This window comes from Colletotrichum aenigma, assembly GCF_013390185.1.
Source record: "Colletotrichum aenigma strain Cg56 chromosome Unknown KSG_Cg56_contig04, whole genome shotgun sequence".
NCBI classification, from domain to species: Eukaryota; Fungi; Ascomycota; class Sordariomycetes; order Glomerellales; family Glomerellaceae; genus Colletotrichum; species Colletotrichum aenigma.
Window position 1 is genome coordinate 3647268 of NW_023500910.1, and position 139605 is coordinate 3786872.

Here is a 139605-nt window from a genome sequence, read left to right on the forward strand (position 1 = left end):
GTAGGATGCAACGACGATCTATAAATGGCTGGTTGATTTCCCCTTCTGAAGACTTCACCAAGGAAATGCGTCAACTAGGTGATTCCTCAGCTGCAAATAGGCAAGATCGGGGTCCATCATTTTTACCATCTAAGCTCCCGGTCATACAAGAGACTAAAGGGACGCTGTTGCGGTTTCTTCATATCTCTGTCGTCCGTTCTCGCGGACGGTTTATCCGGGGTCGGGTTTGACGCCTTGTACCGGATGTTTGTTACAATGGCGTATTGGCTGATCCCGCCAGCGGACAGTTAGGGTTGCTTTGCTTTCGACTTATTAGCCATCCGCGTGGTACCTCTTGATTATTCTTTCTGGTTTGTTTACGATGCCTCAAGGCTTCTTTATAGACAGAGCGAGGCTTCTTGGCTACTGTGTTGGACCCTTGAGCAAGGCCTGCTGTATATGTCAGTTCTTCGGTCATAGTTCATTGCTGCCCTATTTGAGGCTGTTACAAATTTGCCCCGTTTACTCCAATATCTCCTGCTGGTCATTGGTGGGCCACAGGTATCAGTCTTCACAGCCAGTGCAAGTTATAACGCCACGAAACCAGGTCTATACCAAAGCAACATTTAGTTCAAAACGCTGATTGAGCCTTTGGTGCTGTCTTTCTCCTCACTGCTACGTCTCGCTTATTCCAATGCAATGCCGAAGATGTATATGTTTTGTTGTCACCGAGGTCTTGAGGACAGACAGGTGACAGGCGTTGTCCGGGATAGGTGCTTTCCTTGGAGACCCCAAAAGCACTCTAGGAAATGGCCCATTTTGTTGACACTACATTCTTGTTCCCACTACATTCTTGTTCCCACTACATTCTTGTTACCACAGGAGCTGAGTGTTCTTGGAAACCCGTCTATTAAATACACTTTGTCGCGGTGATCGTGGGTCTTGTCAATTAGGTCTCGCATCATAACCTGCGCTATCTGAAGCTTCTTCGGAGTGCATAAGTACTTCAAGATCCTAATGTCTGCTTCAGTGATATTAAATTCGCTTTGCTCAAAATCTCGTAGCGTTTCGGTGCCGTGAAATCGTAACAGGAAGTAGGGGTACGAGTCGAAGGGGTTTGTCCAAACAGGTCTCTGGAGAATGAATCGGTTCTCTTGAAAAAGTCTCTGTCGCTCATGACTGCTCGCTGTTTATTCTATCCGTAAGTAGGGGGTCGTTGTTTTCACCTTGATTGGGATTTCGGTGCCTTCATGTCAGGCAGCGACGTTCCAAAACAACGAGTCTTATATGGTAAGCGGCCTTCCTCAGCCGGCTACGTTCCATGTCTCAAATGAGATCCTCGAAAGCCCCGAATGCCATCAAGTCGACACTGATGCACATGAATGGAGACAAAAGCATAGTCTGCGTCTGTCGTTGCTCCACCGCGGTTTAACTGTCTTTGAAGATATACCCGCGTCTGGATGCAAGGATGATATCTGCCCAGGTCTGGGAGCAACCTGCAATCAGACGTTCCGCTCATGGAGTCGACATAGCAATATAATCACTTTCAACCGCTGTGCCGCATTTCCTGCCGTGCATTCGCCCCTTTTGTGATGGTTTATCATTTTTGCGTCTGGCCTTTTAGGCGGTGAGAGCTGACTGTTAAGCATGCCACATACCGCAAATACGCTGTCATGATAAGCGTCCTGTGTGGAAGTTTGATGTTAAGATACTTTAGGACGGATCGCCCGAAGTGAGTTACGTTCGGAGACTTTCCTTGCCACGTTAGCAAAGCTGCCTATTGAATCGCCTCTGTTAACATGATAGACTCCGGTTTGCAAGATATAAAATTGGTATATCAGACCATTCAGCTCGTCTTTTACGGCAATAACTTGGGACACTGTCTGTTTGGCCGTTGCCTGGCGCCAAAAGTATGCACCCGACCAGAAATGTGCAAGCGTCTTCACTAGAAGGGATTTGGTACTATCTCGAGGGCTTGATCGTCTTCGTCTATTTCTTCCGTTGCATCAGTCGACGTATTCAGGTGGTCTATGCAATATCTGTGTGTAGATTTCCAGATCGACTTAGGTCATCGCTATGGAGTTTTGACAATCCCTGTTCTGAAGCTGATGGAGATGTGTATTACTGGATATTTCCATACATCAGCTACGAAGCCTTCAAAACCTACTACCCAGTCTTCTATTAAGTAAATTCAGCTTTCTAGAGTTCTTGACTACACTCACGATGCCATTTCTCGCCCAGACGATCTTCAGCGGCATGGTTGTCCACGCAGTCTGGACGCTCATTACAGTATGTTATATTAATTTGCCGTTGAGCCTCATAGTTTCTGGTTCCGGGAAGAAACGGCTTTTGCGTCCGGAAGTTTCTGTTGATCACTGAGATGTGAAATCTCTTCGAATCCAGCGAGACTAGAGTATGAAGGCTATGCAGCGCTCTCTATTGGGTAAGAATATTCGTATTTCTAGAACCCTGTTCTTCTTGGAGTATTTCTCAATCTCGCCGTGTCAAGACAGGTCGAGAAAAGACGTACATACACGTCTGTCAAGCCGTGCCATATCTAATTTCAAGGGTGAACTCATTACTCATCACTCCCAATTCAACCACAGCGGATTCTGGGGGGCTGTTTCCTCGAGTTCCGACGTCATGTGCAAGCCAGTTAAACATTTTAAACAGACACCAGGTTACGACCACTTCAACGCATGCATACTTTGAATCAATTGGTTCGGTCCTTGCACGATGCGCTGAACCTAGGTATTTTCTCGGATCAGCAGTATTAACCATGATCTCGGTGTCGTTATTCCCAAGGGCTGGTCAGTTTTCACATACGGTAAAACATAAGTTTGACGTCGATGTGTACAAGAAATAGTCATCTTTTCTTTGTCTTGCGATTTCATCGGCAATAAACGCAGGGTACAAGTGACGGAGAGCATCGTTGAATTCAAGCTCGGTCTTTGCCTCCTGCGGACAGAATATCACTTGCATAGACGGACCCGGAGTGTTTTGGTTGTTCTCGTTGAACAACGCCAGTCATTTCGGTGAATTCGTGTTTTGAAAGGATGTATGATTTGGTCAAGACTTTTTGGCTTTTATAATGGAATGTGCTAAACGATAGCCCGTGATAGGGGCTGCTCCTGATCTGGTGTGTTGGTTTTTGGATCAGTTCCAACAAATGTCCTTCACTTCCACGGCTATAGGAAAGCAGTGTGCAAGCTTCTCCGTTGACCCTCTCGTAATTCAACAGGCGAATCGTAGAATGTGGCGACGTAACGTCCATGCATCACCTCATTAAGTCGCCCTTTCCCATTAGGTCTGCAACCCTCAAGACCACCATGGAGGACCGGGGTCTCTGCCATCAGTCATACGAGTATCCGAAAAGGCACTACATCGCAACCGCGGACCACTGGACATGCACGCCGTCCATACGGCGATACAACCGACTGCAAAGGCCCTTTCGGGTGTCCCGAACATGTCGGGTCATCGGGTTCGGATCCAGATGCTGCGACTCGGCCGGCGAGAATCATGCAGTTTGTACTCACTTGAGTGGGAACTCGATTTGTCACAGCCTCCCTTTTGCCTGCATAGGGGGTGAATACTCATGCATAATCAGCAAACAACGTCCCGGGCTATTTTTGAACTGACGTGGCGAAGAATGACGACCCATCACCTGTTGTTTGGATCACAACCTCGCCTTTATCATTTGTTTGTTTCTGGTGTAAATTCCCCTGCCGGATCTGGTAGCGGCAATGAACATGGCCTCGTAAGCTGGGTGAACGCCGGGAAGGGGCACAGCCTTGTGTGATGACATGCATCATTGGCAGCAAGGTCTGAATTGCCAGCCCGGCACGAAGGGCTGATTGATTTGTTTGACTCCTCTAATCTTCGACTGGGACATTCTTATTTTCTCTCAGCTTTGAGTTGGGTTTATTTCTCTTTTTCTCACAAAATCGAATACTCGATTATCCAATCCATGTTATTCACACAACCCAATACCGCAACCAAAGACCTGAGGCGAGCAACTTCGGTAAACCAAGGTCGGATTGAACAACTCTTCAGAAACAGAATTTAGAAGACGCAGCAGCAATCTTTGATTTGGATCAGAAACGGACTCCAACCCACGTCACCACCATTTCCCACCATCTCCCACACAAAACCAGGGGCTCAACCCGCCAAAGTACCTCTACATCATCCCCCTCCCCCCTCCCATGAGAAACAAGATATTAAACCATGTCATATGTCCATTCTCACCTGTCAAACAGAAGAGATCAACCTGACAGCAAAGAACGTGTGAGTGGGGGGGAGTGTGCGTGCTTCAAGTGGGAAAACAAGAGAACCGACGCATCGAAAACCGAACCCAGCCAACGACAATCTGCAGCGATCCTCGGGCCGTGCCAGTAGCGCCCCCCTCCCTTCAAACCACACGACAACAACACCCAAATTCCTCGAGGAAAAAGAAAAGAAAGCACGAGGGTGGTGGTGGTCATCCATCAAACAAGCAGGAAAAAATAGAGAACATAAAACCCACAAGGATCGTGTTCGTGGAGGGGCGTGTGCTTCTTTCGCAGGGCAGTCCGTTTCCCGTCAAACAAAGAACGACTACCCCCCAAAAAGGTGTGGTACGCCTCGACCGGTGACTGGCCGGAGGGCGGATCCACTTCTTCACCGGTCTGCGGGGCACCGGTGACCGGGGTGCCACTTTTTTATCACCTTCGCCGTGCGGCCGGAGACGAAAAAACGACACGGAACCACACAACGGAAAGACCAACGCCGCACCCTACCCTCCTTCTCGGTGGGGTCCAACTGACATCCGACACGTCAAAATTACTCCCCGAGCAGTAAGGGAAAAAAAGGGTCACTTCTAGTTTTTTTACGGGACCCAGGCTACCGGGATACGACTAAACATGCCAACATTCTGTTCGCAGTAGCGCCCGCGTCCTCCCCGTCGTCCTCTCCTCCCCCCGGCGCCCATCATCATCCCACCACCCCCCTCCGCACGCAGTCCTTTCCCTCTCGCACATCCCACACTCTCGCTTCCCGTCCGTTACCTGTCAGATTGTCATCTGTATGCACGGCCGGGTGTGTGCCCCCCTCCCCTTGCCGAAGGACCCTGAATACAGTGGGAATTGGGACTGTCCTCCCAGTGGGAGAGACAAAGCAGGCGTGGCAGGTTTCTTGGAAGATTGCCGATTGGACGGAAATATAGTCATATATTTTTGGCCACCTCGGAGGTTTTTTGTTCTCTCCCATCTGCACATTGGGCCACGCTAAGTGAAGATCGTGTCGTTGATCTTGGGAACCGCAAGCGGCTGAGGCTGAGTGTGAGCCTCATTGACGTTGGAATTCGATGAGGCTGACGGACTGAGACATGCGTGGCAAAGAGAGGGAAATGAAAACGTTGCATACTCCGTACTTAATTCTGACCTCTCACAAAAACATGTTTCGAGCAGACTGCCCTCATTATCTCCTATCTGTAGCGGCCCTTCATTACAAGCAAATTGTCATGACTGAACCGCAAAGGGTCCTAGAAAACTCCCAATTTCCACGGCCGCTTGAAAGCGCAGTTTGGGTTGGCCAACGGTCAAGCCGCCCTGACATGTCAGGCTCCTTCCTTCCTTCCTCCCTACTTTGCAGACCAATTTTCGTTTTTCTTCGCTCCCTTTCCGTTTCCCGCCAACCACGTAACGGTCGGTTCCAAGCAACAATTCCAATATACTCCATCTCCAGCAATGGCAAGCCTCTCCTTCTCATCTGCGCCTTCTTTCCGTGCCGAACCCCCCTGTATCTTGAATTCTCCAGCTTCCCTATCGTGTAGGGCCATAAAAGCAAAAAACAAACGGCCTGGGCCAGCGGTATCGCCAAAAGGAGAAAATGAAAAGTGGCAATTCCATCGTTGCCCGTCCAACTGTGCTGCGTCCTGAGCCGGTAATCCGTGTTTGCTGATGCTCGAGGATGTTGAAAAGAATAGCCAAAGATGGAAAAAAAGCGTGGTGTCATGATAGCGTAAGGTCCGACGCCCAAGCACAGAAGAGCCGCCAGTAATTTGTATGAGAAATCTTGCCTCAACTTTCCGTAAATGGACTCCAGCGTGGTAAAAGGTTGAAAAATCAGGGGCCTTTTCTGAACACCCCTGGGAAGGCATTCATTCCCATTGAAAACAAACGTGAAAACAAACGTGAAAACAAACTTTCCCCCCTGCTGCGATGTTTGCCTGTGCTGATACTGCTGCCGCCTGCTGTAGTGCTCGGAATGCTGATGTAACTTTTCGAGAGCCGCGGATGAGATTAAAAACAAAAAATGCCCCTCGTTATGGAAAATTCAAGTCGTAAAAAGCAAGAACAGACACTAGCCACGCCATATCTTTGTCGTTCTGATTGTTCCATTGCGAAGTCTTGTACGAAAAGCTCGAGAGTCTGCAGACAGATTCATGTTGCGTCTGTCGGATTCGCGATACGGCTGTTGGAGGGATGACCAGTTGTTGTCTTTTTGAACTTTTTGGTGGTCCTTCGGTGATGTCCCCCCTGGATCTCAAAGCGAGTCACGACAGCAGACTTCTCTCGCCTCTTGAATCCTTCTGTCGAGTGTTGAGCCGTTCTGTGGGTTCCAGCCGTGATCGAGGGGCGAGCTGCAGATAGGGGTCTTCATGCTGGTGGCCGTCAATGCATCTGCCCGCGACCAATAGAGTCTGGCTTTCCGCCTGAGCCGGGTAGGCCTCGTGTGTCGGTCGGTAGACTATACCCAGAAAACCCTTGAGAATTCTGAACGGGTGTCTGACTTGTGCTTACGGACCGAAACATACTGCCCTGATCGAAGCCACCTCTCGGCATCCCATCGTAGGGCGAAGGCACGTACTGATTCTGTGCCAAAGGAACACTGTGATTGCCAAAGTGTCCCGGAGCAGGACCCGGCTGTTGCGCCGTGAAGGAATACACAGATGCGCCATTGGGGGCAGTTGATCCCCCCTGCCAAGGCTGAGTGTACATCCCGGTGGGGGCGGCGGTTGGATATTCGTTGGGAGACGTGTACATAGATGACCGACGATGGGGATCATGGGGAGGCGGCACCAAGTCCTGTGGCAGAAGACCGCCAGGCGGGTGAATGTTGCTGCCCTCCACGAAATGATGATCGGGGTGGATGTTTGAGGGGAGCATTTGGGTTGAGTACTGTTGTCCACGCAGCGGCATTTCGTTCATGTAGGCGCCGCTGGGAAGGGCCCCGGCTGGGCTGTGGTCGCTACTCGACGCGTGCAAAAGGTCGTGTGGTGCTCCTGTCTTTGACGGCGATGTGCTTGATGTTATGGAGGGGTGGTGCTCATCCTCCTCCTTCACGAAGCCGTTGTCTTCCGTGTCAGATGGATAGCTCTCTGGGAATTTGTCTTCTGACATAACATGGACATATGAGTCGCCATCTAATTCACGTTAGTATGTAAGCCACTTCAACACGAAACAACACTTACCGATCTCGTTTCTCTTGTATCTTTCTTCGTGCTTGGCAACTTTGAAGATCTCGTCGAGATAAGGCTTCTTCTTTGCATTGGCCTTGTTTTCTTTGTCCGAAAAGAATGCTGACATTGCCTCGGTCGTGGCATCCTCGAGCTTCTGCACGTTCAAGTTCATCTTCAAGATGGCGGGATGCTGGTTCTCAGGGGGCTCTACGATCATGCGGAGGATGTGGCACAGTAAATGGACACGCTCTGACCTATGTGTTAGCATTTGTCAAACAGAATTGTCCCATACATGGCAAATTACCTCTTTTGTAGAGATGATCGGGCTCCTTGTGGCGGACCTTCTCCTCCTTCGTAGGACCCCATGGCTTCGGCCACCAGTCGGGGGCCTTTTCGTCCTGGCCAGTATACGGGTGATTCGTTTGCTTCTTTGGCTCGACGACCTTCACCCAGGCTTTAGCGATGAGTTTGCAAGCCGTCTGCTGGCAGTTCTTGAAACGTTGCTCGTAGAAGTCCCACACATCCTTGTCGTTGCCGACTCTGAGATTCCTCGTTGGGTTTGCCTGTGACACTACCACATCGTCGTCGTCGTCGACCTGCCTTCGGTAGGATCCTCCCATGCCGCCTCGATGCCTCTTGCGGGTTTTGTAGCCGTTCTCGTCGTACATGTCACCAACTTGTCGGCGACGGTCTTGTGATCGATGCCCATAGCCGCCTCCGAACTGGTGGTAATCACTCTCGAGGCTGAATTCGGAATCGTCATGCATAGGGCTTGGAACTGTGCATCGTGTCAGCGAAAACTCGACCTTGCGTGGAGGAATGTGATAGGTACCAGCGTCGACGCCTTGGATATGCCGAACAAACGCCTTCATGCCGAAAAATTTGTTGGAAGGATTTGGCTGGTTCCGTCCTCCCAATGGAATGTTGCTGAAAGTCTGCGTGCTACCATCATCCAGGACAGCAGCAACGAAGTAATGCCTAGCCGGGATATTGCAATGATCCCTCAATGCCTTTCCAATGTCCTATAACCTCTGTTAGACGCTAGATACAGTCATTCATTCTCATGGCTCACTTACGATCGGCCTACGAGCGTCGGCCGCTTGGGTATGGCTAATGTCATGAAGCCCTGGCGGAGGGTCGGCAGGATGCCGCTCCTGATGCCATTGCCGAGGGAAAGTATCCCGGGGATAGTCGCGGACCATGGTGATGGCACAACCGGCGTCAGTATGACTGGCAGGAAAGTAGCATCCAAGATCTGAGCGTGCAAGCTTGATGTGTCGTTTGAAGAGTCTTAAGAGGCTGTCGAGGTCGACTTCGATTCAAGGTGTAACGTTGCCAACCAGATACAGAAGGTAGAAAGACGAATACGATGTGCAACTGTGCGAGCGTTAGACAAGGTTGACATGAAGGCAGCGGTAGCCGGGCATCTCACGTCGACGCCGCAAGAGGCGGAGCTTCTGAGAGATGACTGTTGTAGGACAGAAGCCTGTGCTTGAGAGAGCGTACGAAGCTCAGATATCAATGCAATTGACCAGTGCTCAAAGAACGCAGCACACGAGGGATGAATGTGGTTCGAAGAACGTTCAAACCTAATGCAGGATGCAGGTCGTTGAGACTTGAGAGTGGCGTGTCAGACCGTATGCGCGAGGGTAGATGCAGCAGAGACGCGACTTGTTCCGATGTTTGTACGGCGGGCGGGTCGCTGACTAGATATTGCAGAGTCGAGCGGCAAGATGCTAGGCTTGTTCTGGCCAGGGCGAGCCTGTTGTGATGTATTGAGCAGATCCGGGTGTCAGGAGACGCAACGGGATCCTGCCTGGGATCGTCGCGGTTGGCGGGCGGATAGCAACCAAACGCTGAGCTGGCAGCAGAGAAAACACCAGATAATGTGTCGCGGATGAGAAGACGAAATTGGCGGACCAGCGAACGGACCTAACGACAAAGAAGACGTGATGTGACCTGTCCAGGACGATACTGTGTTTGAGGAGGAAGTTGGCGAAGAAGGCGGGTTCGGGTGGTTCACACAGATCTATCAGCTCGCGAAACTGGACACCAGGATGGACCTCAAAGTCCTCTTTGTTTCCAAGATGACTTGAGACATCGGGGGGAAACCTCTCCACTGGTTCGCGGTCTGTCTTAGAGCAACTCTCCACGCAATGTCTCGGGGACAAAGTGGTAGACCAGGAGAGGAGTTGATAAGTGAGAGGGATTGGTGGACTGCCGACAGCACGCGTTTGCTTCCCCGAGCAAGGACGAAACAAAGAAAACGAATACGGCTGCCTTCGGGAAGGAAACAGAGAAAGGGAAAAAGAGCCAATGACCACCGGCTGGAGGGTGAGGGCCCTAGATGAGGTCAAGGCTCGCGGGCTGAGGTGGAGCTTTGAGGATGGGTCTGCGAGGCGGAGGCGGGTTGAGCTTGTCGACGGATCCAGTACTTTCGTAATGATCTGAGTTAGGGCTTCTTAGTATATCTCGATTGTTGCTGCGGTATGTGACAGCGGACTGGGGAGTGCGGGCGAGAAGCACTTCCCGCAAGCGAGGGGTGGATAACGAGGCCGCAAATGACTTGAGGTCGAGGGGCAGCGAGACCGGCATCCGCAGTTGTAGAAACAAGGACAAGCAAAGCGGCAGGAAGCTGGGACCCAGGAAAGACCCTAGTCTAGTCAACTTGAGCTTCCTACCCTCCTTCAGCTTCTGGTAGCTGGTGAGCAGGAGAAACTGGAAATGTGGTGAGCCGAAGCACTGGCGTCTGAGAGAAGGCCAGATGAAGGGTCAAGTAAATCGGTCGGTCTGAGAGAGAAAACGGACGGACACAGGCCTGAAGCAGGACGACAAGTCTTCCGGGGAGAGACTGACAGCTGTGGAGAAGAGGGAAAAGGCTTCTCAGGTGCCCCTTCGGGTGTGGTGGACTGTAGTTGAGGTACTTATGAAGCACTGCCAGGGGAAACGAATACATTTGGCCCCCCCCCCCCCCTAGTCTGCCATCTTGATAAGGTATGGCAGGTGCCCGTCGGGAGGGGAGGGAGGGAGAGCTCCATGTCCCTCCCAAACACCACCATCCAATGCCGCAGCTCGGCGTCCCAATATGTGGCCTGCAGGTGAGGTCGCCCACACCCCCAGGCTCTTGTGGTGTTTGCGCTACTGCGGACAAGGTCTACCATGTACAGTACTAAGCAGTACTGTACGCATGTCTGCGCATACATGGGCTGTACCTGGCCAAAAGGGGCCAGAAACTCTGGTCCAACGGAGTAGGGGGCCTTTCGTCGCTTTCCTCCACTGCGTAGAAAAGCCCGTCATGCGCTGTCACTGGGCACCAGTCTCGTAGCGGGCGATCCTCTTGGCCCTGGCCGTTCCCCCAAGGCTCCCCGCCATGAGCATACCGAGGAATGCCGCAATGAGCACCGCCAGTCAAAGGTCCTGATCGGGCATCGGACCTGACATCTGGCAACTCATAAAGACGCTTCTTCTCAATACTCGTGTCGCACTTTGCTTACTTCTTCTCGTGCTCTGTGCAGACAGCTTCGAATCGCCAACCTCCCTACAAAACCCCACGAACCGGACTCAAGCTGCAGCCTATGGCCCTGTATGTGTGGTTTGCTTCCGTATAGTGACCACTGTGTCCGGCAACGCGTTTGCTGAGGGTTCAGGCAGGCATTTGTGCGGGTTTGTTGAACCGTAAGCTGGTACAGAGTATTTCTGCAGTGGTGAGGGTGCCATCGAATAAAAGCGAGTAAAAAATCACAAATTGTGTGAGTGCATGAAGGTGTGGGAGAGGTCCCATGTCGACGAGCAGGGGTCAAAGTGAGACAACGGTGGGCCGGGCTGAACGGCGCATCGGTCGGCAAGAGCCTCGCCAGCCATACGGGGCCGTAATTACATGATATTGGCTGCACCAGGAGCACTGATTGCATCATTTTCAAGGCCGTACTGTCTCCCGGGGCTTTCTTTTTTCCCGCGGCGCTGCACGCTGAGAATGCCGTGAAGTACGCTGGGGGAGGCTTCCAGGATAACCGTATCGCAGGTATCATGAACAGCATGGCGCCTGCGAGGGGCCCTGGTGGGTTGCAACCGTTGGTCCAAGAACCATGTCCGGCCAGTCTCTCTGATTTGCATGTGGCCGGCAGTGATGGGATAGATTCGGTGCGCAGGAAAAATAGCGAGGGGCTCGGGTGCTGTGTGCCGTCAACACTGATGTGATATACTAGCTTTTGCATCCGTTTGCTCCTCGTTTGATCTAGATGGGTGGATAGAAGAGACAGCTCGTGGTTCGGCCCTGGCATTCGATTTGAGAACAGTCCCATCAATTGGTCGATCGACTTTCCAGCCGATCGTAGCAAATCAATGACTGCTTGCTACGGTCCATTTGAAGGACGTTTCACTAGGCGTGGGTTTGCGGGCGAGTCGGTGATAGAATAAATAGTGGGAATGGGTGACCGTCCCGCGGCGGGAAGATGTGTCCATGACTCAAAGCATACCCGTTCATCTATCGCGGAGGCCCTGGTAGCGAAAAAGCTGTGATACTCACCCGAGTGAAGCTTCTCGACTGTGAATTCCTACTTAGCTGGGGTTGGTGCTCTTCGGAGAAGTGCGGGCACTCACGACTGAGTTGACAAGTAGGTGGCGTGAATTTGCTGGCTTCGAAAAGCGAATACCGCAGGCACCGGGCGCGCCGTCCAACGAGTTGAGCGGACTTGTGTGTGAGGGCGGGACTTTCTTGTTGGAAACCTCGACGCCGTCTCCGTTATTAGCGGTTAGGTTACCCCTTGCTTGTCGACGGAGGCGGGCGGGGGCCAGGTTGGCAGGGCCGTCTCAGTCCGTGAGCGTCGGGCGCAAGTTTTTTCCTGACAGTCCAGGGCCAGCGGCGGGAAGCGGTACGGCACGGAAGTTAGTACGTTGACTGGCAAGCAAACAAATTTTGATGGGACCCAATGCCCCATGGCCAAATGCACAACATGGCACCAACTGAGCTTTCGCGCCGTTTGGTGGTGACGGGCATCCACACATCTAAGCCAGCAAGAGTCCAGATGCTTTCAGAGGTCGGCACTATGGAAAGGCTCTGAAAAGAGGTGGCTCAGACTAGAATGCCGATTTTTTTCTAGCCAGCAGCCGACGCCGATGTAATCTGAATTGCAGTGTTAAGTGGCAGATCGTTCATGATGGGCAGACCGGGTGGTGACGCTGGGGCCGCAAGATGGGATGAAGCTTGCAGAGTGAAGCGGATCAAAACCAAGCATGGCGTGGTCGGGGATGGGTTCCGAACGGGGATTGTCCTTTTGGCGGATTCCCCTGGCGTCCCCTCGCATCTTTGGAGGCGTCCAATCGACTGGACGGCCAGAATTTGGTTAGGCGTATGTACTTGTCGAGCCGTCAGCTTTTAGAACAAGAAATAAAAGGAAACATGGGCACAACTGAGCAGGAAACGGTAGACAACATGTTGCCGTATGCATAAGGACGCCAGATCAGACCAGCGGGTGGTGAGGTGCAGACCGCTGTAATAGTTGTGCATCAAAGAGTCGATTGAGTGGTGCGTCAGTAACCCAAGGACCCGTCTGGACCGTGTCGATAGAGTGGTGAACGAGACGAGAAGAAAGGTTGCTAGTCTCCGTCATCCTCACAAGTGACGATGTGGGGAGTTTTCGTGGACAGGTGAGTGGAATGAAAGTTCAACGGCTCGGTGCCCATGTCGGACCAGGGCGCAGGAATGCAAGAAACGTTTGGAAGCCAAGGAAGGCGTGTTTGCTTGCTAGGTATTCCAGGGTGGTTGGCGGCTGACCATGCCCGAACCCGACCTGCAAAGCGTGCGATGCAGTGGCTGCGGCGGCGGCGGTGGTGGTGGTGGGAGCAGTGCATGAGGATCAGGAAGGGGATGCAGAGCACCCGACGGCATCTTGTGTTGCTGCCGCTGGTGCTTTTGCATCCGTTCTGCGTCGTTTTCGCACCGTGTCGCAGGTATCCATACTGCGAAGAGGGTATTTGTACCATATCTGATGCTGGAATTGGGTATGTGTGATGCTTGCTGAACTCCCATGCCATGCCGTCGCATTCCATGTCCACCACCCGTTGTACGTGGGTATCTGCACCTCCTCGTGGAGTGGGAGTCCCGTGGTGGACGGGATGAAAATGGAGTCGACATGGGTATCGGGGCGATGATGATTATGATGAGGATGACAGTGATACAGAGCACTGATAGAGAGATCAGTGATGAAGGGAACAGAAAGGCGTTGCCAGATGGCGCTCTGCATTGTCGCAGCAGCACCCAGGCACTGCTGCTGATGCTGATGCTATTGCCGCATCCGGCGATGCGCAAGGTGCCGAGGAAGGAACGGTTTGACGACGATCATGAACTCGGATAAAATGGTGGGGATTTGGAGGAAACCCAGTGAGATACGTACCCAGTCACCTAAGGTGTTTGCTTCGATGGCTTTTTGCTTTTTTTTCTTTCTTTTTTCCCCCCCTTCCCTCGACCTGGGGACACGTTCTGGGTGGAGAAGGAACGCGGCCGCCCAGCCTTCCCCACTCGCTGAAAATGGATGATGCAGCTAGCAGCGTCGGACAGACCTTGCTCAGCGACTGGGATAAGCTACTCACCTCCTCGCTCAGCCGAAGTCAGGTCAGGTTCAGGGACCGAGAGCCCGCAAAGCCTTCCCGGGATCAACGTTGAAATTGGCTCAGTACCAGAGAAACAAGACCGCCGTGAAGTATCATCGGGCGTGGGAGCTAACTGGGATGCTCGGAGACGAGCCTGCTTTACAGGGACTTATCCAGGACGCGAGGGTGGGGGTTACATGGCAGTGCGAGTCTTCCGTGTTCTCGTCCCGGTCGTCGTCAACCTGGAAGCTGGAAGCTGAAAGAGACATTCCCTTCCAACAGCCTGCAACACTCAAAGGACACTGCACCAACAAACATTGACATGCGGCACAGCAATGACGAAAGACAAAAGTGCCGTTGATAGGTTGGCAGACCCCCCGTGTGGTTCATGCCTCGGACTTTTGATGCCAACTCGTAGCATTCCAGATGATTATATCCGTACATACGGAACTGAGCCCGAAGGGTTGCATTCTGGCCTGTATGTCTCGCCTTCATGAGATAACGCGCGGCCACTGAAGGTGTTCAACGGTCCAACGTGCCTTGGCTGCATGCACGCAAAATCGAGAACAGGCGATCATTAACTCAAACTCGACATCTCTCAGTCTTTAGAGAATCGTGCGCGCGGTGCAAAAGAAGTTTTAATTAGTGTACGTCGTCTGAACAGGTCGCGAGGTGCCCCCAGCCTAGGAACGGCCCGGACATTGCACCGATGGGCCGGTCGCCGAGTGGCAGAGGAGCCCGCTCCCCGTTCCTTATTTTTGGTCCCTTGGGGTAGTCGGAATGCTCGGCTCAGAAACGACGAAAACTCTGACCATCAAAGCCTGGTTGATGGCCCATATATCTCAGGTCAGGACTGGTATTGGGGCAGCAAGCATCCTGTTGCCGAGCATTCGGCTACCCGCCTCCGAGTACATGACCTGACCTTTAGTTTGGATCTGCCATGCTGCGTACGGATACTGACATGCGGATTGTGGTGTTGTCGTTACTATTATGGCAATCCAATGATTGATGGTCCCGTTTCCAAGGCGCAGCGGGGCCGTTTTGTTCGCAGGTAGGTGGACTGTCACAAGCGTCCATGCGGGTACTGGCATATGTAAGTTCCTGAATTGAGTAATCTGTTCCGTTCGTTGCTCGACTGTATCTGTAGTGTAGTCTGCGATTGCCAAAGTCCAGTCGAGGGGCTGTTTCCTCGACGAGCCCTGAGTGCCTGCCTGCCTACCTCAGGTTACCTTAGGTATCTACCGACGGAACCTCCTTCCTTTTGTTCTTCAAGGTAAATCGCCAACATGTGATTGGTCCAAATGGGTCATCGCACCTGAACACTTTTCAAGCCCAGCCGAGAGCGACAGGAGCTGTCGCAGCTGCCACCTCACCGACAGCCGAAATAATCAACCCTGCATCTCGCTGGTTGAGCAGCATTGCTCTGCTCATGTTTTCCTCCTCGTTGCTGGCGGATGCAGTTGACCCGGGGGTTGCATCGGCGTCGAGATTTCATTCCCCGATGTAATAATTCTTTGGCTGGCTTCCGCTGGTTCAAATCCCGACACGATGATACTGCCGACTACACCACAGAGCTCACGGTCAACACCGAAAATATGTTGTATGTTCTGCATATGCTAAGTATTCTTCCTACATGCCCTCGCCCTGGTCAAAGTCCGATGTCTGTTAGCTCATAATGTAGCTGCACCCGCACCCCTTGGGGACTCCTCGATTGTCGACGCAATCCGGCTTAGTCTTCGACACGCCTGACTGCATTCGAGTCACACGGCAGGCTGCTTCCTACACGGCTGCACAGAATCGGATGCCTTTCCAAGTCGCCTTGCTGGAAAAAACCGCCTGTGGGAATGGGGTCCAGCAAGGGACCATTTAGCCACTGGTCTCGACAGGTCCAACGTGTCAGTGGCCCTCAACCACGCACACTTTCGGCCATGGGCGGTCCACACAGAAGCCCGCCGTCGACTCTGTCACATATTGCACCGGCTCGTCTCGAACAATAGTGCAAAAGCAAGATATCGTCACATCCTATCGATCCAAAACTGCCGGCCTGGAAAAACCTTGAACTCCACCGCGCTAAGCTTGGCTTTGCAGTGCATCTATGCATGTTCCAGAGTCACCCAGAGCATTCGAGCGGACGCCCGTCGGCCACATCGCTTTTGTCCTGGCCAATGCGTAAGATGCACCTCTTGGTCCAGAGGCATGTCTGAGGCAATCTGGTTAGTGGGAAAACTCGACGTCTCAGTGCAAAACCCCACCACTTGCGCCCATCAGAACCAAAAAAAAAAAAAAAAAAAAAAAAAAAAAAAAAAAAAAAAAAAAAAAGCAAAAATGTTTGACAGCCACCTGTTTTATGCTTTCTTTTTCCTCTCGACGGCACTTGTTCAGCCGAGAAAAGCGCGATAATTCCATTGCCTGACCCTCGCTTCGACCTGGATAATACGCTTGCAGCCAAGGAGCCCGCTTAGGGCAGGTCAATAATTGCTTTGGCGTGACACTATCTCTTCAGCGTCAGGCAAAAACCTGTTGCTGACGCACTTGCGCTTGGATTCAAAGCCATGTTGTTTTTCGTAATGAGCGTTGGCCAGAAGAAAAAAAGCATGATGCGCTGATTTGGATCGAAGGGCTCCTACTCGGAATAGCGCTGGCCTTAGCGGTAGAGCGCTCACCATCTCTCGTACATTCCGCAGTGGATGCACTATTCTACTATGAAGGGCGACAGATGTGCCCTTGCAATATCTACCCGCGGCATCACCGTACACTGGGCGGATAGTATGCAGACCACCGGTTCGCCATGTCAACCTACTGGGAACGCCTCGTGGAGAACATACTGCATGTCTCGACCTCTCTGATTGACTTCCGCCGTTCCGCCTGCAAGGAGCGACAGGCCTGAAGAAGACTTTCTACCATGCCTCTGGGACGATCAGCTTGTGGGTGTCAGCCAGGCAAGGAAAGCTGTCAGACCAGAAGAGGGGGGTTGCATCAGCTAATTGCACCCTCCACCTCCCACCATCTCTATTCTCTGGCTTTCTGTGAGCTCTCTGTCTCTCTCTATCTCTCTTACGACGGGGGGGAGGCACATAAGGTTGATAGTTCCTCTTCAGAATTGTTCCGCCGAGGCGATACACCACCGTACAAGGCATGCAGCGGGCAGAAGCCGGGGATCAGTGAAGGTTCTGACTCAGTTCCTCGCTTGTTGCTTGTTAGAGATCCTTGGCTGCAAGGGCGACGGCGACAGTGGCCGAGATTCCCTCAAGCCAGTGCTTCTTTTGAAATGCGCAGGGAGCGCTCAAGCGGATCCTCAAAGACTTCCGCCAACTGAATCTCTCACATCCAAATGTTCCTGGTTTCTCTGCTCTACCGTTTCCCCATCCCAACCCTTACCCTTGATGTTCAACTAACGCTGTGATTCGCAGCATTGTCGACGATTCCCTGACATGCAAGCCGAGGTGCATCGTCTCCACCAGGACGGCAGGGCGTCCTGTTCCGTCACCAACATCAAGTACGTACGAATATGGCAATACAGCCACTCAACATCAGCTGGCGACTGGGGTAAACCCACCAGAAGCCGTTGGCACTGCGCCTGTGACCCAGACCCCCCGGCGGCTCTCCCCACTTATAACCGTACCTACTACAGCCCGGTCTGACAGCTCACCTCACCTCACCGTTGGAGTTATCTCCACTACTATTTTCTCCTCTCTTTCGTCACTCCGGAGCACGCGGGCCATCAGATGGTTGACTTCGTGGATTTTGCTGCCTGCCGGTCACCCTGCTCACGTTTTGCGGCGCGGACTGGACCCTCTCATTTCGCAGCGCAGACAAAGGGCGTTCTTGGCTTGTGCTTGGGGCCAAAAAGCTAGTCCAATGTCCGTGTCTCCGGGTGCTCGCTTTGATACGGCGCGGCGCGGCATAGCGGCTTGATTGACCTCACTCTTCCAACTCGGATGAACGCGTCTGTGTTAGCTCACTTTTGACTTCCAACTCTAATTGAACATCAAAAGCACTTTCATCAGTCGGATGTCGCTCAGGAAGCAGGGTCTGAACACATATGACGGTCGCAGTATGCAATTCGGCAAATCTTCAGCGCTGCTCGGCTGCCTTTGGCCATGTGCTTGCGTTACGCGCGGGGCCGTTGGTGCCCTGCACCGCTCACTTACCGCCGCAATGGTAACGCGCCCTGGCAAAGTCGAGCCACCGACAAACACTGGAACACCAATTCCGAACAGGACCAACCAAGTGGCCAGTGACCCTCACAGACCACGAGGAAAGGGGCAACAGCAAAGCCGTCAGGCTCCGTCATGACCCTTCTCGTTTCGACTGTCTCCTCTCATTTCCTCCCTGTCAGCATGTCTCGGAAAAGGAAAGAGTTGGGCTGTGCTTATTAGTCGCACCCAGCAAACTTCGAGGACACCTCCTCATCTGTACGCGACCTCCCCAGTCTCAGGTCGTCTATCGAGCTTTTAGCGACTAGAAGGTGGCAAGCTTTCTGGACAAGATCTCCCCGAAACCATTGGTCGTCGTCCTCGGTGTTCTGATCCTCGCCCATCGTTCCTACGTTCGGGTGCAAAAAGACCTAGTTCGGAGACATATGAATATTCGGAAGGCTGGCCGAGACTATCGCGAAGATTCGGTTCGACAAGCGAATAGCTATTTTACCACCATCATTATCATGTCACGCGTGGCCAGGGTCCAAATAATATGTGGATAAAAGTGCCCGAGCGGTTCGAGGAGCCTCAACGGCACGACCGACGTGTGATCCTATCTTGACCTGACGGACACCGTTGCTTTGTTTGGGTATGCTTGCAAAAAGTAAGCCGCATGGTATTGTGGCCAAAGTCGAGCAGGCGCAGGCCAGGTCCTGACCCCCGAAGCCGGTCCGATGGTTACGGAGACTCTGCCGGGTTTTGGCGTACACAGAGTCAGTCTGCAAATTCGTTAATGAGCCTGAAGTCGCCAGTCTATTTGGACCGTTTATCGTCGGCTCGTCAGTTGACTGCTTTATGTCGATACAGAACTTGAGTACTCAAAGAGGACCAAGTAGCATGGTCTTCTCCGGCTATCTTCAAAACCACAATATTTCCATGTCTCGGCCTTTTGGAGAGATAACGAATATCGATACAAGAAGTGCGCTATCTCACACGAACGAATGTTTTGGTCCCTGTCCTTGGTCGTATCCGTGCCCTTCGTCTTACAGGATTACTCGGGGTGCAGATATTTCGTCTGGGTTACACAGCATAGGCGGTGACACAGCAGGATGGCCAACGGCACCACGCCAATCCTCATTTGACGGCCCAAGCAGCCAGTGATGATTATGACATCCTACAAGCTTTAGCACGCACCATGGTCGTCCATGAAGCGTTTCCCACTGGATACAAGGGTAAAGTTTGGTTCCGCCAAACGGAGACCACTTTGACAGTACGCAAGCCCTTCCAACGAGTTGCACCTTGCCCTTAGCACCTCGCCTAAGGCCGGGCTCAACAAAGATAGGGTTCTCCTGGCCGAAGCGTTTGCTAGCGCCTTTTGGGGTTCCTTTTGTTCGACGAGATACACTCTCGCGACGTTTAGCAACCACGCCACAAGACACGTTTGCTTTTTGTAGCGCTCCATGCTCCAAAAGTCTCCGGAGTATCACGAAAACCACAGGAGCTCGTGGTTTTGGCCGACCACAGAGCGAAGTCGGTGACCTGACACCCCCCCCCCCCTCCCCGCCTCCAGAACTCTGTCATTAATGACCACGCACCACGCCCCCACCACGCCGTAAAGGGGGAACCGCGACGAAAATTTTGCAACACTCGACATGATGTAACAGGCCAAGTGTGTTTATTGAAACGAGTTGATAGCGTCTTGGTCGATGTCTGTTTTTGGCACGGCGTGTCCTTTCTCAGCGTGTTGCCCCAGTGCTTCAGGGGAAACCAATCGCGTTCCATGGGAGACGTGCGCCCGATATGGGAGATCCGAACGCATTAACGGCGACGCTAGACTTTATAAACCCCATATTTGGACGTAGTTGTTACTCTATTATGTTGTGACATGTCAAGGCATCAAAAAGTCCCAACGTGAGGGGACACAGGCTACTAGTGGGCATGATGGAGCGCCGGGGATGCCCAGACTCGGGGCTTCACGAGCTGGAAACGAGAGGCGGAGAAGGGTACCGATGTATCATGGATACCTCTTTGCCTCAGGTCATGTGGCTGTTTCCTGTTGACTAGGCGTCATGGAGCAGGACACATTCCAAATCCTGCCGCAGAGAGTCTCTGACTCCCAGAAGATTGTCATCAGCTCGGTCACCTGAGATGTAATGAGGGCCAGACTCAGGGTTATCAATGGCCCCTGACACTGGCCGCAAGCCACAGATCGTCGTTTTAGCCACGGCGTGTCGTCTGTCGAGCTCTTTGGCTCTGGATGGACGGCAGCGAACCAGGACGGGTTCGACATTTGCCGGTCTAATCTGCACGTCGCACAAGCCAGCCGTCGGCTGTTGAAAAGCTCAGCACGACAAATGGCTCTCCTAGGCAATTGATTCAAAGAGCCCTGCGGCCGTGGTAAATTGGAGGCCGGGCGTAAGATTTGCGGGTGAAGCAAATGTGATTGATTTTGATGCGTAAATGCGAGCGTCGGAGCGGTCTCCGGGTCGTGGGGGGCCATAGCGAACGCAAAATCTTAGACCTCAACAATTCAGCTGTTGGAAACCATGTATCTGTTCGCTCATTCCTCATCTCTTCTCGCGGTTGCTTGTCGAATACCGCGGCCGAGAATCGTGAGTGATCGCTCTGATGTCACGATCCCTCCGGCTACCTGCGCTCCAGTACGCCTCACTCCTAGCTCTACGTTATCAGCACCCACGGTCTTCTCCTGCGATTCAGTACTGTCGAAGAATTCAACGCCTTCTTGATGTGAAGTTGAAGGCCAGGGCATCTTGTACGGGCCCTTCTCTGCTGACCGAGATCCAGATTCCACAGAGACGTCTTAGATATCATCGTAGAGCCCGCGTTCGATACCAACTGCCGTCGACTATCCAGCTGTCCCGTATGCCATCTCCAAAGACCATAGCAGCCTCAAAACGGTAAACCTCCTGTTTGACGTTAACTGAGTGGCCTGTCGACACGACCAATCCTCGAGTCCATCGATCCGACATATCCTCGACTTCGAACCGAACCCCCTTTTGCGACGCCATACACAAGGAGACGGGTTGGAGGTGGCGGGGAGAAGAATCGAATCGACACATACAGACAAACATGGTGGTATTGGATGGCTCGAGAGGCGTGATCGCCCCGAGATCGTGGCCCTGGCGGCGTGGGCGAGGTCCTCGGGCGTCCTGGCCGTGATACCGACGACAACAAACGCTCAGGGGCTAAATCTTTGCACTTCTCTTTCGGCTTGTGCCGGATCGATATGAGGTTCTTCTTGAAGCACTAGAATTGATCTGTGTGAAGACTTTAGTTTATGGAAGCTGGGCGGTCTCGAGATTGTTCACATCGTGTTCGGTAGGCCGGAAGCGCGCCGAAATCCAGCTCCTCGTCGGCGAGGCCGAGTTGTTCGTGGGGCAAGCCTTGTTATTGATGCAGAAACGTGTTTCCTCCTTGTAAGAAGTGGTCTGTGAAGCTTGCGTGATACGAATTGCTCCTCTTCATGTCCTATCGTGGTCTCCTCTACTTGAAGCTCGTGGAGCTTTCCTTGTCCACTGTGCTCTCCTCCCACGCGTAGCCACCACTGCATCCCAAATTAACGGACATCTTTTGACTCATCCCGCTGCTGAGAATTGATATCGCGAGAACCTGAACGTCCCACCATCTCCTCTAGCGCCTCCCGTATTTTCTTAGAAATCCCTAGGCGGACGAGGTGGATGCCTAATCCGAACACCGTTGTGTGACCGGCCGCGCGACAGCATCTGAAGTTACACAGCCGGCGGCTTCTTGCCTGTAGAAATCTTGCGTTATTATTTAAATTGACTTTGGGCTTTGTATTGTTCGGGCCAAAGCAATTCGAATTTCCGTCGCCAGTAACATAATGTTGGGCGAACAAACCCCGAGCCCGCGGCAAGGTCGTCTCTAGTCCGACGGACTCCTCACCGTACGTTTGCCTGCCGTCGATGACGGCCTTCTGCTATTACTTTCTTTCCTCCGGTTATATTTTTGAATACGCAGTGAACGCTGTCTACCCATCGTTATGTGACAAGCCTGTTACTGAAGGAATGATTCGTCGCCCGGGCTGGCTAGAAGAACTCAGCTGAGATGGACCGAACTGGAAGGACTTGAGATTCCCTTGTGTTGTTTGTAATCCAAACTGCCCGGAAGAGTTGGCTCTGATGGCCTGAATTTATATGTTTCGACTCTGACGCGGACATCCCCTTTTTGGCGGGTACGATCATGTGAATCGTGTCTCCTTTCTAGCATCCTTGCATTCAACTCTGCGCAGACTAGATGTTGCAACGCAGTTTCCATCTATTACGGTAGTCAACCGATCGCCTTGTTCAAATCTGCCTGGAATGATATTTCGCCTTGTCCGGTTTCATTCACCATGATTGCCCTCAATCGTACGTGCACCTGAGCGTTGGTATCTAAGGATTAAGGGAGGCCATGAAGACGAAACACTTAGGAAAATACTCGTCCTCATGGTCGCCAGAACATGATGGAAGGTACCAGTTCTGTCGAAATCAGGGCAGTTGCACCGACAACGGTAGGTTTGATCAAATAAACTCGACATTGCCGTATGCTTTCCCACCGAACTCTAGTATAGACTAGTCCGATAAATCGGTTGATGTTCAATCTAAAGATCTTCTCGGGATAAATCTCTTCCATTTAAGCATATGCCAAAGTCAACTATGTTCTCGTTGACGGCCATGCGCAGCACGCAGATCTGGGACTGCAGTTGCAGAGAAAGCCCATCCATCACATAAAGCCAGATCTGACTTTCAATAACACCGGCAGAAGCATTTAATCGGGTCGCGCCAATGCCTTTTCTAAGGTGTCGGTGTCTAAGTCAGTTACCGAACGCTCTCAGCTCCAACACCAAGACATTGAAGCTAACAGAGGAAGAAACGGGTCATCACCTAAGAGCTGTGAGGATTCAAACGGTATAACCAACGGGAGATATTCACGGACGGCGGGGAGTGCCCGGGTGGACACAAGCATTCAAGGACTGAGAATGGAATGTAGCAGCTTTTGATGCCTAACTTATACGCTTATTTGACACAGGCATCTAGAAAGAAAGTGTACGGCAACAAGCATTCTAGTTCTATCAAATGGATTGTTTGATGCAACGCTTTTATAAGGTAAGAGGACTTATGCCGTTAGCCAGCGTCACCCGCAGACGTCATCACCATCACTTAACTATGCCAATATACCGGTCTGTTCATGTACGGAATAACTGATTCTTACAAAACCCCAAGCCGATGCTCAACGGTTATTCTCCTCCGGGCAAAGATACAGGGGCCGACACAAGAAGATTACAATATCTCAGTGACAAGGCATGCCATCGTGACATATTGAGTCTGTGTGACCGAGGATACAAGACCAGCAGCACTCGCTCCACCGCTGGATAAGTTCGTCTAGAATACACGGTCGACAACGACGACAGGAGAAGTAGTGCCTTGCATCAGGATATCATAACGTGAAGCCACACTCACATCTGATACCGCGACGCTATGCAGGCAGGAGTGAACAGTATCTCGCGAAATGGGTTCGAACAAGAGCCACATTGCAAATCTCGCTGTTCGTACGAAAAGTTCTGGTATTATAATGTCCACCATGGAAGCTTCCAAACTCGTCCAGGCAAACGTGAACGTGTCAGGCTAAAAACCTCAAGTTAGGACCACGGCATAACGGAGCCTGCATCACATAGTCAAGTCATGAGAAGAAACACACATCCAAGTCGTGAAACTATCAACCCGGTCCCGTCCGGCCCTCAACAACCACACATCGCCGGCCTCCGACCTCCAACCTCCCCAACAAGTCCTCCCGTCACGGAGCCGCCCGATCAACAAACCCGGCCCTCAAATCCCGTATATTAAATCAAGAAAACCACCAAAGACCGAGGCCACCAAAAGCCGAAAACACACCCCTCCAGATAAAAACACCACATCCTACCTACGCCCGTCTTACAACCTCCACGCGACGTGCCCCAACATCATCGTCGTCCCACCCAACGGCCGTCCAACCCTCGGCAGCCACTAAGCCACGAATTGCCGCGTCTGCCCACGCTGACGTTACACAACACACCCATACACCACCACACGACACACACCCAAAAAATCCCAATTCAGCCAGTGACGGCTGTCCGGTCAAGTGTGCCAGAACGTGTGTTACACAAAAAGGGACGCAACTAAGCAATCCGGACAACACCCACATTTCTTCATGAACCACCGAGGCGAACAAGTGTGTTCGATGCCGTCCTTCTGTGGGCCAAAGTGACGAACGAGAAAAGGATGTGCCGCCGGATAACCGCCTCGCCGGATACGAACAGCATCTTTGGCCAGCCGCAAGGTGACCGACCGGACGTAGCGAAGACAGAAGGGAGGTGGGAGGGGGTGCGTACAATGACGACAGACACATCACACACACACAACCAAGCACTCACTACCCGGACAACCACCGTTTTCTCCGTCGGATACTGGCAGGCAGACACAGACACGCACCCAAAGGGTTCAAGGTACACCGGAAGTAGATGCGATGCTTGACGAGGTCTCGAAGAGTAAATCTACAAAGCGCTTTCATGATGAATGATGACACGTCCACACGCAGCTCCTCCCCTCCCCCCATTCTTCGCTCGAAGGCCACACGCAGCCATATCGATGCGGGTTACACAAACTCCACGCGCTTTTCCCTTTTCTCTTTTCACAGCACACACACAGTTGGTAAAAAAACTTTTTCTTGTTGGTTAGGCAGGACGTCTTCTCTAAAGTAAGATCGGCAGCTAGCCTGTCCTCATCTATTCGGTATCCAGACCGGCCTGCTTGACAAGCCCGTAAAACACGCCCTGCTTCTTGATAAGCTCCTGCGGAGTGTCGAACTCGACGACCTGGCCCTTGTCGAGGACCACGACGCGGTCGCTGTCGAGGATGGTATTGATACGGTGAGCAACGGTGATGATGGTACGGTTGGCGAAAAGAGGCGAGCGCAGCGTCGTCTGCAGCATGGCGTCCGTCTCGACGTCTACGGCGGCCGTGGCCTCGTCGAGCACGAGAATGTTGGACGGCGTCAGCATGGCGCGGGCGAGCGACACGAGCTGCCGCTGACCCTGTGAGAGGTTGGAGCCTAGACGCGATATTGAGTCAGCACTTGGCCCGTAGGACATGCGGCTTATTCAGTCTGTGGATCGAGACAAGGTGAAGAAGAATCGGGGCAGGATGAGATAAGCCAGCACGAGACATTGACTGCATGCGCGGGAGATCATGCAGGGGACTCTGAATGCGGCGATGGATGCATGTGAAAGGTGACTGTTGTCCCCGCCTCCCTAGCCCGATACAACATCGCGAAAAGCTCACGACGTGATTCGGGAACACAGGTCTGTGGACAGCCGCTGAGGGGACGTGGGATGGCCGAAGCCTCAAAGCCGACAAAAAGCGACACAGAAATTGATGCAAACTCACCTCCTTCGTTAATCTTCGCCTCGAGGCCGCCTTCCATGCTTGATACGTGGTCCTTCAACCGGGCGTGTTCTGTGATAGCACCGCGCATTAGCTCCAATTCGCGGTGAAGGAGGGGTAAAGACACCCTCTCATGGAGTGTGAGGGCGGGGTTTCTTGACGATTGGGTCGGTGAGGGACGGCCGTTTTTTCTGTATTACTTACCCAACACGCTCCAAAGCTCGGTGTCGTCATGCACGTTGCCGGGATCCAAGTTGTCCCGAATAGTGCCCTCGAAAAGGGCCGCGTCTTGCGGGATGATGGCAAGTCTTCTACGGAGGTCCAAAAGTCCAATGGAGGATGTGTTCAGGCTATCAATGCTGATGTTACCAGCGGTCGGCTCGATGATGCGGAATAATGCCAGTGTCAACGATGACTTGCCGGCTCCCGTGCGGCCAACGACACCAATCTTCTCGTGCGACTTGATGTCGAGATTGATGTTCTTCAGCACGTTATCCAGACCCTCACGGTAGCGAGTGCTGTAGTTCTTGAACTCAAGAGAGCCCTTGGAGGGCCAAGCAACCGGAGGCCTGTTGCTCTTGATGATTTCAGGGGCCTCGCTGGGCAGTCTGGCATACTCCAGAACACGCTCGACTGAGACAATATTCGTCTCGACCTCTACGGTCTGACGGACAATCCAGTTGAGAGATGTGGTGATCTGCAGGGCATAGGACATGGCCAGACCGACGAGACCAGGGCTGAGGTTGCTGTGGCTCGCGACGGAGACGACGGCAAAACCAGCGGCAGACATAATGACGATGGCACCAATGAACTCCAATCGGACAGCCAGCCATCTATTGGCGCTAATAGAGGGGAAGTAAGCCTTGAGGTTGGCATCGACACGCCATTCGTTCTCGAGCTCGAATCTCTGCTGCTGTCTGTAGGCTCGAATAGTCGAGATACCTCCAAGAGACTCCTGGAAGTGAGCGTAGATCGGACTCTTGGTAACGCTGTCAAGTCGCTTGAGCTCTCGGGAAGTGCGAAGGTAGTATCGCTGGATCCAGTAGTACATGAGGCCGATAGGAATAATCAAAGCAGTAAAAGCGGGAGTGGCAATAGCGATAACACCCAGAGTGAAGCCAGAGCGAGCGACGTTCACGAACAGCATGTTGAATGTCCTAGCAAGGACCTCATCAACCCTGTAGATATCACTGGATGCAAGTTAGTTTGTGTTTTGAGCATATTGATAGAGTGGGGCTACCAACCTGGAGAATCTGTTCAGAATGCGCCCCGTAGGCGTGACATCAAAGAAGGACATGGGGGACCTGAAGATGGCATTGGCCATGGCTTCATGCAACTTTCGTGACGCCTCGATAGAGCAGAAGATCCACAAGATGAGTGTTTGACAGACGGTCAAGAGAGAAGATCCGATACCAAATGCGAAGTAGATGCCAATGTACTTGCCGACTTCGGGATTGCCGCCGTACTTGGCATTGTGCTCAGCCCAGGTCTTGAGCCAAGCAGAACCACCAATGTTGGCTGACTGAGAGGCCACGAGAGTCACAAGGTAGATAATGACAGCAATAACGTTGCTGTTTCTGGCGTACTCCAGGTAGACATCCCACTTGACCTTGCCTTGCTCAGAATGTTCCTTGGCCTGCTTGGTCTTGCTGCCGGAGACTTCCTCGTCAGTGAGCTTGCCACGAGGGCCTCTGAAGCTGGCGGTGCTTGCACGGCGAAGGGTTGCCATGCTCGATGACCGCTTCTTATGCTGCATGGCAGCGCCAGTCTTAATAGGCTCCATCTCAGGCAGCTGCTCCTGGGCTTCCTCCATCTCGGCCTTCTCTTGACTGCTGCCCTCGGCTTCGATGACCGTGGAGGTCTCGCTGCTGGAACCGCTCGAGCTGGCCGAAGAAGATGATCCTGAGTCTTGTCCAGCGGTCTTCATGAGTTCGTTGATCATGCCCTTCATGGCCACAAGCTGCTTGTAGGTTCCTCGCTCGGCGATTTCACCGTCCCGGAGCAGGGTGATATAGCTGGCCTCGGGAAGGACTGCGATGGCGTTGGTTGCGAGGATACGAGTCTTGGTGTTCAGGAGACCTCTGGGGCCCAGGACATTCTCAATGATGTGGTGACCGACATGCGAATCCACGGCAGACAGGACGTCGTCGAAAAGATAGATGTCAGCTCGAGCATAAACCGCTCTAGCCAAAGCAACACGAGCCTTCTGACCACCACTCAAAGAGATACCTCTTTCACCGACGACAGTCTCGTCGCCGTCGGGAAGCTGATTGAAGTCATCGAGCAGAGCGCAGGCCTTCACGGTCTTTTCGTAGAATTCGGAATCATACCGGTAACCGAAAACAATGTTCTCCTTCACCGTGGCGTTCAAGATCCAAGCGCTCTGAGAAGCATACGCTACAGTTCCATGAACTTGGACGTCACCCTTCACCTTCCAAAGATCACCCAGAATGCTCTGAAGGAAGGAAGACTTGCCCGCGCCGACTCTGCCGACGATGCAGGACAACTCGCCCTTGTAGGCGGTGAAGTCAATGTCCCTGAGGACCTCCCTGTCCTCATGACGGTTCCAGGAGAAGTTTCCGTCTCGGATCATAACGGTCTCCTCTCCCATCTCCTCGGGGGCGGGCTTGATGGTAATGGCGTCAGGCTGGATCTCCTCAGCGGTAAGGAAGTCAGTCAGACGACCGACCGCAACGCTGGCCTCAACGATGGAGGTGATGACCATGGGAAGAACAGCCAGAGGGAAAGTGAGGAGGTTGAAGAGAGCTACACGAGGTCAGTGTTTGATCCTTAAAGAGGCGACGACAAGAACTTACTCAGTGCGGGGAAGACGATTTCAGTCGTCAAGGGCTTATCTTGCGTCAACACGAACACGGTAAAGGTAGAGCAAGACACGAAGAAGGGAGCAGTGCTCCAGGTAAAGTTGGCGAAAGCTTGAGTAGCGCCAATCTTGCGCAGGTTCTTCAACTCGAGGTCATTTCGCACGAAATTCAACTTGTTCATGAAAGCAGCACCCCAGGCATAGAGCTTGATGCTCTTCATGTTGGTGATGATCTCGTTGATGAGACGGCTTCGCTTGTCCTTGTTCTTCATCTGCTCCTTCTGCAAGTTTCTCATGATTCTCGCAATAAACCCATGGGCAGGCATCATAATGATCATGACACCAATACCAGCAAGCATGGACCAGCCAACCAATTGATACAGGGAAACCATGCAGATGATGATCTGGAAAGGTGCAGACCAGACCTGTTGGGCGAACTGGGTCAGATCCTGCAGACGCTGCGCATCAACAGCCATGTAGTTCACAATGTCACCAGTTGTCTTGGATGACCGGCCCTCGTTGGACAGTTTCATGGACTTCTTGTAGATGGCAGACGCAAGGCCGCCCTTGATACGCATGCCGGTGACGAAGGCGAGTTGGAAGTATTGGTGCTGCATCGTGTTAGTAAGCGGGTCTTCAAGAGTTCGGAAAGCAACTTACAATCATGGCAGTCTGGAGCACGGCGCATGCGAACATGGCCAACGCAAGTGCAGCACCCCAGATGACCGGCTCCTCTTCAGCGTCGCTGTCGGAGCAGTACGAATCGACGAAAGCGATGAGGTACTTGAGCAGTTGCGGCTGGAGATATTGGGTGACATCATTGACGATTTTGAAGAGCGCGGCAACCGCATAAGGGCCGCCGTAGGCTCTGAACATGGCAATCCATAGCGAAGGGTTCTTCTTCTTGAGCTCAATCTCCCAAGCATCTTGGAATGCGTCTCCAGTGTTCTTCGTCTGGTCCTTCTTGGCAAGCCCCCAAAGATCGTCCTCAGTCAGGTACTGTTTGTAGCCGTAGCGCATCAAAGGTGTCATCCACGAAAAGGTCAGGTGGGAAAACACAGTCGCGTATTCGATCGGGCACTCCTCCTCGTCAATCAGAGCCTCGTATGCGCTGACTTTCCTGGGCCAAAGCCACTCGAGCCCAAACTCCACGATGGACAGTGCGAAGCCAATTGTGTAAGTAATGAAGTAGGCCTCGTTCTTGGTGTACAGCTGCTGGGAGATGAGGGATCGGAGCTTGACAGCGTATGCGATCAGGAGAAACAGCCAGTAGAACAAAACGACGCCGTTCGCATTGCGCAGTCGGGCGTGCTCGAGCCATTGGATGGAGAAGATTACACCGAGGGAGAGGATAGTGCCGACGGTAGTCCAGAATCTGAAATCGCCGTACCAGACTCCGGGATAGCTAATTGTTTGAATTACGAGTTGTACAATGACATCGGCGATAATGAATCCAAGTAGTGTCTGCAGAGGCGACATGTCAGCCGGGGGGGGGCGGGGGGATTCGGCGCAAGTAAGACTTACCTGCTTTGCCCAGAAGTGCCAGTCTTTGGGGGCGTCGGAAGGTCTTTTGCGCTGGACAAGCCAGATGATTGCGAGGAGTCCAAAGACGACACCGAACGCAGCGACGGAGGCTATCCAAACATCAATGAAGCAGGGTGTGAAGTCGTATCGGATCGGGCTCAATGGCCCCCAGCCCTCCTCGTTGCCGCATAGCGGCTGTTTGATATGCTCGGTCGCGGAGAGATAGTGGCTGCCGAGTGATCCCATGCGATGGAATCCGGTGAACGATCCGGTGTGCAGCACGCGCTGCGATGAGTAGTCGGAATAGTCCATGTTGAATGCTCTGCGGTTCCCCGGGCCCGCCTGTCAACGCATGCTAAGGTATAGTGGACAGAGCGAAGCGCTGGGGATGTTTCGATCGCGTGGGGTTTCTCGTTGATCGCAGGCCGTTTCCAATTGTTTTCGCTCGTATATATACACGGGGCGAAGGGGAAAACGAAACAAGAAACGACACGGTCGACTCTGTCGTGGCGGTGGGAGCGAAAGGGAAAGGCAAAAAAAGTTTTTAGAGGGACGACCGAGTCGAGTCGAGACGGTATCGGGATGTGACGTGCCGCGAGTGTCGAGAGGGTCACGGTGCAGCAGAGCAGAGGCGACACTGGAAGAAAGGTGTGGTGGAGGTCCACCTCACTTGCGGTGCTGCAGAGGCCGGTCCAGGTTCAGTTCCAAAATGCGAGGGTCGCTGTGAGTGATGCTGCGTGGTTTGTCAGCTTTCCCACTGTTCGCTCGGGTTCGGAGGACCACAGCGACATCCAGCGGTGCCAGTCACAGGGCTCACCGCAGTTTAGCTCTCGGAAAAGTGGGGAGCTATGACGACCTGCATCGAAGCCTGTCCCGCATTCGGCTTTTCGCGATACATATCCGGTACCTCCGACGCATGCACAACCCCAGGAGCCTGTCCAGTCAGCAGCCAAGTCCGCCGCACTTACGCCGTACTTACACCGTACTGCCAGGTCGGTAGCTGAGTCGCGCGCATCCATCAGCAGAGGTCGCGTCGGCAACTCGGATCCCCAATTCCTTCCTTCAGACCTATCCGCGTTTACGAAGACGACGTATTGCGAGGACGCGAAAGATAGGACGCTCGGATGCTACTAGAACAAGCCACCATGCCTTCGTGGAGATGCGACGACATACTTGTACAACAATGGAACAGGCAGCAGAGGACGTTGCATTGCTTACCTACGCAGTAACTGCCACAGTCTGAGCTGAGAGTGCCATCACAACTTCAGAAGAAAGCTCAATTGAAGCTTAAGCCGGACAGGACCCCTATTCACTCTAAGACCTGACTGGCTGGTTGTTTGATCTGTTTCCGTCAATGCAACTCCAGCAACATTGCTTCTTCTGCCGATCCGATAGCTGACAGAGAGCCCTGACCTGGTCTTAAGGTTTGTGACACGTTTATCAACAGATAAACCCCGCCGCGTGCGACATGAACGCGATTACAAGCTTCATCTTTCATCCACTCACTTTTTGCATGCAAAGAAGCCCGCAAATTGGACGTTGAAACCGTGACTTTCACCTGCGGTACTTGTAATCGCCAGTTCTGGACTGGATGGCGAGCTAGGGATCAGCATTGCGATGCTACCGGCCATTCCCCACCTAGATTTGAATGTTATTCTTGCGATGAGTATTTCGCCGATAGCGAAGACAAGCAAGAGCACGAAGCGGAAGACCATTTACATTGCGGTCCTTGTGACAGAGACTTCACGTCTTGGAACGCCATCCAACAGGTCTTTAGATATTTCTCCCAATCCCTTGATGCAGCCATTGTCTGACACAAGTCAGCACTTAAATTCTAGAGTCCACCGCGCATCGGGCATTTCCTGCCCCTTTTGCGGAGTCGAGCGAGCTTCCGCAACCGGCCTAGTTCACCACCTTGAAAGAGGAAGCTGTCCCAACGCGCCGCTCGACCGCGATGCTCTCTATCTCGCCGTCAGACGCCGGGACCCAAACGGCATCATCTCTAAGAAGTTGCTCGAGTTCCACGGCTCTCCCACATACTCGGCAACCGAGAACTCGTACAACTACAGACATGATGCGTATCAGTGTTACATGTGCGGGAACTTGTACGGAAAGCTGAACTCGCTCAACCAACACCTCAACTCGCCGGTTCACCAACAATCGCTCTACCATTGTCCCAACAGGCACTGTGGAAGAGAGTTCACTACCTTGGCCGCTACCATGAATCATCTAGAAAGTGAAAGCTGCGGGTTCATGCGCTTTGAAGCTGTCCAGCAGAACGTGGGCCGGATCCTTGATATCGCGACGCATGATCCAGTTTTAATTGTGTTGAAAAGCAAGCAGGTCTTGCGGATCATCCTTCTTAAACCACAATGTAAGATCAAGTTGTTCATTAAATGATATCTAAGGTTGGTCAGCTATCTTGCGTCTTCATGTATGTCGTCTATGGCCTCAGGTCTTGAAGTTTTCAGCTTCTTTGTACCTTGCCACCATCGTCTCCAATCGATGCTGAAGGACGTCTTCTGCCCGCTCCATAACGTATCTTCCAGCTTTTTTCGGTATCCACGACGGTAAGGAGCACGCACTCCAGTCAGGACTGACCTCGGCGCCCAAAAGTCCTCGATCAGCGTCGTTCTTGCAGGATTCGAAGAGATAAGCGCAGGTAGGGCAGCACCGCTCAGTAGTAACCACCAACTTCAGGGGCCGTTTCATTTGGGGCAAGTGCTGGATGCCGAGCATCGTAGCTTCGTGGTGAACACGGCCGTCATGGTGCGTGGCGTCGAAGTCATACTCAGAGCCTTCGCGAACCGCCGTGCGTTGACTATTGATCCAGCTCATGATATGTTGTTGCGTTTTTGTTGATCTCGTCCGGCCCTCTGGTGTCTTCAAGGTGCCCAGTAGGTTGCTGATGGGGAGCATCTCGCGGTCTCCGCCGTCTATCGTACCCTCGAAGAAACGAAACTGTGTCTTCCACACTATCTCTGACACGATTTCCTGCCCGGGCCTCACCTTGAGATCCATGTGCCTAGGTACGAAATCCATCATGGCGCGGACATGCAGCGAGAGATTTTTAATGTATTGCTTGCCGGCATCTGCCCAATCCCACTCTGAAACCGTGTCAAGGTGACGTAATATTTCTCCCTCTGGGTTGGTATCCGAATAATACCGGTGCTTCCCTCGGTCGTCGGCGGTGTCGCTGACGGGAGCCTTCTTGTGGTACTCGTGGTATATCGGCGACTCTAACTCAACACACAAGGCGGAATTGAGCTTGTATATGCGAGCAAGTAAGTGGAGGTGTTGGTAAATCCTGTGCTCGAACATGTGGTGGAACAACGCAAGATGGTAAGCCCAGGCGACGAGCTGATCTGCGCTGTGGTCGAAATACGTGCGGTCGTTCTTCCATCTCTCACGATCAGATCTTCTCTCCACTAATCCACTGACAGCATTGCAGTAACCTTTTACGAGCCGACTGAGGACAGCATGAAACGCTTTCCTGCCGTCCAAGTCGTACCAAGGGTTCCTCTCGTACGGATAAACCTCAAGACCTGGGCCTTTCCCTTGGGATCGGAGAAAGGCGACCACCACCTGCATGATCATGAGTTGCTCTGCGGAAAAAGGCTGGGCTCCTCCTTCGTCCCCTTGGCAATATTCCTTACACTCCGCGATCGTGGCGGACGTGATAGCCGTGAAGAAATTGCGTTTGTTCTCCCCTCGTCGATAAGCCCCCGCTTCCATCTTCTCGCAGCATGAGATGGCCACGTACCGGCGGAATGCTGCCAGAGCCTGGGCATAGTTTTGATATGTTCCTGCCGTCTGCAACTTTCTCAAGATATCGATGATATTCCCAACATGCGTGCCGGTGGAGATGTTCGCCATGTTAGTAGCATAGTAATGTGCCACCGAAACATCATCAGGAATGCCTTCCACGTCCGGCTGCAACATTTGACGGACTGCCTGCTTGGGAAGCGCCTGTGGCGAAGGCTCGTCATTGCCTGCACTCCGCACGGCGATCGAGAGGACGGCATGGACCGATGCATTGTCGTCTCCACCAGGTCTCTTGGGCCCTTGCAGCATCACGGTGACAACCTCATCCTTTCGCACGAGGAGGGTTGCGAAGGAAGCTGCGCACTCCTTGTACGTGTAGCCTCCGTCTTTACCTACGCCTTCAATATGAAGTCGCATGTCCTCAAGTAAAAGGGGGCCTAAGAGGGGGGCTGAGTCGAGATGGTATCCATTCGTCAATGACAAGAGTTGCGTTATGGACCGAAGTCTCAGTATCTCATCGCGTGAGAGGACATCTCTGTTGTCGATAATCGTCATGACGCTGTCGCGATCTCGCTGTTGTCGTTCAAATTACCCGAATAGGATCGAAGCGCGGACGAAGAGTAGAAATGGGTTGAAGAAGCCGCCAGGAGTGTAAAGATGGGACCGGAAAGAGATACCCAACCGCTGGAGGGACCACAATACAGCAAGTTTATGGGCAAGACAAAATAAGGACGAATAGAGTTTATTTAATACAAAGATTTAGACGCCAGCAAGGTCGGTCATCAGGGTATGAAGACACTTTATTGAAGATAAATATGCCATCAAGTGGATCACTGGCTGTTTCTGCAAGCACTCAGAACGGCTTTTGAGATTCATGCCGATGAAAGCACTTGTTCCATCTGTGTCGCTTTCATAGAGTTGCTCTAGCCTCCTTTAACCCTGTACACATGCCCTCCTATGTTGCATTCGCCTTCTCAATGTCTATCTGAGACTCTGGAACACCAACCAACAATCCAAGCTACGTAGTGAATGATCCAGATGCTCCTACGCGGCACCGGTTTCCAAGTTGATTTCCATTCTCATTCCTGACTTTCACTGGTTTGACGCCGGCGGCTACAAAGGGTCGAGTGGTGGCTTTCTCCGCTGAACCGTTCGGACGTTTAAAAGACCTCATTCGTCACAAATTGGCATGAGCCTCTCTACTTTCTATTTACTTTCTCTACAGAAGTCTGATTTCCCCACAAGCATATGGAGCAATATTCCTGAATCAACAATTTACAACATGGAGTTGCTTTCGCGAGACAAACATTTGAGGTTCCGCTCCATGACCGAGCTTCTTTCGCTGACAAACTTCGTTTTCAAGCCCGAGTACCCCTCTGATGATTCCGAAGACCCCGTGGGACCACCTGAAATCTTTCTGCAACCAATGGATCAGCTACTGGCTGCGGCTATGCCTACTCTTCCAGCTTTGCGAATGTCGTCGCTCGAAAGGATGAATTCGCTGTTGCCACTCTGGTTGGTATAGACAGCAACTCGCCCAAGGGTGTCATAGTAGCAAACGTACAGCCTGTAGAGAGATACCAGGTAGGTTCATCGGCCAAAAATACCTCAGCGGACGTTACTGGACAGGTGAGGTGCACAGTCACCAGACTCGACCAAGACACGACTCCTCGAGGGTTGATCGGTCACTACCTTAACAGCATCGAGGAGCCCGAAGCAGAAGAAAACGAACAACTACATTTTCAGGTAAAGCATAGCTTTCTGGAACATGCTAGTACTGTCGCCGGGCTTCTTAAAAGAATGCGAGATGCTGACACGGCCGACACGTTACACGAAACCGCTACCCATTTTCGAACGTATTGTATCATCGCCGGATGTGATAAGATTCACGCGCGCTTCTTTCGGGGCTCAAGGAACCCGTCTGGCTCTGTGGCAACTGCTGTGAGTGCAACGACGAGAGAGAACGAGACCACTCAGGATCACGCCACACGAAACAAACCGACAGAGGCAGACGAGTTACGAAGGCTTAAAGAAGTCATGAATGGCGACAGACGCAACTTTTACGACATCTTAACGTACGACATCTCCAGCTGTACTTCTCTCCGCCAAGGCATCGGCCCTTCATTACGGCTTCAGCCCCTATCAGAACACTCCTTAGCATGACTGAGTCAAATATTGCAGTTCCTTCGAGATCATGGGTGCCAGAAGGGTTTAGAGGAATATCACCCGACAGAATCCGACTGGTATCATAATACGAAGGACAGGGAAGCCTTTCATCATATCGTTCGCTCACTCGTGAGAGTCTCCGCAGAGAAACTGGATCACCTCATCGCTGCCAAAAGAGCGTACTACACAACAACATCAGCGACGCAGGAGCTCGGATTCGAATTACAACAATGACGGACCCGCGAATTGTGCGAACTTGCACAAGAATATGATCGCTGGGCATCAATACTCGGTATCCTCGTATCAGAACTCCGAGAACAGTTACGCTGCCATATGGTCTGGCTCGAGTATGAGTTTTGCGACAAGTACAGCGACAGCTTCACAGCGTCACCTCTGTATCCAGACGTCAATGTTTGCAACCATTCTCCCTCTCTCGGAGAACATGTTCTATGGGAAGCCGGCATGGGACCCTACTATGATGACGTCCGTCTCGGGCATGAAGCGTTTGATCTGTCTGCTCTTGACGATTGGGCTCGTCTAGATTGGTCGACGGCTGCGATGATATACCTTGTCAACATCACTGCCCATTCTAATGGCATGTCTAAACTTGAACCAGACTTACTCAGAACCAATGGAACTGGCAGACCCCCACTAATAAACGCAAAGACAACAAGTTTTCAGCTCGTCGAAGTCTCCGCCAACGACGAGGATCATGAAAAGCTACCATTGAAAGACCTGTTCCTCACCCTTACAAACAAGTGTTTCCAGCCATTCACTGAGGAGGACCAGAGCCGAATCTGGGGGCTGATTAACATGGAGCGTAGAGAATCCGAGCCCCAAAGAGAAGATGTCGATGTGGAAACAAGGCACTTCAGCGGGGAAACCCATCCCGAGGCCTACGCGATTAGTTTCCATATGCTAGCCAGTGCGAGGCGCAGGCTAGGCGCCAAGTTTACAGACGGGCAAGAGAACGTCGTCTTTCCCCACAAAGAAGTGCTTGATCTGTTCCAGGAGAACATCACTCATTTAGCGGCAACGGGACGGTGTTGTACAGCTTGCGATAGACTCCTCTGGTGTTACGGCAGGAGGTCAGGCTCGTGGGTCACGCACACCGAAGATCACCGTATCTGGGTTCCATGTTCTCTGCCTCCCTGGATACCTCGAGACATAGGCGAGCACATGAGCGAGCTGGCATACGACGAGTTGCAGTATCGACTGCCAGAGATGATTGATCATTTCGAACTGACCAATGACCTTTTCGAGGAGAGAAAAGCAAGAAATAGTCAGAAGTAAAAAGAGGGCCATGTATTCGTAACTTGAAATTCGAGGCGGCTCAATCCAATTTCTAGACACATTTAAATACGAGTTCATACAAGTTCAACTTTGAATTAGGAAGTCCAAGTCTGACGGGGGCACAAGCTAATGACGAAAGTCGGTCACGACGGGCTGGATGGCAACGACGACTACGATAGTAAAGCCAATAACGGCACACATAGCAAAAGAGACCGATTTCGTTGTTGAGCCGCAAGGGATCCTGATGCGACCATATGTGTGATGCGGGGAGTCATGAGAAGACTTCAAGAATCGATATCGTGAGCCGACAGATAAGGGGCCTGGAAGCATCTTGGCGCAAAATTCAACCGCAATCGACGATTTGTGTCCCTTATCAACCGACGTTGCACTCCGTTGAGCCTCAAGATAAGTACATGAGGAATGTACCAGACCGTTGCTGGCGGGGAGGCGGACTTAACCTTATCTCGCAGGAATGATCCAGGGACGGCAAATGCCAAGCCCCGCAACAAGGAAGACCTTCAACGCCGCGCGATAAGATAAGCCAAAACCTACGACGTCAAGTCACTCCCAGGACGACCCCTCCACAGCAACTTTGTTCCTGTCAACCGCGAAACCTTGTGCCCCATCCTCATCGCAAATTTCGACGACACACGTCCAGACGCGCTTATGGGACGCTCGCGATGACAAGCCCGCCGACTTCGCCGCGCCGGCGGCACATCCTCTCTTCGATAAACCCGGACGAGGGTCACGAACCTGCACCGAAGCGCACGAAGCGAAGCACACCCGAGGAGCCAGAGGTGAAGGATGAGGGGGGAAACGATGACGATCATCTTCAACCGAGATCGTCGCGCATCCGCCTGAAGTCCAAGCACAAATCAAGGTCACACCGCCATCGCGACCGCGACGGCGACGATGATGACTCCCGCTCGCATCGCCGCCACCATCACTCTCGGAGGCACCGCAGACGATCACGATCGCCCACACCCCCGAACCCCTACGAACCGCAGGCGCTCGATCCAGATGCAGCATTCCGTGAATCACTATTTGATGCCATGGCGGACGACGAAGGTGCGGCGTACTGGCAGGGAGTCTACGGCCAGCCGATACATGTCTACCCCAACGAGCGGACCGGCCCACAAGGCGAGCTAGAGCGCATGACGGACGAGGAGTATGCCACGCACGTCAGGCAAAAGATGTGGGAGAAGACGCATCAAGGACTGCTGGAAGAGCGGGCGCGACGAGAAGAGGCGCGTAAGCGCAAGTCGGAGGATGAGAAGAGGAACAGAAAGTTACAAGAGGACATGGAGCGTAGTCTGCGTCGCGGGGAGGAGAGGCGACAGAAGAAGATGTGGGCGTCACTTTGGGAGGACTACGTGCAAGGCTGGGCGAAATGGACCGGCGACGCTGACACGATACCGTGGCCCGTGGAGAGCGGGCGCCAGAAGGACGTTAGCGAGAAGGAAGTCCACCGATACATCGTCAACGGGTTGGCCTTGGAGGAGATTGGCGAGAAGGAGTTCGCCAGTAAACTGCGAGAAGAACGTGTCCGGTGGCATCCGGACAAGATGCAGCAGAGACTCGGCGGGCAGGTCGACGACGCCGTCATGAAGGACATTACGGCGATTTTCCAGATTATCGACAAGTTATGGGCAGATACCCGGTCGAAGCCCGCGTAACAGAGGCTAACCGATCACCACACTACGTATTTTCTACTCGGCGCAATCAAAGGGAGAAGGGAATAGAACCGAGCATGGATTTCCTTGTCTCGACTACTTTTCAATCATCATCAAGCGCAAGTTGTATGTTCCACCTTTGCTTTTCGTACTGTGAAACACTGGTTGAAGCAGTTGGGGGCTGGTGCAGCCAAGGTGGCTGGAAGCCTTGGGGTGCGGGTGCTGTTTGCCGAACCAAGGGCGACATTGGAACTAGCACAACGCGCATGGCTCCGGATACGAAGTATGGCCCAGAACAAACCACAAGCGTGGTCCTGTCACATCATCTAGAATCATCCGGAGAAAATGCGCCTATTGCGACGGAGCAGCCATTTACCCCGAAGGCAGATCCTCGTCTTCTTCATTTGTGCAGCAAGCAATACAAGACGATCCAAGACTGCAGGAGACAATGCGCGACGGTTATACATGAGATCATCCCCTTGCGTTAGGTGACTCTGGAGAGGTACTTTGGCAGCTGCGCCGCGAAGCTCAGCTGGTGGACAGGGTTTCCTCCAGCTTTGCCGAGTATGATGTGGCAGACGCCCCTATGGCCAATATTTGTCCGAGGTGGCTAACTCCTGGCGCCAAGCGGTCGGGATTGGCCAAGGCGCGTTACACGGCGGAGCCTTTCCCGGCGAAGATCTCGATGACCAAAGACTTGTCAACATATCACAAATCACTCGAAATGCATACACGAAACATGTCTTAAGGGCCAAAAAGTGCAAAATGTACGTTGGTTTCATTTGATGTACAAAGTTGTACTGGTATTACATCATGATATCTTCCGAAAAGGTAGTTTTAAAAAAGGGTTCCCAAACAATGCTGTGTAATATCCATTGCCACACCGATTTGCCGATCATTTCCGCTAAATCACATTCCCATGCAATGAAGGACGCGCGCGAACAAAACCTCCCCTTTACAGGTTGGCGATGAGGGCGGCACCACCGAGGAGGGCACCCATGGCGACGGCAGCGGTCTGAGCCGGGGCAGCGCCGGGGGCGGTGGTGCTCTGGGCAGAGCCGGAGCCAGTGGCGCTCTCGACGGCGGAGCTAGCCTCTTGGCTGGCGGACTCGAGGGCGGAGGAGAGGGAAGCGGCGGCAGAGCCGGTGGCAGTGGCGAGCTGGGAGCTCAGGTTGGCGGCGCGGGAGGAGGCACCGGCGCTGATGGATTCGAGGGCGGAGGAGACCTGGCCGCCGAGGGATGACTCAGCAGCGGAGAGGGAAGAGAGGCCGGACTGGAGAGCGCTGGAGGCGCCGGCGATGACGGAGGAGGCCTGAGTGACGCCCGGGACGGAGGGGAGAGTGGGAGTGGTGACGGTGACGGTCTCAGCCTGGGCCTGGGTGTTGTGTTAGTCGTCTGGGTATTTGGTAGAGTGAGCGTGGTCAACTTACAGCAGCCAGGGCGGCGAAGGCGAGGACGGAAGCGGCGGAGAAACGCATGTTGATGGTGGTTGGATTTAGTGTTTAAGGTTGTAAGTGAAAGTTGGTGATTAGAGATTGATGGGTTTGGTGTTGGAACGGATAGAGTACAGCTTTGTTGATTGGTAAAGCGGAGGGGAGTCAGATGAACATTGGGGCTCATGGAAAAGAGTCTTATATATCTTTCGACAGGCCGTTCGACGCCAAGAGGCGTGTCTGTCTCTCCCGTCCTCCCACGTATACACGCCCCCATCGGCTAGGTCCTTCTGCTTGCTGCCGAGAGAGAAGGAGAAAGGCCAGGCACCACCACCGCCTGAATCCTCCACAATGCTAGGCACATGCTTGGCGTGTCCATGAACCACACGCCCCCCCTCGAAGGCGAATGGGAAAACAGTCTAGAGGTAGCCGTCGACCTAGCGGACCGCGGGTGGCACTCCGAGACTGGCACAATACGGATGGATACACACGACAGACGAATGATGGAAACGGTACGTACCCGGGTGACCACCAGCACCACCGCCATCGACAGCTCCCCAACTCAGCCCTGGTGCCGTGCGGCGGGACCCATGTCGAAATGCGCTGCCTTGGATGGAGAAGGAGGCGGAAAGAGCGAGAAGGGAGGACGGAGGAGACCCACATCCTCACGTCATCCCCGCGGCAACAATATGCAGTCCTCCAGCACGGGAAAGCGAGCAGACGAGAGCTTGCCTTGCCTTGCTCTCTCTGGAGATGGTTGGATGGACATCACATCAGGCTTTGGGGTCCGCCAGCTTTTCCTGCGTGTCTGAGACGGGGATCATGGCCCGTTTGGATCTTTTGCCCATTGGCACGGAGGCACGGAGGACATGTGAGCAGTGCCGCGTCGGTGACGGAATCCGATGCTCGTCATTCTGGGGAGAGACGACGAAATGGTCGCTTCGCTCCAAACAAAAGCTCCATATGTGCGGTTCCGAGCACCAGAGAAGGAGAAGGCACAAAAAGATTCATTGGAGGCGAAAGAGGCGACGTGAAAAATCCGAGACCTCCCCCCAACGGAACGGTGCACGCTACGCTAGCCAAACTGGACCAAAGCACCTCCAAGTCGCCTCCCGTTTGGTGCTACGCATGTAGCCCATCTCGGATCGAACGAATCGTGGCGTTGGGTTTCCGTCGCGATCAACGGCTGTTCCCCGAAATTGATGTCGCTGGGAAGCCTTGCGTTCCCAAAGATAGCAATCAATAAGCACGGGTAGCAAAGCCACGCGGTAGCCCCAACCTCGGCCATCATCCATTCATTCCACAGGTACGTCTCTGCAGACCATTCCAATTTTCCTTCTGCTTCTTCCATCCCACATCATCCACTTGGGACGATTCGCGTACATCATAAACGGAGAATGCAACGAGTCAATAGGATGGAGATGGGTTGTCTAAGCAGCATTAGCATTGAGGCGATGACGGCAGGGTCGCGGTGGACAATGGTGACATGGGAAGGATGAAAAAAAACACCGTTACATCATTACGGAGTTTTGGACAAACGGGATTCCAATATTCGAGTACCGAAATACGGAACAAGGAAGGTAACCAAAAGACACATGGCCCAATGACACCATCAGGACAGGCAAGCAGCTGCTCCAGGACCAGGGTTGCGCGGCGGAGGCGAGGGGGTGGAAAGCGTGGACGATCGACAGGAGGTGGAGATGAGAACCGCCGCTGGTTGGCTGGAGATGCTAGCGGGACGGGTCAGGGCGTTGGAGAAACAAGGCCTTGCCGGCCGCCATGTCTCTGCCACTGTCTCTCTTTCTCTCCATCCACCTATTGTTCTGTTTGCCAGTTCGCACAACTCGGATCGGTACGGACACAGCTCCTCCAGACTGCTCCAATTCAATGCGGTCTCGTACGCCAATGGCGAGGCTCCAAGTTGCTGCTCCCCGCCCCTTGCGGGCAGTGCTGTGAAACATGCCAGCCGCAGGCACCGAACGCTGACAACAGCGAGGGAAAAGAAAGCAAACGGCAGAACGGAGATGCGAGGTAATAACGGGTCCGATCCTCATCCGTTTCCACCATCCATTCCCATATTCCTTCGAGCCAACTGAAAATAAAGCTGGAGCTGAAGGAAGTTTGTTGGAGGCGACAAAAAAAAAAGTCAGGCATGCACACAGCCCGCGGGAGGACGTAACATTCCCGATGGTGTTGGGCCGGTCCCCCGGATCGCTGCACCCAATTCAACGGGTCGCGTTGCACCGACACCATGCGAGCCGAAAGGCAAACGGCAAAGACATGGTATGGCGGTCGATATGTCAGCTGGCAGTGCAGTTTTTCTTGGTAATAACGGCGGCAAAAATACCAGCAAACTTCTGTCTGGCTGCAGCACGCGGATTTACGCAGGGACGCAGGGGGGCATGGGAACGCGTTGTTGAGACCATCGGACGGACGGGGTTCAGTCAAAGCATCGACGCATCACTGTTCATCCTCCAAAAAAATTTTCAACAACAGATTTTCTCCGGCCTCGGTTTCTCGTTTGATGAGGTTTGAAATGAAGAGGCAGTAGCTTGGAAAGGAAAACCTGCGTCTGTGTTTCGGCCATTTCGCTAGACTAGACATGATGCTCGCCACGGACGCTCGGCGCGGAGGATCATGCAAATGACGTATCGCTGACAGGCACCGCCCGTCTGGACCTCAATGGCCCTCCCAGGTCGAAGTCGTGGAGTCTCTAAACCAAAAGAACCTCGTCCTTCTGTTTTGGGGCATTCAAATGCTCCTTTCGCTCGCAGGACCTGGGACATACTAGCACTTGCTCCTCTCGGTTGAATGAGGGGACGAAGACCGACGTTGGGGTCAATCGGCTGGGGAAATTTCCAACTCCATTTCCGCATGTGCAAGAAAGAAGAGGGTGGTTGGGGAAGCAGTCTTAATGGACAGACCAAGGCCTGGAGCTTCTTGGGACTGCTTGGTATCATCGCTTGGCTTAAACGTCGTCTCGGTCACGGAGCCGTCCACCGTCAGCAAACTTCTGTCACCCACGGAGTTTAGGAAAGGATTCCATCCCCTACATCCAGCCTGCTTCAGCTCAGCCTTGGGGGAGTAATACAGCACGCAGCGCAGCCTGGTCTGACGCGTCAACATGCAGCTTTTTTCTTAGGGGCCATCAGAGACTTTGGCCGAGCCGGACGCCAATTGCGTCACTCCAGGTCGGTGTTGTGCACCCGTTTGATGTGCCACCGGTTCGTTTCAAAAGTCTCTAGAGCTCTTTGAGTTCGGATTAGAGTGAGGTCCATGCAGCCTCGCGATTTGGCACAAATTCTTCTTCGTTCTTTTCTAATGCTCCCAGCCGCGTCACAGCAGATGTGTGCAGCCAGTGCCCTTCGTTCCAGTTTTCCACGGCTTCTGTTCGTCGACTGCTAGCTTCGTTTCGGGAAAACCAATGATGATTCGGAATCTTCGTAATAGCCTCCCTCCCACATGTGAGACAACGTCCTCCCTTGAGACAGTGGGAAAACCCGCCTGGACGTTTGCGTTGGGAAAAAACGGTATTTGCATAAAACGCTCAAAGAAGACTTGGATAAAGGGGGTCTGGGAACCTTTGAGGACCCTGACCAGTGATCGCCTAGACCTTAAGCTGTCGGTGAGCATGACCACAACACAAACAACAGAAAACGGCGAGCGACATCGGGATAAACCACCAATGTTCCACATCGTCCCACAATACAGAGTACCTCGGGACTGTCCACCCTCGGATGATATTGGGGCCAGGGATGATCTCTCGCCGAGTATAGTTATCCGTAGTACCGCAGCAGCAGCAGCATCTGCGGATTTCACTTACTTCTGTAGAACGGTGTGCAAACAGACACCACCTTTCAAGACGAGCCCCAAGAAACGATCTGCGAGTCCTGCCGCACAGAGTAAGCCCTTGGCACGTACCTCTCATCCATCGTGTTTGTTCAATGTAAATTGCCATTGTCCACTTCTCTGTCTGTCAACTACCTGGTGACGCTAGGCCGGGGGTACTAAAGGCGGGGGACAGGGACAGTTGAGGAAAGTCAGCTCATGAGCGACAATCCCCATTTCTTCTCTCCCATCGCCTCATCCCCTTCATCCATCGTGCCATCAATTCATCCCCTCCCAACCGAGAGTGCCCAGCCTCGCCCAGCCCGACCTCAGCAGGGAGCGCAACCGCGGCGCCAAGCATCCCGGCCCGCGGCTCCAATCGCATTGATCTGCATGACGCAGGAGCCAGGATGCGAACCTTAATTGGACATGTACCCCACACAGCAATCCCTCCACTCGAGTTGTTTGTGGTGGTGAGTGTGCTGTGCCAATGAGCTTCCTCGTGTCTGTTTTCCTTGTTTGCCTGGTCCTGCTCTGCCACTCGGCGAGAGCCTGGCCGGCCCAGTTTATCGGTGTTTCCACTTGGTACATTACATAATTCTTGTGTCTCTCGTCATTGCAGCCGTAGCCCACTTTCCCAAAATAAGCAGCGAAGCAATTGCGGTGACGCGTAATCCCTCCCCCCCAAAGCCGGGGGCCTTCTCGGGGGCGGATTCTGTCCCGACCAACCGAATCCCGGGCCATGTCAGCATTGTGGTGGTACCTGCAAGCTCTCGTTCGTTGACCGCGACTCCCGCTCAACACACCAGGACGTCACTGAGTCGAGTGCCGGTGCTCGGATGTGGCGGTGAATGCGTGGCGTGGACCTCGTATTGTGGCGGGGCCAAGAACAGCGCATACATGATGCGCTTCTTCAATGTCAAATCATGTCTGTTCACGCGGGCTCGTTGGGCAATCATTAGCCCATAACTTGAGATACACCCTTTCTCAGCTCGTCGACGATCTCATGCGCTTCTTCGACTGATTTGGCCTCAAAATCGTAGCGCTTACTTTCCGTGTCGCGGTAGATGAGAACCTGTAGCACGCAGCAAAGTTAGCTTATGCCCTCGGTGTGTGATCCGCTCGGCAATCTGTAGAATGAGCTCACCTTGAATTGGTTTGGATGTTTGCTAGACACCTTGCATCCAATGACCTGAGAAATGTGCGCCGTCGTAGTCTTTGAATCTCTCGTAGTCGGCTTGATGTGCACATACTCGCCGTCAATCTCGAACCGTTTTTCGGATTGTGTTATCATCCGCACGGTGCGCAAGCGCCAAACTACCCAGGACTTGTGGTACGCGCTCGTGAGTTCCGCCTGCTTAATCGCCTCCTGAGCGAGCGGGTGGCTACCCATAATGTGCGTCTTCTTCGCCTTACGTCCCGGCTGGCCATCAACGAAGGGGAGAAGCTTCGGCGAGGAGCTGCCTGGCGAACCCGTCATTGCGAGCGGGCCGTCGGTAGCGAAGCGGCGACGATGCAGCTCCAGATCGGACAGGCTACCGATGGCCTGGACCTTGGTATCAAGCAAGATGACGGGGCCGCCCCCGGGCATTTTCAGGACGTGATTGGCCTTGTCAAGCTGTCTCTTACGACATACCATGTCCAGAACCTCAGCCATGTAGGTTTCCGTGGTCGTATCCAGCGTTACCAACTGGCCGGGTGCCACATCCGTCGAGTGGAGATGCACGCGCAGAAGCTTCTGCTGGCCCCTGCTGGTGTTGGGCGCGGCGGCGGGCGCCTGAGGTGCGTCGGCGAACATACTATGCTGTTGACGATAGGTAGTATTCGTGACGGGGTTCGGGCGAGGCTCTGTCGCGACGGGCAGGAACTGGTGAGCGTTGGGCTGCGGCGTGTTGCGCGGGGTTGTGTCTTCGTCTAGCGTTTCCTCTGCGGCCTCTTCTTCTTCAGCCTGGGGCGTGATGCTCTGGTTCTCGCCGAACTCGGATTTCGAGGCCATGACCAGACCAAAGTTGTCGTGGGTCTTAGAATTGGCGCGCATGCGACCTGCTGCACGATTGTTCGCCGTAGTAAAAGACGTCAAGGCCTTGGTGCGCTCAAAGGCTGGGAAGTCGTCGTCGACCTCGCCATCCTCTTCCACCATTCTCAACGTGAACCAGTTGATGTTGGCTTTATCGGCGGCGATGGGAGGCTCTCGCTTCTCTTCGTTGTATCTCCACAGAGCGAGCCCAATAAGGTCGGCCACTGTGACAGACCGGTCACCACCTTCGCCGTGGTGTACCTGACGTCGGATGAGAACCTCAAACGGCTTGCCGGGATTGTCAGAGAATGCCGGATAGATGCGGACGGCGATCGGATTATTCTCTCCTTGACCTGATAGCGCCGCGAAGTTTTCGAACGGGACCTTGGGTTTGGTCTTTCTGGCCCTCAAAGCGGCCGACAGCAGACTCTTTGGCTGAATCATACTCATGGGTCGGATGGTGCTCATCGGGCGAGGGGGTGGAAGAGGGCGCAGGACACGGGGCGGCGCCTGTGACTTGCGAATTGTAGAAGTTCGTGTGAACTCCCGAGGAGGCGTGCCGACCACCTGTTTGTGCGGTAGAGGCTCCGGGTTCTCGACCGCATCAAGAATCGAGGCCGAGTCGATGCTCTCGACGTAAGCTCCAGACATATCTGAACCATCAGAGTCGTCTTCCTCCTCTGGCAGCAAGTCAGTGCCTGCCCGCTTGATCCCCAAGCTCGGTTCCTCCATGATCCTAGCCTGGAGCTTGACCGACTTGGCCGCAGCTCTCGCAGCCTCTCTCTGCCGATGGAAACCAGATGCATCAAACTCATTCTCGGAGGAGACATCGCTGCTCGTGACCGTGTCTCTTCTCGCTCTCTCCTTAACAATCTCCAAAGCCGACTGCGAGCCTCTCCGTGCCCCTGGAGCTGCCCGGGGAGACATGGCTGGGGACTGCTTGATATGGGACGATTGAATCGGGCTGGAGCCGGCCCTCGATCTGACGGGCATCTTTGCAAACTTGATCTGCTGTGCCGCTCTGCTTCCAGGATCATCATCGTCGCTCTCATCACTAAGATCGCTACTGTCGTCATCCTCCAGAGTTTCGCGACGCCGTCTCCTCCTTGTAGCCAGACCGGGCCCCAGCGTATCAGTTCCTCCGCCGGTCAACATTCCAGTCTCATCGGGTTCATCTTCGAGGGTCACGCCGACCTGGCGCTGGGGTTGGAAATACTCGGAAGCAATCGCGGTAGGGATCGGAGGAGAATAGCATCGCTTGACGAGGTCTGGGTTCGCTTGCCATGCGACGGCCTTGAAGGCTGACGAGTTCATGAATCCCTCATTGAGGGTAATCAGGCGCTCGCCAACGCCATCGGCGATTTCGGTAAGGTAGCCACAGCGCAGCTGATATGCGACCAGCCTATTTGAAACAAAATGTCAGCGAAGTTTCATCTGGAGAAATGATAGGTGCGCGCGTACTCTTCGTTCTGGATGACCGACATCGTGGGCTTGGGTGCGACCAGTCACCGGGGATGAAAGGAATGTTAAAAGATCATGCCAAAGGGGATCAGATCAATGGAATATACGCCCACGATCTGACAAAGAACATGATTGCGAGCGCAGCTCACAACACCCCAAAGCAGATTGATGGTTAAGAAGCTCAAGTTGGCGCAGGAAGGTGGTCGAGGGGTAACTATGGTGTCGTGCCTTCTTCAGCCTCGTGAAACACCAAGGTGGCAGTGGTGGCTCGAGCGTTGGACTCCTAGTGGCCCAAAACCCAGCCTTGCATAACATGTGGCGGTGCATTTCAACCTCTGGTACATCACCTTTACCTAGGATCGTCGCATTCAAATCTCGTCCACCAACACAGCGAATCCAGCAGCAAAGATGGGTCTGGTAGATTACTCGGAATCATCAGGGTCGGAGGACGAAGTGCCTCCCCAGCCCACCGTCGCGAAGCCCGCCGCCGCCGGCACCACAGTGAAGAAGCCATTCCAGAAAGTCGTCGACCGATCGAACCCAGGCAAGATCGTCGTTAACCTGCCATCCGCAAAACCCGAAGAACCCCCAGACTCGAACGACGAGCCCCCGGCGAAGAGAGCGCGTATCGCAGGAGGAGGCCGATTCAGCGGCTTCAACTCGTTCCTGCCCCCACCCAAGAACGCCGCCAAGGCAGCACCGGCGCAGAGCAGCAGCAGCAGCAGCTCATCACGCCCTGTGTTCCAGCTCAAGACCGGGGCCGAACCCGGGTTCAGTCGCGATCGAGGCGATGGAGCAGGATCTTCAGACGGTGGAGGCCTCAACCTGCCGGCCCCCAAGGCTGCCGCGCAGCCGTCGATACCGCAGGGCATGAAGCCGGAGGAGGAAGTGAAGCTGGTTGGCAAGCCCATGATGTTCCGACCCCTCTCCGTCGCCCTCAAAACCAAGAAGAAGACACCATCCTCCGTCACTCCAACCGCTTCCAAGACCGAGCCTGCAAAGGCCCCAGAACCAGCACCAAAAGAGGTTGTCACTCCCGCGCCGGCGCCAGCACCAAAGAAAGTGTCCCTCTTCTCGATAGAGCCAGAAGAGACACCAACGGACCCCACACCAGCATTCAGCGGCGGCGGCGCCTACGAGCCCCTTTTCGATACCCAACAAGACGAGTCAAACGGCTACGCAGACTACGCTTCGCAAATGAACTACCCGGTCCCCTCCACAGCCCCCACAGACTCAAACTCGCTCAACAACATCGCCGACGACCTGAATCTCTCCGCCGCGGCACGTCGCGAGCTCTTCGGTCGGCAAAAGGGGGGCGCAAACCCGCAGACGGCGTCCAGGGTCATCAACTTCAACACGGACGAGGAGTACAAGCACAACGAGGAGCTCCGCGCCGCCGGCCAGCAGCAGATCCACAACCCCGTGCGCTCCATCGCGCCGGGCAAGCACAGCCTGCGGCAGCTCGTCAACCAGGTGCAGACCCAGCGCGAGGCCCTCGAGGAGAGCTTCGCCAAGGGGAAGAGCAACAGGAAGGAGGCGTCGAGCCGCTACGGTTGGTAGAGAAGTTCGTCACGGCAGCACGAGATTTAATGATACCCAACAAATTGATACAGAACTTTCTCTTCGTCATTTTTGTTTGACAAACGATGCAGCTAGTGTACAACAAACGATGCCCTCCATCGCGACCGTGGTATCCGAACTTTGTTCTCGTGACTTCATGACCCAGAAAAGAAAAGGAAGAAAAAGCTATCATACAGGAAGAAAGAAGTAGGTACCGAACCCGTTTTGAACATCTAAAAAGAAACATGCAATATTGCTCTCAGCAGGTAACGACAGGCGCAGTTCGGCCATTGCCAACACCGCCGGGGCCCATGAGGAAACCCCACTCGCCTCTGGTGATGGGCGAGATGTCATCGTACCCGTTGGGCGTCATCGGGCCCAGCCTCTGCCTGTCATCGACGAAGCGCTCCTCGTGCAGAACCTCTGCAATAGACACCGGGCTCCAGACGGACACGTTGGGCTGACGCTCCGGCCGCGCCGTCAACTCCTCCTCCTCGGAAACCTCGTCCGCCTCGACGATCGGCGGCGACGGCTTAGTGTCGAAGTTGGTCTGCAGCTTGAGCGCGGGGCCCTTGGGCGAGGGCGGCTTGCCAATCTTGATGGTGGCCATCGCCGCGGGCATGGTCTCCTCGACGTCCCTCTCGAGCTCCCTCATGGTCTCCTCGACGTGCGCCTTGGAGCCGACGCCCTCAATGGCCCCGACGCGGTCAGGGCCGCCGTACGCCCTGCGGTACATCTTGTCGACGTCGGCGAGGGCGGCGTCGCTGACGCTGAGGAAGTCGTAGGAGCGGAGGAGGTCGGACTTGGAGACCTTCTTGCCGGCGCGGGAGAGGATGAGGCGGCGCAGCTCGTCGACGGCGTCTTCAAGCCTAAGCGGGGCGTTGGTGCGGGAGTAGCTGGAGAGGGCGGCCTTGAAGGTGTAGAGGCGGTCGAGGGAGACGAGGGTGAGGCCCTCGGAGGCGAAGAGGACTTCGTTCTGGACGATGGAGCGGCGGATGAGGCTGGAGGTCATGCCGCAGGCGGAGCCGTCGACGACTGGAGGGAGCCACTCGGAGCTGTGCGGGTGTTAGTGGGATGCTTGGGTTGGGGGATGATCAGAGTGCGTACCCGATGCGGAATTTCCTCTCCGCGCGCTCGATGGTCTGGCGGAGGGTGCGCTCTTGCTTGTCGGTGAGAAGATCGGCGTGGATGAGGCGGATGCCGAAGGGGTTGGGCGACATGGGCCCGGAAGCGTCGGTGATGGTGGAGGAGGCGACAGAGGGCGTCATGGGAGGGGGCGAAAGTGGGATGCCGGGAGACAGGGGCCACCTCAACCTCGGACCGTTGGTGTCCATCAGGAAAGAGGGCGTGAAGGTGAAGGTCTCGGGGGACTTGGCTTCACTGCCGGCGGAGGAGACGGTGGACACGGACGAGATGCTGGACCCGGTGTTCGTCCTGACGAGCTTCTTGAAGGAGGAGACGGGCGAGCCGAAGCCGCCGAAGCGCGTGGAAGGCAGCGGCGGAGAGCTCGGTGGCGACATCGTGGGCGTGGTGAGGCCGGAGGACGACGGCAGGAGAGTAGGGAGCTGGTACTCGCGTCTGGCGACGACGAGGGTGACGTGAAGAGCCTTCCTGGCGAGCCTCTTGGAAGCGTACTCGAGGGCTTCATTAAGATGGGGCGGCAGGTTCTGGACGTCGAGGATGGAGGTGCCGGCCTCCAGAGGAGACGAAATGCGACCCTTGAGAGCCATGTTGACTGAGGGTTCTCGAAAAGGGTCTCGTAAACGAGAAGAGAAGTAGTTGAGAAAGCTTTGAAGAATATCGGTCCAATGGTATTACAAGATTGGTAACGGACTCTGGGGCGCCAGGCCTGAGCTTTGAAGGAGTGTGCTGAAGGAAAATGTTTTGTCGGCGTCGACGCCCTTTGTGTGTGATCTTCGTCTTGGATCTCAACAAGCAACAGAGGTGAGGTGGGATGGGAGGGCAGGTGAAGATATATCCAGTCGTAGCTCCTCCGGCTTTGCCTAGCTAGCTGCTAGCTCGAAGAGAAAATCTGAAACAAGAGCCTTCGTATGCAGGACACCCCCTGGTCATCCGAGTATATGTGTCTCTTTGTGCTCGCGATGCGACTCAAACAGCCTTATGGGTAATGGGTAGAGAGGGGCCCCATCTATCCCTTTCGAGAAAGGCCTGGCCGAGGTAAGGTACCTTGGAGTTTTGGAGAGGGGGAGCTCACGCGAGATGGCGAAGACGACGACTACCACTACGACGACGCAGGGTGACTTCGGACGTCGACCCACCACGCTAGGTTTACGATTATCACTGCCGGGATAGGGGTCCTTGGAGGCAGGATACCAAGGGCAGCAAATAAAAGTGGGATAAAAAAAGGTTCACGGCGCGGCGGCGCGGCGTGGCGTGGCGTATCTGACAGGCCGTGGTCTTTGCGCGAGGTGCTGGTGAGGCTGGGCGCCAAAAAAGATGAAACCCGTCTCTTCTAGATGATGAGGATGGTGATGATGATGACGAGGGGCGTGTGCTATTGCTGTTGCTGCTACTGCTGTCATCCGTGTTGGTGGATGCGAACCTGTCCCAAAAAAAGAGATGGTGTCTGTTTCATGATCTTCCAATGTTCCTTGAGAGGCACGTACGGGGAAGGGGATGTTCCTCGTGTTCTCCTCTCCGTTTGCCTCCTCTGTGTGTCTTCGCGGCGCTTCCATTGGGAGACAGAAGGGCAGAGAGGGGGCAACCGGTGACGAGGCGGCATGCGGTGCAGTCGCAAAGGGCCAAGGAAAGTGGGAGGGGGGGATTGGGGATGGAAAGGGGAGCCGATTTACTCAGGGGGGCGTGGTGCGTGAAGTCGCTAGAGGTCCCCGACTGTCATCTATCTCAGCCTGTCATCAAACGATGCCACAGCGAACGTCGTCCTACGGTCTTCCCAGCGCCCCTGGCCCAGTTCTTGTTCGATCATAGCAGACATGGACAACGATAATGTCGTCCAAGGCAAGGTACCCAGCTGGAGCAGAAGCAGCAGCTATGGGCGAGTGAGCCGCGCATCGCGAGCGGGCTACCTCCTAAATCGAGAAGCAAACCACCAGAGACTACTGCACTTCATCACATTGCATATCTAAAAATGAAGTCGAAAATGGGACTCTCTCATCGTCTCCTCCTTCTGACCGCAAAATCCAATCCAATCCCCGCATCTCAACAACGGCTCTAGCCTCTGCAGCTTACCCAGAAACCCAGGCCGTCCAATCGTAGATTTTCCCAAAGCTGCCTACGCTGCAGTAGCTTCGCAGCTTTCCGTACCCTTCGGCGGCTACGCTGCTATTTTCAGCGCCGCGACCCCGCGCCTGTAGTCACTGGTGTCCCTGACAGCTGGGAAAGCCGTGGGCCTGTTTTTCGTCTGATTCGTGGCCAGAGTCGGGGTGGGGATCTACGTACAGATCGACGTGTGCGTGCCGGACAGGGATTCGTGCATGACCGGGCCCGCCGTTCTCGCCAGTGTCGCAAAAATAGATTGCTTTTCCCTTTCAGTGTTCCTCACCAGTGACCACTGTCAGTCGTCGCCGCCTCTACCGACAGGCCCCCCAAAAACGGCACATGGCTCGGGGGGGCCATCGGTTGGCCCGCGCGATAACTCACGGCCGCGGCGAGGAAGGGATGGCAGGATGGACGGACGCAGCGAACGGCGAACGCCTACCCCACCCATCGATACAGACGCTGCTAATTCCTGGGGGCGCTGAGGACAAGAACCAAGAATACCTGGAGGCGAGATTTCATGGCCACGACAAAACAAGGCAGAGCAAAGCTTCAAAGACCGCCGACGCCTCAGTGCCTCAATGCCTCAAACACCAGCCTCAACTTCAGCCCCAGCCCAGCAGGTAGAGAGAGAGGCGACATCAATCTCATACGTCTGGGGGACCCAGAATCACAATTTACTTGAGTTTACGCCGTCGCGGACGGAAAAATACCAAAAAACAAGCGTACAATCTAGTGTACCGCAATTTACCCCAGGAAAACTCTACTGACCCGTCAGACGTCTTGACTTCGCTTGGCATGCCTCGTCTCGAGATGCCCTCGAGATAAATTGCTCTTTCCACAGCGTCGCAGAGTCGATCGGCTCATCGTGGGGTCAGAGAGAGCCGATGGATCGCCGTCGTCCCCCCCCCCCCCCCCCAAAAAAAAAAAAAAAAAAAAAAAAAAGGAAGATGGGGAGAAGAGACGATGGAAACCGGCCAAGACTTGGCGACGGCTTCGTTTGTTCGAGACTAGCATCACGTTGAACACCACCAGGCAACGAGAAAAGAGAGAGGGTTCCCACCCCCGCTTAGTAACTGAACAAACTTTTACCAAGGTGTTAGAACAGCCACGACTCCTCACCTTGGCTTCTCTTTGCCACCATCGCGATCTCCTCATCCTCGTCCCTCGTCCTCGTAAAAAAGAGAACACACCAATACCCTCCCACCGCCGCCAAGAACAAATCCAAAACGAGCATCACTCCATCAGAGAAGATCTCGACCATTCCACCTGATGTTCTTTTCATCCGATGACCCCCTCACCATGCTTTTCAAGGTCCCAAGGCAACGGACACACTCACACACACACCAACTGACTAACTCCACCACACCCGCCCAATCTTGCTTCTGAAACCAACAAGCACGTCACCAACATATGAACACATGAGCTGAGCCTCGCACCACACCCACGCCGCATCGCGGCTCCCACACGAAACCGTCAAACACGTCAAGAAAAACCAACTTGTTTTCCCCCAATCGCTCCTGCATTGCCTCCCGATCATGCCGCGTGAGCTGTCAAGCCCGTTTCGCACCCATCTCCCTTTTTACCTTTGCGTATGCATGGATAAAGAAGAACATCAAACCCGCTGTCACCTTCGTCAACTTCCGGATCTTCCAAACATCGTGTGTCGGTCAAAACAAAACGGCCACCAACACGAACCGCCCCCTCTCGAATGATCACCCAACTCTGTTTCGCCCAGCCAAACACCCCGCCAAGCAAAACCCCGCGATTCTCTGAGCGGATGAAGGGAGACACGGTAAGTAAGTAGCCAGCCGCAACACCCAAGACCACATCACGAGAACAATAAACCCGTAGACATTACGTTCGATTTGCACGACTCACACAATACGACCTCCACCGAGCCCGCCGGCACACTGCAATACCCTCCCCCTCCCCCTCCCGTGGAAACATGGACATCGGCCAAAGATGGCAAACTACGAATATCCGTCGGTATCGCATAATTTAGCCACCGGCACTTGATCTCATCCACCACCACCTTCGGCCTCGCTCTTCCCCCTCTCGGCCTCCACTCGGCCGGCCGCGGCTTCGGACAGGCACCGAGTCCATCCATTCCCCCCCTTCCCCTCCAACCTCCACCACCTGCAAGGAGCCGATGCAGCCGTCGCCGCCGCCCATCCGCGTGAACCTGCATATCGTGATCTAAAAATGACGACAGCGCCTAATTTCCTGTGTCTGCGCAGCTATTCCTGTGTACCTAACTACTCCTACCGAAGACGACAGTAGCAACGATGACGACGACGACGGCAGCAAGATAGAGCGGTCTCAAGATGACCACTCCGTCTCACAAGATCCCGCAGCGCCCGTGGACAACCAAGGAGACGGGCCACTTCATGAACCTATCTTCACCGCCAGCACTCCCGCTGCCATTGACCAATCACATGACCCATCTCGGGATCTACAAAATGATCTACGGTGACTGGTAAATCCGTTTTAGAAACAATACCAAAATCCCACACACGTGCAATGCTTGATGTGTAAGCTGCCAGACCCAGACCCGCCCGCCTCTCTAACTTCACATATTGTCCCGCACACCCCGCGAGCCAATCGAGTTGTCCCCGCCCGTAAATGCACTTCATCATCCGGGATCCAAGTCACCACTTTAACCCACCGTTCGGCGGTTAAACACTCGCCAGTACAACCGTGATTCAGTCCCTAATCTCCTCCCGTCACCATCTGTTCAACCGGCCTTCACCGATGTACGTCTAATATTGGAAATCTTACGTCGTTCTCGCATCTTCGTTGGTCCACAACGTCCCTACAGCCACACCGCTTCCCGGACAACAAGCCGCGGCCATATCACAGCGATGCTTGCACTTTTCATTCACAGGCGTGCCTAAAATAATTTGCTAACCTGCACGCGGGCAACTCTCTTGCTGGACCTATTGTGAGGCTGTTGCCGGCCCTGGCGGTTGACAACATGGATATTCTATCTATTCCATACCGTTTACGCACTCTCAATCGCAGTGGCCTCCAAAAGAGGGCAACCCACTCACTGTTCGCGGCGACTCATCTTCAGCCGACCGCGTCAAAAGAATCCAGACTACTCTTCTAGCCGTCGCCATCGCCCCCGTTAGATGTTGAAATCACCTCACCCTTTTCTGGGTCCTGAACGCCGGCACGCCACCGAATGCAAGAAATCTCCTCCCACCTGTACGCATTTCATATCGCTAAGTCCGATATCCGTCCCATTTGGGACTCCCCATCTCCTTGACGCCTTGCGTGGTGGGACTGTTTCCCACATTGCATAATCGAAAAAGTTCAAAGTATTCCGTAGTCATTCATGTCATCATGGGTGCTGTAATGCATGCGTTACTGAAGATCCGCGTCTGGCAAGTCTCCGGCCGTTTGCATGGTCACGTCTGCCAGGCTTTCCAACTGTTCCGACGACGCTATCGAGTTTTCCCAGTCTGAGCCGTCAAGTCAGCCCTCGTGGTTCCGAGGAGATGGTCTCAGAGTCACTGTAGAGGCCTGTGGACATACCGGAGCCCTCGTCGTCCATTTCCTCCACTGCCATGCGTCGAAGAGGCTCGATAATTGCTACCCCAGAAGTCAGTTTCTTAACCAAGCTGTTTACGGGGCATACGTCACTTACAGCGGAAAGCCTCCTGGAACTCAGTCAGGGTGATGATGCGCTGGTCCGCATCCGCCGCCACATCGACCTGGAAGTACGGCTCGCAGGCGACGATGATGCCTTGCAAGCTCTCAGTGTGCTGCTTTACTATCGGCGCCCGTCTCTTCAAGAAATTCTCTCTGAGGAGATACAGGCAGTTCATGGCAAGTTTCCGAGCTGCCATGTTGACAAGGGCCGAGAACTTGTCTTCCTTGTCATCCGGCGCGTGAGTCGAAAGCCATGCCGACAGGAAGTACTCTGTCTCACGTCGCACCTCAGGCTCGAAGAAGCCTAGCAGGCTGGGCGCCCACATGGGGATGAAATCAATGTAAACCATGTGCCGGGACTCGTCGTTTTCGTCGCTGCTGTTTTGAAGGCTGCTGTAGGCCATCTTGAAGAAGCCCAAGAACGCGGCACCTTCCGAGTTTTGCAAGCTTCTGCATTCGGCGGCAACGTGGCGGAAGAGCGACAGTACGTAGTTATCGGATCTGCTTTGCTCAGAGAATACCATGGCCGCTTGGATGAAAGGGGTCACCGCATATTGCACCAGTTGTCCGCTGATCATGGTTCTGATAGCAGAGAAGACCTTCGACTCCATTTCGGGGCCAGAATTCATCAACCGCCTGATGATGGCTGCCGTGAACAGATGTTCTTGGTTTAGCTCAATCAACTTCTTGACGAAGATGCTTCCGCTACCCTTGCCCAGCTCATGTAGAAGGTGGGTTACTTCGCTCGACGTCCAAGGAAACCTTTGCGGTGAGCCAACCTTCTTCTGGTGTTCCATGTAGAGCTCCCACCGTACCTCGGGACCGTCCACGATAGTGCTGGGATCAAGAATGCCTTCCAAAGAACCGATGAAATGCTCGGCGAGTTGGATGATCATGTCGTACTGAATCGCGCGGGTGTTGCTCATGCGACGCATAACGTTCGTCAGCATTCGCATGTACTGCTGTGGCATCTCCAAGTTTGCGTCCGCAATGATGATGCGCAGAATTTTCATGAACCAGTCTTCCGACAAGAGTAATGCCGTCTCTGCCGGACCAAGTTTGGCGAATGCGAGGATCGTTTGGAAAACCTCAGACCAGGAACGAATATTCGTTTGGAAGTTGATCCAGAGGGTGTCAAACAGCTGCATAACTTGGGCCATGACAGGCTCCTCAACCATATCTTCCTCGGAAACGTAGTAAGCCTCGGGTTGCGAGGCCTTTATCGTCCGAAGGCTCGTGATGAACAGGCTGCCAACCGCGAACCGGACGCCGGGGTCCGGGTTTCTTTGAAGGAGTTGTCGGAATGACTCCGGTCTTTCTTGGAAATACTCGATGAAATCCAACGAACATTTGACGCAATTCACGCAGGCGCGTTCGATCTGTCGTCGGAATGCTTCGAAGTAGGGAAGATCCTTGGTTCTCGATGCAACTTGGTCGAGATGACCCAGCAGCATATGCATGGCTCGCTGCTCAATGAGGTGCATGGGAGAGCACAAGCCCCCATCCCGCATTCGCGCATGGTCGTATGTCTTGAGAACCAACTGTGAGTGACTCGGATCATAAAGGCAATGCCTTCGGAGCAAGATGGTGTTCTCCCCCGCGATATGATCGGCAACGTCCTTGGGGAGAGTGACCTTCAGTGGCATAGGAAGGGACAGACTCTGTGCCTCTTCCTGTTCTGCTTTCAGGACAGACGATCGTTGATAGAACAGCATGTAAGCACTGTACGTCTTGTCATAGGAAACTCCGTTGTCAAAGGGCACCTCTGGGCCACCGAAGGTTGACTTTTCCAAATCGGCTGGATTCCAAGGCGAGACAACGTCATCATTGAACTCAAACCAGGCTTCTGACGAGGCGCCAGTAGGCCGTTCTCTGATGTATGAGTAGTAGTGACCCGATTCCGCAGTTCCTGCGTGGACCAGAACGCCAACCAGCTCAAACATGTCCTCTTCGCCCGAGTCAGAGGGAGATCCGAGGTGATCAATCGTGTACGGCCGCATGTCGATTTTGGTGGGGAACGAGAAGTAATCATTGATCTTGCTGCGCATCAATGTACGCAGATTGAAATCAAATCTTTTGAGATGGAAGATCAAATTATCGGGAATATCCTTCAGGCACGCCCTGAACAAACGGTCAGCTGTATATCACGACACTGGCGAAACACGAAATCAAACCTTTTGACGGCATCGACATGCCGGTCGCAGCTCGAGCACTTGTACTTGTTGTCTGGAATTGATCAGCCGATGTTGATGAAGAAGAGTGGGCAGCCCTTACCTCCTTGCATGATTTCACCGTCGACGTATGCTTGGAGACTGTCTTGCAGATTCAATTTACCCTTGATATCGCACTGAATAGCCGAAAACGGTTCCAGACGCTCCGAGATGTGATCGCATTCTTTGGACGCAACCTGCTGCACCAGCTGACCACCATAGAAGGATCTCAACGCCTGCTTTTCTTCAACAGTGTTGAGCTGTCCTTCCCATCGATCAAAAAGAAGATTGTAGAACTCGTCGACGTCCATCTGGTTGTGGACATCAATAGGCGTGTCATCGTACGTCTTGATGCATCCCACAAGCAAGCTGGGATCGATGAACTTTCGTGCGCTCCCTTGCATAAACGCAAACAACTTCTGGGTTTCGGCCACTAGATTCTGCGGTTGTAGCTCATCTGTGACGGCATCAACCATGAATTTACGGAAGCCGGTATTCATGAAGAGTTGAGTGAAGAGTGAGTTGAGGTAGCATGTATTGGACAGGTTCCGAAGTCCAGCATATCCACAAGGAGCTCTGATGGCAGACATGCGGTCGAATTGTGGTTGCAGCTCGTAGATATAAGGATCTTGAGAATGTAAGCGGGTATATCGCATATCGGTGAGCAAGGTACACCAACCGTTCTCGAACTCGTCAAAAGGAACCAAGCTCTCCAAATCGATCAGCATCTCGTGCAGGCGTTGCTCTGATCTGGACACCAAATAGAAGACGATGTCTCCCAGGACCAATCTGGTGGCAGTCGAAAGGATGCAAGATCGTCCGCGACTGCCGTCCCTCTGTGGGGGCGGAAACAGATGTTTCCAGAAGAGTTTCCTACCAAGTTTGCTGCATTGAGGGTCAGTGGAATGTAATGAGTTAGACGTTCTTTTCACTAACTCTGGAAGTTCCTGTTCCACGTTCAGGTCCATCTCGCTTGTTAGGCAGTACCAAAGCAGATTAGCCAGGCCCCGTGCTACGGTGTCCTCGGGACCGAATTGCTCGATATGCTTTTTTGGTCAGTTGGTAACACACCAAAGCATGGCATCGACTGACCTCAGCTGAATCATGTGAAAGTAAAAGATCGCCGCATTGTCTTGCCAATTCAGGCACATTCACGACACCAGGGTTGTCACGACAGAGCTTGATGAGAAGAATATGAGACAGCTTGAAGACTTGCAAACATTGTCTCGGCTTCTCGACCGCTCTATCGATGAGTCTGCTAAGCATTGGCCAAAGACGCTCGCAGAAGGAGCGCGTGCTTGGTGTCGACCTGTTCACGTCAGTACTAGACAAAGTATGAAGCTCAAGATCACTTACTCGCTCGGAGAGATGATCCTATCCTCTATGATCTTAGCAATGTTAACGCGAATGGTGTCGCATGGTTCGTCCAGAAGCAGGGTCCCTAGCAGGTCCTCAAGATTCGGCAGAGTCTCGAAAGCAGTCCAGAAAGCAAAGTCCATAGCAATACTTCGGATGATGGCCGAAAAAGTGGCCGCCGTGAGGGAAACAAAAGTTTCGTTGTGTCGTCCGTTGATTGCGGAGCTCAGAATATCGACGAGTCGGCCAGGAGGTGCTATGGCAACTGACTTATATTTGAGTGAGGATCCTGATGGCGCAGGCTCTACAAAAGAGTTAGATGCGTTACTCCTTGAAGGGCTGTTGGAAAAGTACATACCTCTTAATGTCAGCAAATAGGTATTCATCAAGGTGAACGCAAGACGATTCTTCAGCACCTCCGACCCTGAGCTGTCAATGACATCCGGGTCCGAAATGGCTGCGACAACAAGCTTCCGCACTCTTACTAGAGCGTCAAGGTACGCATCAGTGATTGCACTCTTTTGCTCCGGGGCAGAGGTGGCAACGGCTTCTTTCAATCGACGGACAGCAGAATCCATATACTCTCGCATCGCGTACAACGCATATTGCGATTTGAACGGTTGTCCGAGTGGGAAAATCTGCTCGTATGACGTGTCGGGAGAATCAAAAGCGGCTATCATATGTGTATCTGCGGGTAGTTTGACGAGGAAGTTGTGGATCTGGAAAGACGTTAGTTTGCAGCTTCAGATCCCGGGCCGGAAAGCCTACCTCTCTGGCAAGAGTTTCTTGCATGCTCAAATAATTCCACAGTTGCCCAAAATGTCCCAGTATCTCGATCTCAAGAAGAGATGCCCCTGGTTTGATCCTAGCAGCGGCAGTGGTACCGTTCTCATCTCTCTTGACCAGAATCAGGCCATCATGGATCTTGAGCTCCTCCAAAGACCGGCAAACATCGTTTTCATTGGGTGCAAACGGACGGCCGCGGTAGTAGATCCGGTAGTTGTCGAATCCAGTCGCCTGCCTGATGCTTGCCAGCAAAGAAGCTGCCGTGTTCCGGCGTCCGACCTCAAGAGGCATAATGTCGGTCTGCTTATTTCCATCAAAAGATTGGAACTTAAGCTCGGCTGACTCTCCCTCCGTAACACTCGGGGAGCCAGGGGTCAACGCTCGCAAGTCAGGCGCGGAAAAATGAGCCTTCGTCTGGTGCGCCCTAAGAAAGTGTCGAAGTACTGCAAGCGATCGTATGAAGACACGCTCTTGTTCTCTAGTTTGCTCTTCTGTCGCCACAATCACCATTGGTTCGTCATCTCCGCTCCGGGTTCCTTCATTGAAAGATTCGAGTCGCTTCGCGGCGGCCTCCATCTGTTTCAGGCAGCGATTCACCAAACCCAGGTGAACTTGGCGTGCTCTATGGTGCGGGTATGCCAAAATTGACTCGCTTTCAATGTAGACATCGACCACAAGTGTCTGAATTGCAGCGTCCACAAGCGCCAAGTTCTCTGCGTCGAGTACCATTCGCCAGAGCTGCTCTATTCCACTCTGAGCGAGGCTTTCGTCGTCGTCAAGGATGATGTCATTGATATCATTTACTCGCGAGACGATGGCTTCCTTGACGAATTGTAGCGCTCCTTCGCATAGGCAGTCCCGTGGGAGGTTGGGTAGGTACTCAGTGAAGCACACTAATCGAAATGGATTGCTTTTGCCCTCTTTGGGGAGATTATTGAGGATTGCCCAGCCCGCGCCCCTGTCATCTTGACATGCAGCGCCGTGACCGACCAACATATCCCATAGGCGTGGGCCAAGGTCGGAAGTGACCGTGGTGGGCTCGTGGGTGAGAATCCAGCTAATCAGTTCCCTGCGGGGACTGTTGAAATGTTCGCAAAGCACAATCGGAATTCCGGCCCGTTTTGCCTGCTCGATGGCGTGGTCGAGCTCATCAACGAGAAGGGCCGTCAAGTTGTGTTCCGCCGTGAGAACACGTAATTCGTGCGCGACAGCTGGTCGCAGCGCCATACCCAGGCACCACAGGGTACCTAGCGTTGTGGATGATTTTGCGGCAATGTCCCTGATGCAATCATTATAAAGCTCTTTTCTTAGTTCGGGGTCAAGTCCGTCTTTAACCAAGTCCTTGAACTTATCGATGGCGAATTGGTGCACTTCAGGGCTCGTGATGTGTGACTCTGGGCTGTAGACTGACGCCTCGCGGAGAAGTCGAATGCAGAAGCTCAACGGCAAGATGTTCGGCGTTTCTTTTGCGAGATTGAATTTCAGGTGAAGATCTTTTAGCATGGAAGTGCAGAGACCGCGCACAGATGTCGTGAAGGCCTCGAGTGGCATGCTGTGCACCTTTTCGCACAAATAGAGAAGTTCCTCCTTGGTAAAAAGGGTCGTAAGGGGTGTCGCCATGCGGATCAGAGCTTCCGACACTCGCGGGTCTTGCGTCGTTGTAATCGTTTGCCAGAGTAAATCGGTTTGCTCCTTCCGGTAGAAGTGCGTAACTACCAAAAAGCCAACAATGTTGCCGCTCTCCACGGTAATCTCAGGATGGCATGTTGGTCCCAATATGTAGTCCACCAACTTGGTACGAAGAAGGTACTCTGCGATGTATTTGAGGAACCTGGAGCATTCCTCCTTGTAGTCTTTGCTGTCATCCTCACTGTCGTTGTTCTTCTTGTACAGAGAAACGAGATCTTGGCACATTGTGGAGGCTGCCATGACACGCAATTGCATCTGGCTGGATGTGATGAGCTTCCCGAGGACGCCAAGCTTCCATTCCATCGCAATTGCATCGGCAGTAAACTTTGCAGGGAGTTCGGGATAGCTTTGTCGGTGCAGTTTGAGACGCTCTGTTGCCAAGTTGTGGTCTCCACCCAACGATAGTTTGAGGATCTCGTGCAAAGCCGAAATGAGTGTCTGCGCGTTTTCATTCGAGAGTTGGGTGACGTTCTTATCGATGACAGTGGTGAGAGCTCCTGTAACCATGTTGCACAGGATATGGCCGTCGGCGAGTCTGGTTTTTGACATTTCGAACTTCTGGGGTGTGACCTGCGGGTGACGGATAACCCGTGCTGCCTTTCGCACTATAAGTGCTGTGATGTTGGTAATCGGCACTAGCATATCCATAATGTGCTGGTATCTCGGAGCATTGGCTAGATGCATCTGAGTGAGAGTGTTCAATAGTTTGAGGTCCCCGGACCCTGACAGGAACAGATCCAGCATCTCTGTGACGCTGCCTCCAGCCGTCCAATGCATCTCCTCATCTGCTTGCGTTGCGTTGTGAGCCCGCACCTCTTCCCTCCTCACATACGTCAAAAGTGGCTGCACAAAGCGCCCAATCAAGTACTCTGGCTGCCGTCCATCAGCATCAGGGCTGTCGTGGAAAGCCTCAGCAGTCAGATAGTCGAATTCGATAAAAAAAGACGCGAGTTTGGAGAACGCGCTGAAGAAATCCGCGATGATAGGTCCACTGTCCCGCGAAGCTGAAAGCCTATGAAATGGTCAGCTTAGAAGATGACTTGGAGGAAAAGATAGGGACCGACTTCTTAGTCGAAAGCACCCACGCAATCTCTGGAAACGTATGCCAAAAGCTGTGGTAGGCCAGGTGGGATTCGTACGCAGCGTTCACGCCAACGTTGGTGACATATTGTATGTAAGAAATCATCCATATTCGCAGAGAATCGAGAACGGCTTCGTCTGGGGGGGCATCTGTGTCTAGTCAGAAGAGGTATTCGCTACTAATAGTTGAGGTTGTCTTACTCGGTGGAGAGAGGTAGTTAACCAGTCTCGTTGCCGTGTCCTGCAAAGATTCGAGGGCTTCGTGGTATGGGAAATCTGTGGTGGGGTCGAGGGGATCGAGAGAGCCAGCATCCTCTCTGATGATGCTAACCTCATCGTCGAATGGGGCATCCTGTTCTTCGTCCGGGATGGCAATCACCTCAACTTCGGGGCTCATACTCGATGAGGTTGACGGCGGGGTATCCGTGATTTCTATGGGAGCCTGAACCATGTCCACCTCCTCCTCTTCCAAGTCTTCAACGCTTTTCTTAACGCCATCCGGGGGTTCGGCCGACTGGGTTGGCAAGGACTGACGGGTCGGGGAGACGGGAGACGACGAGGACAGGTCGGGCTGGGCGGGATTGCGCAGGTTTATCGTGACACGGCTCGAAGGAGGTTCTGTCGGGGGCTGCCGGGCAGTCGACTGCATCTCTGGGGTTTGCGGGGTAGAGGGGCCGGTATCTATCCTCATGGCGGAGTCTTGAGTATTGTGATCGTCGGCGAGGAGGTCTGCAGCTGGGGAGCTGGAGGTATCAAGGCCGGATCTAGGGCTTTCGGCGGATCGGCTTCGGGAGCCCCCAGACAAGGAGGTACGGCGTCGCTTCCTTGAGGCGTCGTCGTCCTCTGTGAAAGGGTTGGGTCTCGTTGAGCTGGGCTCAGAGGAGACCGCGCGTTCTGGTGCTTCCGAGGATCCTGTAGGCTGGTCCATCTGGCTGGTGCAATGAGGAGTCGCAGCGCGGGTCCTGGAGCTCCAGAGACGTCACTCGGGCGCGAGAGACGACTCGGCAGCAGCTGTCTAGAATTAGCATGTGGGTTTTTTTTCGAGAGCTGCTGGTTGTAGCTGGATAGGAGGACGTGTCGCGCAGTGTATTCGGGACGATGATTGGGGGAATGGAAAAGAATAGGAGGGGGGTTGAGTAAATGACGAGACTGCGCAGAGCTTGGTGGCTCAGAAAGCGAAAAGTGCCAGAAAAAAATGATTGGGGCCAGACGCTAGGATGTCGAGGTGACGATACCGAAGTGCAGGCTGAGATCCAACGAACCAAGCGAGTTGTGTTGGAGGTGGGCTTTTTGGGGGGAATGTGCAGGGGTTGCACGTCGTCCTTTTTCGGATGCTTCAGACGCAGTGCGGGCATGAATGAATCCACTAGAGCTGGGAGCTGTGCTTTGGAGGGGGAGGGGGAGAACGTGGAAGCACTTGCGTTTTGGAGACACCGATGTGGGAAAAGATGAGGTAAGGGACCGGCGGGAAGATATGGTGGTGAGGCGAGATGGGAGCAGGCAAGGCAAGGCCGGGTGGGTAGGCGGCAAAACCTACCTTGGGTTGAAACAAGTACCTTGCTCTGTAGCTTAAGCTACCTTAGGCACCACGGGCAGTTCAGGTTAATACGACGGAGGATGATGATGATGGGTGGTGGCGGATGGTGAAGGTAGGTAGGCGCGGTAGGGGAGCTAAGAGTTTCGCCTTGCCTTCGCTTATCAGCGCGTAGCGGAAATGGTAGCTGGAGACGGAGCTGGCGGGGAAGGAGGTCTAGGGGGGCAGACGAAAAGAAGAGCAAATAAGTCTAAAGCCGTATCCGTGAGCATGTGCTCCTGCTCTGCTGTTTCTCTGGCAAGGCAGACGGGCGAACGATTTGGAACTTTTGAGGCAAAGAAGCAGATGGGCAAATGAAAATGAGGATGCAGGTACCTACCTATCTTTGCAACGTCGAGCTCGTCCGCGCAGCTTCTTTGGCGCGTCGTTGACGCCAGAAGGCTTTGGCGGTGGGTGGTGCGGGGTGACGGTGTACCTTAGTCAAGCAGGCAAGGAGCAAGGAGCACGGTCCGGATGGTCTTGGGTTGGGAGCTGCTGTTGACTGAGGTGGAACTGGCTGGGCCGAAGGCAGTGAGGTACCTGCAGGGAACCAAGTGCCGGTACAGGCGAAGCAAGGAAGAGGGTCGAATAGCTGTGCTCTTCAGATGAGGACTGGTCTGCTACCGTTTTTCATTAGTTCTCAACGAACACATCTTTCAATCTCTCGTCAACGTGGGTGGTCTTACTGTGTGGTCGGCAATGGGATGCCGGCTTGTTGGGTGTGTGTGTGTAATGCCTGCTGCCATCTACTTTTCGAAATCAATCGTCGGCGTAGCAGGACGAGATGATGCAAAAACAGCACAAAGAACCGCCGGCCGTTGTTACTTTGGCTTTGTGAGGGCTGAGTGGGCAATGGTGGTAGGACAAGGGCCTGTCCCTTTCTTTGGCAAGTCGAAGCCGGATATCTATGCCTGCTTGGAGCACGGGGAAGAGGACAAATGACGAACGATATGATTGTCTCGCTTCCCACCCTTCTGGTCAATGGCCAGGCAGCTGGAGGTGGCTTGCAGAAGGCGACTGTTGGAGCGCTCGTGGTTGGTCAACTTCCTCAGAGGCTACGAGTACGTACCATCGTATCAAACTGGCTGACTCTACAAGGTTGCGCAAAAGTCAACATTACCTTCCATCTGCTATTATCAGCCATACCTGAAGGCAACAAGAAATACCCCTCAGTGGTCTTTTGCTCTATCAGATGCCCTGTTTTTTCCCCCCATCGATTGGGGTGCAAGATTGTCTTGTGAGCAGCAAAAGCTGGCCAGTCAAATCGACATGGCGGCGGTCCGCTTCGTACGCGCAGACACCAACGAGCCAATCGCTGTGTGAGGCAAGCCGAACACCTCTTGCCAGGCAACAATCCGAAAGGTTCGGAGGACGCCCAGTCAGGTACGGAAGTGGCAGCTTGGGAAAGCGCTTGGGCATCTCGGCTGGCTCACAAGGTCATTCGCGCAAGTCGATCAACGCTGCCCGCAATCAATATTCGGCGTGGGTAGACCGATGTGCGGTCTCGTTACTCTTCTGTTACCAGTCATTGAATTTTGACTCAGGAAGCGAAGTCATCTTGAATCTCCTACTACTCAGACTGATGCCAGCAGCACATCAACACATCAACCGCGGTGACCGCGGATTGCTGCCTCTCGATCCTCGCGAGCAAAAAAGAAGACATCTAATGCCACAACGGTTCTCTTGCTTTCGTCTCGTTCTTGGCCACCCGGACCGTTTGGCGCCCTTCGCCGTGGTCCGCAAACCATCATCTCCTGAGAGGAGAGTTGGGCTGAACTTACACACATGTCATGTCGAAGCCGTGATGGTGCCCACCAAGCGGCCCGCCGTCAATTACTCAGGTCACCTACCTACCTTGGAACTCCAACGTAGCACTCGGCCTCTCGGCGCCCCTGGCTCGACCGGGCTGGTTCCATTCCTCCCGCTGTCGTCCGTGCCACCCTCCGAAAGAGCTCATGCGGGGCCCGTAGAGAGCTGCCCTTGTCCTTGCCGCACCCTTACTCCAACGGCCGATGCGCCTCTCTTCTTCCGGAGCTGACATCAAATCGCGTCCTGACAGCGGCTGCCGAAACGTGCACAAGATCGACACCGACCCTGGGAGATGGAATGTCGGGTTCTTGGCATGACCTGCTTCTGCCACTTGCTTCGGCGTCGAGAATTGGAGTTCCTCTGTTCATCTCTTGTTTCTCACTTGATCGACTCAGGCCCACGCTAGCATCTCGCTTATCGGCGTACCGGCCGCTAAGGCCATTTAGCCTCGCGTCTTTTTTCCCTGGCTGATTTTTACTTTTATCTCTTATTCGCCTGACTCCGTCTTGCGTATTGCTATGCCGGCGGCCCTCACCATACCCTTTGCCACTGACAGCATTTGCTAAACTCAGACACCTTTAGCAGTCAGTTGCTGAGCCACGCCCCATATTCCCAGGCACGGAACAAAGTATCAGATCGGTCTAGCAGCAGCGGGAATTTCGAAGCAAACGTCTACTGACCACCGCCGCAAAGTCTTTCTACCTCCCTTCGTCTCCACAAAAGCGGTGCAGGAGACAGTTCTAAACACAAAGTCAAGAAGTGAAATGGCCACATCTCAGAGGAAGAAGCTGGTGTACTCTGTAGATACACCATTCTCGACGGTCCAATGGTAGGATCCCTGGGTCAAACCTACGCGCGCACCATACTAACATGCAATAACAAAGGCCTGAAATCTCACTAGAAGACCAGGATGCAATTCTGGAACTTCTCTGCAGGTGAGTCGTGGGAGCCTGGGTCCTCCTTTGACCTCGCATTGAGAGCGTTTGCTGATGCCAGACAGCCTCTTGACGCCTATTGGCCAACACCGTCAAAGACATGTGAAGCCATCGGAAGGCAAACGGGCAGCTAAGAGGAAGAGAAAGGAAGAGGGCGGAGAATCTAAGGCACCGGCCAAGACAGAGCGGCCGCCAGCACCAGAGATCGCCTCATTCGTCGATGTCGGATTCACCAGCATCACCCGCAACCTCGAGAAGCTTGCGTCAGGCTCAGACCAACCAGCAAGAGAGAATGATGCCACCCCCAGCAGCGCCAGTCCGTACGCCTTGATCTTCGTGGCACGGTCAGGCCAGTCATCAGCTTTCAACTCTCAACTGCCGCAAATGGTCGCTGTCGCCTCGAAAAACTCCCAATCTACGCCGGCAACGAGACTCGTGGGATACTCGAAGCATTGCGGCGACAAGCTCAGCACCTGTCTTGGCATTCCCAGAGTGTCATCTGTCGGCATTCGCGTGGATGCTCCCATGTCAAAAGCATTGTTCGAGTTTGTCAACGCGCACGTCTCACCCGTGCGAATAGCTTGGCTCGAAGAAGCCCAAGATGCCAAGTATCGGCAGATGCAGTTGCAGACAGAAGAGAAGATTATTCCGAAGAAGGCGGGCAAAGCCTGACGACCCAGCATGGCGAGGCAGAGGGGAGTACTGATGCTGGATCAAAACCTACGTAGGGTATTCCGTATATAGATACTCTCAATGCTCGACATCCAAGACATTTGAAAGTGCTGCTTCATCACCAATCAGCCAGCTTTATAAACAGCTGCACATCTGCTTTTCTTTTCCCCCACCTACCCTTTTGTTTATAGTGCTTAACCAGACGAGAGAGGGTTCAGCCAGGTGCATGGTGCTTTTTGTTTTCCTGTTCGTCGGGACTTTGCTTCACAGCTGTCTGCCTATGTCTCATGAGCTCAACCTACTACGTGAAGTGCGAAGTAAGTGGTCTCCCTTTTCAAGCCTACAACGACCATCAGGTTGTCACGATGACCCAGAACCACTTGCCTCTGTGAATGTCCACAGCTGACCCGAGGCAAGGACACAGCCTGCCACTATTTGAATCTTCTTCTCGAGCAAACTCTTCCATGACAAGCCCCGCTCCCCTGGCTACCTGCCTACCTCATCTCAGGACAGGAAGGCCCATTGCTCCTCCCTCGCTTGTTTAGTTCTGAAAGTCGAGGAAGGCATCGTGGGCTGGTTGCCCGCCTACCTCCCTTCCTTCCACTGCTTCCTCTACTTCGACTACTTCCTCTCCTTCTACTGCTTCCTCCACCTCGACTACTTCTTCTCCTTCCACTACTTCCACTTTCCCTCCACCTTTTATCCAGAGCAAGTTGAGAGCACCAAGCCCCTCCGCTTCCTCTGGTACGGCGACCTACCCCGCCAAGCCGCTGGGTATCTTACATCCTGCCCTTCTCTATCCCTTCACCTGCCTACTTTTCTTCTTTCCCCGTCCCTCACGCATTACTCGCCCGCCTTCAAACTCTCTAGGCACCAACCGCGATCCGTCTTTCGTTTGGACTACTCGGTCTTCATCTTCCGGAGTGCGTGCAGGCCGAACTGAATATCTACAACCTCTCATCTTGGAAGGCAAGTATATCTCCTTCGAGCATTGGATTTTTCCTCCGGTCTTTCAGGATCGCCTTCTTCGCCAAGGTCGCAGTGCGGAACTGCCAGCGCCTTCCCTCCTTCCTCAACAACTCACCCTCCTTCCTGACATTGGGGAGGCGCAGTGTACCTTCTGATCCTAGGAAGCCACTTCATCCTCCCGTGACTTTCCCCATCATCGACATTCACAGTGTTGTCACCTGAAAATCACCGCTGTTACTGTCGACCAATTTTCATGCGTCGCTAACACCTGACTAGGCTCTGTTGGCTGAATTCTCTAGTTCTTTCCGCCTTCACCTTTTCTTCGGAGGCTTTTGGACTTCAGGGTCGCTCACGTTGGTTCCTATCCTTCAAAAACTATCTCAACGATAAGTCCTGTTGGATCATCCATTCCTCCAGGTAAGCCTGCCTGTCGAGAATTTCGGACCCTTTTGACAGATCGTCTAGGCATCTACGCAGGCAGTCCTAGACAAGCACGATTGCCTTATTTCAACATTCCACGGAACGCCAGTACTAGATCTCTCAAGATGCTGTCACACTTAGATCAGATGTCCGCTGCCAGAGAGCTCAGCAAAGACTTCAAGTCCGGAAGAGATTCTCGCGGTGGTTCTGCACGCGGCCGCGGAGGACGGGGCACTTCCAGAATCGGAGGCAATGGACCTGTTTCTGTTGGTCCTCGGACTGAATATAGTCGAGGAGATCCCCGCCTTCCTGCTGGACCTTACTCCTCTAAGCCACACTCTACTACAATGAGTAAGTCTCCTGATAATCTCTCTGTTGGCAAGTTACTAACAATCTGGAAGCCCGGCCTCTACCTTTGTCAAGTCGGAAGACTGCTCCGGCCTCAGCTAGCGCCAACGCAGCCCCTAAACAGGTCGACAAGAGCCTCCAGTCGTTCCTCGACGGCAGTGCGGGTCGGCCCGCTGCTCCCGGCAACACAGCCTCTACAGCTACTCAAGCTGCAGCTCCTCATCTCGCCCGTGTTGAGACTACCTCCTTGGATCCCGCTATTAGACAGCAGGCCAACGCCTCTACGTCTAACAACACCTCTGCTGGGATCCCGCCTCATCTTGCTCCTCGTGTGGTTCCTTCCCAGAACACGGCCCCTGTTCGGCCTGCCGCTCTTCCCGAAGCCTCTATCACCAAGATTCAACCTGCTGCTGGTCCTGTCGTTCGCGAGCACAACAAGCAAGACCATGTGAAGCCCGAGAAATCTCCCGCTCCAGCTCAACGCACTGGTCTTGGTCAGAGCATCTGGGCTGACAATGACAGCACGACTGTGGAGAACCCGCGCAAGAATGCTCTTCCAGTGAGCGAGTCTGGCAACGGCAAGGAAAGCAAGCCTGGCCTTACCAACATCGACAACAACAGCTCGGGCTCCCGAACTGAACAGGAGAAGCATGCCCTCTTAGAGGGAATTGCTAACCGCATGCTGGCTAGCTTGGCCATTGCCCCTACCATCGCCGCAGACAACTCGATCACTCCCACGTCAGCGGCTGAGCCTGCTTCCCTCGCCGCCTTTTGGGATGTTTTCCAAGGAAAGGATCCCTCTGCTATCAGAGACCTCTTGAAAAGCATGCAGACCTTGCCTGCAGCCGATGGCGAGGTTGTTCAGCCAGTTATGCAGAGCACCGCGGTTGCCGAGACGGTGCAGGACGTTGCGGACGGTCCCAAGACCTGCAACTGCCCTGAGCGACCCCGTGGTCTGCATGGACTCAGTTCCTCGATGTTTAATGTCGATGAAGATAGCGATAAGTCACTTACGGACCCGCAGAAGTTCCTTGTGAACGCCATTATTCTGACCCACAGCAACGAGGACTGCCCCGTACTTCAGAAGTGCAAGGACGGCTACCCCTTGTGGTTCGGAGCTATTCCTGCCATCTTGCCTGAGCAAGAGGACAACCTCGAGGTTATCCTGTATGCCGAGACAGCTGCTACAAAGCGTGCTCCGAAGAAGACCGGCCATGGTCGCGGCCTCAGCAGCTCACGTTGGGCTTGATAAGGTTCAAGACGAGAAGGGAGTCGGAACGCTGTTTGTTGTACAGCTAACAGACATGCTCTGCTGACGTCCGCCTCCGGTTCGGCAGGCAGCAGGTTGACACGAAACCTCCCCTCCATGTGCTTATGATTGAAGGCATGGCCGACTCTTCTCAGCAATTGATCCTTCGCACGATGTTATGATGATACACATGTTCGGATAATGACGATACGTTGGTACCCCAACACTCGGTAATAATGCCATCTGGCAGCCATACTTCGAGATGCTGGAAAAGACCACTGCCTGCGATGACGGAACGCAGACCAGATACGAGAGAAGTAAAATTGGCGAGATCACAAGGTTAGGAGTGCATACAACACTTGCTCAGGATTGAGAGGCATTGGGTTCCCCTGGACTTGGACTGAGAAGTGCGCTTAAGCATCGAGGGCCTTATCCGCAAGGATATCAACCACCCGGTTTTCACTTCTGCTCAAGGATTGATGGACCCGTCACCGATTCGTAGATAGATAGATAGTCAATCAACAATTCCGTAGAATCTTGTGCCCTTCAGTGACATGGAGTATTACAACAAACGTACTTGTATCAAGTCCGCCCAAACAGTTACGTTTCGAAGGGTATTACGAGCAGACGATGGAACGAAACCTCTTTTTATTCCCCAACGCCTCTGTCTTAGAATTTTGCGTTACCAATGCTCTTCTCTAGTATCTTCACACCTTCCCTAACCTTGGGCGAGAAATGCTTCCGCAGCAGCTCCCCCTCCCATACCGTTGTCGCATACGGATTGCTGCCCTCTACACTGTCGCTCAACGCATTGTACATGCCGTCGCCCTTCCTCTCCTCCGTCCTCCACAGCGCGCTGATCTTCTTTCCGTGCGTGTGCGCCACATCCTGCAGTAATGCCAGCACCGCCTGTGTGGACTTGTCAGGGGTGTGCAGCGCTGCCGACATGAGTTGCTTCGAGAAGGCCGCGAGTCGCAGCGGTGGTACGGAGCGGATCTGGTATGTGGGCAGCAGCACGGCCGCCAGGCAGCGCAGGAGGAGGACCGTTGTGGTCTGCAGGTTTACACGGTTGTCGCGCGTGGCGCCGGGGCGGATGTGCAGGGATTTGGAGGTGAGCTCGAGGTCGGGGTTCATGGAGAGCGCGGGGAGGGAGGTGAAGAGATGGGTGACGAAGTGGGAGAGATCGAGGTGCAGCTCGGAGCGGGAGTTGTGCGCGTCTTGGCCTGCGAGCAGGGCGAAGGCGGTTACTGTGCAGAGGAGAGCTTCACGGGTAGTGTTGCGCGCCACGGCATCGTCGTCGTCTTCTTCCTCTGCGGCGGCAGCTTCTTCGGCGCTGGGTTCCGCATCGCCCTCTGCATCTTCTTGGGCGTGGCGGATGAGGTCCTTCAGGGCTTCCAGGAGGTCGCCGAAGAAATCCTGGTTGATCAGGTGGGCATACTTGGCAAGACCCTCGAGCACAGCACCCATGAGGTGCGGGACGCGCAACTTGAGGATGCGGAAATACGTCACGAAAACCAGCTTCAGCGTCTCGGACTGCATACGGTCACGCTCCTCGTGGCTGACCAACGCATCGGCCTGCTGCATGTCCTTCTCGATCTGCTTCTGCTCCTTGATCTGCTTGCGCTGCTTCTTGGTGCGGAACTCCTTCTTGAAGGCCTTGCGCGGCGGCGGCGCGCCGGGGTCCTTCTCGTGGTCCACGCGGTCCTGCGAGCCCTTGCCCGCGAACTCGTCCAGCAGACGCAGGTGCAGGAACAGGTTGACCACGGTCTCGTCGACGGCGAACTCGCGCGCCTTCATCATCTTGGCGAGCAGCGCGACGGCCTCCATGGCGGGGCGGCCCTCCTCGTCCTCCTTGAAGAGCGTCTCGATGGCGCGGCGGCACTTGACAAAGTCGGCGTCGACCTTGCGCTTCGAGAGCTTGCCGACGAGGATCTTGAGCAGGTCGGTGCGGAAGTTGAAGTGCGGCACGGCGTTGATAAGCGTGCACGCGCAGGCGATGGCGACGCTCGAGATGCTCTGCCCGTTCTTGCGAGTGGCGGGGATGTCGAGCTTGGCCCATTTCGCGAGTTCCTTAACGTAGCCCTGGTAGCCCGAGACGAGCGCCTGTTCGAAGGCTCGCAGCTTGCGGACCTCCTTGGACAGCTTCTCGGCCGGGGCGTCCTCGGCGACGGGGCGGATGCGGTAGCCCGGGATGACGTCCTTGTAGACGGCGAGCTGGGTGGCCAGGGTGATCTTCTGGATGGTCGGGATGCGCGACTGGCCGATCTTGGCCAGGGCCTTGAAGGCGCTGACATTCTCCTCCGGGTCCTCGTTCAACGCCGTCGCAATCTTGGCGAGCTCTTCCTTGGCCTGGAGAATCTGGACGTGCTCCGGCAGGTCTGACTCCTCCTCTTCTTTCCTTCTGATCTGGCGCAGCCTCTCGGCCTCGGCCTCGGCGATGGCATCCTCGTCCTCTTTACCCTCGAGCCAATCACCGTCGCTCTCTACGGAAGCGGCATCGTCGTTGTCGCCCTCAAGCGCGCGAAATTGCTCGATACGGCCGTCGGCGGTCTTGATGGGCAGACGGTTGCTCTCCTTCTTGTCTTTCTTGCCCTTTTTATGCTTGCGGTTCTCGTAGTCCTGCTCTAGGTCCCATCCGGCGGCGCTCTTGAAGAACTGCTTCTGGATCTTCTTGGAGGAGCGGGATTTCGGTTCGTCGTCTTCGGGGGGTGGCGTGAGCCTGCGGCGTTTGGGGGCTCTGGAGGACGACATTGTTGACGGGCAGGTGTCGGAGGGGGGAGAGGCCTTGTCCGTCAATGTCTGGTTCTGCTCGAGATTTCTCGATGCTGAGGTGGATTGGATGGGACCCTGGGACATTGCAGCAGAAGAGGGACTGTCGAGAACTTTTTAGTGGAGCTTTGACCCATTGAGCCAATTATAATCCTGGTAGTGTCTTTGACCGCCCGAAATTTTTTGGGTTTCTGCCGCTACTCCAACTTTTGGCATCGCGATACATCCCACTCTCGGCACGGACTTGACATCTCTGAAGAAGTTCCTCGTCTTTCCCTCACCGAACACCCCGAGAGTCGACGAAACGGAAAATTCGCCAAGATGCGTCCCCTCACGGAACAAGAGACGCAGACTCTCTTCAACAAGCTGGCCAGCTACATGGGCAGCTCCCTCAAGAACCTCATCGCCCCTCTCGACAACTCCCCCGACGCAGACCGCTATGTCTTCCGCATGATCAAGGACCGTGTCTACTACGTGCGCCTGTCCGTCGCCAACCTCGCGACTAGTATCGCTCGCGACAAGCTTTTGAGCATCGGCATCTGTCTCGGTGCGTTTTGCGACACTCTACCCAGGGTCCAGAAAGCCCTTTTTGCTAATCGGACGGTCGTCTAGGCAAGTTCACCAAGACGGGCAAGTTCCGCCTGCACGTCACGGCGCTCCCTATTCTCAGCGAGCACGCGAGATACAAGATCTGGGTCAAGGTATGTCGGAACGCACTCTCAGCGCACTGAAGAGACGCAGTTACTGACTCTCGGCGCAACACAGCCCAACGGAGAGATGCCCTTCCTCTACGGCGGCAACATCGTCAAGGCCCACGTCGGCCGCTGGTCCGACGACTGCCCCGAGCACCAGGGCGTCATCGTCTACTCCATGGACGACAAGCCCCTCGGTTTCGGCGTCACCGCCCGCTCCACCGCCGAGGCGCGCCGTCTCGATCCCACCGGTGTCGTGTGCTTCAGGCAATCTGACGCCGGCGAGTACCTGCGTGACGAAGATACCCTCTTTGCGACTGGTTAAAAAGCTTGGAGAAGGTCTAGAATACCCATTGGTGGACAACTATGCGTGTGCATACGGGCTGGCGTTTCTTGATTTCAAACAAAAAAGAGTAGAGACAAGGAAGGGGGCATCTTGACGGCGTTTTGTTGTTGGTCATATACTTTTCTTCTTCTCGTCATAACAGCAAGTCTAATACTGACACCCCGATAATGCTGAAATGGTGGCGGATCGCTCCTCAAATCATGACATTTGCCTTTTCCTCTCCCATCATGCAGTGTTCCCGCTCCTTATGCCAAACCTTTTCAAAGTCTCTATAATCATGCCTTTCCCTCGTAACCAGCGACTCCCGCGATGACTTCCTCGACAATCTGCTCTTTCACCTGCTCCTTGACCTGCTTCTCCAAGCTAGGCGTCTGCGGCCGGCTCTCTCCGCTCCAGATGCGGATGTGCTGCCTCTCCGCCACGTACTCGCTGTCAGCGTACCCGAGCAGCCCGCCAATCTCGGAGCTCTGGTGGCCGCGGATGCGCATCACCTCCGGCGCGGCGTAGTTGACCAGCGCGCGGCCGACCTCGAGCGGCGTGCCGGTCCACATCTTGCCGCTCGCGTCCGGGGTGTGCAGCCTCTCCACGACGACAAGCCTCACGGCCTCGTGCTGGGCAAAGTTGCCCTCGACGTCGAGCACGCCCGCGGGCAGCAGGCCAGCCTTCCTGAGGAGAGCACTGTGCGCGCCGGCGTCGATGTAGAGCGTGCCGTGGGGCTTGAGGCCGTGAATCATCCAGAAGTGGCGGTCGCGGATGGGATCCGGCGAGGGGAGGAAGCGGGTGTGCAGCGGTGGCTTCTCGAGGGATTGGTCGAGACGGAGGGAGGCGGTGGACCGGGAGAGGGGGTCATCGGCGTGGTGGCCATCGTGCTCGCCGTCGGAGGCCGGGTCCAGGCGTGGGGAGGATCTCTGTTGGGCCTGGATGTAGCGGACGATTTTGACGATGTTGCCCGGGTTGCAAGAGCGTGTGATTACGGTTGTGACGCCGACGGAGGTCGCGAGGCGGGCGGCGACGATCTTGGTCATCATGCCGCCGGTGCCGAGGGCAGAGCCTGCTGTTGAGACTGGTAGAGTGTTAGTTCTGACAGTGCAGAGCGAAAGGGGTTGAGTATACCATCTGCTTGAATGCTGGAAATGTCCTCGACGACCTCGATGGCCTGGGCGTCGGGATGTGTCCTGGGGTTCTTGTCGTAGAGACAGTCGACATCGGTCATGAGGAAGAGCATGTCTGCGTGGACCATGCCTGCGGTGATGGCGGAGAGAGTGTCGTTGTCGCCGAACTTGATTTCTGATACTGCGAGAGTGTCGTTTTCATTGACGATTGGAATGACGCCAAGGTCCAGGAGCTCGTTGAATGTGTTTTGGGCGTTGAGATATCGTGTCCGCTGCCACACATCTTGTCAGAACCCATGTCCACTAGACGGCAAGACGCTCACTTACATCTGCAATGTCGCTGCGAGTGAGAAGGATCTGAGCAACTGGTTGCCTGAAGTGCCCAAACAGGTCGTCCCATAGACTGATGAGTCTGCACTGTCCGATGGCAGCCAACGCCTATGTCCATTCGTCAGTCTAATGTCAGATGCTCTGGCTCAGAGATGAACGCACCTGTAGCGTTGACAGATGTTTCGGGCGTTTCTCCATCTCCATGCGGAGGAGGCCGACGCCGATGGCGCCAGATGAGACGATGACTACCCTATGGCCATCCTTTCTCAACTTGACTGCCGTCTCGACAATGAGACTGAGAATCGACAGCAGGGGCTGCCGAGTGTTTTCATCAACGATGGAGCTGGTGCCTGTGAGATTAAGTTAGATCGGGCCATGAGTCTCGATGAGGGGGAGGGACAGCGACTCACCTAGCTTGAGCACCACCGTCAGGGGTTTTGAGCCCTCACGGTGCTTCATGTCTGCGAACGAGGGGATTCAGAGTTAGTCACACACGCTCTTCCAAACGAACAACAACGACGAGCAGTAAACATGCAGATTTAAAGCCAAAACGATGAGCCCAAGGATTAAACCAGCGAATTGGGCAACATTACGTATTTAGGAAAAATACTGGATCCTCTTACATGTTGGGCCACTCTCTTCCGCCATTGCCAATGCCAAACCAGCCGGTGTCGAGTTATTGTGGGACGATGGGAACATTGTCCAAGGCCCCTGGTCGCGCCCTTTGTCGTCGCGGGAATGACTCTGACTGCCGTGCGGGTTGGCAAGAGAAGAGAAAAAAAAAAAATCACCCTGCATGGCCCCGATGTCGGGATCGACCGGTGCAAGGACGGGAACACGGGGGTGGTTCGGTAGGCTGCGCGGGCCTATGAGATGGCGGGTAATGCCACTAAAGCCCGGGGCTAGCGGCATCTTCAGCAGAGCGTTGGCATGCCGCCTTTTCTTGACCCCTGTTTGGGTCTGGGAAGAATGAGATCATGAATCGGGTAATTGGGCGTTTGACCGCTTGAATGTGCATTGGAAGCTGCAGTGTCTCCCGGTAGGGCGCGCCTTCTCATGTCTGACCTGTGTTACTGTACCTAGGTAGCTGAGAGGCACTTCATCACCAAAATCGCAAGCCACAAACTGGCAGTGGACTTTGGAAACCCCATGGGATCCAGGACTGTCGAAGACGACAATAGAAGAAGACGACTAGAGCCGACGAAAGGGACGTTGATAGAGACGGCAATGGATATTCTAGTCGCTAACTTCGACTCATGGCTTAATAAGTGTAGGTGTCGATTACTCGACGGATGTCGTTTAAAGATCCGCCCATGTGTCTTTGGTACATCATCTCCATTTAAGATGTTTACTCCATTGAACAAAACGGACTGACGGTAAGAAAACCTAAAGATGATCAATATCATTATTCAAACCCATATTTGGCTGTGATTCATTTGTACAATTCAATCCTATTAGAACGTCATACTCGATCGCCCATGTGCTGGAATGCTCAAATCGTCGATAATTGAGTCGGTCCACTAAATTAGGCGTTGTCACCACATGCACGACGCACCTAGACTCGTTATCGATAACAGCCAAAATTTCCGTCCAACCTCTAATCAACCTACCCCATCCTTACCTCAGCCATCATCAACCAACGACTCCAACCCGCGCCGAAAGACCGCACCTCGCCTGCAACCTCGTCGAAAGCCCCCTCCCACTCCTCGATAGCCGCAGCAACAATCGCCCACAATGGCTTCCGAAGCCCCCTCCCAGACACAAACAGCGCCGCCAACGATAGCGCCGGCGCCGCCAGCCGAAGGACTCCCTCGCGAACTGCGCAACGATCCCGCCCGCACCGGCTTCGACCCGCAGACCAAGTGGTGGATGAACTACTTCAACGTCCTCACCGGCCGCATGACCCCCGAGGGCCAGTTCCACTACCGCGAGCACCGGTACCGCGCCAACGAGGAGCGCGACTGCAAGCGCTGTGAGGAGCACCGCGACTGGCTGCTCGCCTTCTCCCCGACCGTCCGCTTCCTCAACGACAAGATCGCCGCCCTCAACGGCGAGCTCGACAGCTCCAACATCCTCTGCAGGCGGTGCCCCGCGCGCCTCACCGAGGACGGCCAGGTGCACCGCCAGTCGGGCGGCTTCAGCCCCGCCCACGGCATCTTGATCTGCGCGAACGAGGTGAGGGACCGGAAGCATCTGGAGGATACGCTCTCGCACGAGATGGTACATGCGTGGGACCACCTGAGGTGGAACGTGGACTGGATGGGCGATTTGGACTTGAAGCATGCGGCGTGTACCGAGGTGAGTGGCCTAGCTAAAGCTTGCCAGAGGGGGAGACTGACTTGGACAGATTCGTGCCTCTGCGCTGAGCGGCGAGTGCAGATGGACTAGAGAGGCGTTCACAAGAGGGAACTGGAGTTTGTCGCAGCAGTTCCAGGACTGCGTGCGTAAGCGCGCGATACAATCCGTCCTCAACCGGCCGAGGTGCAAGGACGACGTCCAGGCGACAAAGGTAGTCAACCAAGTGTGGGAGTCGTGCTTCAACGACACCAGGCCCTTTGACGAGGTCTACAGGTAATGAATGATTGAAATTGCTCAGCATAGAGCGTGTACAATACCCCCGACTCGTGTAATTTGTCTCCTCACGTAGGAAGCACCACGAAGCAGTGTTGAATGCTTGGATGATATGACTATGGTTTTCGTTGGCTACTCAAAAAAACGACATGAAGAATCCCAACTCCCATACATGCAATGGAAACAAACCCCAAACCCCAACAAGCCGTAGATCAGAGCCAGCCTAATCCAGCATTAATAAACAGAATGAACGCCGCTAATCCTACAAGGACCGTTATGCCTTGGCTGGTATGCATGAATCATGATGGTCATTAATCAGGAGCTTCTCTCACGGTTGGACGCTCTCTCGCCCTTTACACAGTGCTTGACGATCCACGGGTGGGTTTGGACCTGGTCCAGGGGTATTCTCTTCTCGGGGTCAAGGACAAGCAACTGGGACAATGGTTAGTCATGGTCGTGGTAGGGCTGACTGGAATGCGGCTCACCTTCTTAATCAGGTCCTTCGCCTCGGGACTGACGAATGACGGCACAGTCATGTCGGCCCGAGCGATTCTCCTCTGCGTCATGACGGGCGTGTCCTCGAATGGCGCTTCACCAACAAGGAACTCGTACGTCAAGACACCCAAACTCCAAAGGTCGACCTTCTCGTTGTAGTAGTTGTCCGAGCTGCCGGGCTTGATCATCTCAGGCGGCAGGTAGTCGAGGGTTCCACACATGGTGTTGCGGCGGTTGTTGGGGGCGTGCACACTCCAGCCGAAATCAGAGATCTTGATCTCGCCGTGGATACCCATCAGAATGTTCTCGGGCTTGATATCACGGTGGATAACGTGCTTGCGGTGAAGATACTTCAGCGCCGAGGCCATCTGGGCAATGTACTGCGCCGACTTCCACTCGGGGAAGCGGCTCTCCTTGCGGAGGTGCTTATACAGCTCTCCCTTACCGGCGAACTCAAGAATCAGGAACACACGCTTGCTGTCGTGGAAGTGTCCGTACAGCTGGAGAATATTGGGGTGGCGCAGGTTGCTCTGGATCTCAATCTCACGACGGACCTGCTTCTCGACGCGGCCCTGTTGCAGCTCGTTCTTGTGTAGGACCTTGAGAGCACAGATGAAGCCGCTTGTGCGTTCGCGGGCGAGATATACACGACCGAACTTGCCCTTGCCAAGAGGGCGACCGATTTCGAACATGCCGAGGTGGAAGACCTTGGGAGGTGCGGGCTCGATGACGACGGAGACGGCGGACTTGCGCTCAATCTCAACGACCTCGTCGGACGTCCTTGAGGAGCTGGAGGGAAGGGGCTTTCTCGTCGGTGATGTAGGGTTTTTCGCCTCACGTTGTGCTGATTGCGAGGGGAGTTTTACCGAAGCGACGGCATTGGTGCTCTGTGACTGGAGGGCGACCTTGATGAGGTTCGGTCTGCTCGAGCTGTGCGCCAGCTGTGATGTCTTTACAATTGACTGAGAGAGAAGTTAGCAAGTCGTTGTACGGTTTGATGGACTTGTGCGACGGCGACGGCACGAACCTGAGCCTTGGAATAGAGCTTGGAGCCATCGCATGGGTCGTTCTCGTCGTTCACAGACATGCGCTCGAAGCGCGACTCCAACGTTCGTGTAGCCATCGTGCTGTGTGGTGAGAGGATGACGAAAGATGAATGTTCCCTGTTGGTTAGAAGAGTGCCGTGGAGGTATTTTGGAAAGAAACTGGAGTGGCTGTCCTGGTTATTAAGAAAAGCTTCGGGTAACGATGCTGAGCCGCCTAAACAATGGGGGTGAGCCTGGTTGCCGGGGGAACAGCACCAGGACAGCGACCCGCCCCACACCCTCCAGCCCCCCACTTTCCACTCCCCCAAGGACAGCGCGGGCGCTTGCGATGTCAGCTCCCTGGCGTGAACCTTTCCCGTCGTCGGTTATTCGAAGGCTGGTAGATGCATTTGGCCGATGTCTCCTTAGCCTGCTTTCTTTGCAAGCACTGTTTCAAGATCTGATGCGGGGTTTGGTTGAGTCAAGTGGCTTTCTTGACAACGCTGTTTTGTAAGGGCCTTGTTTTGACAACTGCTTCCTGGTTCCTGCCAACTCATTAATTGGTGCTGCTATTGCCTATAGCCTCATAATTTCCATGCCATTTTCAGCCGCTTTGCCTGCTGTTTCTTGAATATCTTCAGTTGAAGCAGCGACGTACGCCGTCACCCTCTCTCTTCTCAGTTTGCTGCACCTATTCATTTTTCGCTTGGCCCAGTGTTATTCTATTGAGACAAACATTTGCCCCTGGCCAGACGAAGCCTCGCTGTTTTTGCCTTCAACACCAATTCAGACTCACCGAGCCTTCATCGGCCTTGTATCATAGAATATTCTGGCGTCACCGTCAAACGTGCTGTCGCTGGCCTCAACATTGTTTGAATTATTCTCGTCATATCGACAGTTACCTTCGCCTAAGTCTCTCTAGTGCGGCACTAAATTGATATGAAGGTGGCAATAGCCAGGAGACAATCATATCCGCGTCAAAACTCAACTCAAGCAACTGCACTTAGGGCATGGGCTGTATCGCTTCTTCTTATTGTGTTTATAGTATATTCGCTGTTTGTCTATTTCGTGTCGTCTTACTGCGCTCCGCTTCAAGTGTTTCTGTTGGGCAACATCTACTCACTGTTTTCCCGTTCAGCACCACAACTCAAGGAGCGATGCCTCCTTTCAACCAACGGTTCCATGGCTGGCTGCCGATAATCGACTTTTAGCGAGGAACAGAGCCGCCTCCCAAGGCTATCCCATAGAGGTTTTTTGACGGGTGTACGATATTCAATCCCGGGTTTCGCCGATTGAGGATTCCCCCGACTGAAACCTTTGGCCATTTTGGCGACGCGGCCCCAACTCGAGCCAGTATTGTAATATGAGCTTTTGGTATTGTCAGAACCGCTGGCACTGGTGCTCTGTCCAGGATGCAGTCGGGGAGCCGATACGGGCCGGGGTGTCTTCTTGTCCGGCCCTTTAGGATATCTTGCTCCAAGGGCATTCAATGCGTGTTGAGCGTCTTCGCGGTTCAGTAACTCAGACAGGCCAGCTCCACGAAGCATCTTTCGGACAACCTCGTATTCTTGGTAAGGGTTTGACTGTGGACGCCTCCCGGGCGGCAACTGGCGAATCTTGGTCAGTGCCTTGTCTGCGATAAATACTGCGTTAGTAGCGAGCCAGAGGTCGGCTTTCACCGGTTTTCCTGACTCTCCGGCGTATGTATCGAGTGCGTTCAGCTCAAGGTATCTCCGGCCAAGGACGAGAAAGCGGATGTTTTCGGGACTTGTGCTGTAAACACTCTTCAGCATGTCCGGGCTGATTAGTCCTTTATCCATTAGAAATAAGTCGACGACGGCATTGCCCTACATGCGTTGGATAGGACTGTTCGAGAGGACACTGATGGCTCCCTTGTGTGTGAAGTTGTACCAACCCAGACGGAACTGCATGTAGTTTCTCCATCCCCCACCCAGACAATCCTGAGAAAGCGCGTCAAGAAGACGACTCCGAGTGAGCTGGTAATTTTCTTCGTCCTTCCACGTCTCCGGGTCCCCTATTCCCATCAGCAGTTTGGGACCTTTTCTCTTCTAATAATTGCCACGCTCGCCGCTGGAGGGATCAGCTTGTGAGATGGAATTCGGTTGCTTGCAGCTTGGTCCAGGACAGAAATGCCATGAGAACATGAAAGAGGGCGATACCTCGTAGCCTAGATATTCGGTTGAGTTGTCACTGGCCTGCTCCACCTTTTCCAAGCCTGGCAATGAGATCTTTGTTAATGAGAGATCTAACAGCCACTTTCGGTGTGCCACTGCCTTGAACGGTTTGAGACATCTATCGCACTTTGCTCCGATTGTCACATAGTCGCTCTCTGGCGTCGGTGACTGCATCAGCTGCACGGCTGTAAGGTCTGTTGGGTCGTTCGACATAGTAACGGAAACAAACGATAGTAATGGGTAGGTAGTGAATGCTGGGATCAGTATTGGACGTAGTGAAAGTGGCCGATGTGTTGGCGTTGGCGTTGGTGTTGTTGCTGTTGATGTTGTTGTCTTTGCTGTCGTCCTCGTCGTTCTGAGTTGTAGATGTCCTAGTCGCTGTCGTCCTTGCAGTCTGCGTGGTCGTACTTTATCTCTCGAATTCCACTGATGTGAAGTGGAGGAGCATGTCGTAGCCTCATCGGGCAACAGCGCCTGAGGGAAATGGTTCGGTGGAAACATTCGAGGGGAGAGCGGCCTGCATTAGCCTTATTGCTGCATACCGTATCCTGCGAACAGGAAGGTTCCTTCTGGGGCCATACTTTCTCAAATTTTCCACAGATGGCAGTCGGAGAACTTTGGAGGCAGATTCCAGATCTAGCAAGCTTGAACCCGTCTCATTAGAGTCATGAAGTCTTGCCTAGTATACAGAGAGCCAAGGACCAGCGATTAACAGATTACATGCGAGGCGGCAGAGGATATTAGATTTGAGATCTGCCACAAATCATACTGAAGAAATGAAGCAGTCTATTTCCTCTCTCAGATACCACAGACGTCCAGAGTATTCACTGCACCAAAGCAAGATGTGATGCAGAGGAAGCCATGGGGTTGTCTTACACGGCCTCGGTGACTCGGTGACCTCGGTGGAGAAAGTGACGTCTACCCCTCAGCTCACCGAGAGATGCAGGGATTGGATGCCGAGACCTCCAGTGTTCCCCGCCAAACCCCACCATCACCACCACCACCTCCAGAGCTCTCCAACTACCTTACCTCCGATCCGAACCGGGCCACTTCCTTCGACCTCACCTCAACACCAACCAGCAGTCTTCAAGGTCGCCTCTTTCTCCCGCCTCCCCAGCACAGTCCCAACACTTCGAACCAGCAACGCGATCGCCGACCGACAAGATGAACCACATAACCTCCCCAAACGAACCCTTCCTAAAGCCGGCCGCCCTCGACACCGCGACGACCTCCCACACGCAATCCCGCTTCCGCATCTCGACCCGAAAGCTCCCCATCTCCAAGGCCGGCCCCATCGACGAAATGACAGCCTCCCTCGGCATCCCCGTCCCCGAGATGATCTTCGGCGACAATCTCGTCAGCATAACCCACATCCCCACGGGCTGGTCCATCTCCTTCAACGCCTACGACGCCCTTGACGGCGTCGACAAGACGGACAAGAAGATGCTCAAGGTCGCCTACGCAAAGGACTGGTCCTCCTCCCGCGAGAAGACCAGCGCCGGCATCAAGGAGGTCGTCAAGCCCTACGACTGGTCCTACTCGACCGAGTACCGCGGCACGCTGGCGCAGGACGGCGCCGGGGGCAAGAAGCTGGAGGACACGCAGGAGAAGCAGATTCCCCTCGAGCTGCTCAAACGCCGGGACCCGATCCTCTTCTTCGACGAGGTAGTGCTGTTCGAGAGCGAGCTTGACGATAACGGAATCTCGATTGTGAGCGTCAAGCTGCGCGTGCACGAGAAGAGGATGCTGCTGCTGTGCCGGTTGTTCATGAGGCTCGACAACGTCATCGTGCGCATTCGCGATACGAGGGTCTATGTGGATTTCGAGACGGACGAGGTCATTCGGGAGTACACGGCCAAGGAGGCCAGCTTCGAAAACGTCAAGAGGGTGAGTTCCGTTCGGTGAACACAACGGCCCGCGCAATGCTAACTGCCAGCTCAGTCACTATTCATGGAGGGCCGGTTGCCAGATGATATTGTCATTGCCCTGCGCGACCCGAATGTGCTCATGAACCTGTTGCCCACCGTCGAGCGGGAGGTGCAGGCCGTTTCACTCAAGCAATGAGACCCTTATTGGCTTGCTCGAGCTCCCACTGTTTGCGGGCGGCGTTCTGGATTTGGAATGAGATTTAAGGCGTTACAGGCATTCAAAAGTAGGTATGACGATACCACGGCAGTGAAGAGAAGCAGCTTGCGCCGCTGAGATGTGCAAAGAATTAGCTCTGTTTTACGTATCGACTGCAAATTTTCTCCATGACGAAGAAACAGTCAAAACGCCATTCTCCAGCGAGGCCGCGATGCAAAGTGTGAGCTATCAAACTGAACCGGAGAACACAATCTGCCGATGCGAGAAAATCCCCCCTCCCAACTTTCGTAAACATAATGTGGAACTCCGTTTCCTCCCATCCACGCCATTTCCTTTTGTCCTGAAGCAAAAACAAACCGGGAATAATCATGTCCGTTTTGAATGAGATATCCGCCCCGTCCCTCTTCTTCATCATTCACCGCGCATCCCGATTCGGTGACGAGGCCTCCGTGACCTCTTCGAACTCCAGCTCCCAGCGGTCAACCTCTTTGAACTTGCGGGCTGCCTGCTTGAGCTCTTCGGCAGTAGGCATCGGATCGCTGCCTTCTGGCAGCTCCACCGTCTCATCCTCAGCACCCGGAGCAAAGCTTTCTTCAGCCTCGCCCGCAGGTTCTGCCACATCCTCGACATCCTCAACCTCGGCATCCTGATCTTCGACCTGATTCTCCTTATCAGACAGACGGCGACTGTAGGTCCGCGAGGGACGGCTGCTTCTCGTCGCTGGCTTAGATTTTGCAGTCGCAGTAGTCTTGCCGCCGCGGGAGGGAGGCCGGTTGGCCGAGCTACGGTTGAGAGGTGCCGCCTTTGCCCGCCGAGAACGCGTGCGCGTATCGGCGTATGAAAGCTCGTCGTCGTCCTGGGCCCCGTTCGCGTTCTCGACGTCCTCGTCCTCGTCCTCTGAGTCTTCCGCGTCAAAAGGATCGCGGGCCTTCTTGTGGCGTCTCTGGGGCAGCAAGCCCGTCAGTTCTGCTGTCGTCATCTTCTTTTGCTGCTTCTTTTTCTGAGCATTCTTGCGTGTGGCGGGGAAGTTGGGCGAGTGGGTTAGGGAGGGCGGGGATGAGACATCAGACATGTTGCCGTCCCGCATCGGCGTAGTCGGCGAGGCGCGACGACGGCGATGCTTGGCTAATGTGTGGATGTCGGGCCACGCCTCGTTATCTTCGGAGCCACTGCTCTCGGGCGGTGCCATAATCTCATCCTGGTTGGGCGTGACTGGGCGAGGGATGTTTGATGCCCGTGTAGGAGTCATCACAGCGGAAGGCAAGTCAGACAGAGACGAGTCGCTGTCGTCATCGATCAGCTCGGGCTGCTCAGGCTCTGTCCGCGAAGCCTTGCCAGGACGGTCTTCATCGTCATGGCTTTCTACACTCTTCCGCTTCCGAGACTTCGCACTGGAAGTAGCCGCGGCCTCCCTTTCGGGTTGTGAATCTGGTGCCAAAACCTGTTGAGAATCGGTCACCGGCTCAGCTTCCGACTCAGAGTCAGGCTCAACTGCGGGTGGCGGCTGCGTCCTGCGACGGTTGTTGATGGGGGTCGACTCGGCCTCTGGGTTGAAGTCATCCTCATTTTCGTCCCCAGACTCAGGTTCGGACGATGGCTCCAGCGGACGCTGAGCACGCTCCTTCTGTGCCGTTCCCAAGATACTCGGCTCCCTCTGTCTGCGCCTGAAGTTGCCGATGTTGAACATGGAGCTAATGCCTGGCGTGCTGATCCCGCGACTGCTCGGCCTGATGGGGTTGTCGTCCTTGTTGATGCTGATACTCGGCGCGCGACCGCGACGCCGAAAGTTGCTCACACTGAAGGTCGAGGTGTCAGAGCGGGGCGCACTCGGCGGCGCAGCGGCAGGATCATCATCGTCATCCATCGTGGTATCGAGTCCGAACAAGTCCTCATCCAAGTCCAAGCCCGTGGTATCCCTCCGTTGCTGCACCGGTGTCGCGCGTGTCTTCCGTCCCGCCTCAACTGACGAGTCCGACTTCTGCTGGTCCTCCGCCGGCTTCCCATTGTTGTTCTTGGTGCCTTCCGTAGCCTCGTCTGATGCGCCACCTGCCGCCTTCCGCTGGCGCAAACTTGTGCTCCTGCGTAGGCGCGTCTCCTCCTCATGCTCCTTCCTGATGACCGAATGTTCGCGATCGCTATGGCTGTAAATGTCGCTGCCCGAAGCAGGCGCGGGGCTCGATTTATTCTCGGTCGCGACAGCAGTCACAGCGGCGACAGCTGAAGCGGCTGGGGCGCGACGCGTTCGCTTGGGTCGCGGCATGCTTTCGAATTACTGAGATACTGGTGCGGATTGGGTATGATAATTCGGAGTGATATTCGGCAAATCGATATATCTCGAGTGGCGGAGCTACGACCTTGAGGATGGGGGCGTGGCTGAGGATAAGGATGGCGAGGGTCTGTGATATTTTGATGTGTGGGAGGGAAACGCGTCGCGAACCTTTCAGGATGCTTAATCCGTCATGACCCACCCGCCGTCGAATTGAAAGCAGAGCTAGCGCCACACCACCAGCCACATTGTCAACGTCGCGCCTCAATTCTGGTTGGAGGCTAGAGAGTTGCAATTAACTAGACCATGCCTTGATGTACCTATCATACGAATAAGATTTTACTCGAACGTGCGATTTTGCTGGAGTGATAATTAAGCTCGGAGTTGAGACCTTTGCGTCCCCGACGACACCAACTCAACTCTATCTCAGATATATGCGTCCATAACCTCGTATCGTGGTCCCCTTTTCTGGTATACATGATATTCTTACATCGTGTTGTACAAATGTGAGACCCAAACCTAAATCAGGGCTTGTCCCATGAACATGCTCTCCTTCACCTCGGCAACAACGTCCTTCTTGTCGTCCTTTCCGAGGAGGACAATACCTCTTCCACGGCGTCCCATACGACCTGCACGCCCCAGACGATGGATGAAGTCGATTGTGGTGTGCGGCACATCGTACAGAATTACGTGACGAACTGCTAAAGTGTCGATACCTCGTGAAGCAAGATCGGTGGCAACGATGACCTTGGTGTTGGGTAGAGACCGCTTGCCTTGAACGGAGGATTGAGAGGGGACAGCACGTAAAGGCTCCGCAGAGGTGAACGATGAGAGCATTTCCGACTGACGCATGTCGGCCGTGTCTCTGTTGAGGGCAATGGCGTCAATGCCCTTGGAGCGCAGGTAGTCGGCAACTTCTGTGGTCTTTTCGCGCTCGTTGACAAACACCATGATGCGACGGACATCAATCTCGTCCTGGACGGGCCCTTCATGTTTCGATGCCTCCCGGCCGATGGTATAAATAGCATCGGCGCAAGCGAGATTCTTGTTGTTGCGGTACGGATCCTTGACAACGTCGATGACGCCCATTTGTACACGACGAGGGATGGCATGGAGGTTTGGTGTTGTGATTCGGGTCATGTTAGGGAAGTTGTTGGCAAGGTAGTTGTCCAGTCTCTTGGGGATGGTGGCCGAGCAGAGGACGAACTTCTGCAGCGAGGGCATTGCTCTGTCAATAATTGAGGTAGTGACAGGCGCGAAGCTTCGGTCAAACAAGGAGTCGGCCTCATCGACAACCAAGTGCGTGACTTGTGACAGGATGTTGGGATCTGAGTCTGCCATGGAGGCAAGCAGGTGAGGTGTCGCGATGATTATGTCCACACCGCGAGGCGAGTAGAGATTGCGCTGGATTTGATTGGCGCTGAGATTCGACGATAGCTTCTCGGACTTGAACTTGACCGCGTGTGACAGCGTCTTGGCGACACGGCCGACTTGGTCTACAAGCTCTGCCGAGGGCACCAGAATAATGACACGAGGTCTAGCCATGGTCGGGTGAGGCTCGTCGAACGCAGACATCTTCTTCGACTTGGAAGCCTGCTCTCTTGCCTTTTCCTCCTCAAACCTCTTCTTGTAAGCCTGGATCTCGGGGTTTTGTTCCTCGGCGATCTTCAAAGCATTGACGGACGGAAGCAGGTATGCTAGCGTCTTGCCAGACCCCGTCTCGGCAGCAAGCAGGAAGTCCTGCCTCTTCTCGCCCCGGACCTTGAAAGCGCTGGACTGGCCCAACATGGCCGGAATGGCAAGTCTCTGAACCGCCGTTGGCTTGACGTCAACCATGCCCCGCAAAAGATCCTCATAGATCCCAGTCTTGACTTGAGAAAGCAAATTGAACTGCTCAAAGGACTCGTATTCCTGCATCTTGTCCTTTAAGTGGTTTCTCTTTCCATACGAAACGCCGGCCAGGGCCCGCTGCATCTTCAGCGCCTTTCTCGAGTCCGCTCCGGAGTCGGAGTCGCCCCTCCGAGATCTTGGGCTTGTGTTCGACGGCGACGGGCGCGCAGGGCGTCGCGCAGTTACGGGTGCTCTGAAGTTCGTCTGGTTCATACCGCCAAAAGGTCCTGGGACCAGTCGTCGGGGCGGCTTTCCATCTCGATCTCTCGGTCGGGAGACTTTGTCGGACAGAACCATGCGCGAAGGCGTCTTCGCCTTGGTTGCAGCGCCGCCGTAGCTCGCGGTTTGTGTGATCCATGGCGATGTGGCTAGTCTAGGAAAGACTTGAGGTCGGAGTGTGAATTGGCATCGTGGGCATAGGGATGCCAGAGTTCGTGGCGGCATGGCGGGCGTTTTGCGATATGGAGCAGGTTGATGAAGGATTGTCGAGTGCGACCCTTGGGCCCATCTGTAAATTTTAGAGCTCAGTTCGAGAATTTCTACGCCAAACCCCCACGTCGGCGTGGCCTAAGCTCCGTGCCGACCGATGATTGCGCACCGTCAGGGATCCTGTGCCTTGGGCGCTCCTGGTAAGCTTCCGAAGTGGCATCTTGAAAATCGATTTCTTGCAAAAGACGGACTTTAAGGCGAACGAGAACACCAAAATTGACTGAGCAAACACCGAATCTTGTTATTTGTTCTCCTTGGCGCTGGCTTTCAGATTCCGTTCTCGCTCAAGTACATACAGTTATGTTTGAAGGACTTGATGGAGTCCATTGGTTAAGTTGTAGCATGTCTCTCGCAAGATATACTTCACCTTGCTTTCCTCAGTGTTCTCTGCTGCATACATACACTATACATGTATCGATTCCAATACACATCAAGGCATGCTTCAACACCAGCTCCCTTCCAGTAGGGGGTGGCAGTTCACTGCAGACATTCTGTAGGGCTGGCTGTCAATCATCCAATTCCATCCATGGATGCCGCCGCATCCACAGGGGCGCGGACTCGCCGTATGTCTTGGCCAAGGATCTGCCCGCATGCTGCTGTGGCTGTGGCGCTCAGCAGGGAGTTATCCGAGCTTTTTAGGTCGTTGGCCCCCCATCCCGCCGTCACAACCGTGGCCGCCATCCCAGCCGCGTGGGACCTCCCTTCATCAGTCAGCCCCGTTTACCACTCTACCCGAGGAGCACGCTGGCGAGTTAGAGGGTCCCCTATTCAAATAAGGTCAGATATCCGTACCTGAACTATCTAGCCTCCTTTGTCCCCATCGTCGCCCGACCGACGTCAACCCTTTTTTTTCCTTCTCCCTCCTCTCGTTGCTTTTCTTCTCTCTTTCTGTCGTCTTTTGCTGCACATCCCGGCAGGATACCCTCGGACGTCTGAACATTTACCCAGAAGCATGTGCATCCGCAGGTGACGGAATCGAAGCAATGAGTGCCGATCTCTTGGACCTCGATAGCTTCTACTCGAGCCCTCCACCGCCGCAGCAGCAACCACAGCAAAAGCAGCAGCAGGGGGGCCAGTTTGGACAGCAACCAAACCTGCTGCAGCGCCCTCAGCAGGTCACGGCAGCATCGACTGACTTCTTTGACTTTACCAACTTCACCAGCAACAACGGCGGTAGCAAGCTGGCGGCGGCACCTCCCGCCCCTGCTCAACAGACTCAAACTCAGACTCAGACTCAGCCATGGCCGGATTTTCAGACGCAGCAACCAAGTGGTGCTAGCGCTGCCAGCAGCAGTACCAATAACGGAGGATGGGGTGATTTCGGCTCGTTCTCATCGGGCTTCATGTCCTCGACGCGAACCATCCAGCAGCCTCAACCGCAGAAGCCGATTCAGCAAAATGTCGAAGAAGATGATGATTTTGGGGACTTTGAGGTCGCCGAGCCTACACCTACTCAAAGGTCATTCGTTCTACCGCCACAGACGAACAAGGCGAGGGCATCACCACCGCCCAGGACTCGCCTTGCCCGGGCCTCGACGCTGGATCTCATGTCGAACAACTTGATTGATGTCATCGATATGCCCATGGGCTCCAATTTGGCACCTATCCACAGCCCAGGCTTATCTAGCCCTGGGTTATCTGCGCAGCAGCCTAACCGGCAACCAAGCCCAGGCACATGGAGATCAGGGCCGTTGAAGCCACCAGCTAGCCCGAATCTCTCGGCCCAGAGAGGAACTTCACCCAAGCCCCAGCCCAGCCCCAGGCTCAGGGGCCAGATGCCAGTCATATCGAGAAACCCGAGTCCTGCCAGGAACCCAAGCCCTAAACCAACGAAGAAGGCTGACTCCAACATTCTATTTGATGCGGAAGAATTTGAGCTGCAGGGCGAAAATGACGATGACGACGACGATGAGTTTGGCGACTTTGAAACCGTCCAGACCCCTTTTCCAGGATCGAACATGAGCCCAACCTTGGATTCCGCTCCAAAGCAGAAGCAGCAGAAGCAGCAGAAGCAGCAGAAGCAACCGCAGCAAGCGTCCCAGCCGGCATCCATGGACTTGCTTTCTCTTGACGACCCTTTGCCTATTTCTCAGCCTCAGCCGACGAGGCCGCAGCTGTCATCCTTGAATCTCAACGCGCCAGCTTCGCCGTACCCACAGGCACCAAAGAGTCCGTCATTCCAAGAACGTAATCCCTTCCCAGGCCTAGGACTCACCACTCCGACAAACGCAGATTTCAAAAAGGAAGAAGACAAGCAAAAGTCTCCCTCGCCCATCACCGCCTGGCCAGCCTTCGGCCAGACATCATCTGACAAGCCATCTGCCGCCGTCAAGAAGTCTACCAGTGTTGCCAAGCAACCCACGGTGGAGGAAGATCTCTGGGGCGATTTCGAGGATTTTGATGATGAACCTTCGGCTATTGACTCTAGCAAGCCCCCCGAAAGCTGGGACTGGGACGCGATTGACAACGTGAAGCCCGCCCCGAAGCCTGCACCAAAGCCGGCAGCTGCTCCTGCTCCGGCTGCCACACAGACAATGACAAACCTGCTAGGAGACCCGGAACCTGCCCCGGAAGTCAGCGACGACGCCCCGCCGCCGATCAACATCCCTCCGCCCTCTGTTCTTCTTTCCATCTTTCCCCAGCTTCTCGAGACCGCCAACACGGCCCTATTCAAGCCCTTGAACGGCCAGATGCCCCCGGTCAAGAAGAAGATCCTCTCCGACCCCAAGACAGTAACCTTCCTCAAGGGCTACCTCACCCTCGCCGCCGTCGCGGCTCGCGTGATCGCGGGCCGCAAGCAGCGATGGCACCGCGACAAGTTCCTGTCGCAGGGGATGGCTATCTCGGCGGCCGGCGCAAAGGGCATGAAGCTCGCAGGGGTGGACAAGGCGCAGGCGGCGCGTGAAGATCGCGAGGCGGCGGACGTGATCGGCGTGTGGAAGGAAAACGTCGGGCGGCTGCGGTCCGCCGTGGCGACGGCCAACTCGGCCTTGAAGAACGAGCAGCTCCGCGTGCCGGAGCTCAGCGAGACAATGCCCGTCTCGACGGCCAAGGTCGTGCCGACGGCGCCCAAGGCTTGCATTATCTGCGGCCTGAAGCGGGACGAGCGACTGAGCAAGGTTGACGTGGACGTCGAGGACAGTTTTGGAGAGTGGTGGGTTGAGCACTGGGGTCACCGGGCGTGCAAGAACTTTTGGGTTGAGCACGAGAAGCGGCTGCGGCAGAGGTGAAGGGGCGGTAATGGCTCGCGGATATATCCAAGCGTATATACTGAACGTACATGATACCTTGAGCGGCTTCTTTTGGTTGGATAGGCGGTACATTTACAGATACAGACAATTAGTTTGAACACAGCAACAGAGAAACCGTCACTCAGCGAAGTAATCCATCGTCGCTCTAGTGTGGTGTGTGCCAGTCATTGGCTCGTCCAGAAACTGAACCGCGGCCTTCATGCCCTCACCCGTATTTACAGCACCATGATCCCGGCGATACATTTATAGAGTCAAGTCAAATCAGATACTTTGCGCTAAGCAATAGAGCCTCGTTCCTTTGACCCAGTAAGTCGGCCAATGCTAGAATCTGTATCGTCAGTTCGCTCGACAACCTTGATCGGCGTTATGCGCATCTCCCGCTGCCGTCGTCTACCGACTTTGGGGTATCCCAGTCGCGGCAGCCGTCGCTTGCAATGCGCCGCCAGACGCAGAGCTCGGCTCCCGTCACATGGCGCGGGTCAAAAAAGGAACAGCCGTGCTGCTCGGTCAAGAAGCAAGGTTACGGCTGTGGTGAGCAGCAAGACGGACGGCACTGGCATTAGCGGAAAGACTACTGCAACGCAGACGCTACGTGAGGGCTGCTGGAGCTTGGAGGAGTGATTTCTTCTTGGAGTCGTCAACGGCACAATCCGACTCCACTGCCGGGGTGCCACTTGTCTGGCCAATCTGGATCATTGAAGAGACTACTTCTCTGGAATGGTGAACGGATGGCCGGAAACTAAGCCAGACGGCGGCGGCGGCATCGTGTGGCGGGCGGAATAGTGGGGGGCTGGAATGCGGCGGTTCTGCTTCTATGTGGCCAGTCCAGTCAGGCAATTGAGAGCTCCGCGTGGTCCGGATGTTGACGGCGGCTGCAGAATCGAGTTACACAGCAGCTCGGTCCTGGCAGCCAAGAAGTTGTGCCGCAGGTCTACTAAGATGCCAGATATGCTCACATTACCGCTGCTGGAATGGGGCGGCGGTATGAAGTGAGCCATAGCGGCATAGGCTGATATGGGATTTCTGATATTGGATAGCCATTTGACCGCAAAGACAAAGGAGGGGCAGGGAGGCTGGAACATTTATCGGTACCGTTTCGCTAACGTCGGCGATTGAGTCTCCCAAGCTGCAAAGGTACCTCAATGAAGACTTGGGCGGGAGCCAAGCAATCCAATGGACGTTCGCGCCCGTACCCGCGCACCCGCGCTAGAGATCAACGACGACGCACACTGCAGCAGCGTGACGGGTGGAGAAGGAGGACGCAGCGAAGAGCTCTTGTTGATCAGGGCGTCCTGTATGCTGGGTTTGTGGTGGGAGGAAGGTGGACGGCTACTGGAGCTTGGGACGCTCCACGGGCTCCATGGCTGCCCACTGCCCTGCGTTTTGCGCCTGTGCCCTGACGGGAGGAGCAGTGAGGGGAGGAGGGGGGCATCTGTCATGTCATTGATGTGCAGCTGCGAGTGCGACGGGAGTCTGTAGCGTACCTAGGTCAGGTAGGTAGACACGGATACCGCACACAGCGATGCGGCACCCAGACTTTCCTGTCGCGTGTCGCAAGTCGGGCAGTTGTGACCTGTTCGATTGGACACTCTGGTCGATCGCGATGCTTGCCGTGCATGCAATATTCCGATGCGGCCGGGTCAGGCACCAGAGATCCCGGGGGAAACTAGCAATGCGCATTGCGCTGAGAGATTCAACCCTGAAATGGAGGTCGATTCGAGACGGCCTGGAATGCTTCTTCCCTGTCATGTGCCCTGGCGGGGATCAGTCCGAAGAGCTCCAGTGTCCCCCCAAGAGGCCGCCTGGGGACCAAGGGATCATCTCCAAAGTTCGCGCCCCGCCCGCGACGAGTGTAAGTGGTGTGAGAGAGGGCGACCGGAGGGATGCACTCTGCCCTGCGAGAGACGGGTATCACGGAAGATGGGTGTTGGATGTACTTCGTGTGAGGGTGGTGTTGCTGCTGGCAGGCGACGGTTTGCGTGATTCCACGTACAAGCATCACCGCCTGGAGATGGAGAGGAAACAGTTTGAGAAAGCTTGGGCGTAACCTGCTGGTCGTCTCGTCTCGTCCTGTCTTGTTTGTTGCTCAGTCACAGACAGCTCTTGAGTGTGAGAGGACGAGGGGACGTGGGAGTCACATATGAGGGGTCCCAGAAGTGACAATAATTGAACGAGTGGACGCAGGGCAGCAGCAACGTCGCCGTCACTGTTTTCCAGACCTGCTTGCTCAAAGGGCCCCGGAGGAAAAGGGCCCAGACGCTGGGTAAGCTCCATGTCGCGTGGAGGGGTCCAAGGGGAGGTACGCTCTGGGTACAGCTCGGGAAGCATGTGCGGGAGGGGCAGGTGACTTGCTGCGACGGTGGCTCTAGCGCCTTCTCAAGTATTTCTCTTCTCTGATCTCGCGGGAAGGTACACGTGATGTCGTGCTGCGAGGTGGGGCAGGAGGTAGCTGCCGTTGGAATCCTCAGTCGCGACCCACTGGTGAATCACGTACCTGCCGCGTCTCTTCTCCCATATCAAGCCCTGCAAACGACGCAGCTCCAGCGAGAAGCTCCCCCAATTCAACCCTGCGCACCTGCCTTCCAGCCTAGAAAGCTATCAACCAGCACAAATTTTGACACTAAGAGAGTACCGAGCTTCTCTTACTGCACCACGCAGACCTGTAAGTACCTGCCTCCCCTCCCACACTTCCACCAGGAAAAAAAACCACCTGCGGCGCGCGCACTTTCCCTCTCGCTCTTACAATTACCTACCTACTTTTCTCCCCCCAAATCTCTGCCCGCACTTCTTCTCGTCCTTCACCTCACTCTCTCCACGACCAACCTCACTTCTCTCCGGCCACCCCAACTCTTCTTCTTCACCTCTTCACCTCACCCAAACTCTTCCAAATCCATCCTCTCTCCCGCCTCAACTCTTCTCTCCCCCCTCCCGCCTTACATCACCCTCAACCCGCTCTCTTCCATTCCACCCTCCGAGGCTTCGCCTACATCTCACCCCTCCAAACCCCGACCTCTTCCCCGATCCACCACCCACCTCACTACCCACCGTCAACCACGGCGCATTCGTCGCATCGTTAACAACCTACCGACTCATAAAGACGGGCAATTCGTACGCAAGTACTCATCTACCGTCGTCTCACGGGCTCGAATCAGAGTTCCAAATTACCCACTTTCCAATTTTGGGTCGCACCTGCCCGCTCTACTTAACCCCTCCTTCCTGATCGCCAAAGCTCAGGAAAAAAAATCCAAGGTAATTATTAGCACCACACAAATCACCCCGCCTCGCATCACCACCTCATCTCCCCCGGTACCTCTGCTTGGGTAACACCTCTGGGAAAATCCGCCTCAACTCCCCCGTCGTCTGCGACCTGCTACATTCAAGGTGTACACACTACCAGACATCCCAATACCCTTTCTTGCCCCAATCAAAATGCCCCAGATGGTTGCTCGTGTTATTGCTGGCCTGTGGCGCCTGTAATAACTTCTGACGCAACCCGCTTTCCACAATATTCACAATTGCCAAGCGCATCAATTTTGCTTTTCTAAATACACTATTCAATCATGCATTTACTAATTTCTGGTCTCAGACTTCGCTGCTGCCTCCGCGACCGACTGCGCCCCTTCATCCCATCAAATTTCGGATATCTCACCAGCTGTCAAAATGTCCGCGGTTCAAGATATCCCTTCCAACGGCAACGACCTTGTCGATTCTCTCGACCGCCTTAAGGTTGATGACGGCGAGCCGAGACTCGGCCCCGATGGCGAGCCTGCTCCCCGTACGGAGGAGGAGTATGCTGTGTCTCAGCTCACCCTTCGCGCCATCGTCTCTTCCAAGGAGGCCGGTGTGATCATTGGAAAGGCTGGCAAGAACGTCGCTGATCTTCGCGACGAGACCGGTGTCAAGGCCGGCGTGTCTAAGGTTGTTCAAGGTGTACACGACCGCGTTCTCACTATCACTGGTGAAATTCAGGCCATCTCCAAGGCCTACGCCATTGTCGCGCAGGCTCTCCTCGAGGGCGCTCCTGCTATGGGCATGGGCGGCGTCGTCCAGAACAATGGCACCCACCGTAAGCAGCCGCATGTCGTGTCTTCTAAGGAGCTTCATGCTAACAACTTCGTAGCTATCAAGCTCTTGATTTCCCACAACCAGATGGGAACCATCATTGGTCGACAGGGACTGAAGATCAAGCACATCCAGGACGTTTCTGGTGTCCGCATGGTGGCTCAGAAGGAGATGCTCCCTCAGTCCACCGAGCGCATTGTTGAGGTGCAGGGAACCCCGGATGGCATCAAGGCTGCCGTTTGGGAGATCTGCAAGTGCCTCGTCGACGACTGGCAGCGTGGTACCGGCACCGTCCTCTACAACCCGGTCGTTCGCACCCAGCCTGGCACCACTAGCAGCACTATTAGCGGCGGAAGCGGTAGCTACTCTTCCACCGGTGGTGGTCGCTCTGCTGAGTACAGCAGCCCCCGCGTCATGCGCACCGGCAACGGTGCCGACTTCAGCAACGGCGCAACTCGCCCGTACGGCCGCCGCTCTGACTCTGACGCTGCTTCCCGTGGACCCCCCACTCATGATGAGAACGGAGAGGAGATCCAAACTCAGAACATCTCCATTCCCGCTGACATGGTCGGTTGCATCATCGGACGGGCTGGTTCCAAGATTAGCGAAATCCGCAAGACCTCCGGCGCCCGCATCTCCATTGCTAAGGTAATTATCTGCTCGTGCTGTTTGTTGAAATTGTGCTAACTAATCATCCCAGGCCCCCCATGACGAGACTGGCGAGCGCATGTTCACCATCATGGGCACTGCTAAGGCCAACGAGTCTGCCCTTTTCCTGCTGTACGAGAACCTGGAGGCCGAGAAGATGCGCCGCTCCCAGGCTCCTGCCTCGGAGTAGATGGTTCTGTGTTCCGATTTCCAGCTCTTGAACTTGCAGACTTTGGCCGCAAGGCTTGAAACCAGGACAGCTGACCCTCTAACTGTCAGTGGGTCCGGGACTCGAAAAACGCGCCCTTCTCTATTCTGTTCACTTTCCTATTTCTCAATTTTGAAGCTTTTTTTGGGACGGCGAAAAGCTCAGGCATGCTGAAAGCATCACGTGGGTACCAGCAGGTTGTGGTCCCGGCTTTCGCTTTTCTCCAAGGCGACACACTTGCTCATTTTGGAGGAAAGGTTTTCCGGTCAACGTTTGGGCAGGCAAAGATATCCCAGGGTCTAAGGATCGGGATGTTTATACGACCTTCACGAACATACGGCAGGTGGCGTGTCATCCAAGAAGATGACGAGCTATTCATGATTCACGACGCGGGATACCTGTTCGAAGCCATGGCTTCGAAGATACATTAATAATGATTATCGGCCACCGACACTCAGATCAATGAACTCGCAACCCCTCATCCCCCTTACCCTCTCTTCACCGACAACGACTGGACCGAATACACAAGTCAGTGGCCTTAGTATCGTTTGCAGGTCTTGGGTTATGGAATGGCTCTTGGACGCTTCTGGTATTGGCTTTATTTCCGACACCGGGAGGATTCTTCATAGTGATACCATTCCATGACTAGGCAGACAAAAATACCCTTTTGCAAGGCCGCTCTAAATATTTCCTGTCCCTTACGTGATGTTTGAGTGCACTGACAAACGTCGGATCATTTGCTGCGGCCCTTCAACTTTATTTCACCGTCGCCCCCCTTTGAGTCTGCTGTTATCGTACTGCGCTTATCCATCTTCATCACTACGCCTGGGACAGCATTCCGCAATCCACAAGATGCGGAGGTGAAGCTCCCATTTGGCGCGCGGCGCAAGCATGGCAGGTCCAGGATCAAGATGCGCTCCTGCTGTGATTGGCCAATGCCGCGCGGGGTTCTGGGTACCTGTTGGCGATGCCGATCCGGAGAGGAGGCACCGCTGGGCTGATTCCTGATAAGGTTAGGGGCAGTTCGCCAACGGACAGTGGAGGGGACCCTGAAGAGGCTTGGAAGGGGTGAGTTCAGGGGGGTCTGACGGGTAAAGGTAAGCTCTCCACCTTATTTTTTATTTTGGGATGAAGCCAACCTGTCATCAGCCTAGGCTCATCAACTTCGACAACAATATCGGCTCTTGTCTTTCATTTCCCCTCTTCTTCAACTTTCTTTCTGGCTTGAACGTCACCCGCTTGTTTGCTTCTTTTCTCTTCCTCACTTTTCGGTTGTTCTCTCTTTTGACTCGAGTCGTTCACTTGACTGTCCCTATATCGTGCGACCGGGACACACGAAACCGCTCTCGATTGACATAATTCGCGTCACGACAATCGCAATGGCGCGCTCGAAGCAGGCCACGCCCGTGAGGCGGCAAACCTCGTCCGAGTACTTTTCCAAAGTCGACCTCGCGCGCACGCCTAGCGACGGCGAGGCGACGCAACCCAACGGCAAGGCGACTGCTGTCGCAGCCGTCCCGGTCGAGGCCAAGGAGGCCGGCGCATTGCAGATTCTGATCGCCGTTGGCGGTATCTACGCCTCATTGTACGTGTTTCGCCGTCGCTTGAGGGACTACATGTGGTATCGAGAAATTGCTGACTGATGACTGCAGCCTGACATGGGCATACCTCCAAGAGAAGCTCACGACGACTCCCTACGGCCCCGCGTCCAAGCCCGAAGTCTTCAAGTATCCCGTTTTCCTCAACACGATCCAGTCCCTCTTCGCCGCGACGACAGGCCTGCTTTACCTCGCCTATAGCTCCCGCAACAAGCCCTCGCTCCCGCCCGTCTTCCCCTCGCAGAAGATCGTCTGGCCCCTCGCCCTCGTCGCCGTCACCTCCTCCCTCGCGTCCCCCTTCGGATACGCCAGCTTGAGCCACATTGACTACATCACCTTCCTGCTCGCCAAGTCCTGCAAGCTGGTCCCGGTGATGCTGCTGCACACCACGCTCTTTGGCAAGAGCTACCCTCTGTACAAGTACCTCGTCGTCGCGGGCGTGACAGCTGGCGTGGCCGTGTTCACCCTGCACTCTGGCAGCAAGAAGAAGAAGTCGGTCGTCAACCCGGACGCGAACATGCCGTGGGGCATGCTTCTGCTGAGCATCAACCTGCTCTTCGACGGCCTGACGAACAGCACGCAGGATTACATCTTCAGCACGTTCAAGGGCTACACCGGCCCGCAGATGATGTGCGCCAACAACCTTATGAGCACGGCCGTCACGCTGGGCTATCTGCTGCTGAGCCCGTGGCTCGTTCACACCGGCCTCGGCGAGTATCTCGGCATGGACGTCGCCGGGAATGCGGGGGAGTTGAAGGCTGCGTTGGGCTTCATGGCGAGATACCCTGCGGTCTGGTGGGATGTGCTCGGGTTTGCCGCGTGCGGTGCCGTCGGGCAGGTTTTCATCTGTGAGTTGCCGTCTTCCTCTTCTTTTCCCTTTGAAAACTTGTCGAGTCCAGAGGCTAACGCAAGACGCAATAAAACAGTCTACACCCTCTCAACTTTCTCCTCAGTGCTTCTGGTCACCGTCACCGTTACACGCAAGATGGTCACTATGGCGCTCTCTGTCTTCGCCTTCGGCCACAGCCTCTCCAGCCAGCAGTGGCTCGGCGTCTCGCTCGTCTTCGGTGCCATCGGTGCTGAGGCACAGATCGCGACCAAGGAGAAGAAGGCACAGGAGGCTGCCAAAAGGGCTGCTGCGGCTGGCAAGACGCAATAATTGTCCCCCCCTTCTCTTCGAATCCCTCGCTTCAAGCGGTAGAGTTGCTTGCAGCAGCTACCAAATGCGAAGGCCGAAAATGCCGGTTCTATTGACTTGTTCTGGCATCCTTCTACATCACCACCAACCCCCTTATAAGATATCCAAATTTTGTTTTCCGTTTGTCACACGGCGCTATTTCAAGTGTCGTTCTTATATATACACATACAAAGACCAACAGAGTCTCTGGCGTTCAGTGTAAAGGGGGCTTTTTTCCTAGACAGGGCAGCCCGCAGACCGGACTCGAATACAAACTCATAGCTCAAAACTGGTTTTTTTTTTTGGGTTTTTTTGGGTGACTAGAGGTCGTTTATGATTTGCCCTGTGATACAACTCTTGGTCGTTGGGTACTTTCCGCGTCTGCTGAGAGCGATGTGTGAGAGCTGGTTTGGACTATGCAATCCTTCATATTCTTTACTGCACCTTCGAGACGTTAGACATAGACTCTGAGCCACTGACAACAATACTCCATCGCAGACGAATCGGGTCGCGACGAGGGCAACGATGACACATCCTCCAGACTCAACTGCGCCTCGGCCAAGGGGCTGATGGTGCCCGTCAAGTCTGGTATCCCATGGCCCACGCCTTCAAAGTCTCTCCGTCTCATAGAAGTCGTACTCAAGGACGGCAGTGGATGATACCGCACCGTCTACCGCAGCTTCACCATGGAGATCATCTCAAGTCAGTACCGCGGGTGGGAGAAACGCTGTCATTGGATGGATACCGGCAGTCTTGGGGATGAAAACAGCCAGCGATGGCTTTAGCATCCAAGAGATTCGACGAGATGATGGACGGCACCAGATGAGATTCCATCCCAGACCGTCCATCTGCAAGCTTCTCATCACATTACATACATGGCACTTTCATCACATCACATGGTATGGGACAGAACGTTTAATTGACACACAAAAGTGCGGCTTCTCATTTTGTTTTTCAAGTCATCTACCTCTCCCCCGAGCCATGCAGTCATGCCGGGTATCCTATCATCTCATCCCTCCCCGTTGACTCCAAATGCGTATGGTATGGTCTTCATCCGTGGATGGACCCGCGATGAAGGAAAAAAGTAAAATAAAGGAAACCTGAATAAGACCAAACAAAACTTGGAAAATGGACGTCCCCTTCTTTTTGAAGTGAGTTTGTTTCTCGACGTCCAATGTTCCTCTCCAAGCCAGTTATCCACCCCGTAGGGAAGCAAGGACGTGGCCTTCGTGAGATACCTGTTGTGCCCTCCCAAACTCCTAAAGCGAAGCGTGTGTTGTGCGAAGCGACTGCGAGAACAAAAAGAAAAAATGATGGCCGAACCCCCTTTCCTTGACCCTTTCCGTGTCCAAATGGGGAGAGAGGATCTATCTCATCCCATGTTTTCGTTCCAATATCGCACCCGGGGGTTTCGATTCTAGATTACACATTTCGGTTTATGGTAGTAAAGTACGTTTTTGCTTGTGACGAAACCGACCACCATTTCGCCACTCGCTGCGCTCTGAAAAGACGGCTCGAATAAAAGGGACAAATGAAATGCCGGCTGAATGATCGCTAGGATTCTGGGGCTTTTCGGTATTCGAAGGTGTCGTCGGTGGTGCTCGTGAGCGTGATTCCCAGTTATTGGTATCCACCAAATGATCCTTTTCGATTTTTCCCAGAACGATTCAACGCCTGTAAATGCCGTAGAGACGCTCAGCGCAATGAGAGAAAAATGATTTACTCGATCGGCGTGCGTATGTTTCGATGGTCGCGTGTGATTGTGCGCGAACCTCGTATAATTGTTATGGGGGCGACCGGCAACTTCCCGACTGTCGCATGGCCACCAGTTGGTGTTGCAGAAATAGCAACAAATAGCCATAGTCCGGCCGAGTATCGCCGAATTAGTCCGGTCCCGAGGGCTTGGTGCTAGTCGCTAGTGGCGGTGTGTCCCGCCCTGGCCACGGTCATAGCAGCTCGTCAATAGACCTCACAATTGGCGTTTCACCTTTTGTAGGCGGACTTCGCGGGTCGGCCACTTGGGTGGGACGTCCGAAGGGGAAGAAGGGATCCCTGGGGAACATTGTTTCTCGAGGCGAGAACAGACCTTCACTCGGTGTTGGCGGCACCTCGACAAATCGCATACCCGCGAATTCGTTGTAGGCGTCGTGCAGCGGGTTGTTCGTCATCGTCTCGGCTCTCGGTGACATGAGCGCCGCGTCTTCGGGTAGCGCGACCGCGACGTGTCGTTCCTTGTGCGATTTTCCTTCCGGTTCGTGCTCGGGTGACGGTCCAAGATTTAAGCTGGAGAAGCCGAAGCCTGCCGAGGGTCCAAATCGGTGTGCACCAAATCCAGGCGATGGGGGTGGGCCAGGTGATGGCGGCGGCTTGGCAAAGAATGATGAAGACGACGCAAAACCAGTATCGGATGGTGGCGGTTTGAGTGTCGGAAGCAATCTGTCCACATCAAATCTTCCAAATTTGGCGGAGTTGGTTGCGGACTCGCTTTCTGAGCATGAGAAGCTCGAAGGCGCTGATGAGGGTCCCGGTGAGATTGGCTGGCTGCCAGGTGTTGAATGACCTCGTGCACGGGTCGGGCTGCCCTTCTTCGGACTCAAACTCCCTGAGCTGCCTTCATTTTCTCCTGGTAGGGGAGCCGTCAAAGGCTCCTTCGGGGCGGTATCGATGGCAGCGTCCGCCGACAGCGTCAGACGGTGCTTCGTGGGGCTGCGACCGGTTCGGGGGCGGAAGGCTGAGCCAAGGGGTGCCTTCTTCTTTGATACTTGCTTTTGAAAGTCCTGCAAGCAGTACATGAGTTTCATGTTGGGGCTAATCCATTTGCTCTTGCCCTGAGCAGCGTAGTAAGCGTCGTTGACACTGAGGTCAGGATTGCGGTAGAGACCGTAAGCGATGATCAGACTGGCGGATCGGCTGGCACCTTGTTGGCAGTGAACAAGGACCCTCTTGCCCTCCTTCGTGCGTGATTCAATCGTCTCGCAGAGTTGCATCAGATCCTGCGCGATATCCGTGTTGTGGTCCCAGGGCATGTGGATGTACTCCGGGCGCTTCACGGAGAAGGACATGGCCTTGGGCGTTGTCGGGGTCTCAACTCTGCCGTCGGTAGCAAACTCGAACGCCGTCGAGAAGCTGGCGTTTGACACGGCACTGTCGGGGATAGGGCTGAGGACGGCGGGCGAGTCTGTCATCTCAACATCTGCCTTGGGCAGCACTGAGAATGGGTTCCTCACTTCCCGCGCTACGTTAATAACCGTGTCAAACTTGGACGCCTCATCCGCCGTCGGCTCCAAGTAGAGATAAACGTTGTCCTCATAGATGGCAATCGGGCCATCAGGGTATCCGGGAGTCTTCTGATCTTCGTTATTCTCGTTCTCGTGGTACGGCTCGAAGTCGAGGGCTGCGCGGCTGGCCATCTGCGTCTTGATGGGCGAATCTTCCTCGACAATCGTCGTGTCAAAGGAGGAGCCAACGCCCGTCTTGGTAGGCCTCAACAGCTCTGACAGACCGGACTCATTGCGCTCCAGAACCTTGGGGAATCCCATTCCGCCGGGAGGGCCGAATGTTGCCGACTTCAACGAAGGCAGCATGTGGGGGGAAGAAGTCGAGTGCTTCAGCGCGCGCCGTTGCATGATAGGTGCCATTCCAGGTGTGCCGGGAACCTCGAGCGTGTTCCTCATGACAAGATCCGACGTCTTCGTGTTGAGGCTCAATTGACTAGGCTTGCGCTTCATGCCCGGGATGGTGGGCTTGATGAATGAGGGCGATGCGGGCTCAGATACGAGCGTCGTGGCAGTGTTGCCCATGAAGGGCGGCTGAATGGACAGACCCTTCATGTTCTTTGGGCGGCGCGGCGAAGGAGACGTCATCGGTCGGCCGAAGCTCGAAGTCTCCGCCGCTGAGAGAGTGTTCATCGAAGAAATTGGGGGCAGAGCGCCAAAAGAGGTGGCCGGGAAGGATGACAGAGGAATCAGATTGACGGGTGAGTCGGGGGAAGATGAAGGCGAAGGGTCGGACAGTGGAGAAGAATCACTTGTTGACAGGGTGGTTGTGGGTGATGACTCTGCCGACTCGGATGCCTGGGTGGAAGTACTGTCGTGGTGCTTGTGCGTAGGATCTGAGGGTATTGTCGGTCGGAGGTGTTGAACACCCGGCTGGGCCAGTGGCTTGCCGGCGGCTTCCATCTCGATCAACTTTGGGTCGACGAGGGTTACGGTTTCCTGGGCAGCGATTGTCTCTGCGTCGAGGTCGAAGACTGACATGAAGGAGGGGATTTGATCCTCGTAGATCCTTCTCGCCGCTGCTGACGGCATGGTTTTGTGCACCTTGGGAATTGGTTGCCCGAATCCCTTCTCTCTTTCTCTCCTCTTGCGCGAAAACGTGGTGGCGGCAGTCTCGGGTGAGGAGACTGAGAGACCCGAGAGGGGCACCGTTGGCGAAATAAGTAAAGAAATGGTTACGTTTGTGTGGTGAAGGAGCGTAATCGCGGTTTTGGTTAAAAGTCGTGGGCTAGATCGGAGGACAGCGCTGCTGGATCCCTTGACTGCTCTTGTTCTTCTCTTCCTCCGCGGGGTGGTGGTTGATTGTAAGCGTTGGTGGTCCAGTCTCGGAAGGACCGAAGTGTTTCTATTCTCTCTTCCTCCTCGTACTCGGAAAGGCGCCGCCGCGGGACAGGTGACTAGGCTCGCGACAGGAACGGGGTCGATGGGCGGGGGAAGGCGCGATTACTCTCGTATGCGGCGGGGCGGGTGAGCGTGTTGATTGAGGAGCGTCGTCGTCAAGTGTCGAGGAAGGTAGAGGTTTGGTGGTATGGAAAAGGTAAGAAGGTAAAAGGTAAAGTTGGTGGTTGGAAGAATGGGTGGTGTGTGTGAGAGTGAGAGAAAACAATGACTACTGAACACGACGAAAACGGCGGCTCGGGGTTTAGCACATGCTGTAGAAGAGGATGTGTGGCACCGTCAAAACGGAAACATTGGCACACGGCGGGTAAAAGGGAAGAAGAAGGGTTTGGTTGGCAGCAAATGTGCGTGAAGCGCCGGGGAAGAATTGGGAGAGTAGGTTAAGAAGGTAAGAAATCGGATTGGGAGGGGGAGCGTGTGGAAGTAATTGAGAGTTGGATGGAAGGGTTCGAGAGAGAAAGAAGGTGGTGGTGGTGGTGGTGGTGGTAGAAGGGGACGGGAGACACTGGGACTAGGCACTTACTGGGACTGGTGCTGGGTACCTGCACTGGGAGCCGGGGGGTGTGGGTGTACCTGGGTACTTTACCTCGAGTGTGAGGTGAAAGTGGGAGAGGAGACTCTGAGAGGCAGTGGGAGGAAGGGATTGATTGGACTGGACGTCAGGTAGACGCAGGCGCAGGCGCAGGCGACTGGAGAGCAGCAGTAGCAATAGCAGCAGCAGCAGCAGCAGACTGCTGCGAGAGAGAGACAGTGAGAGACAGGATGCCCGGTTCCTCGTCGACGAGGGCAACTGACTGGGCTGGGTCTGGCCTGGAGATGCTGGTCAAGTCCACGGGTGGTGGGAGGGTCTCCAGGGCTCCAGGACTGGGACTGGGACTGGGGACTTGAGGGCCACCAGGGCAGCGACACCAGCGACACACCAGGGTTAGTCGCTGGCTGAGGCCCACTGGGGCAGGGGTCCTTTTCTGGGCTGCTAGTGGCTACCGCAACAACGAGGCGGTACGTATCTTTCTGGAGGCCGCTCAAAGGGGAAAGGCGCCGCTGGAGACCGGAGGATACGTACCTTGACTGGTTGACTTGGATCCAGTCTTTGGGCTAGCTCTTGTTCTTTTTTTCCCCCTTCACACGACGAGCTGCCTGCTGCTCCTGCTGCTTGCTGCTTGCTGCTGCAACTTTTGGATGGGACGGCTGTCAGTGGGGAGAACAAGGAACCATCCACGGTAGGCTAGCTAGTGTCTGCTGGACCACATGCGAGTGAGAGCACAGCGCGCATCGTCCGTCTCGCAGTAGCCGTAGTCGTCTGGCAGGGCAAGTAGGCACGGTAGGTAAGGTAAAGCAAGGTAAGGCAAGGCACGGCACGGCAAGGCGAGGCAGTCCAGCGTCTAATCCACCTAGCACGCCGTGCCTCAGTGGAGGACGGAGAGGACGGAGGAGGGACCGCCACTGCTAGCAGTCGGATCGGTTGTTAGTGTGGCCCTTCGTTTAGAGATGCGCTGCACTAAGCCGCCGCCATCACTCGTCTGCCGTCCTTGGACTGATTGTTGCGGTGGGTTGAGGCCATGGCACAAGAAGAAGATGAAGTCACTCTGAGGGGAACCCGACGCTATTCACGCCGGACTGGCACCGCTCAACATGACATGATGCAAAGTGTAAGCATGGCCGTCGGCAAGTGAGGGGAAGTTGTCGATTGTCGCTGTGCTGGGCTGGGCTGGACTGGAAGGAACGGTACCTTACGAAGTACATTGCCTGAAGGCCTGCAGCTGCGAGAGAGGCTTTCGTGACACTGGCTCAATGGCTGCACCACCAAGAGAGTGGGGAACAGATTGGCCGCCACAGGCTTCATCGTGACTGGAGGGTGTTTTGCGAAACATGCAGGGGCTATTAATAGCTCCTGCGCCTGCGGTCGCGCTGAACCAGGACAAGGACCTGGACTGGACCTGGACCTGGAACCTTGACCTCTCAACAAGGACCTGCACTTGCGCAGCCCAGCGTCGGCGCCAAAACCCGGCCAATGGGAGTCCCGCGCACTCTTAATTTGGCTGCTGCAGCGTATCAATCTCAATTTTTTGCCATTTCTCTCTTCCGTTTGTGAGCGAGCGCTCCGTCAGCTCTGTCTGAGGTTCATTGTCTCTGTCGCCGTTGCTGCTGCTACTGTTGCTGTTGCTGTTGCTGCACCGCGCTGCCGTAACTTGAGACCAAACATACAAACATACAAACACACAACAGAGCACCGCAAAACATTGCGGCTACACACTAGGAGCTGTCAACGCACCTTCTGCTGCACCTAGAATCCCATCATACATACATAGAACTAGCCCAAGGATCGGGAGCAGGAGGATCACCAGGACGGTCCAGGAACGGTCTCTATGGTTTCGGGTTTTACCCTCGGCTGCTCCTGAACCTGCTACTTTATTCCCGGCCCTCGAGCCAGCCAGAAAAGCCATGTTTGAAATTTTGCCCAGAGAACGAAACTTATGCAGCCGCCATGTTTACACACACAAGAGCGCGCGCACACACACACACACACACACACACACACGCACACGCACACGCACATACTTCATCCTAAGAGTAACAGAGTCACAACAGTCACACTCCATATTCTCCATCGCCTGACGAACTGCCAACTCTCGGACACCCCTCCAAAACAACAACAGCACGGCGGATAACCGATTGAGTGACAGGCCTGTCAAAAGTCCAAGTTCCAACAACCTAGGCCCCCCCGGGCTCAGCAACAGGATTTCCTAGGTTAACCGAGTGTCAGCACGACGAACTAGTTCGTGTGGACTGATGATCGATCTCCAACTTTTTTTTTGCCCTTCCTCTCTGCATGTCGCTCTTGCCTTTCCCTCCTCTTCCCTGACACACCCACCCCTTCCTCGAATGATCGTCCTTGCTCGCCCCTCCCACGGTGTGCTCCCCTCGGCATGTCAGATCGCTCTTGGTCCCAGTGTTTCTGGCAGTCTGACCTTTCACTTGTGTGTCTGGTTGCAACTGGGCTTGCTTGCGTGCGGCGAGAGCCTCTTGTTGTCCTGTGCTTTTTTTTTTTCCATCTCGCATCCTTGCAGAAATTGGGAACTCCCCAAGTAGAATACCGACTCTCTGGTTGATCTTGCTCAGTGCTCTGCTGTCATTCCCAGACCAAGGCTAAACAGAACCATGGTTCTGACGAAAGAAGCGTGCCCATCCACCGCAACCCATATTTTTACAGTTGCCCATAAAGCGGGATATCCGAACCTCTTGCTGCTCTCGGCCGGTTGCTCATGGGCCCTCCGAGATCCTTCCCCCCTGGGCCTGAAGGCGACGAAGTCGATCAATCACGTTCCGCAGTTGCAGAGTCTCCTTTCCCCCTCTCTCTTAGCCTCAAGTACTCTGATCAAACCACACACACATGCAATTCACTCCTCGCCCGACGACTCCTGCATGCCAACCAACCCCTTGAGCCAGACTAGAACAAGCAAAAAATGTTTTCGGCTCCTTCCCGTCAGCCCTTGCGATGGGGCGGGGAGGGTAGGGGGGCATTCATCTTCCCCTTGGCCGCCAACCACATCGGTTTCAGTCTGAATCAAGAAAAAAGAAGAGAGACCCTCTCTCCCATCGTGAACAGGATTGCGGTCAGCCACCGGACAGCCCAGTCCATTCCTTTTTCCCCCACGCCCCATGCTGCGCTGCGGCTCGGCGTTAGCCGCCGAATCAAAAACACTCAAACTGACTCTGTCCTCAGCCCTCTCTCTCGCTGAAATATCAAACTGGCCCTACCGCAGCACTCGGGAAGCGGTTGTCGCGCGACAAGGACTCCTCACAGCCGCCCCATCTGCGCGGCAATGGGTACTGTAGCAAAAAGCAGAGGCCACTTCTTTTTCCGTCCCCGAAATGGAGTCTTGCTTGAGTTGATTGATGGGACGATGATGAGGGGGGACCACAATTCAAATCGGTCTCGCCGTCTGTTCTCAACGGCCTTGCCTGCAAAGTCGCATGGCACTTTAGAGGGAGCGTGATCCATTGGTTCAATCAGTCGGAAACGCCCTCGCCTCGTTTTCCGATCTGGCAGAACCGCAATATAAGGAGTTGCATCCGATCTAGATTTCGTGATATACTCTAAAAAAGGAGCCTCCAAGCGGGCGCCCGGCGCGGCGTCGTCCGTTCTCTGCCTGCGGCTGTTGATCTTTCATATACAAATGTGGTAGTAGGCGCAGGGCCTTGACGTTGAAATCCCGTCGGCGGCTGTCCGAGTAAGGGAGATCCCGTCCATTGACGTGGTTGACAGGACAAGCGCCAGGCACATTATTGCTTCGTAACGATTCACGACAAGCTTGCGGGATATTTCCACTTTACGATAACCCGGGATACGGTTGACAGACATGGTTCGAGAGATACGTGTTCAGGATTGCGAACCACCACCCTCGCCTGGCGATCTCAAAAGATCCGACCAACTTACTCGGTGGACTGTTGGCCTTGCGGTTTAAGCTCAGTCGCTTTAATTTCAAAGGAAATTTTTGGCATCGTCTTGACGTCGCGGCTGAAAACAGAAGGCCCTGGCTCTCGTGGCAGGGCTAGGAAGAGAGTCATGAACCAACAACACCCACCGTGCCCAAAGGCCAGCCATTTCTTTTCAAAAAAGCAACTTTTGCAACAAAAAAAGCTGTTTGCTACTGCTGCTGCTGCTGCCGCTTGGCGTAAATTGCAGAGTGGGAATGGACAACCGGCCTCATCCCTCCCCTGCTCATCTTGTCTGCAAAGCCCCCCTGGTCCCTGGTTTCTCGTATGGGAGATGCCGAGGCAAGGGCAAGACTTCGTAGTTCAGGCGATGGAGTTCTCCTGCTGCTGTTGTCGCCCGTTTTCCATGGATTATACCTCCACCTGACGGTAGGTAAAGTGAGGACGGCCATAACAGTCGATATTATCTCCTGCTATGTGCTCTACAAATTTAGGAACGCCGTCGTCATGACCACGCGCATGCATTTTTTACACTCACCGTTTGTTCATCCTTTTTGTCTTTGGAGGGGGAATCCCACGTTTCGTCCCATGTAATGCCTGCACAACCACCAACTCCTCCCCACCGGTCCCCAAGGGGAACAACCATCATCGTCATCGCCTACATCATCAAGATTAGGGGGATCGATCACTTTGGTTTGGTGCATGGAGAAAGGGCAAAAGAAGGCCAGGACGCTCGGATACTGATACAACTCCCATCCCCGGCAAGAGATGCGCAGAGCCTCCTCCTGTCCCTAGGTCGCGGTTGCTTGCGCGCATGAATTTCAGGCTGGAGGCCTTTTTTCCACTGATGTGCACGCGAGTGTGTGTGTCCCTCCCGTCACCCGATGGTTCTTTCTGTTTCTTAATCTTTCGGAATGCGGCTTACGGCAAAGCGGCAGCCCCCAGTCCTAAAACATTCTCAGACTCCCACCAGGCTCATCGCAATTTCGCGATCGAAGATCCAAAAACTCCGCAGGTCTCTAGCCCGCAAAAGGGAAAGCGACAAAAAAACAGGATAAGATCACGAGGCTTGTTTTGCCTCCTCGCTAATCCGCACAGCAAAAACTGACGCACCGTTCTCACACACACACACTACATACCCCCTTGGTAATATGTGGCTTGCCCGACCCTTCATTCAGTCCGCTGAAGGAACGCGGCAAGTAGATCGTACATGGTTTTGGGGACGGGGGGACTGCCTTCCCAAGAGGCTGGCGTGGTTTGAGACAAGCCGCTGTTGGGCTGAGGTGCGTGTCACTGGGTGGAATGTCCTGGGTAGAGCGGAAACGGATGCGTGTGGTTGGTTGGTTTGCCGTGAAACTGTGAAACTGTGGCTTGGGTGAACAGCGAGCAGTAGCGGCAGCAGTCACAGTCGCTGCTGCCACTGCCACTGCAACTGCAACTGTAACTGCAACTCGTCCATCATCCCCCCACCCTCCAGCGCACCGTCGAGATTGGGACCGTCGTGCCTTGGGAGAAATTTGAAGCTGTTTTCCTCGACGTCTTGGCGAATCTGAAACAACGGGGACCCCCTGGACGGTTGGGAAGGGATCCACATCGATGGGCCACGTCCGGAAAAAGTGGCAGCGGCAAGTCACGATTGGCAGCAGCAGGGCCCCCCCGGTCTTCGGCAACTTTCCAGCAGAGGCAGGTCACGGCGGCTCGAGGAAAATGTGAAGGCGTCGTTGGTCGTTGGCCGACGATCGAGGTGTGAGGTAAGCAGCATCTCGTCAGCAAATCGCTCACTGACATAAGCACAATTTGACAGCCTCTCGGTAGTGTGAAAATGTCGGTCTGTTCGTCGAGCAACACCGTCCGTTCCCCTCGTGCAGGGAACATCCCATTCCCGGCGTTGCCATCGTGCTCGCGTCTATTTCGGGCGTCTAATCTGCAAATTACGACTCTGCAGGTGACCGCATCTGGTTTGGCCGCACTCTTGACTCGATTTGCTCTCTCTCTCTCTTCTTCGCAACACAGACCAAGATTGCCCAGAGGGCCCTTTTGACGACTTGCAATTCCCCGACATGCTGCAAAACGGGTCCAACAACACCCTCTAATATCGATTGTCGACGCAGGAACAAACAGCCCCTTGTCGCAGTAATCCGGGGGTGTTTTAGCTGCCCGCCCTCACTTCAGCGATTTACCGATTGATTCAACCCATGCAAGGCCACCAGCGACTCCACGTACCCAAGTACGGCGTAGTGTACCATCTACATGCACGGGTTCACGGCTCTGAGGCTCCAGTTGATTGTGATGAGCCTCATCAATTAGGGTTCGCGATGATCATGAGCCAGCCTTGAAATGTTTTTTTTTCGTCCTTGCCTCATCCAAGACATGCCCACCAACTCGCGAATCCAAATCTCACGAGATGCGTCATGATCTCACATAACGCAAACCAACCCGTCGTCTTCCCCCCACTAGCCCGTGACGCTGATGCACATCATCTTCACGAGTTGACGACATCCCACGCCCCTCCTCTCCCGTTTGTCGGATAAAGAAGCGTCGCAGCCAGACTGCTTGCTCATGCTGCTCCGTGGGCTTAGCTCTCCCGGATCCCGAAATAAAACGGTCATTTCGGCCCCGAGCGCAGGAACACGACGCGTTCTACGTTGTACGTGTCCACCTGACCTGCCTTACGACGCGCGCATTATCGTAATATCAGTAAGGCACCTGCAGTCAAGCAGACCCCTTCCCAGATCTTTGCCTTCTCCCCTTTCCCAACGGTTTCGCGTGGGCGTGGGCACTCCTCCGTCCCGTCGGCATGCGCGCAACGGAGGACCTTGGACCATCAGGTGAACCTGTTCCCACGGGCGAAGCAAAATAGACAAGATGCTATATCGAGCATCAAAATGATGAAATGTCTCCGCCCGATCTCCCGATCCCCTTTTGTTCGAATGATTGCCTCCCCTCCCACCCCCTTCTGTCTCTTCCTCACATTTCCAAGAATGAATACCATCTCCACCCCCGTCTGCCATCGACCTTCTTCCCTTCTTCAACCTGAACCATGCCAGCGACGACGACGACGACGACGACGACGACGGCCGCGCTGCCCGCGCAGCTCCCCCATAAAATTCACCCATGTCTAAAGCATCTGAAGAAGACGGAGCGGTTCCCACAAAAAAGGCGATGCTCTCTTCTGCCCCAGTCCGTATTAATTTGCCAAAGGGGGGCCCGCTGGCCAGCCGAGCCTCACATTGCACGTTCGTGTTTCCGTTTTGGGCGCAACCGTCTGGGACACATTGGAAAGAGGCATGCTTATATTTGCTCCTTCTAAATCCTGCTCCGTCGCCCGAGCAATGCGAGAGAGAACGTGACGCCAAAACGACGAACAAGGCTGACGAGGCCAGCGCATGAACTAGAGGTCGTATTCAGTAGCAATGCCCAATCTCGTCTCTTCTTTTTTTCTTTTTATGGTTGACCGATAGTTGGTTCGTGGTTGCTAAAAACGACAACGGCGTCCGTCAAACCGTCCGCCCCCCGTCTTCCCGTCTCATCCCATAAAGAGACACGCAACCGCAAGGCGAGGCAACGCAACGCGTCTCTGCTCTCTTTCGGTCTCTCAGCCCTGAGAGGCCACACTATTGCTTCATGCGCCTCAACACGGTCCAGTTACCGTATCGGGGAGGGGGGCGGTAACGCGCGGTCCAGGCCTTGTTGGGCAATCCCGGCTTGTCTGCTCTCTGTCTGCGGCTCATTGCGAAACCCCACTCTTTCCTCTCTTCTCTCTCTCTCTCTCTCTTTCGCTCCCGGCTTCCGTCTCGGAGACTCTCCATGGAAATGCGGCGGCGGCCGTTGTGAGTTGATGAAGTGAATCCGGGGACTTCTGCCGTGTGCGGGTTTCGAACAGATGCCGCCCGCGTCCGAGGTTACCGTTTGATGATTCTCATCCCCTCCGCGGGACAATTGGAACATCAAACAAATTTCCATCTGACAACTCTCTCTGTATCTCTCACGAGACTCACGAGAGATGCAGTGCGCAGCCTCCTCCCAGCCCCGGGGGTGTGAATCAAGTCTGAATTATCATCTTGATCGCTTGCCACCCCCTCCCATCGTCTCAGCTTGCGCTAGTGGCCCGTTGTGCCATCCCATAGTTTGCGGCCCTACTTGTATTTTCCCTCCCCTTCCAGTCCCCCTCCACGTCGCGCCTCTACACTAACTAGCCCGTGTGCCCTCGCCAAACTTGATCGCTGCGGATCAAACAGGCGATGCTGGCATGATCTCTCTGCTTCAACTCTCGTGCCTGACCCGAACCCCAGGCCAAGGCCAGGCCCCTGGGAAGGAGGGCGGCGATGCTGGTCCGCCCCCGGCCTTTCTCTCCCCCCTGGGAGCGGGCGGTCCAGGCACGGACACGAAACCGGCGACATGCTGTTTCAGCATTCTGCTCGCCCACTTGGTCCGCGGCGGCGTCGCCCTGGTGATTAAGTCCTGGGTGCCTTTACCGCTTTGCCAAGCAGTCATACACGCAAATGCCCAGCCCAAAACAACAGACGCAACGGTCTGAACGTGTGGTGGTGCAAGTTGTGCCGAAGGAGGAGGACCTTTGCAGCCAAGGCACTTCGTAACGACTTGGCGATACGATGCGATGCGACATACGATACCGAACCGGACGGACATTTCATGAGCTAGTTCTCTACGCCGCACGGCACATCTCTGCGTCTCTGTCTTTTCACTGACCGCATTGCGGCCCAATTCCCCTCCCTCCACGGCAGCCCTTCCAACCCCCAACGGGTTCGATGAGACGCAAGACGTCCCGCAAGCCCGAAAGACTTTTGAACCTTAACGCGTCGTCGTTGGCTGTTGGTCGGTCCCTCTTCCCCGTTGGCCGCGCACCACACCGAACCCGCTGCGTTGGTAACTTCCTTCCTGCGTGCCCGTTGGGGGTGTGCGAGGGGGGCATGGTTCAAACTTTGTCCGGCTTTAGGTTGGCAGCTGTGACTCCGATCACGACAGATCATTTGTGGTTGTTGTCACAGAAATGGGGGAGATAGAGACGGGCGGATGACGACTTTGTGTCGTTGTGTCTTGCCTCTGGGGATGGTCCCGGTTTGGGCCATGTGCGAAGAAGACGTCGACGGGGTTCTCCCGGACGGAAGAATAATCTTCGAGCTGTTCACGCGCGAGACTTATGAAGTGAAGGGGAACGGCACATGCAGTTTCGATGTTGGCCCGTGATGGAAAGTCCCGAAGCCCTTTGCGCGCCCGCGGCCGCTGGTAGAAACGTAGGTCCGGAAATGTACAAATTCGCGCGCGATCAGCCTGCCGAAAGCGGAAACTCATGACCGAGAAGGCTCGCTTTGGTGGAGGCTTGCCGCTTTGAAGGGCATCGTTCTGTCTAATCCGCGCCCCCAAGAAAACGGCCGTGCATTGATCTTTCAGAGATTAAGTAAATTAGTTTGGGGGAGGGGATGGGGACGGGGAAGAGGAGGAATCTAGACCATCCGAGGCTGAGGAGGTTTGAGTGAGGTTCGTTGCCGTTATTAGGCGCGCGACAAAGAAAAGTGACGGCTTCGGTGTGGGCTGTGCCTGGTTGGTGTTCGTGTGTGTGTGTGTGCGTGTTTGCTGTCCTCGACCCGGACGTCGATCCGTAGGCGCCGGGATTCCGTGGGGGAATCGGCCCCGCTTTTAGGTTTGTGACCGGATGGTGCCGACGGGCATGATGTTTGGTTCGCGTGGTGATGTTTTGGCATGGTGTTTGTCGTTGAATGCCTCGTTCTTTCTTTGTAGTGAATGCTATTTTGGATTACAAAAACAAAGGGGGTTTGTCCTCGTCGACAATGCCTTGTGGCGGAGTTGAATGTGATTTTCGAATACGACCGCGACGCGAGTGAGCGAGGGGTGATGGGTGATGAGAGATCGCAGAGACTGATAGCTTGCCTAAACGTTAGACCGGATCTAGAAGAACGCAGAAGTTGAATGTCGCAGCAGGCGGGGTACAGATTGAGTTCCGGTGAATTTCTTATCTGGATATCGTGAGCTAGCAATTAAGCTTGTTGTTCTCCAAAATCCGGCACACCTTTCTGCCCTCCCCTCCGAGTAAGAGAAACGTTACTCGACAGAGTTTGGTCGGAGTACCCCTCCCACTGAGCAATCCAGTTGGGCGTATTTGGTTCGATGCAGAAGTAAGCTGCTGCTTATTGCGTGAAAAAGGTTACTTGGAGGGATTCGGCCTCTTGGACGTTTCCCGGGTGCTGCTGAAGCTGTGATTCAAGGTCGCGTCGAACAATATTGACAAAGGCTTGTGTACCGTTTATCATAACGGATCAGGTGATTCCTTTAATCTTCGTTCTCATCATGCCTCTCGAATGCGCTGAAGAGTTGTGCGAATCTGAGCCTCGCAATGTCACTCGTCATCTACGTACCCAGATGAAAGGCCTTGCGAGGAAGTGGATCACTTGCTTCACTTCCATTCCTGTATATTTGTTCTTCCGTCTCTTTTCTCCTATGCAGTAGTATTCGTCGTTGAAGATTAACTTAAATTGCTTCTATCAACCGTGTTTGCACAGCGAGACACGAACGAAGCCATCATGTCACTATTGTGGACCGTAATATCTTGCCCAAGCCTTCTGAGAGGAAGAGGAGCTGAGTTGGTGGTCTTTGGCCTGGACATCACACATATTTTCATACTCGATATCCCTACACGACGTTTTCTGGACGATGTGCTTGGATAGATTGAACAGAACGAACTTCATCGACTGGATCGATCTGCGCTTGGAAACAAACATTACATGTCCCCACCTGTTACATCCTTCTACGTCATCTCAGGAGGTGTTTAATACCCAGATGTCTTGCTCGCCTTTGATTTGAGCATGGACCTTCACTCGGTATTCATGATGACTGCGGCTTACTTACGTATGCATGTATGAGGGCCTCCAGGCATGCCACCTATCGATTATATCTCATTCAGTGTTCTTTGCACCAGAAACTAGACAAGATATTCGGGTGTCAACGAGAGCTACAATAGGTGCACAGCGAGTTGACATTTAAGGTAGCAGCCTAAGATGTCATCAAAGAGAACGAATCGACATGGGCCCTCTGAGTGTTAAACAGGGCTATCGGCCTGCTTTGTAGCCGGGTAGCGTGTTCAGCATACCAGGTCCCATTTCCCTTGAAATGAGAGAGATGGCTAGGCTGGTGCTTCCAATCCAATATGAATTATCTTAGTAAATCTGGTCATAGTCGGGGTAGCGACTTTAGATAGATGCCGCTAGATACGAGTGTTCAAAAGACTTGGCCAGGATCTGCCGTTGTCAGGCGCAAGACAAGATAGTAAAATTCCTAGCTTCTCAAGAAATAGAGACTGTAGAGTTACCTAGAACATGGAACACTATGCTCGAAGAGGCAAAAGATAAGCAAATGAAGCTGGATGCCTGTGAAGTACGTGTAGTCGGCTGTGTGATGAGCCAATGACCAAGCGTCATGAGCGCCCACTTGCACTGCCTACACTGAAGCCCAATACGTGAATTCGCGTATTGCAATAGCATCTTCCTCGTATTCAATGAGTTGTATTATCAAACCACCGCCGTGACGCACGGAAAACTGCAACAGCCCGCAACTTTAAGCAGACAAACTGGAATAGTATATGAAAAGATGGGCTATATCGCTGCAGGACACCACACTTATTTCCATGGACAACACATCTTTCACCTCGGTCACGAATTAAAGAGCCTCTTGCGATGATATCCGGTCAACTTTGTGCAGTGGCTGTCGCTGCCACCAAGCTGGCAAACGCATCGGACTGCAAATGCGTAAGTACTCATTTGTGGACGTCCTAGACAAGCATTACATAAACTAAAGACATCCGCTAAATGCGACAGGCACCCGTTGACTCTTGCTGGCCTTCGGACGCAGTGTGAACGGCCGTGAATGAAACCATCTCGGGAAGGCTTCTCAAGACCGTCCTTCCTGGGTCAGTCTGCTACAAGGACCAGCCAAACTACGACGAAGCTGCCTGCCAAGCAGGTCTCTCAAAATGGACCACAGCCGCCTTCCACTCATCTGAAGAGCCCACCCAGTAGGGGTTTTCACGGCAGGGGAAAAAGCAGTAAAAGCACCTCGGTCAGTGCCTAGTCCAGTAGCTTCGTAGTATACGTACCTAAGGGTCCGGAATAACTGCCCGCGGTGACCCTAACTCGCTGTACTATGGTGGCAACTAGCCTCGTTGACGATGGCTTCGTTGCTGACAAGGTTAACAGCCTCGCCCGCGTGACTCACGCAGACATAGCTTCATAAGGTCTTCAGCCACGGAAAAGCTTGCTACAGTTCAATTCATAGCGTAAATCTTTAACTTCTATTAGAGATCTTACTATTAGATAGCTAACTATAACACCTAAGCCTTCTTTAAGACTGCAGGCTCATCTGATGGAGTGCTTTGTGCCTTATCTCCTTCTAAAACTATAGAATAGTCGTCTTGAAAAATGTTTCCAATTTCCTCTAAACTCTTGCCTTTAGTCTGCAAATGAGTTAGCAATCTAAGGTGTAAAACATTATGATTTGTATTCAATTACCTCTGGGAAGAAGACTGCAAAACAGACACCAGCTATAATGGTAAGACTCATGAGAACCATGTAGTATTTCCACCCAATCTTGTCGAAAGCAGTGGGCGATACAGTGAGCAAGACCAGAGATGAAACAAACATGCCAGATGTCGAAGCCGCCGCTCCCTTGGACCTTACATGGGTAGGCCAGATCTCAGAGGCGTATACATATGTCGAGGCATCGAGAAAGCCGCCGTAGCTAGTGAGTAATGAAAGCATAGCAGTTAGCACATCGACTTGAAGTATTTGTTACCGCAACAGGTGGAAATTGCTCACAAAAAGAGATGCAAGAAAAGGAAAGCTAAAGCTGCCCCATTTCCAGCCCGATTTTCAGTCCCCTGATAGAGATGGATCATAATAGCCTCGCCTAGTAATGCAACAGAAGTACCAGCCATTCCGATGGCTTTACTCAAAGCACGTAGTCAGTCGTTTGGCGTCTCATCCCGTGTTGACAACATGCAGAGGTGCAGTGGTAGTAGGTGTGCTTTACTTACTCATGCAAAGTCTTCTTCCTACCCAATCCAGCATCTTGGCGTTGAGATAGTTGCAAAATACGCCAAAGGTGATCCACCCCGCAGCCACAATGAGCTGATTCTGCTCAGAGAAGCCCATGCTGGAGTAGAGACTAGGCCCGTAGTCTATGCAAAGGGAACAAAAGGTCAGAAAGATTTAGTCTTTTGCGTGTTGAGATGTGATTTCGACTTACTATTGATGACCTGGGTTCCGGTGCACTGAGCGCCAAACATGGTCCCGAAGCCAACAAGCAGGCGTCTTCGGTAGGAAGGGACCTTAAAGAGCGAGGCCCATGACGTCGGATGGCAGCTGTCAGCCTCGATTCGATTGCGGATGGCGTTGAATTCCTCCAGCACGTATCCATGGCTCTCTGGCGCGCCGTCGCCGTGAAGCTTGTCGAGGATGAACATGGCCTCCTGGTGCCTGTTGTTGGCGATGACTGGCGCAAAAGGTATCAGCTACGAGGACGTTGAGATGGAAATTGCAGAAGGGCCGACATACACCAGCGTGGCGACTCCGGCAGCCATTTGATTCCAATAACCAGGGCGAGTGGGGGCAGTACTTGAAACGCCAGAGGAACCCGCCACTGAGCACCATGAATATTGACAAAGTAGAAGGCAACGCCAACCCAGCTGGCGAGTGAGTATCCGATGAGAATGAAGACGCCTGGGTTATAACGAGCTAGTGTTTAGTAGCAGGCATCAAACTGGTTCGCTAGAAGACTTACCATGTAGTCCGACGAGAAAACCTCGAGTGGCTGGCGAGGCGACCTCGCTCTGCCAGACGGGCACTGAGATGACGAGTCCACCTGGAACTTTGAGTAAATATTACAAAAACACCGCATACGCTGTGAATACATACCAATGCCCAGGCCGGTGATTGCCCTTGCAACCATCAGCATCCCGATGTGGGCTGAGCCGGCCTGAAGAGCACCGCCAAAAACGCTGACAAGAGAGTAGAACCCAATCGACATCTTGCGGCCATACTTGTCAGAAGCCCAGGCGGTGGAAAGAACACCAAACAAGCCGCCCGCTTGATACAGACCGTTCAATCCTCCGGTGATGGCTGCCGAAGAGTCCGCGTCAAGTAAGTCGAAGTATTCTCTAAAGGTCGGCTGCCCGAGAGTCGTTGCGATGATGCCCGTGGAGTATCCATACGTCAGACTTCCCAGCGTTGCAAACAGAATGATCTAAAACGGCTTTAGCGTTAGATAATTCGCAAGGACACGGGCGCTTGGAAGTAACAGGGTTCAACTTACAGCTAGGTTGTACGAAGTTTGATGGTCCGCCATTGTGTAAGCTACACTTAGAAGCCAGGTGATGATGAGACTGGGAAGAGATGCAATAGCGATTCTCGAATTGAAACTGCGCAATTACGTAGGTGTCATGGTGCTGACCTCCATTTATGTAACTGAAGTCGGCTGCAATCGACAAGAAGGTATCGCCCACAGACTTTGATAACAAAACTGCAGCATGACTCTGGACCTCTTCACTCCTACGACACTAATCGTGATGCTTTTCCTGCCGTTACGACGCGATAGCGACAATCATCATCAAGGGGCCAAGAAAGTAAAAAGGAACAGCCCCAAACCATGCTCTCTCCCAAAGCCACCAATGAAAGTGACGAGTCGAACCCCAGCCAAATTGAACGATGGGATAGCAAAGGGCTTTTCTTTGCCGGATAAGGGCCGACAGGCTGATTGGTCTCTGGTATTTTCTTTCTGCAACCAGCTGTGTTCGTGGCATCCCAGAGTGCAGATTGAGCTGCCACCTATCCGGGTGGAAGCTTATCAACTATCCGGACGACTGTTACCCGGATCTGAGTTCCCGGGGGAAACCCACGATTGATCTCTGGAATAGAAAGAACTTACAGAAACTGGAAAGGAAACCTATCGTTCTACGTCTAGAGAACGCAAGATAAGGATTTTAATACTTATGATGTAAGGACTATTTTATGTATCCTTAGATAGTGTGAACTAAACGACGCTTTTATCTAGAATATCTAGATACCTATTACTTAAGATATATTAAGACCCCACCTTAATATTATCCTATAATAAGATTCTATGTCTCTAAAAAGAATTTTAGCATTTTAACTTTTATATTAAGTTATACTATTTAGATATTCCTACTAGCTTTAGGTTTAAAAGCTTAAATATTAATATTAAGTAACCTCTAAAAATAGTATTCTAAAGTCTTTATAATTATAAAAGTAGAAATATTAGTCTTATAAAACTTAAAGCACTTTATTAAACTTTAAAATTTAGATTATTAAATAATTATAGAATATAATATATTATAAGAGTATATTAAGAAGTGTATTAATAATATTAGAAACAAGCTTAATACTTATATTGATATTTAAAATTAAGATATAATAGAATTTTAAAATATAATACAATATAATGAAAACTCATAAACTTAATATAATTTAATTTTATAGTATAAAATATATCTTAAAACTAGTAAATTACTTAATTATTTTAAATCTTTTTTCGCAGAAACACTTTATTTTAATTATAATATTAATAAAATAAATTAGAAATAGGTTTTAATGAAAATATATATAGTTATTATATTTACTATTAATATAGATATAATAGTATTTGCTAAGATAATAAATATATTAATATAATATAGAGCTATAATATTTTATAATATTATAAATAACGCTTTTACGAATAATAGCGTTATAAATAAAGCTCTTACTAATATGTTTTACCGCTTTATTACTTACTTACTTACCCTCTTTTACTAGGAATAAGTTAAGCTAAGTATTAATAACTAATTATACTAAGATTTATTTATTTATTTTATTAAGATTAAATATAAGTTAAAGTACTATTATTAGGTTTTAGTATTATGAAAAAAGTATGAAGTGAATTATAATACTTACTTATATAGGTTAACTAAACTATTAATATCCTATTTATTAAAATATATACAATAAGTAAATAAACCTTTATACATATAACTTTTTATAAAACTATGTTAGTTTGAAATATAAGTTATATTTCTAAAATCTAGTCTTTTATAGTATTTATAAGTATTTATTTATATAAAAAGAAATAGAATATGTTTTAATAATTCTAGTTTATTATAACTCTATATAAACTAAATAAAGTTATATTAAATAATTTAATCTATAAAACTAATATTAATAAAATTAAAAGCTCTAAACATAATAACTTTCTTTTTACTAAAAAGAAAACTCTCTTTAAATTTACTTAGAAGTATTTACTTAAAATATCTAATAAGAGCGATATATTAGAGTTATATAGCCTTAAGATTAATATAGATATAGTTAAAGCTATTAATAATAATCTTAATACTTATAATTACTTTATAGGTTTTTTTTAAAATAGCTAAGGTAGCTTAATTAGTTAGTAAGTTAAGAAAGGTAAATATATTAAGAATATAGCTAATAATAGTAAGGCCTTTTATTAAAACTATATAATAAAGTAGAAGATATTATAGTATAGATATCTAAATAGTAGAGAAGAGGAAAATAAGTGAAGATTAAATATAGCGTAGAGATAGAGGTAGCTAGAAGAAGATAGTTAACTTAGCTTATTATAATATTGAGAGTTAGAGGAGCGTAGAGGTAAAAAAGATATCTAAGTCTAAACTGTTTATAGTTATATAACTTAAAGGTTATTAGTAGAGAGCGAGGGGATTAGTTTAGCTTTTATAGTTAATATTAGTTACATTTTATAATATAAAGCTAGTACACTTAATAAGTAGGATATTATTATATTATTTATATTTTAAAAAATATTAGATATAAATAACTATAAGTCTTTTTTAAGTTTATTTAAAGTAGTTTTTTAAGATTACTAATAAAAATAGTATAGTTTAGTTATATAGACTTAAAATCTATTAAGTAATAGTTAATTAATAATAATTATTAAACTTAGAAATATTTTATAATATTCTCTAAATTAACTAAGACATTTTTAAAGTTTAATAAGTTATAAAGACAATATTTTATATTAGAAGTATAATTAATAGTAATAAAGTTTTCTTTTTAAGGAATATAATAAAGTATAGCATACTATTTATTATAAAATAAAATTTTAAGTAATAAAGAGAATACAAAATAACTATTAATAAAATAAAATAAAATATAAATATAAATATAAATATTATTAAAAGAGAATATTAAATTAAGCTTATAATAATATTAAGAGTTAGAGGAGTATAAATTAAAGAATATTTAAGTAGTTATATTTTCTAACAGTTACTTATACAGGCTAAACAAATAAGTAGTAAAGTATTAAAATATATTTATAAGAATATTGCTTATAATATACTTAAAGCTTAATAATATTAAATTAATATTGGAAGATATAAACCTAATAATATAACTCTCTATTATTATAACTAAAAAGGTTTTTATAACTATAATATAAAACCTTAACTATTTAAATAAAACTTAAAACTTATTCTTTATACTCTTATATATATATATATATATATATATATATATATATATATATATAATAATAATAGTTATAATATCTTTCTCTTTTATTATATTTATAAATAAATAAAAAAAGATTATATTAAGTAACTTAATTAATAAAATAAGAAGTAATATAATTAAAAGTTTTAATTATATTAATTATCTCCATGTTACTTAAAAAGACTTTATTTAAATTTCTTAAAAGTGTTTATTTAAAATGATTAATAATTACAAAGTTTTAAAGTTATATAGTTTTAAGATTAATATAGAAATAGTTAAAATTACTAATAATAGTTTTACTACTTATAAATACTTTATAAACTTCTTAAAAATAACCAAAGTAGTTAAAAAATTTAAACATTAATAATTTAAGAACTATTAACTTAATAATAAGAGTATAGTTAATAGTAATAAAGTTTTTATTAAAACTATATAGTAGAGTAAAAAATATTATAATAGTATAATAATATAGAAGCTTTAAAGCCTTTATACTTACTAAAGTAGTATTAATATCTAAATAATAGAGAAGACTCTAATAGGAGATAAATATAAATTAATTATAATATAAAGATAGAAATAGCTAGAGAAAAATAAGTAAAGCTTATTAAAATAGTAAAAGCTTTGAAGAATTAATAGAAGAGTATAGAGGTAAAGGAGATATCTATATCTAAAAGTTATAAAACCTAAAAGGTTATAATATAAGAGAAAATAAAAGTTTAAAATTAAATAGCTATAAAATTTTATTTATTATTAATAAGAGTAAAGTAGAAAGTTATAATTCTTTTTATTACTTAAATCTTGCTATATTTTATAATAAGATTAAAGAGAAAAAGTCCTACATCTTAAAACCTACTTCTAGTGAGGCTGTTTATATTCTTTTCTAGATAGCTGAAACACTACTTGAATCCCTCTATATAGAATTCTATAGTGTCTAAGACTTTATAATCTCAGCTGTTACAGAACGTATAAAAAGACGGATGATACATCTCTCAGACGACTGCACTCCTTAATTCAATCGCATCTTGAACCTTCTTCTATCTTGCGCTACGACGATGACAGCAGTATCCAAGGAGATGCACACTCTTGAAGATGTTCCCGAGCAACACATTGCTATGGTGTACGACAAGCCCGGCACAATCTCCCTCGCTCGGCAAATCATACGCACGCCCGAGCCAGAGCATGGCCAGGTGCTGGTCCGAATGTAACTAGCCACCAGGCCGCCTTGCCTTCGCAAGTATCATGGCTAACCCCACGTCTTATCAGCACGCACTCCGGGATATGCCACTCGGATCATGGTGTGATGACACATGCTGTAAGTAACAATCTAAGCAGGTGATGCGGCTGCCATTCTTACGCTAATTTGCGACCTCGTAGTGGACGTGGTTGACTCGCCGAATAAGTCCGGGACAGGTCGGTGGTCACGAAGGGGTTGGTTACATCGCCAAACTCGGCGAGGGTGCGGAAAACAGTGGTCTGAAGCTGGGCGATCGCAAGTACTATCCTCACTTGTCACAAAAGTGAAGTGGCTAATTCTTGTCACAGGAGTTGGCATTAAGTGGGTGTCTTCTGCTTGCTTATCTTGTGCGCCATGCCTCGAAGGCGCCGATGGTTGCTGCCTGAACCTCAAGATCTCGGGTTATTACACTCCTGGGACTTTCCAGCAGTATACACTAGCCCCCGCTCAATACGTGACGCCCATCCCGGATACAGTCCCGTCCGCTGTTGCGGCGCCTCTTCTTTGCGGTGGAATCACTGCGCTGGCCGCAATGAAGAAGTTCGAAGCCCCAATCGGGAGCTGGCTACTTGTTGCTGGTGCCGGCGGAGGCGTTGGACATCTAGTGTGTCAAATTGCGGCTCGAGTATTCGGTCACCAAGTCTTGGGGGTTGACAAGCGATCCAAGGAAGCCTTTGTTCGGGAGTGCGGTGCAAGAGAGTACCTCCCGATCGAAGACTTTCAAGGATCCGTCCTCGTGGATGCCGTGAGAGATCGCACTAGTGGTCTTGGGGTTACGGCAGCCGTCGTGTGCACTGGAGATTTGGGGATGTATGCCGCGAGCCTAGAATGTCTCCGTTTCAACGGCACCATGGTAGTGGTAGGTGTGCAAGAGGGCCCTGAGCAGGCCATTCAGACGGCAACCCCCAACACTTTCCTTTTTCACCAACGACGCATTGTAGGGTCCTCAGTTGGTAATCGAAGGGATGCTATCGAGGTCATGAATTTGGCTGCTTGTGGTACAATCAAACCATCTTTTACGGAGAAATCCCTCTATGATTTGCCTCAAATTTTCCAACAAATGGAAGATGGACAGCTCCTAGGTAAAAACGTTGTCAGGATGCCTGGCAGTCCAGAATAGGCTTAGCTACGCATAACAGAATACGTATCGCATATATTCAATTACTCACATGACATGCTTTTCATGGGCCGCGGCAATTATCACTACCGATCGTGTGTCAGAGAAATAAATGGTGGAGTCGTTACTGGTTATCTGGAAATCGGAACAGACTTGTCCTAGCATGACGTCAAACGGCGGTTTTTTTTGATTCACGCCTTCCCCCCCCCCCCCCCCCCCCCCGGCCCAAGAAAAAAAAAAAAAAACAATTCGGTGAAGGCTATAAGAATGAGGTTTACTCGTGATTCCAAGCAAACATTGCATCCTCGCTGCTATCAACTATTATTTGTACCTTCATCCTTCTGCTGAAGCCGACATGACATACACCTCAATTACTATTATTGTAGCCCCTTACCACGTGGGCGTCTATGATCACCGTGTGGGAGGTGGTCCACTGCGCATCCTCTCCCACGGACTTGCCCGTGATCTCGAAACCTTGACACCGGTTTCCTTTATCAATATCGGCCCTGTTGACGAATTCGAGGGCGAAATCGGCAAAACCTTCGAGATTCTTAGACGAATTTCAGCATCCGTCTCTGAGGCAAAAAAAAAGAACGCATTTCCGCTAGTCCTGTCTGGCAACTGTTATGCAAGCACAGCAACCATTGCTGGCCTCAACCAATCCATGTCAGCTGAAGACCGTTCGAAGATTGGAGTGTTGTGGCTCGACGCTCATGACGACTTGGATACCCCCTCGACCCATGAAAATGGCTATCTCGATGCAATGGCAGCTTCAATGTTGACTGGTACCAGTTGGCACACGTTGATGCAAACTGTACCTGGGCATGCTCCCTTGGACGTCCGGAAGGTGGTTTACTGTGGTTTACGAGACGTATCCAAACTGCAGAACGAGACCGTTCAGAAGTCCGGGGTCGACGTGGTGTGGGGCAGCGCAGCTGACAAGGTTGACTTCACTGGCGGTCTTGCTGCAATCCTAGATCGGAGGAGTGATATCCAGGATGCTCACATCCATTTGGATTTGGATGTACTTGATGAGTCTCTGGGTCGGGTGAACGAGTTTCCATCCCCGGGCGGCTACTTTCCCGAGGATCTGATGGGATTGATGGATATGATACCTGCTAAGGTCAATCCCACGTCGCTTGTTGTCTGTTCATTCAATCCTCGCTTAGAAGGAGGTGATTCGGTTGCGCGTCTTGCCTGTCAAGCAATTCAGAAGCTTGTCAGTGGTCTTAAGCAAAGAGGAATTCTCAACCCATCGCAAAATCCCACAGAATTAATGGAGTAGATATAACTTAACTAAACTAAGTTATCTATAAAGTTCGCTAAAACTATAGCTTTTTAGCCCTGTTAACGTCTACTTAATTACTTTTGTAGTTCTTAGTATATAACAGAGAATGGAAAAAATACAATATAAATTAAATACAATATATGTATTTAAAAATACATGTATTTAGAGGGATAAATACAATACATATATTGTATTTATGTATTTTGTATTGTGTTTTTGTATTTAATTTAATAATATTATAAATATATTAGATTATAATATTAAACTTAATTTTAATTAATATTAATATCTAATATTAATAATTAATAATAATAACTTATAATAATAACTTATAATAATAACTTATTATATATTAATATTAGTTATTAATATTTCTAGTTAATACTAAAAAGTAATATTAATAGCTAATATTATCCTTTTTTAATATTAAACTAATATTAATAAGTAAACTTAATAGCTAATAAAACTAATATTAATAATTAATATTAAAATATATTTCAAGTAATTACTAATATTACTACTAAGTATTATAGCTTATAATTAATAGCTATAAATTAAAGTCAATAAGCTAATAAGTTATAACTATATAATAATAATAATAATAATAAGTATTAGTAAATATTAAAAATAATATAGTTTATCATAATATTTCTTATTATAATATAAAGTATTATATGTATTTTTCTTATTATATATTTAGCTTTAAGCTTAATAATATATTTTTATATAATAATAGTAACTAATATAATTTATATAAACTATATAAGTAGTATAAATAGTATAGTTAATATAGTTAATATAGTTAGTAACTTAGTATAGTTAGTATAGTTTAATTTAGTATATATAATTAAAAATAAGTATATTCTATTAAATCTAATAAATTCTATTTAAATACAAAAATATAATACAAAATACAAAATATAACAACTATATATATTTTGTATTTTAAATATAATACGTAAATTTTATGAATTCCATAAAATATAATACAATACTTATATTATATTTAGTATTGTATTTTTGTATTATATATTGTATTTTTGTATTATATATTGTATTTTTGTATTATATATTGTATTTTTGTATTATATATTGTATCTTTGTATTAGATATTGTATTTTTGTATTGTATTGTATTTTGTATTTTTTTGATAAGCTCTGGTATATAAGAAAGGGTTTAGTTTTAATTACTTAGTATTTTTAACTTAATTTAATATTAAAGTCTTTCTCCTCTATTTTTATAAAATTTTGTTAAGCTGTATTTCTAATAGTATAAGCTTAATATATATTATAATATAAGTATAAGTATATTTAGAGGTGTAGTATATAGTTATAATAGTAAATTATATCTAAAACATATAAAGAAGTAAGAGAAATAATAACTTAAAATATATATTAGTAAGTATTTAATTATATAATAGAAATATACAATAAGAAAAACTATCTTATTATAATTATAGTTATAGTTTATAGTAATTTAATTTCTTTTATATTAAGTTTCATATATTAATGTCTATTAATTTATATTATATAGAATGTTTAAATATGTAGTATATTAATGTTATATTAATATTATTATAAAAGATATGATATATTTATAATAAATATATATAGTTTAAATATTTATACTGTTTTATTATTAAAGTTATAATTATAATATATTCTCTTATAAAATAACTAAAATACTACTTACTATAATAATATAGTATTATATTTTATTTATAATTATAATATATAGTATGCTTTATTATAAACTTTAATATTAGTATTATATTATATGTTATTACTATAATAGTTTATATTAAAGAAGTTTTAAGCCTATTTAATTTTATAATAGAGAAAAAAGTATTAAAAGCATTTTAGGTAGTATTTAGTTTAATATCTTTGTAGTATATTTTTTTTTAAAGTTTTAAGATAACTATTTATATTAAGTATTATTAATATATAATATTCTTTTATAATAATAATAATAATATAAAAATAATAATAAGCTTAACTTACTTTAATATTCCATATAAAATAACCTAATAAAGTTTACAATATAAAACTTCATACAAAAATACTATATTTTATAAAGATATTTAACGGCTATAAGCTATAATTAAGTTAAACTAATAAAAAAAGTACTAAAAAAGCAAATATAGTGTTACTATATTATGTTTATTTACTTTTTCTAAAATGTCTTTTTTTAATTTTGTAATAAGTACTTATTAAGTTTTTTTTATAGAAAGTTCTATATTTTATTTCTATAAATTTCTTTATTTTTTTAGTTTAGTTTAATTAAACTATTTTTAAACGTTTTAGTTTAAATAGCTAAGGTTTTATAATTATTTTCTTTTTAATTATAGTAATCTTTATTATGAAATAGAATTAATAATAAAATAAAGCCTCTATTATTTATAATAAGTTTTTATTATTATTATTATTATTATTATAATAAATTATTTGTATTATCTATATAATAGTTATCTATTATATATTAGCTAAAAGCTTTTTTATTTATTATTATTCTAAAATTGAAAACCTTATTTTAAGTTTTTTTAAAGAGGTGTTTTCTATTTCTTGAAAAAATAAGTTATTTTTTATAAATCTTATACTTTATATTTTTAAATATTCTATCTTCCATTTAATAAAACTTTTCTAAATAGTAGCTTTATAGTAATTCTACTTCTTTTTATTTTATCCTTTTTAAAATAAATATATTATAAAACTATTTAGGAAGTTAAATAATAACTATTAGTATTAATTTATTATATTCATTGTTTTACTTTTAATACTATGTATCATAGTAAATTATTATTATTGTAGTATTATAAATCACAGTTATGTTTATAATCATTTAATAATATTTTATATTTATTTATAAAATAATATTTCTTTTGATTTTAAAGTTAGTTTATTCTCTTTCTTTTATTATATTATCTTATAATAGCTTTTATATTTTATAAATTCTTATTAAATATTTATCACACTGCTTTTTAATATTAGTTCTATATTTATTATTATTATATATTAAAACTTTAATAATTTATATTTTATTATTATATAAATTTAATAATTTAATAAGAAAGAATAATATCTATTAATATAAGCAATTAAATAATGATAAGTGTTATATTTTATATATTTTATAGCTTTATTCAACGATTTAAAAAAATATATATTTATATAATTATAAATGATACTTTTTACTAAATATATTATTTATATTATATTAAATACTGTAGAATTGTAAGGGGCTGGCCCCTAGGCTTGTTCAACGTAGAGGTGCTGTCGATTAACTATTCTAAGCTGAAGAAGGAGGAAAGGACTTTACAGGGATAGGCGCCTAGCAGCAGTGATACAGACTGGGGCTAGGCGGTGTGCTACAGCAGAATAGTGGATCCAGCGGAGCCGGATCTCGGTAGCTGCTCCGGCAAAGCCGGAGATCTCGGCCGGGCTCTAGCCCGTTACAAGAATAAATATTTAGTAACTTTTTATTCAAATAATAAATTAATTAATTATATAACTAAATCTTTAATTACTTTATTAATAGTATTTATCTATATTAGAACTAAATTAAATATTATATTACTTATATTAAAGTTAATAATTATTACTAATATATCAGTAGTCTAGTTAACCTATTTAAATAGGTATTATAGTTCACTTTATACTTCTTTTTCTATAGTACTAAAACCTAATACTAGCACTTTAACCTATACCTAATCTTAATAAAGCAAATAAATAAATCTCAATATAACTAGTTATTAACACTTAGCTTAACTTATCCTTAGTAGAAGAAAGTAAGTAGGTAGGCAGTAAAGTAGCAAAACATACTAGTGAGAACGTTATTTGCAACACTATTATTCATAGAGGTATTAACTATCTATAATATGAAACGCTAATAATACTTATAGTAAAAACTTAGTAATAGCTTAAACCTATATTTAAAGGTGTAAACTTAATAGTATAACTCTTTATATAGCTTAAAAGGTTTTTATAGCTATAATATAAAAACTTAACTATTTAAATAAAGCCTTAAACTTATTCCTTATATCCTCTTATACGTATAGCAACTATAACAACTTTCCTATTTTTCCTATTTATTATAACTCTATATAAGCTAAATAAAGCTATACTAGATAACTTAATCTATAAAACTAACGTTAATAAAATTAAAAGTTCTAAGTATAATAATTTTCTTTTTAATAAGAAAAGAACTCTCTTTAAATTCACTTAAAAATATCTACTTAAAATAGCTAATAAGAGCGATATATTGGAGTTATATAACCTTAAGATTAATATAGATATAGTTAAAGCTATTAATAATAATCTTAATACCTATAATTACTTTATAAGCTTCTTTAAAATAGCTAAAGTAGCCTAATTAGTTAGTAAGTTAGGAAGGGTGAATATATTAAGAGTATAGCTAATAGCGGTAAAGCTATTAAGACTGCGCAGTAGGGTGGAAGATGTTATATAGCGTGATGGTATAGAGGCTTTAGGGCTACTATGCCTGGTGGAGCTTATAGCGGAGACGTCTGAACGGCAAAGGAAATAACAGAAGATAGGCGCAGATTGAACATAGCGTGGGAGATAAAGGAGACTGATGGAGATAGAGGTAGCTAGAGGAAGACAGTTAAGGCTTATTATAATGTTTGAAGTTAAGATGTCTAAGTCTAAAGGTTATATGACCTAAAGGTTATTAGTAGAGGGTGAGGGGACTAGTGTAGCTTTTGCAGTTAATACTAGTTAAATTTCATAATATAAAGCTAGTAGCCTTTAATTATTCCTTATATAAAATCTATTATATATATATTATAATTATTAATAATTAAGTATTTCTCTTCATATTTTATAAATAGTTAATGACTTTTATTAAACTTTAATTTAATTTTAAATAATATAATAATTACTTATTATAAGTAAATACTAAAGAAACTACTATTAATTATATTTAAATATTTTTAAAGATTTAATTTAAAATATATAATCTTCCATATATTATATCTCTTTTTAATAATTAATAGTTTTTATATAAACGATTTACTTAAAGAAAATAAACGTTTTATTAAATAAACTTATTTTAATGTTAAACATAGTTTATTTTAATATTTTCAAAATAAAAACTATGTTTTTTTACATAATTAAACTTTAATATTTTAGGTTTATAATTATTATAATATTATTATCAAAACTATTATACTATATATATAATAGCTTTTTAATATATAATTTATTATTTCTTATTTTTGGTAAGGTTTATAACTATATACTATATCTTATTAAAATAATAATAATTAATTTTACATTTTAGTTTCTTAAATATATAAGTTTATAGAACTGTAAAATATAAACTATGTATATTAAAACTTTACTGTATAATAGAAATATTATTATAAACTTTATTAAGTTTATTATTTTTATTAATAAAAATTAAAACTATAAAGTTTTAAGCTATATAACGTGGTTCATCAGTCAGCCGGCCGGACCAGTCAGCCGGACGTTTTTTTCTAAACACTCTTACGTCCAAATCACTTAAACCTTTGACGCGTGAAATCTCAACAACCATAATGCCAATCTACACCCAAGAAGACAAAGTCATTCTCACGATTGAAGCGATCCGATCGACACGCGCTGCAGGTAATAACTTAAGCATTTCGCGTGCTGCAAAGACCTATGGTATCCCAAAGAGCACCTTAGCCGATAGAATGAACAACCGACCGCGATGCGAATAAGCTCAACCCTAACGATATAAACTCAATCTGATCGAAGAGAAAACACTTCTCTAATACGTTATTGAACAGGATTCCAGAGGATTTCCTTTCCGCCTCAGCAGTGTGGAAGATATAGCTAATCTCCTGCTGCAAGCCTGTAATAGCAAGCCTGTTGGCAAGCAATAGGCCAGGCGGTTTGTGGACTCACAGCCTGCTCTGAAAACCAAGTTTAATCGTCCATATGATTATTAAAAGGCTCTTTAAGAAGATCCTGAGGTTATATCAAAGTGGTTTGCGCTATTATGCAACATAATAGCTAAGTATAGCATCTAAGAGGGGGACCTATATAATTTTGATGAAACTGGCTTTATGATAGGCATGATCACTGCGTCAATAGTAGTTACATATGCTGATCGACGCAGCAAAGCAAAGTCTGTCCAGCCTGGTAATTATGAATAGGCTATAGTTATTAAATATATCAATTTGGGCGGGTGGTGCATCCCTCCGTTTGTAATCGTCAAGGGCGTATATCACCTTGCCAGTTAGACCACAGAATCAGGTTTTCCAGGCAACTAGGTGATTAAACCTACTGCTAATAGATAGATGGATAATTAGATAGGTCTTAACTAGATTAAACACTTTAATAAACACACTAAGAACCAAATAAAGGGCGTCTACTGGATGCTTATTATCGACAGCTATAAGAGCTATTTATCAGCTGAATTCAATAATTACTGCAAGCAGAATAATATTATAACCGTTAGTATGCCTGCATATTTATTGCATCTACTACAGCTATTAGATATTACCCTTTATTCGCCTTTAAAACGCATATATAGTGATAAAATCAACTAATTCATCAGAGCCTCCATAAATCATATCACTAAGTATGAGTTCTTTGTTGCCTTCCACTAGGCCCACAATAAGGTTTTTAATAAGAAAAACATCAGGTCTGCTTTCTAAGGCGCTGGAATTTCACTATAGGACCTAGACCATATCATCAAAAAGCTTGATATGCATTTACAGACGCCTACACCTCCTATAGCCAACCCTTCAACACCTCCACCTTAGCAGTCGCAAACGCCCTCTAACCCACAACAAACCGTCTCGCAGTCCAACTTTATCAAAAGTTGCATCTCTGCTTATCAAGGAAGCTTACTAACACTAATTATTACTGCAGTTAAGCAATTATCAAAGGGTGCGAAGGCAATAGCACACTTAATCACTATTTTAACTGATCGGCTTCATACCCTTGAGGATGCAAATATAGCACTTAATAAGCGTCAGAGGGCTAAAAGAACGCAGGTCCAGCTTAGAGGGGCACTTAGTATAGAGGAATCTTAGGTTTTGCTTAAAGGGAAACAAAAAGGGAAACGTCCAGCACCTCAAGAGGACGACGAGGGGGGTCCATCAAAGAGAGCCCAGCCAGCTTGGAGACGCTGTGGTATATATGGTGAGACTGGGCATAACGCGCAAACCTGTTCCAAAGATGTCGAACCCTCAGGAGATTCTGATAGCGACAACTAATAGTTGATTTAATGCGTTGTGGTTGAGAAATACTAGATGTTGTTATGTACGTGGGAAAAAACGTCCGGCTGACTGGTCCAGCCGGCTGACTGATGAACCATATTATAGTTATTCTATAATAATAAGTTTCTAAAAGTTATAAAAACATAATAGAAATATTTATTTAACTTAAAAATATCTAAAAGTTTTATATAAATTTATAAGTTTTATACGTAAAGTTTTAATTAATAAAACGTTTTTAAATACTTCTTTAAATAATTTTAACTTTATAGAAAACTATATAAATAAAATAAAATAAAAGAACTTACATTAGAATAGCTAGAAATATATATAGCCTCTATATAGAAGCATCTAAAGCTACAATTTATCGCTTTAATTATAGTATAGAGAGAGTTCTTTTTAAAGATATTTATAAAAACTTTAGTTATAGCTACTTTAACGATATACTACTAATTAGTAAAAAAGTATTTACTAAATTTAAAAGTTTTATTTATTATATAAATATAATTCTACGTAGTAATACTTTTAGCTATTTATTTATAGAAGAGCGTATTTTATAGAGAATTAGTATTTTTATATATCTCTTATAGTATAGATATTATAAAGTTTTAGGATTTATTATAAGCTAATAAAGAAGAAAGAAAAGAAAAAGGATAAGTATAAAGCTTTATACTAGAGTTTTTATATTTTAGCTATAAGAACCTCTTTTAATAACCTCTTTAGTTAAGAATTTATCTCTTGTATAGTAGCATTTATAGCATCTTATTAGAAGGTTTGAAAAAGCTATTACTAAGCTATAAAAGATTTAGTAACCTATTTAGTTTTAATATAATTAGCTTCATTATATATAGCATTACTACTATTAGCTTTATACTACATAACTAGCGCTATTACTATTCTATTAGTCTATTTAGCTACAGTATATATTTAACTTTATATAGTAATATTTAGAAAGTTTACTTATTACTTAGAATATATAAGGTTTTCATATTATTTTCTTTAATTAGTAGAAAGTATAGGTTAAAATATCTATATAGTGTTTTTAGAATTATATTTATATGTAGAATTATACCTATGTATAAAGTGAATTTTACTATAGCTTTTTTATAAGGAGGCTATATTATAATTATAAACTTAAAATAAAAAGACTCATAGATAACTTATTTTATAAGTAGTTAAAACTATTAAATTAAATAATTATAATTAATATATTTAATAATTTAAATTAAATTTATAAAATATGTAGAACTTCTATAACTTAGGTTTTTAAAACTAATTTCTCTATTTATAACTTAAACCTTTTATATATTAGTTTTATAGATGAATATAAAACAAAGTAGTAAGAAAATATTTAATCATTTAACTACTAAGAGTAAAAAGTAAAATAAACGAATATGAAAATTAAAAAAATAATACAAATTAAAATAAAATAAATAGAAAAATTTAAAAAAGAATAAAAAAGTTTATACTATAAACATTATAGAAAAATAAACTATATTAAAAAACATACGTTTATTTGTATTCTAAAAGATACTTAATTAGTAAAAAAAGCTTTGATTAATATTATTCATATTAAAAAAGTAGTTAATATAATTACTATAAATAATATTACTATTTATATATTTATTAGTAATTATAAAACATTTGTAGATTTAATAAATTTATTTTTAAATAAAAGAATACTGTTTTTAAGAATATAAGCTATATTACTCTTAATAATATTGTACAAAATACTAGTAATCTTTCTTTAAGTTATTTAATTAATTAATTTACTATTAAAAAGAGTTATAATAATAAAAATAAAATAAGTTATAGTTAATTTTATATTAATATTATTAGCAATTTAGTTAATCTATATAAATAGGTATTGCAGTTCACTCCATACTTTTCTTTTATAGTATTAAAACTTAATAATAGCATTTTAACTTATACTTAATTTTAATAAAGCAAATAAATAAATCTTAGTATAACTAGTTATTAATACTTAGCTTAACTTATTCTTAATAGAAGAAGGTAAGTAAATAGGCAGTAGAGTAATAAAACGCAGCTTAGAGGAGCGGAGATAGAGGCAGCTAGAGGAAGACAATTAAGGCTTGTTATGATATTTGAAGTCCTAATAGACTGACAGAAGAACGTAGAGGTGAAGAAGATATCTAAGTAGTTATGTGACCTAAAGGCTATTAGTAGAGGGCGAGGGGACCAGTTTAGCTTTCGTAGTTAATACTAGTTAAATTTCATAATATAAGGCTGGCGGCCTTTTATATTAATATTATAACTACTAACGTACTTTACCAGTCAGCCGCGCATATCAGTCAGCCGCGCACTTTTCCTCATCTTTCAAACATCGTATAAGTTTTTACAACCAGAACGTAGAAAATCAATTAGCTCTCATCGGCATCTGATTCACTAGACGATTCTACATCTTTAGAACACGTTCGCGCATTATGGCCTGTCTTGCCGTACACACCGCAACGCCGTTGAGCCGACCGACCCTTCTTCGACAGACCCCTATCTTCACCTTCTTGAGGCGCTGGATGTTTCCCTTTACCCTTTTCTTCCAGGATAACCTGAGATTCTGCTATACTAAGTGCTCCTCTAAGTTGGACGTATATCTTTTTCGCTCTCTGGCGCTTAGTAAGCGCTATATTAGCATCCTGAAGTGTGCGCATCTGATCCGTTAAAATTATGATTAAGTATGCTATTACCTGTGCACCCTTTGCTAGCTGGTCGACTGCCTTAATTATTAGTGTTAGAGAGCTTCCCTAATAGGCTGAGATCTGAGTTTTAATAAAGTTTGACTGTGAAAGCGCTTTATGTTAGTTAGAGGGCGTTTATAACTACTAGGCTAGTAGTGTTGAGGGATTAGTCGCAGGAGGTGTAGGCGTCTATATATATATATTTAGTTTCCTAATTATATAATTTAGGTCCTATAGTAAAATATTAGCTCTATAGAAGGTAGATTTAATATTTCTATTTATAAAGATCTTATTATAGGCCTTATAGAAGGCAATAAAGAACTCAGACTTCATAATATGGTTAACAGAGGATTTAATAAATAGGTTGATTTTATCCCTATATGCGCGTTTTAAAGGCGAGTACAGCATAATATCTAATAGCTAGAGTAAGTAAGATAAATATAGAGGCATACTGATAGTTATAATATTATTCTGCTTATAGTATTTATTAAATTCAGCTGATAAATAGGTCTTATATCTATTAATTATAAGCATCTGATAGACATCTTTTGCGTAAGCCTAAGTATACTTTTCGAAATGCTTAATCCAGTCTAGGCTAGTTTTATTATCAGTCTATCTATTAGTAGTTGGTTTAATCACCTAGTCGCCTAGAAAGCCTAATTCTGTTAACTAGTTAGCAAGGTGATAGGACCCTTAAATAATCACAAAAAGTGGGATGCACTATCCCCTCAAATTAATACACTTAATAACTATAGCCTATTTATAGTTACTAGGCTAGATAGATTTCGCTTTTCTGCGTCTGTCAGCATATATAACAACTATTAAACTAGTAATAACGCCTATTATGAAGCCAGTCTTAACGAAGTTATATAGATCCTTATTATTAATGCTGTATTTAGCTATTATGTTGCCTAATAATGCAAACCACTTCAAAATAACCTCTAGGTCCTCTTATAGTACCCTTTGATAATCATATAGATAATTAAATATAGTCTTTAGAGTTAGCTGCAAGTTCATAAACCTCTTAGCCTAATGCTTCCTGACAGGCGTCCTATTCTACATCTGCAGCAGGAGATTCGCTATATCTTCCACACTAGCGAGTTGCAGGGGAAATCCTCTAGAATCCTGCTTAATAACGTATTAGAGAAGTGTTTTCTCTTCGATTAGATTGAGTTTATGTCGTTAGGGCTGGATACAGTCGCAGCGTAGTCGATTGTTCATTCTGTCACGTAAGGTACTTTTGGGGATACCGTATATCTTTGCAGCGCCTCGCGTACTAAGTTTATGACCTAGAGCACGTGTCGATCGGATCGCCTCAATAGCAAGAATGATCTTATCTTCTTGGGTGTAAATCAGCATTGCGGTTGTTGAGATATTACGCGTCAAAGGTTTAAGTGGCTGGGAACAAAGCGCGTCATGGAAAAAGTGCGCGGCTGACTGATATGCGCAGCTGACTGGTAAAGTACGTTATTTATATAGTTAATAACTATAACTTTCTAAAAGAATCTTATAAAATAAAATAAAATAATAAAATAGAGAGAAATAAAGATTTTTACTTCTATACTAAAAAGTAATTTAATAATATATCTTAATAATAATAATATAATACTAAAAGATATTTATTATATATCTAAACTAAATATTAATCTATTTAGTTAATATAAATTAGATCTTTTAAGTATTACTTTTATTATATAGAAATAACCTATTTTATATAATATTAATAAAAGATTATATTATTACTATAGAAGTAAAAAGAAATAATTTATATTTTTTCTAATTTCCTATTAATAATAATAACTATATATATAATATAATACATAATATTAATATAAATACTAATAATATAAATAATAATATTAACAGTTTAGTTAACCTATATAAATAAGTATTATAGTTTACTTTATACTTTTTTCCCCTATATTTTAAACCTAATAGCAGCACTTTAACTTATGCTTAATTTCAATATAGTAAACAAATAAATCTTAGTATAACTAGTTAATAACGCTTAGCTTAACTTATTCCTAGCTAATAAAAGCGTTATTTGTAATACTATTATTTATAAGAACGTCGTTTATAATATAACTAAAGCCTAATAACAGCTTAAACTTATACTTAAAGGTATAAACTTCATAGTGTAACTCTTTAATATTATAGCTAAAAAGGTTTTTATACCTATAATATAAGAACTTAACTATTTAAATAAAGCTTTAAACCTATTCTTTATATTCTCTTGTATATATAATAACATTATATAATATCCTTCCCCTTTATTATACCTATATATAAGCTATATAAAGCTATACTAAATAACTTAATCTATAAAACTAAAATTAATAAAATTAAAAGCTTTAAGTATAATAACTTTCTTTATATTAATAAGAAGACTCTATTGAAATTCACTTGATATTATTTACTTAAAATAGCTAATAAAAATAATATATTAAAGTTATATAGCTTTAAAGTTAATATAAAGATAGTTAAAGCTATTAATAATAATTTTAGTATATATAACTTATTATAAGCCTTTCTGCTTAGGTTAGCTGGATACATAAATAATTACATACCTATAGGGACTCTTAATATATTAGATGTAAAAGTCTAAACTTGATAAACATAAAAAGATATTCTTTCTAAGCTATAGAATATAAAACCTAAAGATTAATTATATTTATATTCCTATTATTATTATTTACTTTACTTACGTATAGTTTCAGCTACTTCTACTATTACTTATAGCTAGTAGAAAGGCTATGATAATTTGTAGTATAACCTAATATCTTTTTCTCTTATATAACCCTTTTTCTCTATAACTTTACTGTTATCCTTAATAATAGTTATAAAAAGATAGTATAAATATTATAGAATAATCTTTAGACTAATATTTAACTTTAAAGTATAAGTTTTGAATTTCACTATAGTATTAGGTTTTTTAATATAATTTATAAAAAGAAATAGTAAGAGGAAAACAAAGCTTATAGAAAATAACGCTTAGTACTTAATATTTATAGCTAACTATTTAAATTCTTTAACTTCACTATTTTCTAATAATACCTCTTCTTTTA

At 50.4% G+C, this 139605-nt stretch overlaps 24 protein-coding genes across 24 annotated transcripts; 10 read left to right on the plus strand and 14 right to left on the minus strand.

Annotated features, from left to right (window-relative positions):
* Positions 1–2790: 2790 nt before the first annotated feature.
* On the minus strand, positions 2791–2961 carry CGCA056_v006854 (uncharacterized protein; the record flags this gene model as incomplete). Its single annotated transcript, XM_037322103.1, has 1 exon — positions 2791–2961. The coding sequence occupies one exon, from the start codon at positions 2959–2961 to the stop codon at positions 2791–2793; it is 171 nt and encodes a 56-aa protein (XP_037180476.1).
* Positions 2962–6614: 3653 nt separating this feature from the next.
* On the minus strand, positions 6615–8619 carry CGCA056_v006855 (Uncharacterized protein; the record flags this gene model as incomplete). The annotated part of the gene is made up of 6 exons (XM_037322104.1): positions 6615–6619; positions 6773–7381; positions 7430–7666; positions 7722–8195; positions 8250–8439; positions 8494–8619. 6 exons carry the CDS (start codon positions 8617–8619, stop codon positions 6615–6617), a joined length of 1641 nt encoding a protein of 546 aa, XP_037180477.1.
* A 16306-nt stretch (positions 8620–24925) lies between these two features.
* Positions 24926–30240, minus strand: YCF1 (Metal resistance protein YCF1; the record flags this gene model as incomplete). Its single annotated transcript, XM_037322105.1, has 7 exons — positions 24926–25251; positions 25587–25655; positions 25788–26773; positions 26828–28349; positions 28400–29015; positions 29065–29868; positions 29929–30240. 7 exons carry the CDS (start codon positions 30238–30240, stop codon positions 24926–24928), a joined length of 4635 nt encoding a protein of 1544 aa, XP_037180474.1.
* Positions 30241–32379: 2139 nt separating this feature from the next.
* Positions 32380–34110, minus strand: CGCA056_v006857 (uncharacterized protein; the record flags this gene model as incomplete). The annotated part of the gene is made up of 1 exon (XM_037322106.1): positions 32380–34110. One exon carries the CDS (start codon positions 34108–34110, stop codon positions 32380–32382), a length of 1731 nt encoding a protein of 576 aa, XP_037180475.1.
* Positions 34111–37832: 3722 nt separating this feature from the next.
* On the plus strand, positions 37833–38828 carry CGCA056_v006858 (uncharacterized protein; the record flags this gene model as incomplete). The annotated part of the gene is made up of 1 exon (XM_037322107.1): positions 37833–38828. The coding sequence occupies one exon, from the start codon at positions 37833–37835 to the stop codon at positions 38826–38828; it is 996 nt and encodes a 331-aa protein (XP_037180478.1).
* Positions 38829–39780: 952 nt separating this feature from the next.
* On the minus strand, positions 39781–40303 carry CGCA056_v006859 (uncharacterized protein; the record flags this gene model as incomplete). Its single annotated transcript, XM_037322108.1, has 2 exons — positions 39781–40200; positions 40256–40303. 2 exons carry the CDS (start codon positions 40301–40303, stop codon positions 39781–39783), a joined length of 468 nt encoding a protein of 155 aa, XP_037180479.1.
* A 4741-nt stretch (positions 40304–45044) lies between these two features.
* On the minus strand, positions 45045–47587 carry sin1 (Target of rapamycin complex 2 subunit sin1; the record flags this gene model as incomplete). The annotated part of the gene is made up of 3 exons (XM_037322109.1): positions 45045–45161; positions 45234–47505; positions 47565–47587. The coding sequence occupies 3 exons, from the start codon at positions 47585–47587 to the stop codon at positions 45045–45047; spliced, it is 2412 nt and encodes an 803-aa protein (XP_037179420.1).
* Positions 47588–47972: 385 nt separating this feature from the next.
* CGCA056_v006861 (uncharacterized protein) lies at positions 47973–49124 on the plus strand (the record flags this gene model as incomplete). The annotated part of the gene is made up of 1 exon (XM_037322110.1): positions 47973–49124. The coding sequence occupies one exon, from the start codon at positions 47973–47975 to the stop codon at positions 49122–49124; it is 1152 nt and encodes a 383-aa protein (XP_037179419.1).
* A 259-nt stretch (positions 49125–49383) lies between these two features.
* On the minus strand, positions 49384–50854 carry CGCA056_v006862 (uncharacterized protein; the record flags this gene model as incomplete). Its single annotated transcript, XM_037322111.1, has 2 exons — positions 49384–50179; positions 50232–50854. 2 exons carry the CDS (start codon positions 50852–50854, stop codon positions 49384–49386), a joined length of 1419 nt encoding a protein of 472 aa, XP_037179418.1.
* Positions 50855–55730: 4876 nt separating this feature from the next.
* On the minus strand, positions 55731–64067 carry Usp34 (Ubiquitin carboxyl-terminal hydrolase 34; the record flags this gene model as incomplete). The annotated part of the gene is made up of 13 exons (XM_037322112.1): positions 55731–55828; positions 55902–55958; positions 56014–58139; positions 58193–58244; positions 58293–58856; positions 58908–59113; positions 59165–59274; positions 59321–59537; positions 59585–59888; positions 59943–60303; positions 60353–63071; positions 63124–63289; positions 63341–64067. 13 exons carry the CDS (start codon positions 64065–64067, stop codon positions 55731–55733), a joined length of 7707 nt encoding a protein of 2568 aa, XP_037179417.1.
* Positions 64068–67285: 3218 nt separating this feature from the next.
* On the plus strand, positions 67286–68128 carry CGCA056_v006864 (uncharacterized protein; the record flags this gene model as incomplete). Its single annotated transcript, XM_037322113.1, has 3 exons — positions 67286–67350; positions 67406–67456; positions 67522–68128. 3 exons carry the CDS (start codon positions 67286–67288, stop codon positions 68126–68128), a joined length of 723 nt encoding a protein of 240 aa, XP_037179424.1.
* A 1514-nt stretch (positions 68129–69642) lies between these two features.
* Positions 69643–71114, plus strand: CGCA056_v006865 (uncharacterized protein; the record flags this gene model as incomplete). Its single annotated transcript, XM_037322114.1, has 2 exons — positions 69643–69868; positions 69919–71114. 2 exons carry the CDS (start codon positions 69643–69645, stop codon positions 71112–71114), a joined length of 1422 nt encoding a protein of 473 aa, XP_037179423.1.
* Positions 71115–71783: 669 nt separating this feature from the next.
* NOC3 (Nucleolar complex-associated protein 3) lies at positions 71784–73865 on the minus strand (the record flags this gene model as incomplete). The annotated part of the gene is made up of 1 exon (XM_037322115.1): positions 71784–73865. The coding sequence occupies one exon, from the start codon at positions 73863–73865 to the stop codon at positions 71784–71786; it is 2082 nt and encodes a 693-aa protein (XP_037179422.1).
* A 339-nt stretch (positions 73866–74204) lies between these two features.
* On the plus strand, positions 74205–74900 carry NIP7 (60S ribosome subunit biogenesis protein NIP7; the record flags this gene model as incomplete). The annotated part of the gene is made up of 3 exons (XM_037322116.1): positions 74205–74430; positions 74496–74584; positions 74649–74900. The coding sequence occupies 3 exons, from the start codon at positions 74205–74207 to the stop codon at positions 74898–74900; spliced, it is 567 nt and encodes a 188-aa protein (XP_037179421.1).
* A 296-nt stretch (positions 74901–75196) lies between these two features.
* Positions 75197–76822, minus strand: CGCA056_v006868 (putative glutamate 5-kinase; the record flags this gene model as incomplete). The annotated part of the gene is made up of 5 exons (XM_037322117.1): positions 75197–75984; positions 76035–76305; positions 76361–76471; positions 76526–76713; positions 76774–76822. 5 exons carry the CDS (start codon positions 76820–76822, stop codon positions 75197–75199), a joined length of 1407 nt encoding a protein of 468 aa, XP_037179416.1.
* Positions 76823–78097: 1275 nt separating this feature from the next.
* ATP23 (Mitochondrial inner membrane protease ATP23) lies at positions 78098–78938 on the plus strand (the record flags this gene model as incomplete). Its single annotated transcript, XM_037322118.1, has 2 exons — positions 78098–78661; positions 78711–78938. 2 exons carry the CDS (start codon positions 78098–78100, stop codon positions 78936–78938), a joined length of 792 nt encoding a protein of 263 aa, XP_037179415.1.
* Positions 78939–79249: 311 nt separating this feature from the next.
* Positions 79250–80552, minus strand: ark1 (Serine/threonine-protein kinase ark1; the record flags this gene model as incomplete). Its single annotated transcript, XM_037322119.1, has 3 exons — positions 79250–79366; positions 79420–80391; positions 80457–80552. The coding sequence occupies 3 exons, from the start codon at positions 80550–80552 to the stop codon at positions 79250–79252; spliced, it is 1185 nt and encodes a 394-aa protein (XP_037180397.1).
* Positions 80553–83813: 3261 nt separating this feature from the next.
* On the plus strand, positions 83814–84713 carry tiprl (TIP41-like protein; the record flags this gene model as incomplete). Its single annotated transcript, XM_037322120.1, has 2 exons — positions 83814–84536; positions 84591–84713. The coding sequence occupies 2 exons, from the start codon at positions 83814–83816 to the stop codon at positions 84711–84713; spliced, it is 846 nt and encodes a 281-aa protein (XP_037180398.1).
* A 436-nt stretch (positions 84714–85149) lies between these two features.
* On the minus strand, positions 85150–86994 carry CGCA056_v006872 (uncharacterized protein; the record flags this gene model as incomplete). The annotated part of the gene is made up of 1 exon (XM_037322121.1): positions 85150–86994. One exon carries the CDS (start codon positions 86992–86994, stop codon positions 85150–85152), a length of 1845 nt encoding a protein of 614 aa, XP_037180399.1.
* Positions 86995–87519: 525 nt separating this feature from the next.
* Positions 87520–89334, minus strand: CGCA056_v006873 (ATP-dependent RNA helicase MRH4; the record flags this gene model as incomplete). The annotated part of the gene is made up of 1 exon (XM_037322122.1): positions 87520–89334. One exon carries the CDS (start codon positions 89332–89334, stop codon positions 87520–87522), a length of 1815 nt encoding a protein of 604 aa, XP_037180400.1.
* A 1028-nt stretch (positions 89335–90362) lies between these two features.
* Positions 90363–92609, plus strand: CGCA056_v006874 (uncharacterized protein; the record flags this gene model as incomplete). The annotated part of the gene is made up of 1 exon (XM_037322123.1): positions 90363–92609. One exon carries the CDS (start codon positions 90363–90365, stop codon positions 92607–92609), a length of 2247 nt encoding a protein of 748 aa, XP_037180401.1.
* Positions 92610–98927: 6318 nt separating this feature from the next.
* CGCA056_v006875 (UDP-galactose transporter-like protein 1) lies at positions 98928–100305 on the plus strand (the record flags this gene model as incomplete). Its single annotated transcript, XM_037322124.1, has 3 exons — positions 98928–99133; positions 99201–99994; positions 100073–100305. 3 exons carry the CDS (start codon positions 98928–98930, stop codon positions 100303–100305), a joined length of 1233 nt encoding a protein of 410 aa, XP_037180402.1.
* Positions 100306–102269: 1964 nt separating this feature from the next.
* Positions 102270–104630, minus strand: pmp1 (Tyrosine-protein phosphatase pmp1; the record flags this gene model as incomplete). Its single annotated transcript, XM_037322125.1, has 1 exon — positions 102270–104630. The coding sequence occupies one exon, from the start codon at positions 104628–104630 to the stop codon at positions 102270–102272; it is 2361 nt and encodes a 786-aa protein (XP_037180403.1).
* Positions 104631–126094: 21464 nt separating this feature from the next.
* On the plus strand, positions 126095–126616 carry arcA (Arginase; the record flags this gene model as incomplete). Its single annotated transcript, XM_037322126.1, has 1 exon — positions 126095–126616. The coding sequence occupies one exon, from the start codon at positions 126095–126097 to the stop codon at positions 126614–126616; it is 522 nt and encodes a 173-aa protein (XP_037180404.1).
* Between the last annotated feature and the right edge of the window lie 12989 nt (positions 126617–139605).